Raw genomic sequence first — 144,179 nt, forward strand, 5'->3', positions numbered from 1 at the left:
ACTTCAATTTAGGAGATGAGAAGGAAAGCAATTGCCCCAGAGAAACTCGGAGCCGAAAGGTTTTACTCTTTTCTTGCCTTCTTCTGGGTCCCTGGTATCATTTCTACCCCAGGGAGCAGACCTAAGTCACTGATGTGCTACTGGAAAAACACAAGCCGATCCATCACCCCCTGCTTAGAACTTCCCAGGGCTCTCCATGGCCCGCAGGAAAAGGACGTATTTCTTAAAAGTCCAGGATGCGGCTATCTCCAGCCCAAGTTAAGGCCATGGGTTCCTGATTTATCTCCTGACCCTCATTCTTGGCCCTTATAGAGTTCATCATCCACTCCAGGGCTACGGTGGACTCTCCAGACCACACGCCACATCTTATCAATCCCTTGCTCAGAATCACGCGATGACATCACACTGTGAAAGAATGGAACCCACACTCCGTCTACACTGGCCACCTCTGTCTCCGCGATCCGGGCCCAGCCTAACTCCATGACTTCATCATGCGCCATTTTTCTTCTTGGGTATGGAATTCCTGCCTCCCCATCCTTTCTGACCTTCAACCAGCCAAGCTCATGATCATGCCGCTGGGAACGCTTCCCTAGATCCTGTTAGGGTTGGCTCTTCCTCCAGCATTGACTTTTCTTTCTTTCCTTTTTAACTTTCTTTTAGTTGTAGGTGGGCGCAATACCTTTGTTTTTTAGGCGGTGCTGAGGATTGAACCCAGTGCCTTCCACTCTCGAGGCGAGTGCTCTGCCGCTGAGCTACAACCTCAGCCCCTATCGTTGACTTTTCTTAACTCCAAAATCATTTCCCCAGAATGTTCCCCCGAACATGCTACCAAAAGCAATTCAGCGGCTTCCGACACGGATCACATGTCACGTTACACAATTTCATTTGTCTTCACAGCATTTATCATGACCTGCATGCTGACACTGGATCTTCAATGTCCTTCAAAGGCCCATGTGTTAAAGGCTTGGTTACAGGGTGCCACTACAGGAAGACGGTGGAACCTAGTGGGAGGTCCTTAATTCACTAAGGGTACACCTCCAAAGGGGATTATGGGACTCTGGTCCCTTCCTACCCCCCTCTCTCTCTGGCCATGAGGTGAGCAGTTTTGCTCTGATGTGCTTCTTTACCCACAGCCATGAGACTGACCCATCAAAGACTGAAACCTCCAAAACAGTGAGTCAAAAAGAAACCTTTTTCTTCTTTATAAGTTGGTTAACTCAGGTATTTTGTTACAGTTACAGACAGCTGACTAACACGTTGCTCTTTGGTTGATGGGTTGCTCACTTCTGTAGCTTCGGTACCTACAGCAGTGCTTGGCAAATCAGTGTAGATTAATTTGTTGGATGATCTCCTGTGGTGACAGTGCTCAGCGTGATGTGGCGTTTACCTGCCTGCAGGGCACAGTGAGTAGCTCTTACTTTTTCTTCCCACCATCTATCCATCCCTTTTCCGGTGACAACATCCTCAGTTTTCTCTAAAGAATCATCCCTCCACCCCACTCCCAGTGCACATGGATTAAGACAAGATAGATCTTCCTCCCCATGTGTCTGAAGTTAGAAAGACAGCCCAGCTATGAGGTCCATGAATGGTTTTCTGCCCACCATGACAGCATCCAGGTGGGCATGAGCCAATGGACCAATGAGAATCAGGAGTTCTGGGTGCTTCAGAGGAGGGCCAGGCTGATGGCAGAGCCAGTGCAGAGCGGGTCAGGGCTGAGGCAGAGAGAGGCCCGTCCTAGATGCTCCTGTTTAGGGTCCTGGATCCGGTCCTGCCTGAACGTGGACTTTGAAGCTACACACAGATTCATCACTTTTCTCGGTTTTATGTGCTTTGAATTGGCTTTCTGTCAACTGTGACTGGACGCTTCCTGACCAGTAGACTCTAATCTGACTTTACCTCCTCCATATCAGTTAGAATTGTGCTCAGTGGTTAAACTTGAAAACAAGTGAAATCAGTCAAAGAGTGTATTTTTGTCTTGGAATAAGAATTTTGGAGGTAAGGAGTCCTGGGCTGCGATGGTGGGCCCGTGATTCGACTAGAGACGCGGGCTTCTCCGATTTTATTTGAAGCTGCCCCAAATATGCACTCGCTACCTTATGGGAATAAAGCAGCTGCTCAGCCTCCAGCATCGCATCCTGGTTCCAGGCAGGAAGAGACTGAAAAGCAAATGCCACCACACATGTGCTGACAAAGCCTGACCACCAACACCCCCTTGAAGGACATTTAACAGAAAACCTACAAAACTCATTTTTTGCAGGGAGGGTACCAGGAATTGAACCCAGGGGCTCTTAACCACTGAGCCACATCCCTAGGCCTTTTTATTTTTTTATTTAGAGACAGGGTCTCACTGAGTTGCTTAGGGCCTCACTAAGTTGCCAAGGCTGGCTTTGAACTCTCGATCCTCCTGCCTCAGCCTCCCAAGCCACTGGGATGTCAGGCGTGCGTCACTGCACTCAGCTCCACAAAACTTTTTTATTGTGGTGAAATGCATAAAACATAAAATTTGCCATTTTCCCCCATTTTTAAGTGTATGAGTCGGTAGCGTGAAGGATGTTCACAGTGTTTTGTGATGTTGGCCATTTTCCCTAAAATGTTTTCATAAACGTCATGGAAATTCTATATCAGAGAAGCAATGGCTTCCCATTATCCTCTCTTCTCAGCCCCTAATAACCTGCAATCTACCCTCCATCTTTACATATTTGCCAGTTCTAGGAACCTCATGTGGGTGGAATCTTTGGTGTCTGGCGATTTCCACTTAGCATACAAATGTCTTAGAGTTCCATCCATGTGGTAGCATATATCTGAGCTTCAGAACTTTTCATGGTTGCATAATATTCCATTGTATGTAGATACCGCATTATGTTTCTCCATTCATCTGTCAATCATCACTTGGATTGTTCCCACCTTTTAATTATGGTCCACACAACATATAATTTTAATTATATTTTATTGATCAGAATTTCGTCACAGGTCTACCCTTCTTTTTAAAGAAGACTAAAAAAAATGCAACTTTCTTTCAACTCTACAAAAATGTCCCCCATTTCCACTGGAGTTTTATTAGTAAGAAGAAATAAAGAAAGACCCAGGCTAAGCAATGACGGGTGACTGCAACCATCCCCTCCTTTGCTAGCAGAGTCCTTTCTACGTGGAGAACACATTAACCTTTTCCCAAAGGCTACCACTCAAAGTCTCACCCATTTAAAAATGCAGGATTTCTAGGTGATGTGCTGTGCCCTTCAGCTGGCCTAGGTGTATCTTCTCGTGGCCTAAACTAAAAAAGAAAAAAAAGAAAGAAAAAACAACTTGCTTGCTCCCAGCAAGCCCATTATTCAAGAGTGCGGAAGGAACCAGACAGCCAGTGAGGACTTTCAAATTCAGGGACCAAAGTACACAGAGCAGTCCAAGGCATATAGAAACAACCACCTGAGCAAGAATAGCAACATTGCTCACCTGGGAGTGGAAGAAGGGTCCGGGCTGGCACACCTGTTCTTTTATCAGACAGCAACTCCCTTATCCATTAATTTCCATCATCCTTCTATTAGCCTCTGGAAGGTTCTTTGTTATCCCTCTCTCTCCCCCTGGGCTCATCTGGGGTGGAATCGGAGAAGACGAACATCCTTTTGGACTCAAGAGATCTTTCAGGAGTTTCACTGACCACCCCAAGTTGCTACAGATCAAGATGGAAAATTATTTGGTCACATATTTTCTTCCCAGCGCTAATAAGCGTGGCATATTTTCGGTGGAGAGGATCTGTGACGGAACATCTGTTTGGACATAATGTGTCAAGCAAGGAAAGAAGCCAGCTACAGTAACCCCCTACACTCCAGCCATGGCGAACTCGTCTCTTTCCCCCAAACTCATCATGGACCAGGGCTTTGAACATGCTGGTTCAACTGCGTGCAAAAAGTTCCCCCAGCCCTTCACTAGACTGTTCATCCTTAAGAGTTCCATTGGCCGGGCGCAGGGGCAGCGCACCCCTGTCATCCCAGCAACTCGGAGGCTGAGGCAGGAGGATCGCGAGTTCAAAGCCAGCCTCAGCAAATGAGTGAGGTGCTAAGCAGCTCAGTGAGACCCTGTCTCTAAATAAAATGCAAAATAGGGCTGGGGATGGGGATGGGGATGGGGCTCAATGGTCGAGCGCCCCTGAGTTCACACACACACAAAAAAAATTCCAATAAAGTGGAACTTCAGTGAAGCACTCTTGATGACCTTTGGTGGCATTAATTGTCCTTGACCTACAGTCCGCCTACACAACACTTCTCAGCCCTCCTTGTTGTCTTAGGTGGGATTCTCCAGAGGCAGAATCTGAGGCAGGGATTCAGATGCATCCTGACTTATTGAGGAAGTGATCTTCAGGGGAAGTGGGTGGAGTATGGGATCCAGGATGAATAAGAACAAGTGATTTTTTTTTTATTGCTAGAAATGAACATTTTTAAGCACCACCCTTCTTAGAAACTCCAGGGGTAGAACCCAGTATCCTGGCATTTGCCATGACTTTTCAATGATTCTAATGTACACTGTGGCTTAAGGACCACGGGGAAAGAAGACCAAGTCAATTAAGGATGTGATAAAGTTGAGTCTTAGACCGATCCACTGTCTCTAACAGTTATCAGACATCCCAGGGCAATAGGTGTTCTGGGTATAGCAGGATAATAGCAGAAATTTCTTAGCACTGCAACAGGAGGATAGCAGCAAAAAATGTTTCTAACTCTGTAACATTTTAGTGCACAGAGAAGCCTCTGACAGCTCACAAGCCTTGAACGTTTTCCAATGCTCCTGTAGTTTAACTTCCTGATTATGAGACCCTGTAAAATCAACCTGCCGAGCTAGTTCTGAGTCACTGTTCCTCCATTAGAGTGCAGTGTCCCACCTGGCCCCAGCTTGACTGGATGATGTCTCTGTGTTTTTCCTCCATCTCCAGTCACCCCTACTCACGAATCCTTTATTGATGCTGCATGGGTCATAGCAATCCACAACGGACTCTGGAGCATAAATTGCATCTTGGAGCCGTCTCTGCCCTGGACCCAATTCTGACTGGCTGCAGGCTGCCCTGGGGCACTGGAGACTGCAGTTTTTCCTTAGCCAAGACAGATCCCATGAGCTGAGGTTAGTTCTCTCAAGAAGGGGCAGTTGTGGGTTGGGTGGGGTCAGGAATAGAGGAAGGTAAATGCACCAACCTAGGAAAAGAAATCTGAGTAGGGCATCAAGAGCATCTTTTACAATTGTTCTTATTGGCCCAGTGATCTCTGTCCTCCCCATTACACTGAAAGTGCCAGGTGATCAAGGTCACTGTGTTTCTTGCTTATTATCAACTCCCCAGTGCCTGTCGCAGGTGGGAAACTTAATCATTTATATATGCAATTAATTGACTCAGCAAATGCTAATTGAATATCTATTAAATCCTGGGCAGTAGTCTTGGGTTTGGTAATTTAGACATGAACAAACCAAAAGCCCCTGTCCTTCTCAGGGAGATGAAAATAAATGCAAAAACATATATGCATGTGTCTCCATGTATGCACACATATCCACGATACGCAGTCAGGAAATGATAAATATCATGAGGGAAAACAGAGTGGGAGGATGGGGGAAGGATATTTCAGACAGTGTGGGGTGATATTTTAGAGCAATGAAAGGAAGATTCTCTAAGAAGGTGACATTTAAGTTGAATGAAGTGAGGGATCAATATGTGAGAATATCTTCTAATGGCAAAAAATTTCTATGTCGATTCAAAATTATTCCAAAATTTTAAAAAAATTTAATTAAAAGGATATCTCGGGGAAGAGCATTCCAGGCACAGGAAAGAAATGGATGAGTCACAGGAAACAGCTGGAATTTTTGTATTGATAAAGCAGAAGGTGGCTGAGAGACATGGACGGTTGACCTGCGGCTTACTGTGGACATTTATTTGTTTTTTAATTAACTTTAAACATTTATCAAAGTATACATGCACAAGATTAGAAATCAAATAGGATAGAAAAGACTTTAAATGAAAAACAGATATCCTGGCCCCACCTGGTCCTTTTCCCCAAGAGCCATCAAGAGTAATGATTTTTGTCTAAGTTTAAGTTACGCCAATCTCTCCTCTTCTCCAAATATAGTCAGAGGATATTTTTGGTTCTGTTGGTCACTTTTGTGATTTTCAATAAAATTCCCAAGTTCGAGATACCCTCTCATCAGCCAGAGACATATATCTTTGTTTGTCTCTTTGTCATATAAGGATTTTACCGTCCTTCCCCAACTCACCCACCGGGGCTGGTCCCAGGGGCCATGTTGTGCTGGTCACCCGTCATCTTGAGCACCACCACTGACTGGAAATGCTACACACACAGGCTGCCAATCAGATTGTCTCTTCTGGAAACTTGGACAGGAAACGAAAACTTCTTCTCATTTTTAGTCGGGTTAGGTTCCTTGAATAGAAATGACACGGAGACTCAACATCTCGCTCCCATCTTGAAGATCAAAGAGTAGAGAAGGCAAAACAATTTCTTCCAACTAAAAAATATGAAAAGAGGAGAAGATGAAAAATGGAACAACTGTCAAAACTCCTGATGGCTTTGTCTTTCCTAATTCTAGTTCTTTGTCGAGGCCTCATGGTGCCTGGCCTCACGGATCCTTAAAATGTTTGCCACATCCTTCTACCAAGCCCCCCATTTTCTCAAGCTAGTGCCAGCGAATTTCTGCAGTTTACAGACAAAAAAAATGTGCTCACTAGTACAAATCCCTCACTACATAATTGGCCTCTGGGGGAATGAGGACTATATCTTTGTTCCAAAGTATGGAGCAGATTGTCTTGCACTTAGTAGGGACACAAGAAGCAATGATTGAATTGAATGACTTGTTGGTGCTCCTTAAATAACAGAGCCACTCTCTCTTTCTTTATGCTTTTATTAGTGCATTATAGTTACCCACAACAGTTGGGTTCATTTTGACGTAATCATATATGCAAGGAATTTGATCTACTGCATTTCAGGCCTGGACTCCACCTCCTGCCCCTCCATTCCCTCTCCTCCCCCTTCCCTCTATTCCCATTTATTTATTTATCTTTAAATAAAGATAATTTATATATATTAAATATATATAAATATGTATAATTTAAATAAAGATAATTTATCTGTAATAAAGATAAATGCATTTATTTATCTTTAAATGATGATTTATAGATATACATAAAGGTGGAATTAACCACTTTCACGGGGAACTCACTTTTCCAGAGGTGAGTAACTGATATAAAAGGATGAGCAGGAAAAAAACCACACAAATACGCTGTGCCAGCTACTCACTAGCTAAGAGTCAGATGGGAGAAAAAAGTCTTAAGAGAATCCCACATGAGTGTCAAGCTGTCTGAATGCTCTGCCAGACTCTTGCCAGATAAGTAGAATCAGAAAGGGTCATCAGCCAACACAGAGGACTGTCGCTCCTTGGCTTTGAGGGAGGGCTCTGGGAATCTCTGGGGGCCCTGATTGATCTGGCGAACGAGCCCTCTAGTGGCGAGAAATGGAAATTGCACCTAGACTTGGAAACAGATTTCTACGCACCGTGTACACACCTACACGTTCTATTGAATGAAAGGATGAGGTCACCCCCTAGTAAGTGGGGAGGAATTATCAGGAACTAACTGGCGGTCTCCCTGCCTCCGCACTCCCACTCCAGTCAGGTGTTCTGACTTGCTCCATATGCAGGTTCAGGACTTCCCACACTCTCTGATCAGCTTCTGCTCTGGACAAGAGTTACAGAGGATGCTCTTGCCTAACCAAGGCAAAAGCTCAGTGTACATCGCCATTCTTGCAACTCTCTTGGGTCCCCTTTCTCCACGTTGTGACTGTGATTGTTACCTTCATCTACCTGGGTTCCTGACCCCTTCTTCCCACCAGCCTACCTGGATACTTGATTCTTTCGCAGAACAACTTCTTGACCACCACACCTGGATGTCTGGGCTCTAGTACAATCTGAGGGGTGGAGATGGACCTGCTCTTCTTTTACTGCAGATCTGGTGAATGGAGCGATTGGCACACTCTCCCCAAGGCCCCTTGACTTTCTGTCAACCTGGTCTTACTTTGATAGAATACCTTTCTCGCCCCTTACTGGAGTCATGCAAGAATAAAATGTCTTGGGGTGACTGTTGGGTCAGTATGAATTAGTTCATATTGCTTAAGTTTCTGAGAGTGGGAAAGGAAAATTCACTAATTTAATAACTTCCACCAGAAAAGAACAATTTCACCTCCCTGTTATACATGGCCTTTTCCTTAAAAAAAAAAAAAAAAAACTAATAATAACCAAGGCAGGATATTTTATGGAGAAGAGAATTTTCATTAGAGGAAAAAGAAACAGCACTAAGTTACTGGTAGGAGGCTTGGTACAACTTACTCCATTATCTGCTGGGGTATGGCTACATGTGATCCTGGCTACAAGTTATGTGTTGCAATTCTTTTGTTTATGCAGCAAATTTTCAGTATAAAGCATGATACATTCACATGAAATCAAGCACATATGTGTAAAAAGCTACACATGCCAACCTATGATAATACGCATGCTCACTGCTGCATGTTTATATCAGATATGAGCACATGGGCCATGACAGTGCTGCATATACACAGCCTTTGCAACAAATCTCCAGGCATTCAGAACTCACAGCAAAGTTGAACACAGCACAGGTAAACATTCAAATACAAATCATACCATAATGGCGTATTCAAATCAATGCATGCACATACATGTATATCTAACACCATGAATGAAGTCTTCAAATGACCTTAACACCAAATAAAAACAGCAACGTCATGGAGAAGTTGGGAGTGGCTTTTGAGAGCCTTCTGATACATGCTGCTACTCAATCAATGGAATAGTAGTTCTCAGACAGCCAGAGATGGCTCCGTGGCAGTATCTTGTCAGTGATTATCTCCTATTACATTTTTGTCCAGTAAAATAACACTTAACTGTGACAGCTAGTTGTGGACACATCTCAGGGACAGCAGAAGCAACTCAAGCAGCCTCGATTGCAAACACTCAACCTTTGACTGTATCAGTCATATAATAGCACAAGAAAAAAAAACATAAGAGCTACTCTGTAGAATGTCTTCAGTCAACTAACTCTGTGGGTGCTCATGTGTGTGCTGGAAGACATGGTACTGGCTGGCTCAGGGCTGATCCTTTGCAACATGGTCTATTTCCAAAGGAGAGAGCTTTCAGGTATGCAAAGGCATTTGTACTTTGGACTAACAAGGAAAGCAGCTCAGACTTCACCTGTTTTGTGGTCTGCCTTCGACATGGATGTTAACAAATGAACATCACAGGGAGCTCTGGAAAGAATCTGACATTTTCAATGGCTCAGACACCTTGGATTCATGAGCCCCTCAAATGTAAAGGTGTTAACATATGTAAGAGGTTTATGCAGAAACCCAAATCTCATATCCCATCACTCAAGGTCCCTGATATGTGAACAACAGAATATGCGCATTTAGTTCCTTTGGTCCTTTTAGGAGTACATGTTCATATTTATATGAAGAGTTCCCTGGTCTGATCTGAGCACGTTATCTCCCATGTAAACCAGAGCTCCAGAGAAAGGAGGGTAGACATATTGGTTTGTTTTCTGGGGAACCAAATTGAGACAGACTATACACAGATGCGCCTGTGCCAACACTTTTGCCGGCCCAAGTGAGCCACAGAACCGTCACCCAGACCCGTCGGTCCCTTTAAGAAGGCTAGGTCTCTCCGATCTTCTCTGTCCCCAGTGGGTTTCCAGCAGCTCCCGCAGCAAAAAGCAAACTTGCCTGGCTCCCGGGGCCCGGGGCGGGGGAGGGGAGTTGATTGGCCACGGCTGCGTCGGGTGGGCGCGGAGAGAGCGCCAGAGTGCGCTGCGGGCTGCTTCCCCTTCCCCTCTCCTTAACCCTTGGCGGAGCGGAGGACGAGGATCGTGCCGCAGCGCCAAGAAGCCAGGGCGCTGACTGCCCTGGACTCCCGAAACTTTGCGCGGAGCGTGGGCAGGACTAGACGGAGCCGAGCCTGCTGCCTGGCCGGGGAAAGGTGCCCGGGGAGCGACCCTGGTGCATCCCGGGTCCCTGGCCCAGGCGCAATCCAGGCAGGGGTGCAGCTGCAGAAGGGAGCTGTCCGTTCAGCACCACGGACCATCCAACCCGGGCGGGAGGAGCCGGAGGCCGGGCAACAGGCGGGGAGCTGTCCCTTCAGCACCACGGACCTTTGCCCTCCCAGGAAACCAGGCGGCCCCCGCCCAGGACTCTGCCTTTTTCCCCAGTTTGGGCGGGGGTGTGGGGAGCAGGCGGAGAGCTTTCCTGGGAGGCTGGGGAAGCAGTGAACACTCTTCTCAGCGATCGCCTCCCAGCAGTGCTATTTTTTGCCATCCGCCCTCACCCCCAGCACACGCGCTCGCACACACACGCACGCACACACACGCGCGCGCGCGCACACACACACACACAGACACAGGCACACACGCGCACACAGACCTCTCCGGATTTCTTTTCCTTGAGTCTCCAGGGGGCTGTGAGGAGCCAGGCGCATCTCAAAGCGAGCTGGAGGCTCCAGGCTCTGAAGCCATGCCCTGCACGAACCCTTGTCCTTACCAAGCTGCTGAGGAATGAAAGGAAGCCAGGGACCCTCCGAAGGCAGCAGTGATGTGGACCAACCCCCTGGAGCCAGCACCCTCCCGAGGGCCATAGACGACCCAGGGAACTGGAGAGAGCTCAAGACAGGAAACCCCAGCTTTCCTAAAGTCCCCGTGGATGCTGACAAAAGGAGATCTGAATTGTGGGGAGAGCCTGTCCTAGGTTACACAGCTGCAGAGTGATTTTTTCTCCTCCGGCACTGAATCTCCCCCCCCCCCACCTCCAACCCCCAGACGTCCAGAGTACCATGAAGAATTATGAGGATGTGTGACAGAGGTATCCAGATGTTGATCACCACCGTGGGAGCCTTCGCAGCTTTTAGTTTAATGACCATTGCAGTGGGCACGGACTACTGGTTATATTCCAGAGGCGTGTGCAGGACTAAATCTACAAGTGATAATGAAACCAGCAGGAAGAATGAAGAAGTAATGACCCATTCGGGGCTGTGGAGGACCTGCTGCTTAGAAGGTATTTACAAATTCCTCTCGATGGCTCTGAATTATCCAGCTTCTGATATCTGGTGGGTGTTCAGGGAGCTGTGGAGGCAGTGGTGGGGAAAGAGGAATAGTTGGGATTATTGCTGAGAATGTGCAGGTCTCCAGACTGTTCCCAGCAAGACCGATGCTGTGTGGGATGGAAGTGTTGGATCTTGTTGATTGTTTTTGGTGTAAGCTTCATGTGACGAGATTTGGGTGACACTCGAGGCAGCTTCTGCAGTTGAGATATCTCGAAATCCAGAATCCTCGGGCATGTTGTGAACTGCTTGGGTCTCTGGTTAGAGAAGAGGGTCTTCACAGTTGCTTTGATTGCATTTCAGTGGTGGGGTGAGGAAAAGAGGAAGCCAAGATAGAAGGGAGAGAGAGAGAGAGAGAGAGAGAGAGAGAGAGAGAGAGAGAGAGAGACCGACCCTGGTCTGACCTGGTGCATCCTGAGCTATTTCTTAACATAGTCTTTTCAGTTTCTTCTGAGTTTGGTCTAACTAGATATTGTCATAAACTTCCAATGCCAACCAGTATCAGGGTAACATGTGGAAACCCCCACCTCCTGCTACACACGTTTAAAGAAAACTTCCTTATTTATACCTGTGTCATTATTTTGGATCAAAATAAAACGGAAGTGTTAGGAATTGAATCCACCTGCCTTCATTCCTAAATCATCCCCAAACCCCACAAATAATATTTCATGGCATTTACATAAGGTTGATTCCCCAAGAACTGCAGCTCATCACTTCTAATTCTAAAGATTAAAGGATTTGTTCTACATTATAATGAAGAGGACAGAGCCATTTTAGAATGGGTAGCCTATCTCACTCTTGAACTTGTTTCACTACATGAGGGTTGACTCTCGGTAGCTCTGGGCAGTGCCTGGGTATCATGGGGAGAGAAAATAGAGATAAAGAAGAAAATCAAAGCCCTGTGGAACCTGGATGCCTGAGGGAAGTCACTGGATTAGAGGGACAGTAGACAGTTTTTTTTTCCAGGCTTCTGAGGAATCTGTCAAGCTTATCACAGTGATAAGCAAGAAAATATGGATTTCCTATGTCCTCCCCTCCCTTCCTGTCATAGCTCTCTATACCTGCATTCCCAGTGGCTGATATTGTCAGAGCTTCTGGAGAACTTGCATTTATGTAAATGTCTTAGGAAGTCATGCTATGACATCACTCACTAGTGTAATATTGCACCATCCCTGGCCTTCTTCCCATGCCCTGACTCTGAACAACTGCTCTCCTGACTGTAGCGCTACTACAATTGATTGTGTTTCCAACGCATATTTGCAACTGGTGGGAAGCCCAGGTAGGAAGGGGCTACTTAAATTGCAACTATGATCATGTGAAGTCGAAAGACCCGAGCAAGGCTGCAAATGACCTGTGTAACCTTGGCCAAGACCTTTGCCCTCTCCAACTCTCAATGTATCAATAGGAGCAATGATTAGTTTGCAATTGGTGGTCTTGCCTAAGCATTCTCCAACAGGTTTACTGTATCCAGGGCACTGACTGAAAATTGTGAGATGAATCTTTCTTAAACATTGACAAAATGTTAATATTTGTGATTCTTTGTGATCATGCACAAGCTGGATGGTGAAGTCATTTTCCTTAGGAAATTCCATGAATTCCTTTTCCTATGTTGGCAAGAAGGAATCAAATTATATTTTGGTGATACTGGGATATGGTGAACGTTTGGATGCCTACATAGTTCCAGAGATGGCATTTAAAAAATCTGAAGCACCTCTCAAGCCCCAAATGGCACATAGGTATATCATGTTTTAGTCATTTATAGTCCTTCTGCTTCTTGCAACTAAACCTGGAAGTACCCAATGAAACACCAATTTTGGCTTTCCCCATTATACTCTATGAAAAAAAAATCTGTCAGAGCAGAAGTGTGGCCTAAAATTTCTGAACCCTTGCTCAGAATTTCTCAAGTGATGGTTTCCTCTTTTTTCCCAACATCATGTCCTACACCCACAATTTGCACAAGGAATTGGAAATCCACCCAGGCTTTCTGTGGGCTTGGTGGGAGAAGTGAGAAATTGACTCAAGAAAGAACTGGATGAATTGAAGATGTGTTCTTAGGCAAGTGAATTCTTCTGAGAAAATTCATTTGCAGTCTTCCTACAATTTGGCCCAGCTAAATCATTTTTATACTTTTGAAATATTAAATACAACAAGATGCACAAACATTAATGGATCACAACAAATTTTTTAGCTAATGTATACAGCCCTATCACTAACATGTAGATGGGCCTGGCTAACATTTGAAATGGGATTCTTTCTTAATATACCCAATATATCAAGTGTTCGAGAAATTTGCGGGACCCTTTGGTGTCTGTATGGTAAGATACAGGCTGTAGGCAACATCTATTTCCATCCTCTGAGATTGAAGATGCATAGCCATCTCCTATTTGGTATCTCTTTTCTGTCCCCGAGCCTCAACATCTTCATCTTCTGGTCCTTTATGTATCCAAGGAGACCAGGGGTGGGAGTGGATCTTGTAGCTCAATTTTCTTACAGAGCCAATCAGAAGAGTTCCTCCTTCCATACATTTTTAAAAGCCAAGAGACAATGTGGCTAATTTGTCCAAAAGAAGAAAATGCTCAGGAGGGACATGGCAGTTGTCTGCAAGTATCTGAAAGGCTGTCATTTGGAAGAGAGATTTGAAATGTTCTATGTAGCCTCAATGTGGGTAGAAGTAGGGACTAGAGTTAAAAATAAATAACTATCCAATGGGGAATGGGAGTCTCCAGGAAGCCTTGGAGTCCCCAACATCAATGATATTCACATAGGAGAAAATACCTTCAGTTGTTCCTTGACTTGACTAGACATTGGAATCTCATGATGAGTTTTTCTAAAATAGATCATCAGAACCCACAATTAAATCTCTTGCTTCTATATGTCTATGATGGATCGCTAGAATCTGAATTTTCTAAGTCCTCCAGGTAATCATGAGGTTCAAGCCAACACATATTGAGTATTTACAAGGGGCTTGGACATGACTATGTTTGATAATGAGGATCACATCACTCAAGGAAGAGAAGGATATTTCCAGTTTTTATTCCCATAACCCACCAGAATGTCATTTATCTTTAGCCCTTACTACATGCTAACACTGCTCTATGAATTTCAAAAAAAAATCTTAAACTTTTGATGAAATGCTTTCCTGTTCAGAAGAGCTCAGTGATGTAGGTACAATTATCATTAATCTCATTTTATAGATGAGGAAACTGAGGAAAAAAAATTACATAACTTGCCCAAGGTCACAAACCTCCACTCAGCAGTCAATACTTAAAATCTACACTAGGCTGCTCCTCAGAGCATTTGCTAGAGAACATTAATTCGTGTTCTGATGGATAGTTTGCTACTGGTACAAGCATCAGCTCAGGAGAATGCCCAGCCACATGGGTTTTTCCATTCTAGAAGTCCCTGATCTCAGAACACTCAGCCTGTGTGGCATCAGCAGGAGAGCAAGAGCCACCAGATACCACCAACTCAGAGGTGACAAAGGACACACTTTGAATGAAAAAAAAAAAAAATCAACCTATGTACAGACACCCACACTGAGAAACCAAAACGAATGACTGACTCATTATCTGGAAGAGCATGCGAGGTATTCACAAAGTAGTGCCCGCCCTAACCTGCAGCAGGTTTCCAATGGCAGCCCGTGAACTGGAGTGAGAACATGTGCAGTATGGAACTCTCTCATTAAGAAAAACCTCTTCAAGTCCTAGCTACAACCAAAGCAATGTATTTCATGGGTAGAAAGACCACTGGCCTAGGAGCTTAGAAGCTCTGGGTGATATATTCATTTAATGTTACTAACAGTTAGCTCCATCGTGTGACTGGTTGTCCTCCATTGGAACCCAGTTGACCCAATTCTAAGAAGAAGAACTTATGGTGAGATGAGGGAGTAAGAAATACAAATAAATGTCCGTGTGGCCTAGGCAAGCAGTGTGAAGTGTGAAACAAGTATTTCAAAGTCCTCTGGATTCTATGGGGCAGGGTTTTAGAATACATTTGGGAAGATATATGGTACCTGAAACTTGGTCTCAGTGTGGGGGCAGTAGGGAGTGGTGGGGACTGTGGCAAATTGAAGGGCACAAGCACCATCTAAAAAAGCAACTATGACTTGACTTCAGTTGATTTTCACCTCGGGGAGATGTGCACCCAATGGGGCCCAGAATTCCCTGTAAAGAAAAGCCAGGGTGCAAAAATCTCTTCGATTTTAAAACGCGGGCAACTGGTTTGCCTTCTTAAAAAATCTGGCATTAATTGTTTCCATTGTAGCTGAACCTGGCCTACGGGATGCCAGTTTTGAGTCCCCCAAATTGCCTCAGTGCCCTTTCTAATCCAAATTTTGGATATTTTCATATCTGATCCCTAAATTGTCCTTTATAAGCCAATAATCACTTTTTCAATTCATTTTTTTTTAAATGAACTACTAAGAAAAGAAAGCCCACTTAGGATTTTAGGACAGGGGACTTAAAATTTATGGAAAAGAGGTTCAATAAACTGCTGTTTCTGCTCCAGATGGGCCTAGATGACACCAAACATCTGGCTGAAAAACTGGAAAAAAAAAATTAGCCAGTCATTAGAAGTTCCCCCATATTTCCTCGTCTCCAGATGGTTGACTTTTTCAGCCAGATGGGGTTCCAGCTTTATTTATGTGTTCGGAAGGCTTCAGGGAAGCTGCAAAGATGTGGTTGAGCATGAGGGGAGACAGAGACATCCCAGTTATGGAGGAATTCCTGTGTGCCGAGCCCTGGGCTCCGATGGGGTGACTCACATTTGGCATCTTCTACCCCCAGGAGACTCGGAACGCCATAAGGACCCCTGGGTTTGGAGACACGGCTGCTTAGACACAGTTCCTAAGTAGCCCCTTCTGCTCCCCCAGTCCTGGACTGAATGCCACACACCCCCCCTTAGCCATGGGTGTAGAACGTTCTAGAGCTCTTCTCCCTGTACCCTTCTGTATTCTTCCTCCTCATCCACAAGCCCCCTCCCCCAAACACATAGGAAGGAGGCTGGGGTCCTAGAATAGGCGTGGGTGACCTGGCCGTGTGTGGGTTTAGTCAGGACTGGGCAGGAAGTAGAGGTCAGAACATAAGCATGATGAACAGGCAAGTTTCCACCGACTTCCCACCTCAGCTACAGCCCCCCTGGCCCCTTCTGGAACCTCCCAGAGATTCCTAAGATCCATCAAGTGAAGGGTGAAGAGCTGACCCCACAGGCACCCTCTCGGCCCTGGGAAACCATCTGTTCTTCTGGGCTGGCCTTGTGCTTTACTGATGGCTGAATATTTGAAATCTCATTCTGAGTTGTGTCATCGCTGGTAGAAAGACCCTCCTTATGTTTTTTCTACCTCTCCTGTGTGACTCCACAATCCCACCCATTTTAAGAAGTAGATGCTTTGAAAATACTGTTGTTGGTTTCACCGCTCAAAATTGTATCTTCTGGATTAGGCTAAAGGCCCGTGGCTGGCCTGTGTCCCAAAGCTGGGTGATCAGTGTGGTTTATTTGTATGGGGTAACTAGTGGGTGTCAAAAAAATGATTAAAACAAGGAATCAGGCAAAACGAGGGTGCATTCTTTTAACGTTCTCCCAGACTGTGTGCAACAAGTTCACCTGAGAAGTCATCTCATTCTCTGGGGACATATATGTTTAACTTTGCTGCTGCTTCTTCTTCTTCTTCTTTTTTTTTTTTTTAATAAATTTGGACCTAGCTGCTGCATATCCCCTAGTAGAAACCTGAGAAAATGCATACATGTAATTTTTGGTCAGTAGAGGGACACATGATCTCTGTTCATTAAAAGAGATAACCCCAAAGATTGTGGATTTAGTACTTGCTTTCCGGAACACGAATCCGTTTTATATCTAACTTAGCAATCTTACTTGAGAACTTTTTCCCTGAAAAATAAAATAACCCAGTTTTTCCCTTCCTTATAGTTGAGTTGGAAAAAAAAAAATCTGACATAAACTCACTACGTATTTTAGAAGAATTGTCTTTTTTTTTAAGCAATTTGAAAATTATGCTATGACATGGGGAAGTCCCCCCAATGAAAACAATGTTTCTGAGGTTGAAGAGAAACCTGGAAAACCCCAAGGCTGATTTCCTCCTCCCACATCCTTGTGACCCTGGCAGAACGCACCGCTCCAATAGAGGAGCCGACGTGCCTTCACAATTTATTCAAGACCAGAGTGGATGCTGGATAATAGCAGGGGTTTGGGGCCCTGGTGGAGTTGTGGTCTCATCTGGATCCTCCCACTTCCTGACTGGGGGACCTTGGAAGTCCCTCCCCCTCTGAGCATTATTTTCCTTACCTGCCGAAGGGGAGAGAACAAAAATAGCAAGTGCTCGGAACGGTTTTACATTTAGTTCTTGTGGCTCCTTCAAGCTTCTGAGTAACACATTGGCCATGAGCTCACGATTCATTCATTTTAGACAATATCTATTTGCAAAGAAAAATGGTGGTTAGCCTCATATACCAATTTCTCCCCTTTCTCCAAATACTTTGAGTTCCTCTGCCTGTGGCTCCAAGAGAATCATGCATATCAAACAGGGGACCTGGGAAAAAGAGAGACTAGTATCTCATCACCAGATTGGATGTGCTCAGGTACCAGTCTCAGGAAGGGAGTTGGGTGGGGAACAGGGTGGGTAAGTGATGGGGCAGCCTTTTTGGAATGGTGATGCCCTGTGCATGGACTGGTTCCAGTGATGGAGAGCTGAGTTTGAGCCATTGTGCGCCTGTCCCCAGGCAAACTGCCCCTAGCCAGGTCTGCAAGTTGCTTGTGAAGACATTGCCCTACCCAAAGCTGTCTGGCCTTGGGGTCCAGCCGAGGCTGAAAGTCACCCACACTCCACTCATCAGACTCACACCTTGGCCCAGAACTCTGTCTACCCAAAGGGAAGAGGATCTTTTAAAAAAAAATGGTACAGGTCAACTTGGGTACCAACAGCATGGGTCTGTGAGTGGCTGATAGCAGGAGCCAACGCTGAATAGGAAATCCTGCCCCAGAGTTAGATGTGCCACATCAGGGAAGGAAGTGGCAGTGGGAGGGCACCCTAAGACTCTCCACTAGTCAATGCATGTTCCCTGCTGAGAGTCAACATGTAGGTCCCCGCCACACAGAGAGCCCAGCCGTGGGTGCTGGCTGGAAAAACTGTAACAACCAATCAGAAAGATTTGCAAGGTCACCCAGCAAAATGAAGTGACAGGTTGATTTTTATTTTCTCTCTCTCTCTCTTCCTGCTCTGGTCATGGGTCTCTAAGGGAAATGGGATTTGCTATCGTTTGGAAGCATAGAAATCTCCTCCCTTCCCGAGGAGAGCCAGTAAAGCAGAGATAAAGGAGGAGCATTCTGGATTGGAGTGGCATTTCAGGGGTCTGCTGAGGCTTGCTCCCCAATGCCGCAGGTGAACAGCAATGTCTAGAAACTTCTCAGCCGAAGAGATATCCCTCCAAGGAAGGGGCTCATCTGTGGCTACTTCCTGTGAGCTTGGGTGGGACAGCTACCTCCAGAGCAAATCTTCCCTCCTTCCTGGAATTGGTAAGCCAGAGAGGCAGTGTTATGGATCATGAGGGTCTGCTTTTCAGGGAGCTATAGGAGGGACAGGCCATGAGAACCAACCCCAGAGAGATCCAAGGACCAGGCCCTGAGCCTGCCTTTCTTTCTTTTTTCTTTCTTTCACAGATTCTGACACACACTGATGTCAGGCACTGTTCTCAGGAAGCACTCTACAAACACTGCTTCATCTCCACGACTTCCTCCGGAGATAGATCTTATTATTATCCCCATTTTGCAAAGAGAAGTGTGCAATCAATCAGAGGCAGGATTCAAACCTCACTCTCTGCGGTCTTTTATTACCTAATGCCGGCCTAAACAGACTGCGCTGATCTCATAATGGGCCTTGTCTACTTCTGGTTTTTCTGCTCCACTAGCAAGAGGACGGAGGCTCAGAGGGTAGCTTGTCCAAGATCATGCTTCTGGGTGACAGGGACGTGAGCCTCAGCCTCACTCGCCCTAACCATCACACTACACTGCCTTGATTTAAAAGCCCAGGCCTAACGGGCTGGGTTTCCTTCTACCTGTCTGCTCTGATGTCAAGGAGAGTGTGGTATCAATCACTAGCTCTGAGCCATTCAATGACTAGGAAAAAAAAAAAAATTACTCCAACAGTTGCCACAAGCAAGGTCAAGGTCAAAGAGAAAAAATAGTGAAGCCAATAAGAGTTTTAGCCTCTGTAGCACTCAGCTGTGAAGAAGCACTGTCTCTGGAGGTTCAATGCAAATTTTTATTTTAAAAGGTGACGTGTCAATCATTTGGAAGTGAGAAGCACAGGCGTCTGAGGGGGGCGGGGCGGTGCACGTAAGCAGACCACTGGAGGGCCTCACATCTTCCCTACCGGGCCAAGTGTGTGCAAACTTGGGCATGCCATTAGGTTTGTGGCTGTCCCCCTCCCTGAGGATTAATCTTGGCACAGTATTTATTTGACCTCTTTGAGCTTTCGACTCTGGGTCAAGCAGAAGTCAAGGATTCCATCCCCAGTCCACCTCCTGGTTTTGGGTTTGGACAACTCTATTCCACAGGCAAAATCCATCTGCAGCCAAATCCCCAGTGCATCCCTCAGAGGCCAAAATCATCTCTGAAGAGCACCAGTCAGTGCACCCATGTACCACCAGGCCTGATTCTTGCTGACCTTGGGCTTGAGTGGACCAGAAATGGGCAGATGGATGAAATTTGGGGCGGACAGGTCCTAACACCAACAAATATTTTGTTACCATCCCCAAACTCTATTCGCCACCTTTCTCTGAATCACCAGCCTAACGCCAGAGCCTGGGGTATATAGTAGATGCTCAATAAATATACATTACTTTGTTGCTGGAGGGAGGATAACTCAATTACCTTGCGCTTCTCCTGGTGTAAGCACACTAATCCCTAACGATTGCTGTTCTGCTCCTGAGTGCTTACAAACCACCCTTTTAATAACATATCCTATTATGCCAGTCATGATTTTTTTTTTATAATTCAGCAGCCTGTAGTTTATGGAAATCTGGCTTTCCAGTCTTGAAAAAAAAATCTCCATGCTATTTGTCATCTGTTATTTTCCATTTTGTCCTTGAAGATTGTCCAGAATAGTTCAACCATCGCATCTTAAAATTCCTCCAATACCTTGGGTGCAAACTTGTTGTGTGGACATATTGTGTATACACCCAGCAGACTGCTTCTATTCCTTGTGCCTAAGAGTCTCTATATATATTTAGTTACCTGGACGTTTAGGAAATGGAATTTCCACTACTCTATATTCTGTAGCATATGCTGTTTGGTATCATGCATTGCTGCTCTGGAATCCGATAATACCTACCTGTTAAATGAGAGAGATTCAAAAACTCACGGGTAACGACTGGGGGGCATCTTCTCTCATCTAATCCATTACAAAATTCTACTGTCGCCCCTGGAAATTGGTTTTGGCAGAGGGCAGTTAATAGAGATGCATATTTACAACAAATCATTTTGACCCTTTGCAAATCCCGGGGCCGCAGAACCAATTAGCTGTTTCTCAGCTGAAGATGCCTTAAAAATCTGCATCACCCCGTGAGTTCGGATTCTTCAAAATATTGCTTTTCACCAAAGATGAATCTGGCGTGGGATCAAAATGTTCTAGGTGTTTAGAGAAAAATAAAAAAGATCAAATCAAGAGGCAATGATGTTAATCAGAGTCAAAGGGTCTACCGTGCAGCATAATAATTGCCCCTTGTGCCTTTGCACTCTGCGATGGGGGGAGGATTCAGCTCCTGAGCAGTGGGGAGATGGCAGGGTTAGGGATGGAAGGAATTATAAGGTCTGGATCAAGGAAATCAGGGCGAGGCCAGCTCTGGAGGACTATTTGCCAGCGAGAGTCCCTGGGGCTTAGCTGCAGGGACCTCTCATCGCCTTAAGAAGTAAGGAATCATTTCCCAGCACAAGGGACTCCTTCCAAATTACCCTGACACGGGGCGCTGGGGTGAAGTGGACACCGAAGTTTGAGCTTCCTTGAGAAGGGGACACTTCATTTACAATGTGAAAGGGGCGAGAACCAAGTCCAGTGGTTGCTGGGGGAAGGGCATTGAGGCAAAAGGAATAGCAACTGCAAAGACCTGAGGTCTCAAGGCAGCTGTGTGGCTGAGGAGGAGGGAAGTGGGTCAGTCGAGGTCCTGGGGGAGCCAGGCCACCCCCAGGCCTTGAAAAGAGCTATAGGGACTTTGACTTTGACTCTGAGCAAACTGGAAGCCTCTGGGGAATTTTGGACTCCTGTTCTTGAGTTTGCCAGGTCTGAGTCTTCTCCAAGGTGTCACCTGCTGTGGTTCGTCCTGTGAGTGTCCCTTCTTCCCTCAGGCAAGAACTTCAGCTGTCTCTTTAAAACCTTTGCCCAGCTCTGTCCTCAGCCTCCTGGTGACAGGGCGCCGTGAAACAGCATCTCAGCCTTGTCCTCCTTCTTCCCCTAAAGAGGAATCCGTGGTCCCTTATGATTCTCAGTGTTTTAATTCTCCCTGGGGCAGGGAGGGGGGCGGTTTAAATAAAAAGTGACATCCATGTAGAAACTTCTGGCACTGATGGAACCTTGCAAAGATCTTGCAGTCATCCTTCCTGCCGGGCAGCCCCTCTCCAGCTCACAGATCTTCTCCCACCCCTGCGGCTCAAGCTAGCACGTCTTCCCTGCAGGCCCCCCATCCAGCCTGGAGAGCCCATCAGTCATGCTAAACGAAGGGTTTGCAATTGGTGGGTACTCTGGCCGGGGTTCCCTGCCCTCTGTGTACCTCTCCAGCAGCCACTGTCTGCTGGACACAATGCCAGGTCCTGAGGACTTGGACGAGGACCAGGGAGACAGAGTAGGTAAGCTAACAACCATGAAGGGGAGGTGCAGGCAAAGATGGCGCACCCAGGTGAAGCTCCTGCAGCATCGAGTAGGAGGCCCTGGCTTAGTCAATGTTGGGGTTGTCATGGAAACGCTCCCTTAGGGCTTCTGCCTCCCAAAAGTGCCTGGTCCTCCGGAGGTGCTCGAAGCACTTTTGCAGAACACACAGAGGCTTGTGGAGAACACACCACCGAGGACTGTCCTCTCCTGGTCCTGGGAGTTGGAATCCAAGGGAATTCAGACCTCCTGGCCTCTTCCCCTTAGGCAAAGGGGACAGAGATCCTTGAGGACCCTTTGAGTGATCACACATTTATTATTGAAAAAAATTATTATTGAAAAAAATTGACCCTGGCTATTCAATTATAATGGTTTTCTTTTTTGCATGGTATTTTTCCTGGTGTATTTTCTTAATCAAAATACTTTCAAAATGTATAAGTGAGAGGCTGGGGCACAGATAGAGAGCTTGCCTAGCACGTGTGAGGCACTGGGTTCGATCCTCACCACATAAAAATAAATAAAATAAAGGTATTGTGTCCATCTATAACTAAAAATCAGAAATATAAAAGTCATGCAAAAGCACATTTTTATTTTTATTTTTATTTAAAAACATTTTAAAGCCCACGTCCTTTTATTTATTTATTTTTGGTACTGGGAATTGAACCCAGAGGTGCTTAACCACTGAGCCATATTCCCAGCCCCTTTTTTAAATTTTTTATTTAAAAACAGGGTCTCACTGAATTGCTTAGAGCCTCGCTAAGTTGCTGAGGCTGCCTTTGAACTCACAATCCTCCTGCCTCAGTTTCCCAAGCCACTGGGATTACAGACATACACCACCAACACACATTTTTTTTAATATAACACAAAATCTAACTGAGTTTATCTTTGTACCCTTACTATAATCTCATCCACTCCTCCTTCCCCCAAAATGATTGCCATTTCCATTCCAATGATTGCCATTGCCATTGGTGAATAGCTAATAAATATCATTTCCTTATTTTTCCACCCTACCAAATCAAAGGGATGAGAGAGGGTATGATTTTCCTCTTTGAGTTCAAATTCTTCAGAATCTACTCAAAAGCTTTCTAAAATCTATCTTATTATGTATAAAGGCACTTAATCATTCACACTATTTTAAAAATTAAATCAGAGAGAAGGGATTTTAATGAGAGTCACCCACCTCCTCTTCCCCAGTGCAAGTTATTTTTTTAACCATTTCTGATTTGGTTCTGCCGGTGTTCACCCACATCCCTAAATAATATGTTTGTCTATTTCTTGATTTATCATCTATTGACTTCCTGCCATGATACGGGAGGACTGAGCTAACTTACTCCACCCTCTGTATCGATTAACTTTCTAATTTTTAAAAGTAACATAAATCTTCATTTCTTTTCCCACTCACCTTGGATAGAATGTCTTAGCCTCCTGCTTTCTGGGAGGAGGATGGGCACATCCTCCATCGGCCTCTACCTGTGTCTGTTGGTTATATCTGTTCCTCATTGTCAAGATTCATCCGGGTGCGTCCTGTTCTGCGGCTGCACCAATACCTTCCCTGCTTGGGCTGTGGACAGACTCTGAAGTTGGACAGCCAATGGCCATGATGATGACTATGTAGATCACATCCGACTCCAAGCGAAGGGGTTTTCTGTCAATTCCCCTTTCTGGCTTCGATGTCACCATCTCTGAGTCACTGGAAGGAAAATATCCAAATGGTGTTCACCAGTTGCTCAAAATTATGTCGTGTGTGTTTACATCACAGTTGGGCAGTTTAGTACAATTTTCTTTTTTTTTCCTGGAGTTTCTGAAGGACCCAAGGGGGTTTTTAACATGTTCTTTTAGAGCAGAATTAGGTTTTTCAAAAAACACAAGCCCTGTGTGTGTGTGGGGGGGAGATCTTTCTGGAAGAATTACTCCTCTTTCCCCACCTCTTTTTCCTACTTCTTCAGTAGAGTCTGAGGTTGAGAATTCAAACTCTCCCACCATGAGCTCAAGCAAGCTCGAAAATCAAGTCAACCATATAGGACTGTCTGACTTCCGGTGCGTCACTTAAGCTGAGTTGGTTTCCTCATCTAGATTATCATTGCACCCACTCATAAGGTTGCTATGGGTACTTAATATTTGGATGGCACTTAGAAGAGTGCTTGTCACACATAAGTACCAAGGTGGTGGTGGTGTGCTTATCCCATTTTCCCGGAATAAACAGATTACACAGAATCTCCTCATCTGCACTGTTCTGTCAACAGCAGGAAATCATCTGGGCCATGGCTGCTGTATCCCCTAGAATTTTCTCCAGCCTCAGAGAAGACTGAGGCAAAGCCAAAGATACAGTTGATGGAGACCCCTCCCAGGGAACCAGGCTCACAGTCTTTAGGGACCAAGTCTTGGGCCTGATTCTTTTCAAAGTCGTTGATAGGGTCATCAAAATGTTAGGAAATCTATGTCCCTAACATTCTCCTAGCTTCTCAGTGTTCCTATTCTTGTAGCTTCTCAGTGACAGCAGCAGGATTCAAACTCGGGTCTTGCAAATCTGAAAGCCAAAGTCCTTAATTCCGATGCTACAGCCCAGCCTTCTCAAGGGTGGACTTCTACCAGAGCCAGGGGGCAGGGACGCAGGCTTCCCAAGATCCTTCCAGAAAGTCCACAGCATCAAAACTATTTCAGAGTAATCGTAACCTCCTGTTTGCCTTTTTCATTGTGTTGACATTTGCACTAATGATGCAAAAGCAGACATGGGTACACCTGCTGGAGCCCGATCACAAACCATGACAGTGACTCAGTCGGCATTGTGTGAATTACCACCACTCCTAGGCAGAGAAAACATTAGTGTCACTTTAAGATATTCCTGGCGGAACAGCAAGAAAAACAGAAAAGAAAAAGTGTTCATTTTATTAAATCTCAAGGCTTGAGCAGTCGATTTTAATAGTGTGGGTAACACAGTGGGAAGCATCTTCGAGGCACCTCAGATGCAAAGCCAAGTGCACTGGTGGTCTCTGGCAAAGACCCTCGGGGGACTGAGTCGTGAGCTGCACTCGCTGCTTTTCCCCCCACCACTACCCCATGAAACGTCATATTTATTTGAAAGAATGACTGACAGGCAAATTATGGTTATTCAGACTTGGGTATTTGGCAGATTTTTTTTTTTCAAAAAATGAGCTAAGTAAGCCTGTCACTTCAAAGAAAGCAACTAACAGTATTTGTTGCCAAGGATAAAATTCAAGGTTTCAAGTGAAAATTCCAATTTGGGAAAACTTGTATCTGGCCCCATGAACCAATGTGATGTTCTTTTTTTTTTTTTAATATTGTGTACTGAAATGTGGCAAATTTAGAAGACCTGCATAAGTTAGTGAATCAATATTTCCCAGATAACCAATGCATATGCCCAGGAAAAGATCCATTCAAGGTGCAAGATAAGAACAATGGCTTTTAATAGGCCAGAACATGAAAAGCTAATTAATATGGTTTCAGATTCTACATTGCAACCAGCTTTTAAGAATCTACACTTGTTGAGATTTGGTGTAATAAAAAAGAACAACATCCACAAATATTTTCGCAGGGTATTCAAATATTCCTCTCTTTGCCATCCACATATTGGTGTGAGATTAGATTTTCTTCATTTACTTCGGCCCAAACAACCTTTGGCCAAGGATCAAATGCAGAGCCAATGAGAATCTGACTTCTATGAAGCCAGACATTGAAGAGGGTTGCAAAGAATCTAAAAACAAATGCCACTCTTCTCATTCAATATTTTTTTTTCTGGAAAGTATATTATTTTTTTTCATGAAAATGTGTTATTGATGGTAATGTGCAACTGGGGTTGCTCATCACTTGGAAATGAATTGAAAATTTAAAAGTTTTTTTTTTTTTTGCTTCTTTCTAATTCAAGAAATACCAAATAGATACAAGTCACAAAAACAAAAAGCTCAATCATTAAGCATGAAGCCAGACGGAGAGCAAAAATTTGAGGTCTGTATTTTAATTCTGATGACAAATTTCAGATGGTCCAGGAGAGACACTGAAAGAGTCATTTTCTAACCTTGTCACATTGGCTTCTGGGCTTGCCTTTCCTTCTCCGGTGGGAGATGAAACACGGTCCCTTGGTGAGAACTGCCTTCTCTGTTTCTGAGTTCTTTTTTAGTTGCAGCTAAGCAAAGCCATTGTTCCTCCATTGCAAGAGGCAATGGGGGACTTCAGCAGCCCCCGGAAGAGGTGTCTTTGATTAAAATGCAGCCCTGCTGGTGTAAAGTCTGATGGGGCCCGGAGGATGCGTAGCATCTTGTGTCTTTGTTCACAGTGACAAAGCCAAGCCACAACTCCACGGAGTCGGGATCTAAGTGCAGGAAAACCATGCTGTAGCTCCTCAGGCGTTTGGTGGCTTAAATTTATGTACTGTCCACTTTCTACCCTATAAGCACAGAGACTTCGGTGAGGATGCAGAGTTTATAGGATGGAAGGGACTATTGGGAAGTCTCTGAACACACACTCCCCTTGGCCCATCTGCTGCTAGGTTCTAGAAAACAAAGAGAAATCAGAAGAAAAAATAAGGCTGGGGTCTGCAGCCCGGTACATCTCTTCTGTTTCTTTGTTGCTCGCCCAGCCCCACATCTGTTCCTCTTTTCTCCTTCTGGGAATGGAGTTCTCATTTTCTTTGGGGGATCTCTACGTCACCCTGTTCACAATCCATGTGGTTCATATGGAACGGACCCAAGCCCAGCTCTCAGGATGAGTATGTGACCTAGGAATGACCTTGAAGATTATCATAAGGCACCTGGAGTTTATACCAGGCCAGTGATTCTCAACAGGGACATTTGGCCATGTTTGTAGACATTTTTTGGTTGTCACCATTTGGAGGGGAGCGGTACTGGATCCCGTGGGTGAGGCTTGGGAGGCTGCCAAACACCTGGCAAAGCACAGGGCACCCCCCACACCCACACCAGCAAAGGACTATCAAGTCCCAAATGTTGAGAGCATCAAGGCCGAGAACCTGCTGGGAGGGGAAGGGGGAGCCATGGGAGGGCTGTAAGCAGAGGGGCCATGTGACCTGAGTCGGAGCTTTTACAGTGAAGTGGCCTCATAGTAACAGACTGTGGCTACTGCAATCGCCCTGGTAAGAGAGGACTTGAGAAACGTGAAGCTCATGTGATCTGGAAATAGACATTTGGAAACTGGCCGAAGTAAAGAGCAGAGGCTTAGTGGGGAATGAGAACCTCGGGTAAGCTGTGACACATAGCGCGTAGGTCCAGACACAGAGCCCTTGGGAGCTTCCGCATGTCACAGTAAAGTCATAATCTCCACATCTAACATTGCACGTGCCACACCTGCTACGCTACATAATTTACATGATCACATAAGCAACTCTTACTGTCCCCATCTGGCAGAGAAGAAAACGTACACACAGAGAGTTTAAGCAACAGACCCAAGGCCACACAGGTAGCTATCACCTGAGACAGAATTTGAACTCAAAGGCTATGAGGCCATGGCTTCCCTCTATAACCACCAGGCTACCTACCCAGATGGAGAAGAAAGAATCTTCCAGAAGAAAAAAATCACAAGTCTCAGAAGAGCTGACGGATGCATGAGAGTTAGGGAGACCTAAGCAAGGTTTCATCTGGAGGCTCCTTCTGGCTGGACTGTAGAGAGCAGAGTGGGGAAGGGAAGAAGAATAGTTGAAGATGGATTATGAGGACTTAGTGCAACAATGCAGTAACAATGGATTCCCATATTAAGGAAGGGGCAGAAGTGATAGAGGCTTCGGCCAGCACTTTGGCAGATACTCAGAAGCAAGAATCGGACAGAATTTCCTGACGATTCTATGTAAAGGGTGAGGGAGAAGGAGGTCAAAGACTCTTCCAGCCTTCTGATCCCCTTCAGTGACAGCAAGCTCAGTCATGGAGAGGTGGCGAGTTAGCTTTTGAACACGTCGAGTTTGCAGTCACCTATGTGACATTCAAGCAGGGCTGTTGAGGGGGCCACTGGATCGTCTGCTGTGGTGCTCCTGGGGACATCTTGTCTAATTATTTCTACGCTTTCTGATCACAAAACACTCAAACATGCACATCCCAACCCCCGCTAATTGTAATCGAGACAACCCGATGAAAAGGCCATTAGGGGAGATTCCGGGTGACAGATGAACTGATGTTAAAAGTCCGCGTGCGACATCAGGAGGTCACCGCGGTCTAATTGGGCACGGATAAGGTTTACTGGGTCACGGGAAGCAAGTTGTGCGTAACCATTCTGTCAGCCCCTTGCCTGCTATTTCTGACTTATCTTCTGGTTTTGAGTGAGCATTAAGGAACCCTTTCATAAATGGTGACCTTTCGAAATTTGAAATGATGGTTTCTGGCTAATTTCCATAGCAGCCCTGGGGCTGCTGTTTGAAGGTCATGGGCTGGAAGCTCTTGACTTGTCTGCACCCTGTGCTCTCAACCATAATTTGGAAAAGGGCAGTGTTATTTTCATCCTTAAAATGCCTATCATTCAGATGAAGGAGCATCTTCATGGTTGTGTGGTCAAACATGGTTTGAGGATGAAAAATGTAATAAGCTTATTTAAAAAAATAAAATAAAATAAAAAAGACCAGACCCAATCTCTTGTGCAGAATTCAGGAGCCTTTTGCCTGAAGTCGTAATAATACAATAATACTGTCCATGTTACCTGGAAGTCTCTGAGTGGCACCAAATTCTGTTTTAAGACTGGAGATACAGAGAAAGGAGAGAACCTGATTGGTTCACATAACTGGAGAGTGTAGACAGGGTTAGATGTATGGGGTTGAATCTATTGTTTCCTTTGCTTTCTGCACCGACTCTATTTTGAAGCCATGAACGGGCGACTCAGGAATCCACCACGATGCTCTTTTCCAGGCCAGAATCCAGCATGAGTAGGCGTTTCCTGCCCAGCAAGCAATTCATTGGCTGGGGTTAGGTCACGTGCCCACGACTGAACCAATCACTGCAGGAAAGGGGTCTCAAAGAGCTGATTGGCTGAAGCTCAGTCAGGGGTTCCAATCTAGGAGTAGGAGAGCCAGAGCGCCCCCGAGCCCCCAGAGACAGGTGTGCTAATAAACAGCAGCTGTGATTGGTGGGCTGCTACCTGTCCAGAACTGTTCTAAGCAATGTGCAATATTTTTTTTTTCTCATTTGTTCCTTATAATGACCATTTGGGGTAGGTATTATTTTATCACCTTTTTAATCATGAGGGAAAAAAATAGTGATAATAAGTAAATTGTCCCAGGAGCCACCACTGATAAAAGACACAACCACAGAGAGGTGAAGTCTCCTTCCCAGAGACCCCCAGGAGATTCCAATAGTGGAATCCCGATACATTCAGGCAGCCTGAGAGCCCAGCCACAGCCTTCTGTTACCACCCTGGGAGAGGATGGAGTTTCCAGATGGCCACTCTAACTTAACACTCTGCAGTCACAGAGGCTTTCAAATATGACTTCGTTTTTTCCCCCTCCCAACAAACTTTATGAATGAGACTGGATGCAAGAGCAGCATTCCCATCCCCCATGAGGAACCTGGGGTTCAGATTCATTGATCAGCTCTAGATCAAACATGGAGGCAGCTGGGCCACAGAGATGAGTGGAATCTCATGCCCACCCCTTCTGACCCCGCAGCATCGGAACCTAAGAGCTTGGTAAATGTTCAGGGCTTATCCCAGGCTTTTCCAGAGGACTTACCTACATGTGCCACCCCCTTGCTACTTTCTGTACTCCTTATAGGCAGAGGTCAAAAATCCCAAGAACTTGGACACAAAATTACCCTCGCAGACTATAAACTGTAAACCTATTTATGCATCAATGTGTCCATGTGAAATTTATCTTTTGTCAAATTCACATTCATGCATAATAGATATGCACACATACACACATAAAACAGATTGATTTCTGAATATTCTAATGTGATTTTTAATCTATATTTTTATTTCTGAGATTCTGTCATACTGGTTTTTGAATTAATGTAGCTTTGCAAGACTCTGAATACTACATGGGCTTCCTTATCGATATCTTAACTCATGATCTGATTTTCCCAGCAGATGTTCTGACTGTTCTATCAGCTTGCCAGAACAAAACTGGGATAGCGATAAAGATTTAAATAATAGATTTATTTGGGCACAATCAAAACATTGATTTCATATTTTAAATGTCTCTTTTATTTGTTAATATTCTATTCTATGTCTTTTAGAGAAATTTTAGCATTTTTCACATTCAAGCTGGGGATAGTATTTCTGGGTAGTTTCTATATTTTGGGAAAGTCATGTTACTTTCCAGGATATTTTCCAAGTTATTAATATTACTGCTATAGAAGAAAGCTACTATTGATCTGTGATTATCTATTTGTAAGATGCTTGAACTTTTCTTTTACTGGTGCCTATTGTAATTAATTTCATTTAGGTTTCTGGTTATACAATCCTTTTTTTTTTTTTTTTTTGGTACCAGGGATTGAACCCAGGGGCACTTTACCACTGAGCCACATCCCCAGTCCCTTTTTATATTTTATTTGGAGACAGGGTCTCACTGAGTTGCTTAGGGCCTCGATAAATTGCTGAGGCTGGCTTTGAACTCACAATCCTCCTGCCTCAGCCTTCTGGGCCACTGGGATTACAGGCGTGAGCTACCACACCCAGCCTCAGTTGTACAATCTTATCGTCTATAAATAATAGATAAAGCTTCACGTCTCCCCACATTTCTTTTCCTTGGGATGAGGTTTAAATCGCAGTGTTAGGTAACATAGTGGCCATGGACCACCTTGCCTTACTCCCCACTGTAATAGCTTCCTGTGAATGGTACTATCAAAATGTCACTACATGGCATAAATGTCTGAGTAGACATCTCATAATTCACACAAGCCCAGTGATCTGCATTGTAGTAACTCCTCTGAAGTGAAAATTTCCTGCAGGATTTTACCAAGAAGCAGGGTATTTTCCATTGGTTGAGACAGGTCTTCTATATTACTGGTATTTATCAAGGTTTCCACTAATGTCTAGCTAACTAAGAATTTCAATCAGGCAAGGAGGTTTATATATTTGGATATCTATTGAAATTATAAAACTTGTTTGTTTTGTTTTTAGTAGCAGGGATTGAACCTAGGGGCACTCAACCACTGAGCCACGTCCCCAGCCCTTTTCATATTTTATTTAGAGAAAGGGTCTCGCTAAGTTGCTTAGGGCCTCACCTAAGTTGCTGAGGCTGGCTTCAAACTCTCAATCCTCCTGCCTCAGCCTCCTGAGCTACTGGGATTACAGGCGTGCACGCACCTGGCTGAAATTATAATTTTTTAACCCTTTTGTTTTATTAATAGGACAAGCTGTATTAATGCCTTTCATCTTAGCAAACTAAGCTTCCATTCTTTGTAATAAATCCTTGGGAGTCATATTTTATTTTTTGTTATAATGTTGAAATAGATTTGCTAAAATATAATATGGGATGTAGTCACCTGATCAAATGATTTTTCTATACTCTGAAATAGACTAAAATGGCAGGTAAATGTTCGTATAAAAATTTATGACCTGGGGCTTGCCTTTTTTCTTTTCTTTTCTTTTTTTGGTGCTGGGGATTGAACCCAGGGCCTTGTGCATTCGAGGTCAGCACTCAGCCAACTGAGCTGCATCCCCAGCCCCTTCCTGGGGCCCTTTGAAAGTGGTATATTAGTACCTTCTTTCTCATTTGTCAATATCAGGAGTCATTTCTGTTTCCTAGAAAGCCTTCATTTCATAGAAATGTAGAAATGTTGGAGTAGAGCGTTCAACAGTGTGATTGTTTACCACTTATTTTCTTCCAAGTCTGCCTTTTTTTCTTCTCTGTTTGCTCATTTGGTCTCCAACTGCATTTTTAATTGGTATCCTCGCCTCTTCCAAGATTGTGCCACGAAGTTGTCTTTCAGTCTTCAAACTTCAGGCTTCGAGTTTCCATCTTTTTCTGGGCTTTCTCGTGTATTTTTGAAGAGGTTGAGAAGAACCGTTGAAGGGAAGCTCGCCAAATGCCATTTTGAGTAATAAATTCTTGCTCCTGGGTGTTTTTTTTTAAAACCCATATTTAAAATTTCATCTTGTTGAGGTTCACAGGTTTTAGTGTGAGGAGATCCTTTGGGGGATCCTAACCCACATCTCGCAGAGTCACTGGCTGTCTTGGGGAAGGGACATCTGCCGATGGGGTTGACTAGATTATCACCTCTGTTCTCAGAAAGTCATTGGTGATGTCATTGGACAGGGGAAAGTTCCCGGATGCAGTCCTGGGGTCAGGGAGGCGCTGAGCATCCTCAGCGCCGAAAGTCGCACCTGTGAACTCCGGTGAGGTTCCCTGAGCGCCCCGAAGAGCCACGCCCCCCCGGTGCAGGTGGAGTCCGGGTTGTTCACTCCTATTTCCCACACGCTCCAAGACTGACTCCGGGATCCCCTGGTGCTGGTCTGGCTTAGACCCATGAAGCCAAAAAGATGTGACCCCTGCTCTCAATGGACTTAAGTAGGAGAAAATCCTTTCTTGGTTGTGTGATGTCCTGTAGCGCAAGGTGACCGCACCATTATTTTCTTATATGTGTGAACGTTGATAGTTCTAAGTTCCTTCTTTAAAGATTATAAAAGCATGTATTCTGGATATGCGTTCTTTATTGAATATGCATATTAAAGAATCTTCTCTAATTAAAAAAAAAAGATTATAAAAGCAATGTATTTACCAGCAAAACTCTCCAAAAATAGGAAAAGGAGTAACAGTACACCCTGCTGTATTCCTCCCCTGCCTCACCCTCACTGACTCCAATCTAGCCATTGTTAACAGTTGTATTTCCTCTACACCCCTCTTGACCCTCAAAACACACACACACACACACACACACACACACACAGGAGAGGGCCATTCTTTGCCTTTAGAAATTGAATCACGTGTTAGACATTACTCTGTCACTTAAACTCCCCCTGATACCTTCCGGCTATCCTTCCAGGTCAACAGATACTAACTCAGTCTTTTTCATGGTGGCATAATATTCCACTGGTCAGAATCCCCCCATTTATTCAACCATAAAGTGGACTTTTCACTCTATTTCCAGTTATTGCTGTTGCTATCCTTCTTATTCCCATATCCTTGTGTACTAGTGCTTTTGTTTTTCTGCCTGGGCTTCCAAAAATGAGACTTCTGGATCAATTAGGGCATAGTCTAGTAGATATTGTCAGATTATGATTTTAAAAGATCGCAGCAAGGAGGGATTTGTTATCAGACCAATGTCTTTATTGGTAAAATAAAGAACCCCACACTTAGAAAGGAGATCCCCCAGAAGGGGATGGAAGCACAAATGTGAGCCCTGAGTTTCGGTCTGACCTTGGCCTTGGGCAATGGCAAAACCAAGTCTGGCCTCCTGTTTTGTGGTGGACCTTGTTCTGGGAACAATAAAGGCAGCGTTGCCATTTATTGAGTGTTTTCTGGGTGACATGGCAATGCCTCAAGCCCTCAGCTTCCACCTCACTCTCATTTCTGTGTATTTTTAGTTTATTTTTATTATCTAATTTTTATTGTTTTGGTACTGAGGATTGAACCCAGGAGTGGTTAACCACTGAGTCCCATCCCCAGACCTTCTATATTTTATTTAGAGACAGGCTCTCGCTAAGTTGCTCAGGCCCTCGCTAAGTTCCTGAGGCTGGCTTTGAACTCGAGATCCTCCGGCCTCAGCCTCCCGAGCTGCTGGGATGACAGTGCACCACCCTGCCCCGCCAGCCTCGTGTTCTAACCACCATGGGGGTTTCTTCCAATGATGCCGTTGCCGAGTCCCATCTGCCATGAACCCAGACACTCGCCTTGAGCAGGGTCAAGGCTGATCCTTGCTTCCTGTCGTGAAGGAGGACACTCCTGGGTAACGTCCTTGCAGTGAGTCTGACCTGCAGGATGTGGGCCCTTCACGGGGACCTCTCTTTGCTCTCTCTTGACAGGAGACAGTCCTAGCTGGAGTGCAGACTCTGGGGTCAGTTGGGAACCCACCTGTGTCCTTCAGCAGTTGTCCTGAGACTCTAAGCCTCCTGCTCTCTTGGCCCATGGCTGCCCGACTCAGTCTCCTGTCTTCTCCCAGAGCACCGTCCCCTGGGGGCACAGGCCATGTCCCTGCCCCTTGGCTTACAGGTGCTGAGGCAGCACAACACTGGCGGGTGTGGCTTCGTGATCATTAAATTCAACAGTGCTTTAAAGTAACGTTGAGGGCTCTCAGGAGAGAGGGACAGTGAATTCCTGGTTATCGAGGGCTCACCGTGGGACAGGTGCTGTCTTGGAACCTAATAAGCATTCACTCTGCGGAGCAGCAATGATTATTTCTATATGGTAGTTTTCTATGTAGTATTATTTTATAGTCATTTCTATGAGCCGTAGACATCCCCACTGAATGAAGAAGAAAAATGAAATTTAGCAGAATCAGGGTGACTTTGCAAGAATCGCCTTGGTGGTGGCGATGGTGGCTGTGATAGCATCTTGAGCCTTTTCAATGAGCAGTCATTCATCTCAGGCTCTGTCTGCACTGTCTCTGTTAGTGCTCGAAGCCACGAGTCATCCAACCAGCAAATCCTACTATTATTATCCCCGTTCACAGATGGAAAAACTGAGGCCCCAGTTCAGTGACTTGCCAAAGGCACTTGGTGATGGTTGGTGCTCCGGTCTTTCTGATTCCTTAGAAGGGCCTCTTCCGCTTGCTTTGGAAGGGAAATCTTCTGTGGCAGTGATTCAAATCTAAACATCCAGCTTCCCGGGCCACTCTGAGATGCAGTGTCATGCCACCACCCAGGAGGCCTGGGGACAGGAAGCCAGATCCCATGTCCCTCCTTCTTCTGGACCCCGTGGGCAACATGATTCTGCATCCTGTCTCGTGGCTCCACAGACGGTCTGTGCTTGGCACGGCCTGCTGTCCCCATGGAACATCTGTGCCCACTACTTCTGTGAGTGATTCTATTTTCCACACATCCCCAGCTCGTTAGAAAGCAAGGCTCCTATTTGTTGGTGGATGTTTGCAATCTGAAGCCGAAACAGACAAGAAAAATGATTGAGCTGATTCACGCTGGAGGGGAGTCTCTCTCTCTCTCACACACACACACACACACACACACGCACAATTAGTGAGGACCGATCTCTGGCATCTGATCCAAGGCCTGAGGTGACTTTGTCCACCCAGGGGCCATTTGGCTCTTGGTGACGCCTGCCCAGTGGGGAGATGGTCATGCAGCGATGGTGGTCTTCCCCAACCAGGGCTGCAGCCCAGCGTCCTCTGGACCAGGCAACCAGGCGAAGTGTCAATGTCCTAAGACACCCTCCCTCAACCAATGTAATGTGAAAGCTGAACTAAGCAGCGCCCCGCAGCCCGGCCAACCCGGGGCCCTGCACAACGGTCCCTCTGCCCCTTTACAAATGCACAGAACTTCCTCAACATTCCTCTCAGATTTTCCACTTTTGGTCTTTGGCCAAATGCAATCTTTAAAAATACACATTTGGCAAGAATCTGGAAAAAAAAATCCCTTCAGATTGTTATGTGATGGTGGGGAAAGACACGCTTTTTTTTTTTAAACTCTAAAAAAAGCACCTTAGCATTTTGTAGGCTTTTATAATTCTCAAACAGCTGAAATGCTAAAACTTTCAAGTTGGCAGGATTGAAACTGAGAGCTGGTTCCCTTTGACAGGAGTGGGTTCCTCGTCTTGCAGACGGGTTTGATGGACCCGCGTCCTGAGCCTTCAACACAGCGGGTGGCCACCCACCGGCAGGGAGCCCTTCACCCCTGGGTCTCCATCTCCCTTCTAGCTGCAGGTACAGACCACTCTGGGAGCCACTGTGGGGCTAATCCACAAAGGCTACCCCCCACTGCCCTCCTAGCTCCTGGTGGTGTAGCCTAGTGGTTAGGGATTCGGGCTGTGAAACCAGACCCACCCAGGGTTGGCAGACTGCCTGGTTCCATTGCTATGAATGACATGACCTCACTCCAGCTCCTCTGTGCCTCAGTTTACTTATCTGTAAAATGGGAATCATCCTGATCTGATGGGATTGCCACGGGGCCCAAGCAAGTTAATTTTTATAAAGGGCCTTAGACCCATACTAAGAACCCAGAGGTCATTCTATAATATTGGCTATCGATTATTAACAAGACAGATGTGGGTCAGGAGCGAGGGACCGGGGGCACTCCCGCCTGGAAGGATAGAAAGGCTCGGGATATAGCTGGCAGGGGTGAGATTAGCCCAAAGTCCATCAATAATGAAGACCTACTATGTGTCAGAGACTCTCCTGGGATTCAGAATTAACAGTTAGTATATTGGTGAGCTATGTTCATTCAGTTTCCAGAAAGGACTGAAGGAGATTCCTAGCCATACAACATACATTGGGGTGATTTTAAATTATACCCCAAAAAATGGGAATATAGAAAAAAAACAAGAATGACTCTAAACATGTGTATGGTGATGATTTAGGGTAGTTCATGAAGTTGCCTGCAAACCAAGCTTCCCTGAAGCCCCTTGAAACCAGCATGCGCCATCAGTCAGGCCGGGTCCAGGGCTCGTCCCTGGACAAATCATTTCATATCTCAGAGTTCTGAGTTTCTTCACCAGTGGTGAGAATAATGATTGTACTCCTGGGTCATTTTGAGGGTAAGACAAAATAACAATCGTAGGTAGATAAGATTGTTTATCACCGCTCAACCACGCAGCAAGTAATCAATAAGTAGTAGTTCAATAAAATTGACCGTTTAGAGATTACACAACATTCCTTGGTACCAAGATCAGAGAGGAATGCCCCCCTTCCTAAGAGAGAGAGAGAGAGATGTCACATAACAAGGCACAGTGACCTCGGTGGTGGCCGATGGCAAAATCCCCAGTGCTCAGGACCTTGGCAGAAGCACAAGTGCAGTCCCAGCTCTGCCGCTGACCAGCTGGGTGACCTTCAGGATGCTGCTTCACTCTGCTGAGACCTGTCTTCATCTGTAAGAGCAGAATGGCAGGACCTTCCCCCGGGGATGGTTCTAGAAATGAAAGGCGGTTATGATGGATGAAGGACTTCAACAGGTGGGGGCCGATGACCCCCGGTGGCTGCCACGTTGGTGGTTGTCTTGTAACTGATCAGGGGTGATGTGGAGTGTCAGTCAGAGTACCCTGGAGGCCTCCGGCCCTGGCCTACCTCTCAGCCACCCCAGCCGTGGAGCCATGCACTTCAAGACTACACTGCAGAGTTCAAGTGCAGCTGGGCTTATCTTGCCGACTGAGCACCGATCGTGCACAGCCCTCCCTCGGTACCCAGGGGGACGGCTCTCAGGACCCTTCACAGACACCAAGCCCACAGATCCTCAAGTCCTTCCTATAAGATGATGTCATACTTCTATGTAACCTAAAGAAATCCTCCCATAGGTGTTAGATCATCTCAATTACTCCTAAAACAATGTCAACTCTAGGTAAACAGTTGTTCAATGGCCTAGTTAGGGAATAATGACCAGGAAAACCGTCTATATGCGCCCAGTACGGATGTGATTCTTTTTTCCTGAATATTTCCAATCTGTAGTTAGTTGAATCAGAAACCCACCTGTAGGCTTAAATCATCAAGAGAAAAGTGCAGAGAGAATCCTTTAGGGGAAGAAGATGAGGGACAATGGAAGGACCTGGGCCTGCATGAAAGGCCATTTTAGGATCTTCTTCAGAACAAAGACAGATGCACCGCATGGAGTTATTTGTGAGTTATTGCAGTTAGGAGCAGGCTGTCCTGGGTTCAGGGTCTGCTTCCACTACTTTCTGGCTGTGTGACCTGCAACAAGTTGCTTAATCTCTCTGTGCCTCTGTTTTCTCATCTGTTTTTTTTAAAAATGACAATATTAGTGTACCTGAACTTCATGCTGTTGGAGAAGGATTGCGGGAACTGGTACCTGTGAGATGCATTCAAAGCATTGTTCAAGGAGTCCATGAAGGTGAGGAAGGGCAAACCGTATGGAGGAAAGGGTTCAAGGGGACGTCATTCTGAAGGGCGGCAGAGTGGAGTGAATGCATTTTAGGATGAGCCAGTGGGGACAGAGAGACTGAGGCAGAGGAAGGCTGGCGATTGAGGAGGTAAAGACACGGGGGCGACAGACAAGCTGGGCTCCTGGGCACAGGTGGAGCGGATACCCGGCCGCGGAGGAGGAGGAACACACGCGTTGGGGCTGAGCAAGGTGGCAGCTAACTTTAGCGCTGGAAGGGAAGGCTCTGAATATGCATGTCCCGTCCCACTGTGCCAACCGCACGGGGGAGACGCTGGCGCAGGGATTCCTGCAGGCTGCGCTGTCCCCAGGGTCACCGATCCCCTGGACTCTCTTCAGGGGCCCAAGAGGGACCCTCCTCGCTTTTGATAAATGAAACTAGCTCATGAGCGGCTTTGGATCTGCAGGGGCCTGGATTCCCTTTGGACCCCAAGAAGCTCTGCTCTCCCATCCCAGGCTGAGACCCTCGGAAACCCAAAAGGGTCCTGGTGGGGTTCCTGTCCCCTGTCCCTGGAGCTCAGGTCCCTTCCACTCCTGCGGCCACACCCTCCCCCAGTCCCAGCCCCCAGCCCCCCGATTCCCCTCTGCTCCTGTCCTCCGGCTCCCTCTGTATCTCGCTCCCACAAATCTATATTCAGTTTCTGTCTCCCAAAAAGAAAAAGGCGAGTAGGAGGACAAATTGTTTAAAAGCAACGCAGCTATTTTAACAAAATGCTTTTTTCCCTTTGAGTCAGTCCTAAGAAATTTGAGTAAAATCTAAGCCGGAATGAACTTAAAAAAAAAAATTAAATGAATTGGGAAAAAGTGTACCCCCCCTCCACCCCAGGTAGAACGGGGAACAGGGGAGGGAAGGGCCGGGCCCATCCAGAAAGGAAACCCACCAAGCGCTTGCTGAGAACGGACAGCTGCCAGACGAAATGGGGACCCTGCCTCTGCTGGGACAAGGCTGAGAGTCTGCCGTGCCCAGCCCCGAGGCCAGCCGCTGAGGCTCCTGGGAACATGTGGAGGATGGCTTGTGGCCATTCAGATCTCAGCCACTCTGACCTGGGTCCCTCCCTAAGTCAGGAAGTCCTTGCCCCTGGGATTTAAAGGTCCTGGAGCTGTATTTACCCATGAAAAGGCTTCTCTGTTGGAAGAGCCGGAATCCTAGCTCTGACCTCAGCAGTAACAGTAACCAGAGCGTGGCTCACTCCACATTTCCCCCACTCTTGTTCTAGAAAGTTCATCAGAGCGCAAATGAGTGGGAACAGAACCTGCGCTCATGAATAAGGATAGAAAGGATATCACGTGATTCTTGAGCCACTGAGATTAGGTGCCTCTCTCTCCTAGATCCATGTTGATTTCAGCTTGAGAAAGTCGAGGACCAGAGATGCTAAGTGGTCTGCCCAGCGACATTCAGCAGAGGCTTTTCACTCCCCTGCAGGGAACCCCAGGAAAGAGCCAGAAGGGGAGATTGTCTCTCACAATGGGCCCCCTGCATCTGACTGGGAGATCCATGCTGGGGAAACCTTAAAAACCCATCCCCTGCTTCTCCTTCCAATCTCCTCCCTCCAGCCTCGTCCTCAGCCGCAGGAAAATATTTCCATAGGAAACGACTCTTGTCTTATCTCCCTTCTGAGAAAAGGTGCTGCTTTGGAGAAAATGGATTCTTCCCACAGACCTGGTGTGGTGCACCTGCTTGTAGGTGGAGGAGCAGGAAGGAAAAAAAATCTACGGAGCCGTAAAATTGCTTCCTTGGCTTCTCTGCAAACTCATCTTAGGACACTGGACGAAGATTCTAGAAAGTCCCCACACACACACACTCCAGGCAGCTGGGCCAGCCTCTGCTTGGCTTGGGAATGAGAAATCCCCTGAGTCAGCCCGTGTCAAGGGACAGGACACCATCCCTGCTGGCAGCCAAGCTGCCCGGCCACAGCCTGGGGGTTCCCGCCACTGTTCATTAGCGCTGGCCACAGGCTGCGGGGAAGTCTGTCTGCTCCAACGGGCAGAAGGTCCGGGTTCCGGGGCACTGGAGGAGATAATTGCCTTTATAACCAGGGGACTCTTGGCAAGGGGGTCAGGTGGCTTGCCCACTTCAGAAAGTGGGGGCGGATGATGAGATAAAGCCACGCTGGCCTCCACTGCTGGCCAACACACAGAAGAAGGGTGGTGCGGGAGCCGCTGTGCCGCTGTAGAGGGAACGACAAGGGACCGGAGGGGACTCGGGCCTGAAATCTCGCCAGGGAGGACAGCCCTGTGACAGTTCATCTGGCAAAATTAGGAAAGGGATCCTTGCCCTGAATATTTCATACGACTGTCTTGAGAATTCAGTGGGATGCGAGGTGGGAAAGGGCTTTGAGGATCATGCCCCACTTCATGCTGCATTCATTCATCCCTTCATTCATTCATTCATTCACATTCCTTCATTCATCCCTTCATTCATTCTACTGGTGGATGGCGGTGCCCCACCCTGGGGATCGCTGGTGCCAGGCAGCCAGGGTACCTGCCCTGACATCCATGTGTGCACAGCAGTCTGTGCTGAAGAGCGCCCTCCAGCGGCTAAGTCCTGACCTCCACCTGCCTTTTGAGGGTGAAGAGGTTACCCGGGATGGAATTCAGGGGCACTCGACCATTGAGCCACCTCCCCAGCCCCATTTTGTATGTTATTTAGAGACAAGGTCTCACTGAATTACTTTGCACCTTGCTTTTTGCTGAGGCTGGCTTTGGACTCACGATCCTCCTGCCTCAGCCTCCAGAGCCGCTGGGATGACAGGCATGTGCCACTGCACCAAACTGGAGCCCAGATGTGCTCCCTGGAGACCCCTACATGTCACAACTGCCACCGAGATGCTGGCTTTGGAAGGCACCTCCTCCCTGCCGAGTTCCCTAGGGTGCCCACTGGGACTGGGAACCTCCAGAGATCTCGGCTGGCTGTTCCCCGGGCTGGTGTTGGCTAGCTCTCAGCCTTCAGAGATGGTGCAATTTCTGCCCGGGCTGCTGTGATTCTTTGAAGTGTGAGTAATAAAAACAACTGGCATCTATTGAGTGCTTTATATGCTAGGTGCTATGCCGAGAAATCATACCCCAGCACAGACTGCGATGGGTGTGTCTCTCCTTCCCCACATGCACGTGGGGAAGAGTGGTCTAGGCTTTCCTTTCATGCACGATTCACATACTAACTCATTAGTCCTTAGAACAACTCTAAGGGGTATTAGGATTCTCTCCATTTCATAGATGAGTAAACTGAGGTGCAGAGAGCTTAACTAACTCTTCAAGGTCACTGTTAGCAAGCGCAAGAGCCAGGATTTGAACCGGGGTCATTGCTTTAACTAACAAGCTCTGCGTCCTCTAAGGAGGACGGCGATTCTGCAATTTGATGCATCACATCCAAATAAGACATAGCTTTAGATCCAGGTGTGAGTCTTCCCGCAGGATGGCGAGGTGGGGTGCCCCCGCATCCACCCGTCCACCAGGGCTGACCCCTCTCCACGACCTGGCTCCGGCTCCTGTCCCCTTCCTGGCACTTCCATTTAGGGGTGTGAAGTCCATCTTCTCGCCTTCCATCTTGGTTTCGCCTGCGGGGTCTCAACGTGGCTTCTTGGTTTCTTCTCCAGGTCTGTCTTCCCAGCCTGCATCTCAACAGACTCCCTTGCAGAAAACAAAATGAAACCTCTTCCTCAACAGACTCCCAGCTGTGCCAAGAAACTAATCAATTACAGTTGAGATAAGAGCTGGGGAACAGCAGAGGAGGCAGAGGCGGGTGTGGTGAGGCGCCTTATCTCGGAAGACACGCCTCAGCCCTTCCTTGCAAAAGAAGGGCCTGGCTTGCTGGGGACCTGCGCTTCTCCCGTGGAGATTTCCACCTCTGCTGCTTCCCCACAATGCCTCTCCCCTCCTGCTCTCTCCTCCTTCCGTGAAGATATTCAAGAATTAGTCCTCCTCCTTCTTTCTGGGTGTGCATGACAGCTATCGCTGTGTCTGAATAATTAAATTAACTTCCTATTATACAACCAAGACTCTCAAAAGACCGTCAGAGGGAGGAGAGAAGGGCTTCTGGTGCCTCCTTGAGTCACAGTTCTGAGGAAGTGATCCCTGGGTTGGAGAGAGCGTCCTCATCATTCAGAGTATGCCAGGCAGATTGGGTCGGCGAATGGTGCTGGAACTGTCCCGCACACGGGGACGGGAGCTAGAGAACAGTGGGGCTGAGGGGCCTCAGTCCTGGCTGCACAGGACCTGGGGACTGCCTAAAAATGTTGCTATCTGCCCCCCTTCTCCAGATCCACTTAAATCAGATTCCTGCGCAACAACTGGTTTTGAAGCCACTCAGGGGATTCTAACCGGGGTGAGAACTGGGGTGCTACAGGAAGCAGGGCCTCCAAAAACAAAATTAAAACCTCTCTAAGCTTAGAATTGCAAATCAGAGAGGACACATCCATCCACCCATCCACCCATCCATCCACCCATCCACCCATGCATCCACTCATCCATCCACCCACCCACTCATCCATCCACCCACCCACCCATCCACCCATCCATCCACCCATCCATCCACCCATCCACCCATCCATCCACCCATCCACCCACCCATCCACCCATCCACCCATCCATCCATCCATCCATCCATCCATCTACCCACCCACACATCTACCCATCCACCCATCCATCCATCCATCCATCCACCCACCCACCCACCCATCCACCCATCCACCCACCCACTCACTCACTCAGCAAGTATTTATTGAGAACCTATTATTCACCAGGAACATCGGAGTCTCCCCCAGACTCAATACCCAGGGCAAACACAGAAACCTCCTTGGCTAGAATTTAGACATGGAACCCAACATGCTAGAACTTGGGAGATTGAGACCTCCTAAGAGTCATCTAAGGAAGGAAGAAGCACCCAGTAATGGGTTTTTGGTAGATTTCTATAAGGTTCTAGAATCTTTCCACTGTAAGTTGCCTTTCTTTTTCACTACAGAAGCAATGGATTCTCTTTGTTGTTGTTGTTCTAATTAATTCTACATGACAGTAGAATGCATTTTACACATCATACATAAATGGAATGTGAAGCATTCATCTGGTTGTACATGATGTAAAGTTGCACTGGTTGTATAATTTTATGCACATAAGGTCATAAAGTCTGATTCATTCTACTATCATTTCTACCCTCATATGCCACCTCCTCTCCCTTCATGCTCCTCTGTCTAATCTAATATACCTCTACTCTATGCCCCCCTTATTGTGAACTAGCATCCACATATCAGAGAAAATATTCAGCCATTGGTTTTTGGGGATTGGCTTATTTCACTCAGCATGATAGTCTCCAGTTCCATCCATTTACCATTTACCAAATGCCACAATTTCATTCTTCTTTAAGGCTAAGGAATATTCCATTATGTATATACCACATTTTCTTTACCCATTCATCCACTGAAGGGCACCTAGCTTGGTTCCATAGTTTAACTATTGTGAATTGAGCTGCTATAAATATTGATGTGGCTGTGTCACTGTCGTATGCTAATTTTAAGTCCTTTGGGTATAGACCAAGGAGTGGGATATCTGGGTCAAATGGTGGTTCTATTCCAAGTTTTCTGAGGAATCTCCATACTGCTTTTCAGATTGGTTGCACCAATTTGCAGTCCCACCAGCAAAATATGAGTGTGCCTTTTCCCCCACATCCTTGCCAGCAAGTAATGCATTCTTCATTATAGAAAAAAAAACTTAGAAAATAAAAAAGTTTGAAAATACAATTAATTACCCTTATAATCTGAGTACAAAAATAATCCCCACCAAGTGTGTGTGTGTGTGTTTGTGTGTGTATGTTCTAAGTTTTCCGTTATTTTTAACCCAAATTGAATTATACCATAGGTTTTTTTTATGATAAACTTTTTCATTTTTAAAAACATAATGATCATCCTTCCTACGTCAACATGTATTTTACTGTACCATTTAATGACAGCATTTCATTGTATGAAGTACCATAATTTATCTAGTTAATCCCCAGTTCTTGGGCACTTAGCTTGCTTCCCATTAAGAACAATAGGTATTCACACATGCATATCACTGCAAATAAATGCAGGCACACATTCATAATAATTTCCTTACGATGGAATTTCTAGAACTGAAATTACAGAGTCAAAATTTAGCCTAACTTTAAATAAATCTTTTACTTTGGAATAATTTTCAATTCATAGAAAAACTGTAAAGGCAGGACAGGAAGTTTCTGTCCACACCATTTCCTGTTGTTAAGGCTTCATATTAAAATGATTCATATTACTAATGAACCAACATCGGCACATTATTATTGACTAAATCCCATGCTTTATTCTGACGCCCTTAGTTTTTACCTAACATCCATCTTCTATGATCATCTCCCGCTTAGGCTGCTCTAGGCTGTGACAGTTTCTCACTCTTGCTGATTTTCAGTGACCTTGACCCTTTGGAGAAATACTGCCCAGTCACTCTTTTGCGTCTTTGGAGTTGTCCTCTGATAACAGGAGGGGGTTATGGTTTTAGGGGAGGAAGACCATGAAGGTAGAACATCCTTCTCATCTCCTCGTCGTAAGAGGACATCTTTTCAACGTGACTTGTCACGGATGGTGTTGACCTTGAGCGCCAGCTGAGATTGATTGACAGGTTCTTCTGTAGAGTTGCTCTCTCTTTTCTTCTTTCCCTCCTGGGCACATTGGAAGGTAGACATAAGCACAGCCCACGCTCATGTAGTAGGGAGTTAGTGTCCATCTCCTCGGGAGGTCCAGGTCCTCACGGGCTACTGCGAACTCTTCTACCCAGGAGACTCATCTACTCTCCCCCATTTATTTATTCACTCATTCATTTATATCGGCAGGGCTGAATAGACATATATTTTATACATTGGCTTATAATTCACTACTGCATCACCCATGTTGCTCAAACTGTTCCTTTGGGAACTCTTCTAATTTGTTCCATGTCACTTTATGCTACTCTGACATCCCTCTAGCAGTTGTTTTTTTCTGGGGTACCAGGGATTGAACTCAGGGGCACTCCATCACTGAGCCCCACCCCCAGCCCTATTTTGTATTTTATTTAGAGACAGAGTCTCACTGAGTTACTTAGCACCTCGCCTTTGCTGAGGCTGGCTTTGAACTCGCGATCCTCCTGCCTCAGCCTCCCGAGCCACTGGGATGACAGGCGTGCGCCACTGCGCCTGGCTTCTATCAGTTTTAATTTTGATCACTTCCTTCTTTTCTGGCACCACAAGATCTCCCGGCTCATACCTTCTATTCCCTGCCCAGATCCTGGAAGCAGTTGTTTCTCCAAAGATCCCTGGTGCCTTTGGCTGGAGGATGGTGTTAGAAACCAAGATCTGGGTGTCAGATGTGCTCATTGCTACTGGGACACTGGGCCACTCTTGTTTCTAGGTGCTCTCAACGGTCAGAGCTTGGAAATGTTTGTGTGTGTTCTACTTTATCAATGGGGACATGCTCAGAAGTATTTTATGTCAATCCATCTATATACGAAGCTAAACAGGACTTCATAACGGTGTCTCCCATTTGAATACAGTTCACCTGAATCCTGGTTCACCTCCCTTTCCCCCTCCTTGAAGATTAGCAATATTTTAAAAGCTTTTTGTTCATCTTGCTTTTTGTAAATTTTATGGGGATGTGGGGGAGAAGAGGTGTGCCCTGAATCTATTTGCTGCTCATCAGGTTTTAATCAGCTGACTGCACCAAGATAGTCCAGTGCACCCTAGGATAATCATTCTCATGAGACTTAGAGCTTATTTTATTTATTTTTTCTTGAAGAGATCAAAACCTGAAAGTACAGCGTGCACAACTCACCCACTTTGAGAACCAGAGACCATTAATATCAAAGAAAAAGTCCAGATGGAAAGCAACGGCTGTTTCTATGTTTATTTCTCACTTTGTAGAGTCTTCTTTGGAGCTATGACTAAGGCCTTTTGATCTGAACTGCTTCCAAATTGCCTTTACATTCTAGATAAAGAGTCGGTCTTTGGTCCCCACCTTGGGAGCCGTATACCTCAAGAGGAGAACAGTGGGCTGTGAGCTCAGGTAGGTAGGGCTCACAATGTCAGGTGCCTGCAGAGCACTGGAGGGTGACCTGGGGAAGGTCTATCACCAACACGAAATCCACGTGTCCTGTTATAGGAAGGAGACTGTGTTGCCAGGTGTTCTGATTCTGGGGACAGAAACCCAAACTAGATTTTTGTGTGAACTCCTGCACTTTGTAAGCTGTTGACTGTGATTGCCAAATCTTCCCCAAATGCTGTAAGAGCTAACCAAACTATGACCTCTGGCAGAACCACCAGAGTAGGATCTTGGTACCTTTACTCTCTTATTGATAGAAAAAGAATAGCAAGTCAATGACATGGGACTCTGTGAACTTTTTTTTTGTGCGGGGGGTGGGGGGGTTACTGGGGATTGAACTCAGAGGCACTCAACCACTGAGCCACATCCCCAGCCCTATTTTGTATTTATTTAGAGACAGGGTCTCACTGAGTTGCTTAGCGCCTTGCTAATTTGCTGAGGCTGGCTTTGAACTATCGATCCTCCTGCCTCAGTCTCCCAAGCCACTGGGATGACAAGCCAGAGCCACCTTGCTGGCTCTGTGAACTTTTTTTTTTTTTAAATATTCAAAAGAGGTCCCAACTACTAGAAAATCTGCGTGGCATTGGGTCATTTTGTATCCCAAAACATCGACCTTTCTCCATTTCCTGGGTTGGGATCTCGATTCTCTGGAGGTTGAGGAATTAATACTGGCATTGAGCAAGCCAGCAGACGCAGTCCAACCCACGCCAGTCCACTTCTCCGTGAAGTTGGAAGAAGAATGGAGTGGTGTCCCACCGCCAAAAATGGTCCCCAGGAGCACTCAGGCAGGGAAAGATTTCCATCTGCTAGCCACGGTACACCCCTCATCCCCTGAGGACTTGGCTGCTTCTTTTGATTTCCTGACTCCTGATTCTTTTTCTCAGGGATCTGGGGATTGGTTTGAAGGCAGGGGATGGGACTGGGGGAATTATTCTCCAACTGGGAGCGTCAGGCCTCCAAATGGAATCCATGCTTCATTCATTCATCTGGGCAGGAAGCCTGGACTCTCTGACCCAAGAGACCTATTAGTTGGCAACAAGCGTTGAGATATGGATGATCATTTTCATAGCGCTTTACCCCTGTTTCTTCTTCTGGTCTCTGTCCCACCCCCCTATCTGCTGTCAGAGATCTCTGTGGCTGGGAGACAGATCTGGGTTGGGGAGTCATCACCGGGGTGAAGTTGGGAGAAGATCGTTCTGAGCATCTACAGAGATGACACAGGTAGGGGGTCACGGTCAAGGTCGTGGACACTGGACATGGCAAATCTCTCCCGCTAGCCTGATGCCCAGAACCCCCAGGGCCTCGGGCGGCGAGTGAGCCGCAGTTACTCAGCTTTCCTTCCTCCTGACTCCTCCCGACTGATCTTCCGGCTCCCCTTCCAGTCTGTTTTTCACATCGTTGTAGCCTCCGTAATCTTTGGAAAACATCCGTAAGGTCGCGCTATCCTTCTGCTTAATATTCTCCAGTGGCTTCCCATGGGTCTGTGAAAAAAATAAGCCTCCTTATCGCAGCCAAAAACCTTGTTACTCAAAGTGTGGTCCTCGATCCCCACAGTTTGTAAGGGACGCAGCTACTGAATCCAACCTACGGACTCAATCTGCATCGTCACAAGGTCCCCTGGGGATTTGGATGCGCATAAATTTTAAGAAGCTAGGCTTCTGGGGGGCTCCCCACCAGTGTGTCCTCCTTGCTGGACGCACATCTCAACTCCTGGGGAATTTTTAAGACACACCTGGACCTGGGCTCCATCCACCATGGGGTGGGGGCGGGGATAGGTTCTCAGCAGCCATTTGTTTTGTTTTTGTTGTTTGGGGATTGAACCCAGAGGCACTTTGCCACTAAGCCATCTCCCCAATTCTTTTGATGTATTCAGGTTTTTCTTTCTTTCTTTCTTTTTTTTGGAGACAGAGTCTTCCTAAGTTGCTCAGGGCCTCGCTAAATTGCAGATCCTCCTGCCTCAGCCTCCTGAGCCGCTGGGATTACAGACATGCACCATCACACCCAGCCAGCACCTGTATTTTTAAGAACTGCTCACGTGGTTAGTTGTAAGTCGCAACAGGGGTTAAAACAACTGCTATCCCTCATGGGCTCCTTGCTCACCTCTCCAGTGACCTATCCACCACTGTCCCCTCCTGGTGGACTCCGACTGCATCAGGCCTTTCCTCATTCTCTAGGAAATTCTTGTGTCCTTAACCCTTGCATTCCCACAACCTAGAATGGCCTTCTTGTGGGTGTGTATTATCCATTTAAGTGCCACCCTTTAGGGAGCCCCGCCTTAAGATCCCCCCAACCAGCTCTGTGTCCTGTGGCCCTGTTTTATCCTCTCTGATGTGTGATGTCTGCAAAAAAACTTGCTTCCGCGTCTGTTTGCTTCTGCAATGGCTGTTTTCCTTCATTAGAATTTCAATTCCAGGAAGACTGGCATCGTGTAGGTTTTATTTACCAGCAAGATTGGATTAATGGCCTACCACGTCTGTGCTCTGGGCAAGAATGTGTGCAAGCCGAGGAGAGGAGAAAGGCTTTGAAAAATGAGACTTGATTTTTTCCCCCCCCAAAATGATCAAAACAGACATCATGGGAAAAGATTTGAATGTGTTGACTTTCTTACCCATATTTTAAGGAGAGTGTGTTTCTTCAAATTACACCTGGGAGAGGGTATTACCAACTTCTTAGCACTTGGAGCTTTTTAAATGTTTTCGCTTCATTTGAAAGTATAAGAAGCACATGAAGAGATGCAGACATCCTAAGCTTACAACTCAATGAAACGTCAAAGTGTTACCTGTGTCACCAGCACCAGATAGAGCCCCTGAGAGGCCCCCCGAAAGCCCCTCACATGCTCCTGTGGTCTCTGCCCGTCCTGGGAATCACACTAACCTGACTTTTTTTGGTATTAGGAATTGAACCCGAGGGTGTTTAATCACTGAGCCACATCCAGCCTTTTTTAAAAATTTAATTTAATTATTATTATTATTATTTTTATTTTAGAGACAGGGTCTCACTGAGTTGCTCAGGGCCTCACTAAGTTGCAGAGGCTGGCTTTGAACTTGCGATCCTCCTGCCTCAGCCCCCAGAGCTGCAGGGGTGCCACCCTGACTTCCAACAGCCCAGAGTGAGGTTTGGGAAGTTTTATTCCAACACAGCTGCCTCTACGGACCAGTGGCCAGGACAGCACCTCACCACACAAGGCACTTTAAACACTGGATTAATGATGTGAACTCATCGCTTCCCTCCTGTGATCTCCATTAACATCTTTTCTGGAGAATCCAAAGGCGTGTGACTCTCAGAGGCCCAACTGTCAAGTTTTAGTGGCAAAAAAGTGACAGGCGGCTATTGCAAACGCTGGGCTCTGGGTGATCCCGAGGCGTTCACGCGGGTGTCCCAGGATGGGAGACCCTGGTCCTAGGGCAGCCTGCACATGTGGGGTCCCAGGATGGGGATCCCCCAGCCCCTCTGCTCACCTGCCGTGGACCTAACCCCGAGTCAAAGGCTCAGAGCGCATGGCCACCTCCTCTCAACCCATGGCGGTGCCTGGTGCCTTGGCCAGGTGACTTTGGTGGAAGCGGCCTGCTGAGCCCTCCTGGGTGCTTGTCCCCAGCGTCCTGCAGCTTGGGGATGCTCTCGCCCCTGGGATTTCCTTTGGAGCCAGCGCCTTTGGGTTTCTGTGGTCTGGCTGCAGCCTGTGGCTCCGTCCTTCCTGTGGCCTCTTGTATCCTGACTTCTGGCGGATGCAGTGGTGCCCAACAAGGGGACAAAGGGAATGGCGGTGTCAGAAGCAGAAAGCTCCCCCACTAGTCCCCTGTGTGCAGGAAGGGCCCCCCAAGTCAAGGCCCCCCATGGCGTGGACGCCTTCTAACCACTGGACTCCCAATGCTGTCTTGTGTCCCATCATTTGTCCCTCCCTCTGCCCCTCCCTTGGCTTCCACAGCCAGGTAACACAGTTTTCTCAAAGTTCACCTGTCGCCAACCCAGAGGAGCCTTCCTGGCCGCCGCCCTTCCTGCTCTGAACTCCTGCCCTCCCGGGGTTCGCGTGCATGTCCCCGCACACCCACGGTACAGTTTGCCTTAGATGGGGCCCTTTGCACTGTCACGGCACAGTAATCACGACCTCTCATACGGCTGCCAAGCCCCCTACCCAGCCTCCCCCGGAACACTCATGCAGTCCCCACCCCTCCCTATGAGGTCCCTCCTGGCCCCAGCCCCCACTCACAGATGGGACAATGAGGCTCCAGGCTGTGGACTCACCCACGGTCCCTCGACTAGGAAGAGCAGAGCCAAGGCTGGCCTCTCGGTCTTCATGACCCGGGTGGCAGGGGCTGGGGCACTGTGACCTCTTCCTGGGATGGAGCCGCAGCACAGGTGACAGGTCCCTGGCCCAGCCCTTCCCTGGGAACTGCCTGAGCACAGGACAGCTGTACCAGCCGAGGTCACCCTCCCAGCGGCACCCACGTCCAAGGCCTGGGCTCTGCCTTCGTCAGGACATCTCTACCTGCCATCGCAGGGCCGTGGTCCCCGTGGGACTGGCTGAATCTGCTGTCATGACTGCACCACAGTCTGCTTCCCTCGCTGCCCCACCTACGGGGCTTTTTCCTGGGGCCCCTCCCTGTAAGCCTCTGGCCTGCGGATCTGTCTCAGGTTGTGGATCGGACAGCCCTGGGTGCCCGCTAAACACCTGGCGGCACTCTCCGCAGGGCCGCAGTCTGCTCAGCACAGATGCCAGCAATGGAATGACACAAGCCCTGCCTCTCTCTGTGCACCTCTGAGTGCTCTCTCGGGCTCCCCATCTTGCTGTGTGATCTCCTCCTCTCCCGTGTTCTCTGGGCATGATGCCATCTGCCGCGATACAATGCAACCAACAGAGCCTCAGCAGAGTTAGTGCTCTGTGAACCTTCAGTCTTCAAAACTGTGAACTAAGTAAGCCTCTTTTCTTCCTAAAGTACCACGTCTTTGGTATTTTGTTATAGCATCAGCTATTGGACTAAGAGAGAGACTGGGGAGGGGCCCGGCTCCCTCTTTCACAACAGCCCCCCCTTAAGACTTCACCAGGGTCGCAAGAGAGTGACATCAATTCCTTCCAAGGGCAGGCCCCCCAATGACCTCCCACCAGCCCCACCTCTTAAAGCCTTACCATCTCCCACCACTGCCACACTGAGGATCCGGTTTCCAACACAAATCGCATCCACACCTTAGCATTCCGACACTCCGTGCTGAACTCGTGACATGCATTACCAGGGCTTATTGTCCTGGCCTGGGACAGGGCTTTTGACTTTATGACACTCAGAAAACCTTGCTTGAATGAAGAGACAGGCCCAGGACCCAGGAGGAAGGTCAATGAGGGGAAGGACCGCATTTGGTAGGGACGGGAGGAAGGAGCTCGGGGTTCATGGCCTCAGTAGGACTGCTCCAGCCCACCCAGCCAGCCAGGGGCAGCGCAGGCCTCCCCACGACCCTCTCCTGCCCTAAAGAACCTGGATGGCGTGTGCGACTTCCCTGGGCATGGCCTCTCAGAGTCCAGTGCTGCCCTTCGTCTCTGTAAGGGCCCTGTCTCCTCTGCCGCTGTATCCCCCGACTTCCTGTCCAGGCCTGAGGCCACTGTAAGCACGTCATTGATGAATATGATCAAGGGTAAAAGCAAAGAGTTCTTCAGCTTTGCTGATGTGGCTACTAAGGCACAGACACGCCAAGCAACCTACCTGAGGTCACACAGCTAAGAAAGCAGGGACTCAAGCTCTGCGCACAAGCACTTGATCCCTGGTCTGTGAATCTCCAGAATGCCCAAAGTTGAGTCATGTGAATAAAAAAAAAAACAAGGACTGAGAGTCTACAGGGTAGAGAAAGAAGGCAGAGAGCAAATGATATTTACTGTCTAACACATGCTAGGCGTTTTCCCACACTCTATATCTTTTACTCCCAACAGCTGGGCTGTGAGATAAAGGAAGCTCAGAGAGGTTAAATAACTTACCCAAGGTCTTCACAGCTAATGTCAGAGCCAGGACTCAAACTCGGGCCTCCTAACACTGGTTAGAAAAATGTCACTCTTTACAGAAAGTTTCCATCCACGAAATGTTTTCGGCGTGAGAAATCACCAGGTAACCTCCCAGCTTGGGTGCTGACCTCCCGACGGCTGCCGGGTGACTCATTCGTCTTGGTTTTGTACACAATCCCCAGCACAGCGCCTGTCAGTGAACAGCTGAATTACGATTCACGGAGGTCCACGCAGGGGTGCCTGGGAACAAGCTGTGTAAGCCACGACTTCTCCACAAAGCTTTCGAATCATCGTCTTAAAGCGTAAATCAGATCCTATCCTGCCATGGGATGGCAGGGAGGGGCCTCTCTGAGGTGGTGACATTTGAGCTGTGACCTGAGTGGAAAGGGGAGGCCGCTTGGGGAGAATGTGGTGAAGATGGATGTGCGAGGGTCCTGGGGCAGTGAAGAGCTTGGTGCATTTGCTGTGGCTGGAGCACAGTAACCAATGGGGGTCCAGTGGTAGGAAGTGAGGGCTGGAAGGTGCACAGGGGCCGGAACACGGAGGACCTCGTGGCCCCTGGCGGGGATGTGTTGCAAAATATCTCTAAGGAAAAGAAATGAGGGAGCCTAGAAGTGGGGGATCACAGAGGAGGTCACTGGAGCCATCCGGGTGACTTGTGACTAGGACCGCATGAGGCAGAGAGGCTGCCAGAGACAGGAACTTTCTGCAGATTGAGTTGATGGAAGCCTCTGGCAAGTCTCCAAATGAAAGGGACCACATCAAGAAGACGAGCTTTTGGAGCCAGGGAAGACTTGCCAATGACAACGGCCCTGACTTTGATGGTGTTTGCCGGCCGCCTGGCGCTTGTCTAACCCCGTCACGTTACCCCCTTTAGTTTGCATGAAACCCTAAGACACAGGTATCCTTGTTACCCCCATTTTATAGATGGGGGAAACTAGGCACAGAGAAATTGTGTGATTTGCCCAAGGTCGTACAGCGAGTAGGTGGTGGTACTGGGATGGGGACCTGGGCAGCTGGCTCCAGAGTGTGCGCACTGGACTCTCATCCCAGATTCTCCCCCGCACAGAGGCACGTTCCCCAAGCAGGAGCTTAGGGTTCCCACACCCTGCCCAGAGCCCCTGTCCATACGCACAGTCATACGTGCCCAGGGGACCGGTCCTCCGAGGACGCTGGGGGTCAGATGGGGGCGTTCTCCCAGGACACCTAAAAAATGTCCCTGCAGGGAGCAAATCCTAGGAACCCCCAGGGTCCTGGGTCCTGGCTAGAAGGGACCCAGGGCCTTGGGACATTCTCGGGAGCTTTCCTTTGTGGGGTCGGGAAGCAGGACACCAGCGGCCGGGCACCTGGCTTGCCCCTTTCAGCCTCAGGGCGGCAAAAGTTAGGAGCCAAAGCTGCCCAGATGGACGCCGTGTCTCTATCTCCCCAAGGATAAAGTGGGGACCGTGAGTGTCCCCTGGGACTGTGATGGGTCACCCACGGAAAGCGCCACAACTGGGGACCACCTAAGCGCGTTTCAAGTACGCGATGGTGAAATGAGCCGGCGGCCAGTGAGGACCGGGCAGAGGGGGTGCCCTGGGAGCCGGGACTGTGGCCCGGCGCGTCCTCCCTGGACGTGATGGCTTCGGGGGTAACTTGGAACCAGCGTGAAGTCAGTCTTCATCCCTGCGTTCTTGGTGGGAAACCAAGGAAGGCGAGGGGCGTGGCCGGAAGGTGATGGGCGTGGCCGGATTGAGGGGCGTGGCCTAGCTGGAGGGGCAGGCCTGGCCGGGGCGGGGCCGGCTTGTGCGGTGAGTCCCGCCCCCTGAAGGGGAGGCTGCAGGTCGGGCGGATCCCTAGGTGCACGCAGCCCACCAGGCGTGGCCCCTCTGGTGTTCTGCAAACCTGGCCAGTCCTCCTGTCCATAACTGAGCCAAACATCTTCTCCCTCCCTGTAGATGCCTTTGGTTCCTTTTCCTGATTTGATGAGTTGCAAAACAAAGAGAAGTGGAGCGCCAAAGGTACTAAAGCCAAAGCCAGACCCACTTGGGTTCTAAAGCCCAGCTGTGCTTCTTGGCACAAGTTACTTACCTCTCTGTGTCTGTTTTCTCATGTCTTAAAAAAAAAAATTGGGTGATGATAACTACCTTTATGGAGTTATTGTGAGAATTAAATAAACGTATACTTCTCCCATCTAGCAAGCACTGAATAAATAGCAATCCCAGGGTGTAGAACTATTTATCTTTTCTTCAAATAACAATGGCTAAGACATATTCATAAAAACATTCATTTTTTTTTCCTCTAGGAATTATACATATATATGAGCTCCTTTATTTCTCACAGCAACCGCCTGAGATAAAGCTTATCATATCCAATTTACGGGAGAAGACAATGAGACTCAGAAAAGTAAAGCAACTTGCCCCAGATCACACAGCTTGAAGTGGTACTGCTGGGATTGAACTCAGGCAAACGTGGCTTCAGAGGGAGGCTCAGGATCTGTACTCTAGGCTGTTCCTTTAAAGCCAGGCTCAGAGACGCACACCTGTAACCCCAGTGACTCAGGAGGCTGAGGCAGGAGGATCACAAGTTTGAGGCCAGCCTCAGCAACTTAGTGAGACTCCATCTCTAAATAACTAAATGTCACAGGGTTGGGGGATAATTCAGTGTCAGAGTGCTTGCCTAGCATGTGCAAAGCCCTGGGTTTGATCCCCAGCACCAAAGGTTAAAAAAAAAAATCTTTGGCACATTTATGTTTTAAAACAAATTCTATTTTCTACACCTTTCAGAATCAAGAAAAGATGAAACTGAACCTATTTGTAATTGACATGTTTTTAATTCCTTAGAACAGCTGCCCTCGAGCTGGCCAGTGTGGGTCACTCGTCTGGGGGTTCTTGGGCCATACTGGCCCCTCCCTTCCTGGGCCACCCCAGTGAACCCCACCTCGGGGCTGTCATTCTGGCTGTCCCCACTGCCCCTGGACACTTTCGCCCAGAGGCCACTCCTCCATGTCCCCTTCATACCCCTGACCCTTGGTCTTCCCTCCTAGTGCTAAGTACTATCCCCCGGGCTGTAGACAGCAGCCCACAGCCTTGGCCCTGGATCTGCAGACCCAACCACAGGTTGGAAATATTTGAGGAAAAAAATTCCATCTGTCCCGACCATGTGCAGACTGGATTTTTCTTCTTGTTATTTCTTTTTATTTATTTATTTATTTTTGGTACTGGGGATTGAGTCCAGGGGCACTTAACCACTGAGCCACATCCCCAGCCCTTTTTTTTAATATATTTTATTAGAGTCAGGCTCTCACTGAGTTGCTTAGGGGCTCGCTAAGTAGCTGAGACTGGATTTGAACTCTCGATCCTCCTGCCTCAGCCTCCCGAGCCTCTGTGATTGCAGGTGTGCCACCATCGAGCCCTGCTCCTTGTTATTCCCTCGCAGGACAATGTAACAACCATTGGCGTGGTGCCCACGTGTATTGGGTACTACAAGTTGCCTAGAGGTGGTTTGAGGCGTAAGGGGCCAGGCTGGGGGTGTAGGGCAGGGGCAGAGCGCTTGCTCGGCATGAACAAAGCCCCGGGTTCGAGTCCCCAGTATTACACAAAGAACAGGCGGCAAATCTCATAAAGTATAAAAGAGGGTGTCTGGAGGTGGTGTGCAGATACTATGCCTCTTTACATAAGGGAGTGGTGTATCCGCAGAGTACGGCCGCCAAGGGGTGTCCTGGGACCCACTCTTTGTGAATGCTGAGGGACAGGGGCACTCAGTGGGGTCCAGGGCAGATGGGGAGTCCTTTGTTCAAACACGGTAAGAATCTCAAGTCAGAAGAGGGCATTAAAAGAGGACCTGGCTGGGCTTGATGGTGCACACCTGTAATCCCAGGGGCTCAGGGGGCTGAGGCAGGAGGATCGCAAGTTCAAGGCCAGCCTCAGCAACTCAGTGAGGCCCTAAGCAACTCAGTGAGGCCCTGTCTGTAAATAAAATATAAAAAAGAGCTGGGGACAGGGCTCCGTGGTGAAGCACCCCGGGGTTCAATTCCTGGTACCTCCCCTCCCAAAAAAGTAGCATCTGACACTTTTCAACATGGGCCCCTGTGTGACTGCTGTGGTGCCCACAGAGAGGTCCCCACTGCCCTGTATGCCCTCAACCCCAGGGCAGCCTGGTGGCCCCGGGTGGCTGGAATTCCCTGGGTTCCAAGGGCTGGGATTGACCCTGACCTTTTCCCTCAGGGCACCACCATGTGGAAGGGTCCCAAGCCCTGTCCTCAGGGACACACGGACCTAGACAGCAGCTTCTCCGGGTCCCCCGCCCAGCAGAGCCAAGCCCAGCTCTTCTCTCTGGGGTTGATTAGCCATCAAAATGCTCTGGTGTGTGGGCTGCCGCTCCCCCACGGTATAGATACATATGTCCCTGCGAGCCCACGGACGCCACAGCACATATGTGGCCGCTGCTCTCGGAAACCTGGCAAATTCTCCAAGGACTCGCCTCCTCCCCCTTTCCCCTCCCCCCCCTCCCCCTCCTCCTCTCCCCCCTCCCCCCCTCCTCCTCGATGCCTCTGTCACCTCTACCCCCACCCAGGTAGGCCATGGGGCAGGGGAGCACACAGTGAGCAAGACCCCAGTCCCCAAGCTTGCCAGGCTGCGGGACCCTGTTGGGCCACTGCACAAGGAAGCCCTGGGTTCCTGCAGGATGTTTCAGTTTCCACCTGGATTCTTAGGGAAGCTCCTGAAAAAAAGGAGTGGACCTATCCACCTGGCCCCCCAAGAAATGGAGCTCCGGCCTGCGGGCACGAGCTGCCCCGCCCCCATGTCAGCACCCCCAGCCCCTCGGCGCCTCTCAGAATTATTCTTTCCTTCTTTTCTTTTCTTTTTTATTCAACAAGTGTTCACTGAGCGCTTACCCAGGCCACCCTGCCTGCTGCCGACGTGCTGTGTGTCTTTCGCCAGGATTTATCCATCTCTGTGTCTCACCCAGACAGTGGGGGAAATGTCCCCCCCCCATCCCCCCACCCCAGCCCCCGACCCAGGGAAGGGACGTTTGGGCTTCTCGGTTGTCCTTCTGCGGCATTCAGAATAACCCGCCACTCTCTTCCTCCCGTTCTGGTCACCACCCTGACCACCAGCACCGTCATCTTCTTAACTGACAGGGTTTCCTGAGCACATACTCTGTGCCAGACTTCCAGTAGCACCATGCCCAAGCCCACAGTTCCTGTGTCCACCCTCCTGCTGCCTGATTGTGGGGTCTCCTGGAAGGTGGGTGGAGGAGGAGGAGGAGGAGGAGAGCGTCTTGGGGAACTGGCCAGGTTTCAGAGTGAGGCCGCCACATGGCTGTGGGGAGTCTGTGGGAACACAGGGACATCTATATCTATACGGCGAGGGCTGCGGCAGCCCCCACGTCCGCTCCACAGACGTCTCACTTAATCCCACAGCAAACGCGGGGTTTGCACGACCATCTCTGTAGGGAGAAGGAACTCAGGCTCAGGCGTGGGAGGAACTTCCCAGGTCACACGGCCCGGGAGCCAGGCTGCAGGAGTAGCTTCGGAGTCTCCCCCCCTTGGAGGACCTCAGGACCCCCTGGGCCTTCCCCACCCACTGGACACTGCGCTTAGGCCCAGCTTCGCTTCTCAGCTCCCCCTCCCTGCTGGCCCGGGCCTGGCCAACCCCTGGACGGGTTGCCCTTGAGCCCCACCCAAGTGCCTGGCCTTCTGGAAGCCTCCACCGCCTCCCCTGAAGTGGGTTTCCCCGAGTGAGTCCGGGCTCTCCCTCCCCAGGGAGACAGAGCTCCTAGGGGAGGCGCTGCCTCTGTGCGTCCCCATGGGGTGGACGCCCTGCTGCCCACTGGAGCCACCTCTGATGGATCCGTCCTCACGGCCGCTCCACTGGGAGCTCCCAACCCCCTGAGCCCCGCCCCCGCCCGACCCTGGCTGTGCCGTCAGCCCTTGGTTCCTGGGAGTGAGTGGCATGGCTCTGCCCAGGGTCCTGATACGGTGGCCCCCTGTGGGGTAGCGACCAACAGAGCTGGTCCGAATCCCAAAGGAACAGCATATTTCAAACAGAACTTGGTTCAGATTCCAGCGCGGCTCCTTGAGCGTCCAACCTGAGATAACTTCACGTCCATGACCTCCTAATGTCCTCATGGGCAAAATATATTTTATAAAATGCACAGGAAATCATGTCATAGGAAAAAACCATCGAATATGGTGAAGGAGACTGTGATATCTGACACCCACCTCCTAGGGAACTCCCAAGGACAAAGGGGTCCCACAGGGGGAGCCATGGGTCGCATATGCTTTGTTGTGACATCGTGAGGGTTGGCGGGTTTGGAAGCCCAGAGGTGTGGCCCCACCCCAATGTCCTTAGTGGTGGCATCTGTGTTCGCAGATAGCATCTGTGTATCTACTTGCTGTTGCTGTAATAGAATACCTGAGGCTGGTTCCTTTATCAAGTAATGAGGTGAGTTGGGCTCACAGATTGGGAGGCTGAAAGTCTGGGATTGGATGGCCACATCTCTTTAGCCACCTTGACTGCTCCGTGACATAGAGAAATGGGAAGAGAAACCACCGTGAGCATAAGAGGCCAAGTACACGGGGTGACCTCGCTGTGTAACTGACTCTCTCCGTGAGAGCATCCTCAATCCCTTCCAGGGGCAGCGCCCCGTGACCTAATCACCCTCCACTGTACTCAGAGGAACCTGCCCCCAGGGGCTCCTGGTAATTGTAAATGGGGTGTGCTGAGGTGTGCAGAACAGAAGGACCCGAACCCACAGCATCTTCCTCTCCCAGGAGCTTGTTAGAAATGCAGAGTCAAGTCGTGGGCTCCAGCCCAGAGCTGCCGAGTCAGACTCCCTGGAGATGCGGCCCAGGCAGGGCCTGCAGGGGACTCTGCACACCCTGAAATGTGAACGGCACTGCCCTGAAGGAGGGCTCGTGAGACGGGGAATTCCAGCCCCCGGGCCTTTGCACCAGCCGGTCTCCCTGCCCAGCTGCTGTCACTCTTGCTCCTTGTGTGGCCGCTGTGCTCAGCAGGGGTGTTGGCTCTGATGCCTCTGGTCTAAGAGGCTCCCCTAGCCAGCCGCTGTCACTGGCCACCTGAGCACCTGTCTCACGCAGCAGTGGGCTCCCCTCTCTTCTCTCTGGTATTCACAAAGGCCTAACGTCTCTGCACCCACAGAACCTGGCGCGGTGCTTAGCACAGAGTAAGTACCCCGTCTTCCTTTTTTGGATGAATCGGTGGCGCACGCCTGTCATCCCAGCAGCTCAGGAGGCTGAGGCAGGAGGATCGCGAGTTCAAAGCCAGCCTCAGCCAAAGCGAGGCCCTCAGCCACTCAGGGAGACCCTGTCTCTAAATAAAATACCAAATAGGGCTGGGGCTGGGGCTCGGGGGTCGAGTGTCCCTGAGTTCAATCCCCGGTGCCCAGAAAATCCATGTCCCTACCCCAGATTGAAGGGACATGGGGGTAACTGGGCAGGCCACCCACCAGCCCCACCAGTAGGCGGCTCCTCCACCAGGCGCCCACCCTAGCTGAGGTGTGGCCTCGCGACACAGCATCTGAGAACATGTCACCACGCGGCGGCGAAAAAGCTGTTTCCTTTTGGATTCTGGGCCTCTAGCGGGAATGGAATCACCTCACTTTGTTTTGATTGTGTTTATTTTCACAGTGGCCTTCTATTTATGGCCAAAGGTACCAGCTTTCCATTTACAGTCGAGTTACGAAGTTTCCGTGGAAAATATATTTAAGTTAGAGAAGAAACACAGTTGCCTTAAAGAAGAAAATGGAAGACGGATACTAACATATGTGACATGGACCTGTGACAAAAGAAATCAAGACCAGAAACTCGGGGTGGATAGATCCCCGCGGGGCAGAGCCACAGCCTCGGAGGCAGGGGAGCCTCGGGGATGGGGGTGTTGGGATTTTTTAGGAAGGGATGGGGGTTCATTTGCCCTGGGTGACTTAACCATTTGGGGACAACACTTCATGATCAAGTTCATTCATTGCTCTGCGATAAAACTTAGTAATGGCCCCAAGAGGGGAGATAGAGAGAGGCCAGGGAGAGGGTCTCCACTGGCTCGGGTCAGGATGCACTGCTCGATGGACTCCGAGGAGTGGGGACCTCAGGGATGGTGCTGGTCGGCTGTTCATCGCTGTGACCAAAAGGCCTGAGGACAACTTCCAGGGGGAATGGTTCTTTGGGCTTGGAGTTTCAGAGCTGAGGTCCATGGAGGACCAGCTGCCTTGCTCCAGAGCCTCGTGGCGGAGGGACGTGACCAAGGGCCAGGAAACTTCTTGGCAGCAGGAGGCAGAGAGAGGGGAAGGGCCGCAGGGACAGGAATCCCACCAGGTCGTGCCTCCAAGGCCCCCTGGCCTCCAGCCTCGACCCTCCTGCCAAGTCCTGATGAGGTCCCAGTTCTCACCGTCGGGTCACTCCGCCTGTGACCCTCAGGGACACCTCATACCATAACAGGGATCATACCAATGCCCACGTACCAGCGGAAATCCCGGCTGAGAGTTAACGAGAACCTTCTGGGCCCCACGCTTGGCCCATTTGACGGTCTGTAACCCTCAGGCCACCGTGGAGAGGGACTTACTGAGGTCCCTTCCACAGATAAGGAGCTGAAGCCCTGGTGCCTGGGGGATGAATGGGGAGCCAAACGGGCTGGAGGAGGGGAGCTGGGGGTCGCCCCCAACTCAGACCTGGCCCCGCCTCCCCGTCCCCCCATGAGGACTCCCCTCACTACCTGGATCAAACTCTGACAGCACCGTCAACACTTCATCCTGCGACCCCAGGCACCCAGTGGGACGGCCTGGGGAAGCGCTCTGGTGTTTTGGGCACCCCAGAGGGAACCCTGGCTTCCCTGGGGTCCGCCATGGGAACTGCTTCCTGGCTGCTGTGATTCTTCTTTATTATTATTATTATTATTATTATTATTATTATTATTATTATTTTGGTACCAGCGATTGAACCCAGGGACACTTTACCACTGAGCCCCAGCCCCAGCCCTTTTTAAAATATTTTATTAGAGACAGCAGGGTCTCACTGAGTTGCTTAGGGCCTCGATAAATGTCCCAGGCCGGCTCTGAACTCGCGATCCTCCTGCCTCAGCCTCCAGAGCCACTGGGGTGACAGGCCTGCAATTTCCTTGAGCTTGGGACCTGCTTCCACCTCAGCAACCAATACACTCTGGACTGACTCTTTTTTTCCCTAGAGTCCCCATTTTTTTTTAATTGAACACTCAAACCCGGTGCCAAACCATTCTTAGCTAAACATATTTTTATATGTTACCTATGATTTTTTTAAAAAGATTTTCAAATTGGAAATATGCAAGAACATGGAGTCCAAACAGTAAAGTTCTGTTACGATCCATTTTAAAAAATAGAGTGTAAGCAGCGAGAGTCGCCCTCCCCCAGCCTTCTGCCAATTAAAGTCGATCCCTTCCTCTACCCACAGAGGTAACATTTTGAAAATTGCTCTCAATTTTTCTCCTATGTGTATTAAGACTTTTCTACGTCCAGATCTATATCCATGATTATTATGTCTATACCTAAATCAGTATCTACTTGTTAAACTGTCAGTTCACACACACGCACAGACACACACACACACACACAAATGACCTATATATGGTTGCTCAGGTGGTGCACTGCCCAATTCCTGAGGCGATCATTCACATGAATTGCCTTATGATCCACTCATAGGTAGTTTTTGCCTGACCAAAAAAAATGAAATAAAACCTTCCGATATTGAACTACAACTTTTAAGAAATATATATATCCCTTGTGGACATTTTTCCTGGCCATAGGGCTTCCTGTTTCTCTGTGATAGCTACCTGTCAGTCCATAGTAGGATAAATCTCAATCTCAATGGCTCTTACCCTTCCTCTAAGGAGGCTCATCTAAGATGTCTCCAGGCTTTGTCACTCTTACACTGACCTTTCAATATTCATAGCAGCCTTGTGAGGATGGCATCATTATACCCACTTTAAGCTAAAGAAATGGATGTCCAGAGAGGTAGAATAACTAGCTCAAGGATGCACAGCTCTATAGGGTAGTTCCGCAATGCACCTTAGCTCAGCCTGCTCTCATGTTTATGTAAAGCATTTGGTACGGAGGTTGGATCTCAGTCACTCAATAAATCAAGAGCACCATCTTTATGGGTTCACACTGGTAAGCACCACCTTTCCCTGGAAGAGCAAGAATTTTATTTAGCACCTACTATGTGTCCAGAACCTTAATAGACGTTTTTAAATTGAATTCTCAAAATGACAAAAAGAAAGCCAATGAGAAGCACCAGCATCTCTGTTTACAGAAAGCTGAAGTTCAGGACAGATAAACGGCTCAGGGTCACCTGGGACGTAGCAGAGCTGGGATCTGAACCCCCATCTCCCATGCATACAGATTTCAGCCCCAAATCCAGGTGTGTATGAATATAGCTTTATTTTTCTGCAGGTGAGCTGTATTTCCTAATTCCCGTTGTGTTCCTGGGCCTCACACAGCTTTCCCCGTCTCATTTCCGAGCACAACTATTTACTCTGGTCACACAGGCCCAGAACTCGGATATCCTGGGTGCCTCTGTGTACCCCGCACCTCACACTCAACACACCAGGTCTTGTTGGCTCTGCCTTCAAACCACAGCAGCCCCTCGGTCCCCACAGAGAACGGGTTTCAGCACCCGCTGTAGCCCAAATCCAAGGGTGCACAAGTCCCTTATATAAAATGTCACCTTCGCAAGCTCCCCACATACCTGGAATCATCTCTTGATTGCTTACAAGGCCTCATGCAATGTCAATGTTATGTAAATAGTTATTACCCTATTGTTTAGGGAACAATAACGAAAAAGAAGATCCAGCCTGTTTATGTCCATCACAGATGCCATTTTTCCCCTAATATTTTCAATCCGCCGTTGATTGAATCCACAGATGCAGAAGCAGCAGACCCCGAGGCCCGGCTGAGCAATCTCGCCTGAACACGAGGGCTCCTCCCGCCTCCAGAGATGCCCACTTCGTCCCAGCTGCCATCACCCATCGCCCCCACCCGATGGCTTTGGCCCCCAGCTTCCCCCAGACGACTGTCCACCCCGAGGCCTGGGGACCCCTGACATACACATCATGTCGCTGTCCTGCCCGAGCTCCTGACCCAGGCCCCAGCAGCCTTGGAACAGAGCTCAGTCCCCTGCCCTTCGGGGTGCACAGGTCCCCCTCCCACATCCAGAGTCCAGGGGGAAGCCAGATGGACAGGGTCAGGTCCCAGAGGACCTCAGAGGCCGGGTTATGGCCCCCCGACTGGGGGACGCACCTACGAGAGAGAGAGAGAGAGAGAGAGAGAGAGAGAGAGAGAGAGAGAGGCTCTGTGCAGGGTTCACAAGACACTCCAGACCCTGAGACGTGCTCTAGGGGCGAAGTTAAGGGAGAAACGACAGTAAATACAAAGGAGATCTTGAACACACTCGCAGTCTCAGCTCCAGCCAGGAAGCCACCTGATGGGTTTAACGGAGGCTTGGACCTCAGTGGTCCCTGGGGGGGCCAGGAGAGAGGGGTCCAGGGGGAGACAGGCAGATGTGAAGGCGTCCAAGCCACAAAGCACGTCCTCACCAGCCTGCATAGAGTGGCAGACACATCTGGCACCTCTTGGCCATTATAGCCTCTGCTTTCCCCAAACCCAGTGACAATCACCTCTGACAATGCAGGACACCGCCTCCACCTGCACACGCCTGCGCGCGCACACACACACGTGCACAAACACACGCTCCTCTTTTTGGGCACACCCTGCTCAGACACAGCCCTGCCACACCCCCACTGATGCTCGGGGCTGGGGGCAGGGAGAACGGGCCATCTGGAGGAGGGGACCCCATCTTTCTCCTGGCCCAGGACCCGCGTCCAGCCGGGAGTTCTGGAAGGACGCTCAGATCCAGGCAGGTCAGAGGGGGCCGGCCAGCCGTCACCTCCCTCTGCCAAACCCCAGCGCGGTGTTTGCTCCACACGCCAGGACTATTCCTGGATGTCAGGTGCGGTTAATGGTTGCTGTGGCAACCACCCATGCTTAATGAATAGAAGAGAGTCAAAGACGCCAGATAAATGTCAGGGCCCCGGATGGATTTGCTGGCGAGCAAAGCTGGTGGCGCTGGGCAGAGCTGACCAGCGGAGGTTGAAATGAGCATCGCAGGGCAGCCGGGCTCCCTTCCCAGCCTCAGGTGGACACTGTCAGAATGGGACCAAATGTCAAGCACGTGTGGCTCTTTATAGCCACTGTCAAATGCGGGCTGTGTATGTGTGGGTTTTTTTTTTTTTTTTTTTTTTTTTTTTTTTTGCGGGTCTGATTCTGGAAATTATTTATGGAAATTGAAAGGAGCAGAAATCCAAGCACAGGTCCCTGAGGAACGAAGAGACACCACTGGAAATGAATAAATAAATAAATATGAACTAGGCAGGCTGGCGCCCGCCTCTAATCCCAAAGACTTGGGAGGCTGAGGCAGGAGGATCCCAAGTTCAAGGCCAGCCTCAGCAACTTAGTGAGACTCTGTCTCAAAATAAGACATAAAAATTGCTCCAGATGTAACCTTCCTGTTGGAAGACTTCCTATGAGTTTCCTGAATCCACTGGGTGCTGCTGTCCCCGAATATCTGCGACGGGGTAATTTATAAAGAAGAGAGATCTATTTCTCACCATTCAATGTTGCATTAGGGATTCGGTTTCTATTACAGGGAGTTTGGGGTTCACGTTCAAACATAGCGCAGGTTTGACGGGGCCTCCACCCCGAAACCCTCTGAAACCTCCAAATCCACCTTGTGCATCCCCCAGCCGAGGTCTCAGTCACCGGCAGAGCCTCGGTCCTTTGCAGGAGTGTTGGTCCTCTGTGAGTGACTAGCTAGAGACCTGGAGCCCCTCTGGAGGTCGGGGGTGGCTCTCAGACGCTGGTGCACATCAGGACCCCGGCAGAGCCCGTGACACCACAGGTTCTCGGAACCTCCCACTCAGCCTGTGTGCAGAGGGCCCAGGACAGTCTCACACACGGGAGTCCATCTTCCTTGGGCACCTCTGGAGGAGAGATGTCACTGCCTGCAAGCAGCCGAGACAGAGAGGCACCAGCCACGGCCCTTGCAGTCCCCCAGCCCCTCTCCCCAGAGCCTCCGCCGAGCAGTGGCAGCCTATGTAGTCTGCGGGGGGGGGGGGAGGTCTCCACTGGGGGGAGGATCAAGGCTTTGGGACTCTAAGCAACCGACTGTCATTGACATCCAACATTAAAATAATGCAGCCAACTCTTCACTAAGGAAGATCACTTTGGATTTTTTCTATTACATTTTAATGCTCTTTTGTAAATGATTTCCAGGTCTCACTTTCTCTTTCTCCGTGCCCCTGCTTGGCTGGCACCCCAAACCCATGATGCCTTGTGGGTTCATCCTATGTCAGTTTTCATGGGGTTTGGGGGTGCCCTACGGGGAACCCGCCTGCAAAGGTCAACTAGAATCCACCCTGTGGTCTGGACCAGGATGGGTTGTCTCTTGGTTTGTGCCACAGGACGGATCAGACCCTGGGCGCTGGGTCAGGTTGGCATTTCAGTTGGATCCTCAATTAACCAAATAATTAAGGACCATGGAAAATATTTCACCCCAACCCTCCACGGCTCACCCCCAGTCCCAAAGGCCCTCCATGTCAGGCTCTTCAGAAATCAATCAGGACTATTAACTGTGTGCACAGAGGGACAAGGGACACCAACAGCCCATCTCACGTCTCCAAGTCCCCCCTTCTTGGAATCTAAGGCAGGACACTCTGGAGCCTGGGCCTCTCTCTCTCTCTCTCTCTCTCTGGCTGTGTGGAATCCAGCTTGACCTCAGCCCCATCCACAATGTCAGCGGCACCTTCAAAGGGTTCAAGGTCACACTCAGGGATTCCTCTAGGATGCACTTCTACTCTGGCTCCTCTGCAAGCCCTAGGCATCCAAAGACATCTTTGAAAACTCTAAGTCAGATTGCCCTTCTCATTCGCTGGAAGCTTCTAAAAGCATGACCCATACTTTCTCCCAGCTTCCGGCCAGGCTGCAAGGTGCACCATGATCTGTGCCTGCCGCTGGGTGAACGTGGCCTTATTCTGCTCTTTCTCTCTCTCTCTCTCTCTCTCTCTCTCTCTCTCTCTCTCTCTCTCTCTCTCTCTCTCTCTCTCTCTCTCTCTCTTCCATTCAGCTCCGGTCGCCAGACACCTGCCTTGTCAGCCTCTGACCCTGTGGTTTCCAGATGGTCCCACGAATGGGTCCCTCTTGTCACTCAGCTTACCCTTCCCTGTCCAGCCAATCTCTCGGTGGTCCTCCCTGACCCATCCCACCCATCCCAGCCGCTCTCTGTCCCTCCAGGGCTTAGGATTTCCATGGGGCTTATCACTCTCTGAAGTTATCCCTGTCTCTTGGCTGGTTCCTCCGATTCCTCCATGACCTTGTTTACTCGGGGTCTCTCCCCATCAGACTCCCAACCTAGATGGCTCTGTGTCCTGGTGGACGCCTGCCGCCCAGAAGGGTGCTTCGCGGGACAGAGGCGCCGAGGATGGTCACCAACAGCTCTTCCCTAACATCAGAAGAAGCTGCTGATTTCTCATTAACTCACTCTCTCTGTCTCTCCTGCTTCTCTTATTAGAAGCGGTGACTCTTAATTGCTCTACCCCAAGCGCTTCCACCGGCTCAGAGAGACCCAGCTTAGTGCAGGGTCCTCATTATCCATGAATTCATTATCCGATCCCTGCAAAGGCAGAGGCAAACCCACTCTGTCTTCCTCCGGACACGGGCAGGAAAGCCCGACCGCTTATAAAACATCCCAGCCCCCACCGCAGCCCCTGCCCCATCCACTCTCCTGGTCTCTGTCTGGTGGCCCCTCAACCCCACCCGTCGCCAGCTCTTGGGACTTGGCCAACACAGAGCAAATAGAAGGCGCCCTGTGATGACCGATGATGATGGCGTGGGCCAAGGAGAGTCTGCCTGTGGGACACAAGCCAACAATGGAAGAGAGAGTATTGATAAAGAGGATGACAAGACAGACCATCCAGTGATTTGAATATCAAAGGGTGAGCAGCCGCCGCCCTCAGGAAAACTGATGCTGTGCTCAAACTTTTGTGGGTGTGCAAAATGACCCACTTTATGATCCTGCTGCGAAAATCAGGCTTCATGATCCCATCAGGGAAGTGAAAGGGTCGCATATGGGCCCATCCTGCGACTGTCTGAAAAAAATGACACCCTCCCCCCACCCCACCCCCTCCCCCATCCCACCCCCTGCCAAAAAGTCAACATGACTCACTTTTTTTTGTTTGGAGGATTGAACTCAGGGACACTTCGCTACTGAGCCCCATCCCCACCCTTTTTTTAGTTTTCATTTAGAGACAGGGTCTCACTGAGTTGCCGAGGGCCTCGCTGGGTTGCTGGGGCTGGCTTTGAACTCGAGATCCTCCTGCCTCAGCCTCCTGAGCCCCTGGGATCACAGGCACGCGCCACGAGAGACCTGGCTGACTTCCTGTTTTTGTTCGCCGTAAGCGGAGTTAGAAAAGATGAGGCCAAACAAACATATTTTCCTAAATCAGAATCTCGCATTCAAGATGATGTGGGAAGCACCTCTTTTTACTTCACCTCTTTTTACATTTCCTGTGAAATGGCAGCCCCTGGTTTTAAGCAGACTTGTGAGGGTTGTGGTTCTCCACCTCAGTCGCACAGTTAAAATCACCCAGGGGGGCTTTGAGAACTCCACGTGCCCCAAATCTCTAGACCTAGAACCCGAGCCTCGGTAGATGTTGGGTCTCTCTCCCTCCTCGAGGCGAGAACCCTGTGAGCCCTGATCGATAATCACTGTTTCGGGCTCTCGGCATCCTCAGAGAGCAAAGCCTGCTCTACCAGCAGGAACCCAAACATTCTTCCCGTCCAGGGGTGGCTTTTGTTTCCTTAACCCACGTACTTGGGAAGCGTAAACAAACTTGATATTTGCTCTTCTTTCTAATATCCCAAGGCAAATCCATTACAATCAGAATCCAACAAGAGACGCTCATGGCGGGACCCAGAGCCCTGCTTTCTAACCCACCTCCGTCTTGAGCTCTGAGCTGGGCTCTTGGGGCCTGGTATTTGGAGGCTGAGGTGGGTACCCAGCTCTAGGCACTGGGTGAGCTGAGGTGGGGGGCTGTTCCCCTCATCAGGGCACCGGGTGACTGTCCCTCTGATGGGTCACATAGCCACCAAAGCCTACCTCAGCACCACCACTGTGGGCTGTGCGTGGTCCTGCAGAGCTGGACGTGGATGGTCCCCTCTGGAAGTCCATCCAGAGGCCTTGATGACATCTTCTCCGTCCAGTGGACAAGGCACATCACGGGGAAACCTGTCCCTACCCCCATTCAGGATCCCCCTTCAGGACTGCAAACTTAGAAAAGCTCAGCCTGAGGTGACAGTCCCACTTCCCCAGGCCTCTCTGCCCCAGGGTCAGTATTTCTTGACTTGAGGCCCAAAGCGCTAGACGGTAGAGCTGTTCTCCAAGGACCCAGGAGAACCCTCTCTGGTCCTCGGCCAGGCTTGGCATAGCAGATGGTCTAGGTCTAGTCCCTCTAGAGGGTGACACTCCTCAGTTTCCTGAATCAGACCCTCTCGGCACGTACACACCCATGGACCCACATGCACTGGTCTGCACATGCGTTCGTGAGTCTCTGTGAGGGAGGGAGAGAGACCATACTCTCTGGATTCCCCCTGATTTCCTCTCACTTCAGGCCCAAAATAGAGATGATGATACTAACCCGAGGAGCCGTCCCCTGTCAATCACATCTGCGAGCCCAGCATCTTGTTAGGACTATCAAGAGGACTTCTGCTAAGAGGTGTGGTGCTGGAATTAGACTTTGCTTTGATGGCTTAATCTCCCATCTCTGAATGTGTTTGTTGAATTAACATACACTTACAGAGGACTCGCCATATACTAAGCATCGCTTTAAGTACTTGACAAATACGGACTCCTCCACTCCTCATAAAAACCCAAAGAGGTAGATCCTATTAGGTACTCATAGCTAAGTAACTTGAAGCTGATGTGTGGCAGAGTCAGGATTCAAACCCACTCATCCTAACCCAGAATGCCCTCTCACCCCACTCTCTGACAGTAGTGCCCCCTTTGTGGGGCTGTGAGGAACGCCCCAAGAGTCCTTCACCTTCACCGGGTGCCTGGAAGAGTATGTCTAAACGAGCAATGGATTATGTAATGGGATTTCTTCTGAAACTCCCAACAATCAGGAGATTTTCAATACTTTCAAAATGAGGGTATCCAGGCTCAGGGGAATAAACAAGTTGCCTAAGGTATCTCAGTCAGTTTGAGTTGCTGTAACAAAACACCAGAGACTGAGTGGTTTATAAACAACAACAAAAAATTCTCTAGAGTTCCAGAGGCAAAAAATCTGAAGGGTGCCCCCACAGCCGGGCTCTGGGGAGGACGCTATTCCAGATTTCCTACTGATGTCTTCTCCTTGTATCTGCCTTTGTGGGGGAGGGCAGAGAGCTCTCTGGGGTCCGTTTTATAAGGGCACTAATCCCATTGATGAGGACTCCACTCTCATGACCTACTCACCTCTTTCTACCAGTGAGGATTTCAGCATGAGAGTTTTGGGGAGACACAAACATTCAGCCTGCTGCACAAGATCATCGACCAGTAGGTTAGTAAGTGACAGAACAAGGATTCAAAGTTGAGCCTGGGAAAGCTCGTCCCTCCCCCTCCGTAGGCTGAATACGCATCCCTGGCAGAAGAGGCGGCCTGTTTCCCTCAGATTGCAAGAATCTGACTTGTGTCTAAAATCTCCCAGCCAAGCAGCCTTATCCTCTCTTTGTGATTGTTGATGACCATTTTGAGAGACCAGGTTTCAGAATGGGGACATTGGGCCCAAGTCACTTGAAGTGTCACTTTTCTTGGTGATGGTCAACAAGAGCTTTCAGACTTGAAAACACAAATATCTCATTTTTCAGACCCTTTCCCCACCCTTGCGTGTCTGGAAGCTACCCTGGACCGTGGGGGTCCCTCAGACGGTCCGAAACCTCGTTGCTTTCACCTAAGAACTGGGGCTGATCTTGGACCGTGTGCAGCCCACCTCCAGGATATCCCAAAGGGCAGTGCTGAAGGGACAGGCCAGAGGGCAGGGAAACTGCCATTGTAGCCCCCTCCTCCTACTGGCCTATGGGAGTGGATTATGTAATGGGATTTCTTCTGAAACTCCCAACAATCAGGAGATTTTCAACACTTTCAAAATGAGGGTATCCAGGCTCAGGGGAATAAATATCTTGCCTAAGGTATCTTAGTCAGTTTGAGTTGCTGTAACAAAATACCAGAGACTGAGTGGCTTATAAACAACAACAAAAAAATATTCTAAATATTCTCTAGCCCCATAAATCCAGACTCTGTGATTACGTGCTTCTTGTTTTCTTTATAACATCTCTGGGCCTTAGCACCTTAATGTCCCACCCCTGGGCCTTAGCACCTGAATGTTCCCTCGAGCTGAAAATCTCTTTCCCGGGTCCTTCACACACCTGCCTTCACCTTTTCTTTCTGCTCTGAGATCAAATTTGGTGTCCTTCAAAGCACAGTCATCTTGCTCATTCATGTATGGTTCCAGAGTCTCTCTCTGCAATGAGAATGTGAGCTCTGAGGGCCAGAATCTTCTGTCCTGCCCCCCCCACCCCCGTGAATCCCTAGGACGGAAACCCAATCTTCACAATTGAGTTCTTCTCTCTCACCTCCCGTATCCCAGGATCCCAGCACCCCTCCCCTCTCACCTGTACCCACTGGGTCTCTCCCGAAGGCCACCAGCCACTCATCTTCCACTCCCCACCCCCAGCTACGAGCTCATTTTCTCTTATCACCACATGAGCTATTCCTTCTGCTTTGAGAAACACGCCTCCCTTTCTCTGATCAACTTCTAATTAACCTTCAAGTCTCGGCTTAGACATGATTTCATTCATCATTCCGTTCACAAAAAAAAAAAAAAGTTCTGCTGATTTATCAGGTGAGAGCATTTGGGGTTGGGGGGAGGTGTGCTTCCCTTTGAACCCTGTCTGTACTGCTTGAATTTTTTTCCTGCGCGTATTGTTCTTCCAATTTAACAAGGATTATCTGAAGATGGGAAAAGGAACGGCTTCTTGTTTTCTTTGTAACATCTCTCTGCATTGAAAAATGTCCTGATACATGTTATTCTTAAAGCCAGTACCACAATGTCTTAATTCTTGCAGCTTAGTGGGTAGGACTTCATATCCCATGAGAAATCACTTTACTAAGCCCTTTTCATTCATTCTGATATATTTTTTTTCCTACCAAATTGCTTTCAGCTTCCCAAATAGACGAATTCTTATGACCTGGAAAAAAAAATGGTCCTCTTCTTCCATTTTTTAAAAATTATTGCTTCTAACACAATTCTTATGCTAACTAGAACTTGTACGACTATCTAGTAAATAATAGAGGCGATGATGTGGATTATCTAATTCTTGATTTTAATAATATCTCCAAGGTTGGCTTTAAGGAGTGTTCGCTCAAGGGTGCATCTTTATTCATGTGACGGGTGTTTTCTTCCACTGTGGGATCTGGAGATGAACTGCTGATATCGTCTTTTCTATCTAGGATGGAGCCAGAGTCCTAGGGATTCACGGGTGGCCAGGACAGAAGATTCTGGTCCTCAGAGCTCACATTCTCATTGCAGAGAGAGACTCTAGACCCATAAATCCAGGCTCTGTGATTATCCCTCAACAGCTCAGGAAATTTCTTCTGGTTCTGTCTCCCATTCTCAAACTCTTCCCAAGGTTCTGCAATCCATTGGTTCTCATGCCCAGTTCTCACGCCTGCCCAGGGATGGTTCTCCATCACCTCTCCCCTGTAGCCCCCGGGTTCTGTCTCCAGACCACACTCCTTCGGTCCTCTTCCTGGTTTGCTTCTCTCTGCCCCAGGGCCTTAGCGGTGTTGATCTCTGTGTTCTGACTTGCTCCTTACCTTTTAAAGGTTTTCAACCTCTCTCTTGATTTCTTTCTGTGCGATTGGTGGGAAATCCAGCCCCCTTCTATTTCCTTGGATTGACTGATATGGGGAAATACTCCTAAGAAAATGTGAGAAGAACAGCATGATCTCAATCTTGTTAAGTCATTTTTGTGTGAAAGCACAAGAAAGACGAGGGGGGGGGGAGCCTGAAAGGAAATATATATATATATATATATATATATATATATATATATATATATATAAATGCAAAGCAGTGGTTATTTCTGGGAGCTAGCAATATGCTACCACAGGAATGGCCAAGTTCACTTTATAATGAGTGTGTGGCTCGGGGTGCCAGCAGCTCCGTTTTCAGTGTGCAATCTTCCTTGAGGAAATTCCTGTTTCCCTTTCCTTTTATATTGCTTTCTAAAATCTCACCATGTCGCCGATGTGTCTCTGCTGGTCCTAAAATACCTACCCAAACCGGCGATAGTAATAGCTGTAATTTATTGAGTGCTTACTAGGTGCCGGGGACTGTAAAAAGTCCTTTACATCATTGCCTGATTAAAAGATTTATGTGCAAAGTACCGAGAACAGCGACTGCCACCGTAACTACTATTACTGCCGCCATTAATTCTGGTGACAACTCCCAGAAGTGACTATTATTATCTCCCTTTGGTAGAAGATGAAGCTGAGGTTTTGGAGAGGTAATCTGGGGCAGGCAACCACAAGGAGTAAGTGGCTGCTGAGTCAGGATTCTCTCTAAAGGGTGACTCCGAAGACTGGGTTCTCACCACATTTTGACTCTGGGGTTATAAGCTGAAATATCTACAGGGACAGGGAAGCATCCTAAGTTGGGGACTTTGGCCAATTGGAGAGTTCATGCCCAGGCTTAAGAGGGCTGCTGATGTCCAGCTACAAAGGGTGTTGTCCCATGCAAATGTGGGACGGACGGAGCACCTCATTTTTTTTAAAGAGAAACTGCCAATCAGGCTTTGGAATGAGATACCTTGAATTTTTAAATTGTATTGACACGTGTAATTCTTTGAAAAAAATGCATCAAAACATGCAATAAAATTTTGCAGGTAAGAAAAGCACAGAACTATTTATTTAGCAAACAAAAAAAAATCACCAAACCAGTCTGCAACTAGATTTTTCTAAAAACTCACCACTATTTGCTTTGGAGGGACCAGGCTGGATTATTGCCTCCATCTCAGAAAGGGACCAACCCCTCTTCACTTTTCACTTGTGACTTCACAACACAGAAATCATCAGACCAGGGTTCAGCAAGATGTTTCCAAAAGGGCCAGAGGGTAACTATTTTCAGCTTGGCTGTCTCTGCCACACCTCACTCCGCCACAGGAGCATGAAAGCCGCCATCAAAACTATGTCAGTAAGTGGGTACAGCGGTGTCAATAAAATTTATCGACACCCGAATTTGAATTTCACGTTTTTCATATGTCATGAAATAATATTCTTCTTTTGATTTTTTTTTTCCAATCATCTAAGTACACTAACACCATTCTTTGCTCATGGGCTGAACAGAAACAGGTGGGAGGCCACTTCGAACCATGGAAAGCACACTGGTGCCTGTGACTTCAAAAGCCACTGGTTCTGAGTCCCAGTTTCAAGCCACCTGGAGTCATCTCGAGTAAGGCCATTTCACAAGCAGATGCAGGCAAGGGCGTAGCTCCTAATTCCCACAGCGATTCCGACTGGGCTGTTGGAGGAGGGTCCACATTCCATTTTTCACCAGGACCTTCTCTTCCCCAGGAAATCTTTTGTGGAACAGGTGAAACTGCTAACCTGCCCATTGTTCCTTGGAATACATTATAGAAAAAGTATAAGTTGATGGGAAGATGACTGGTGCCGTTCAATGCCACATCAATAGCGGGGAACAGACCACAGAATGACCACTAAGCCACCTATCCGGGGACTTGCTTGCAACTCCAAAGCCACTGAAGGGAGAGCAAGTCACAATAGTGCTTAGGAACCTTGACCTTGGAGTCAGCCAGACCTGCCTGCCCTTGAGTGACGCAGTTACTAACCACAGCCTTGTTAAGCCTCTCGGTTTCCTCACCTATCAAATGCGTAGACTGGTCCTGGGGCACATGGTAAAAGGAGAACCTATAAGTTACTTATGAGGATTTATTATCCAGGCAAAATACATAAAGGAAACTCTGAAATCTGAACAAGAAAAAAACGAAAGGCCTTTTTTTTTTCAATATCAGGGAAGACGATACAGGTTTGTCTTTTCTTCCAAGAAACTTCCTGGAGACTTCTCTCCTGAATCCTTTCCTTAGTTCAAAGTCTATTCTTTGCCCGGCGAGCTGGGGATCAGAACCAAAGAGATGTTCTACATAGCTCATTGCAATTGTCGTGAAATGTCCCTGGGGAGCCTACTTATGATAGAGGTTAAATAGATAGTACTGTTATCATTATAAGATAATAATAGACATAATCATAGTAGACATGAGAGTAATGGTTATTCATAGAGTAATGATGAAATCACAGGCTTTGGAGCCTGGATTCGAATACCAATTCTGCCACTCACTGACTGGGACACCTCCATTCCCCTCTGTGGCTCTCCTGCCTCGTCATAAATGTCACTATTAATCGACCTTACCTCCTGGGGTGCAGGGGGCGAGAGTCAGTGAGATAAGACTGTAAGTTTTCACCAACGTGCCTGGCTCCTTGGAAGGACTTTATAACTGGCAGCTGTTATCATGATGTGCCTAAAGCTTTGCAGAAAAAATTGTCTCCTGTTCGTGAGTGTGGCTTTTTTTTTTTTTTAATATGCAATGACTGCTCTGAAGCACAAGCTCAGCTCTATCTGATTCTCCCACCAACAACAACAACCCTCTTTCTCACCTCCCTACTGTCTTTGCAGACAGGGAAGAGGACAGGAATGCATAATTCCATGCTGTGTGGCGGCCAGATGAGACATCCTGAATATTGTTTGTCATTTATAAGAACTGACAGAGCCATTAACTGCCCCAGAGAATGGCTAATTGGCTAGTTAATAAACACCCGCCATGATTCTCAAACACACACACACACACAATGAGTTAAGTCCAATCTATGCTGAAGAAAGGAGAGGAAGTCAAAGGCTGACGGTTTCTTTGAGATGTCTCCTCGCCAATTCTGTGGTTCCTGAAGGGGTGGGCCACCCAGCAAGGGACAGGGAACTGTGACCCTGTAGAGCAGGGACAGGGAACAGGAGAGTCATTGTCTGAGAAAGCAGAATGTTCCACCATGTCTGGATTCAGATCTTGATTGGGAACCTGGCTGGACCATTTATTTACCTGAGTGACTTCAAGCAAAATTCTTTTATTTTATTCATTTACTTTTTTGTTAAAGACTAATAGGACTAACTTTTTAAAGTCATGTGTGTGTGTGTGTATATATATATAATTTTAGTTGTTGATGGACCTTTATTTTATTCACTGATTTATATGCAGTGCTGAGAATCGCACCCAGCACCTCGCGCATGGTAGGCAAGCGCTCTACCACCACGCCACAACCCCAGCCCTCAAGCAAAATTCTTCAAGCCTGATTTCCTCATCTATAAAATGGGAAGATAAATTACTAAACATAATCCCCACCTCTTTTTCCTTTCACTTGTGGGAGAGGTCAGACCCGACAGTGTCCTGAGACCTGCTTTCGCATTCCTACTTCTTTTTGCTCTTCCAAGGTGGATGCCAACGTCGTGCAACATGGAAGAAATCGAATATTTGAGTCTTTTCCTTTTTTATTTAATGAATGGCTTGCCTCTAGTGGAGTGCTCGCTTTAGGTCACTGTGACAAAATCCCTGAGATAAATCACCTTTTAAAACAGGAAGAGTTTATTTGGGCTCACTGTTTCAGAGGTGTCTGTCCATGGTTGGTTGGTTGGTTGGTTGGTTGGCTCCATTATTTTTTTTGGCCTGTGGCAAAGCAGAACAACATGGGGGGGCAGGTGATACCCCAAAGCTGCCCACCTCAGGGTTTCCAGGGAGCAGACAGAGGAAAGGGCCCGGGATCCCAATAATCCCTTCAAGGGCATTCTCCCAATGACCTCACTTCCTGCCAGCATGCTCCACCTCCTAAAGGTTCCACCACCTCCCACTATGTCACTGGCTGGGGACCCATAGACCTTTGGGGGACATTCAAGATCCAAGTCAGAGCAGCTCGTCTCTTTTTTTGTGCCCTGTATAAAGATGCGATTGAGCCTCCCTGGGCCCAGCTTCCCGACAACCAGGGGAAAGAATGGTCCCGTGAGGTCAAGGACTCAGGCTGAACCCATTGGGTTCTCAGGACCACGCTTGTTTCCGCAGGGGCTTTCCGAGGAGTGTGCAAGAAAATCGACCACTTCCCTGAAGATGCAGACTACGAACAGGATACAGCGGAGTACCTCCTACGTAAGTCTCTCCTCTTCCTGGCTTTCTCTTGGGGGAACCGGGGGTGGGATGGCAGGGTCCCCTGCCCTCCACCAGCTGCTTCTGAGTTTGAGGTCCCTCCATGTCCACATCTATGTGCAAAGGAGCAGTTCCAGGCGCCACTAGACAGAGCTATAGACAGGGTTCTGAGACCTGAGTCTCTTAAGTCTGAGACCTAAGTCTCTTCCATTTTTAATGAACTAGAAACAGGGGTGGGAGAGTGGGTTGGCTAAAATGGAAAGGTCCTTTTTAGTCTACTTAGGATAAAAATCTAAGAAATTTTCTTCAACTTGAATTCAAGTTTTCCCCTTCCCCAGAGGGTTGATTGGAGGTGCTAATGGGCGAGGTGCTAATGGGTGAGGTGCTAATGGGCGAGGTCCCCAGGGGTAAGTCCGAGGAGGATAAACACAAACCAAAGTTCACTTTCCTTTGACTTCCCTTCAGTTTCAATCCTACTGGGACAGGGCCAATGTCGCCATAGGATTTTTCCAAGGTCAGTACCATGGATCTGACATAGACTGTCACAACTAAAGCACATAGGAGCCAGTGGAGTGTGGTGACTTCAAGCAAGGGCTCTGGAATCTGACAGATCTGGGCTGTGACCCTGGTTTGACTCCCTCCCAGCGAGGTTCAACCTGGGGCAAGTTGTCTCACCTCTTAACCGTCCTTCATCTTTTCCGAAATGGAGATTGTCATGTCCTCTGTCTGACAGGGTCATAAAAATTAACTAAGCTAATAATGCACAGTACGCTTAGCCCCGGGCCCAGCATGTAACCGTGAGGCCGTGTGTGTGTGTGTGTGTGTGTGTGTGTGTGTGTGTTAGCTCTGGTTTGTTGCAGGGGATTATATTGGCACAGTTCAGCCGCAGAACCGAGGTATGGCTTGTCATTTATAAGAATTGACAGAGCCATTAACTGCCCTAGAGATTGGTTAATTGGATAGTTAACAAACACCCACAACGATCATCAAACACACACAATGAGTTTAGTCAAGTTTATGCTCAAGAGAAGAATAGAAGTCAAACTGGTTCCGGCCCAGAGGGAACTTGGTTTGGGGTTTACATGTCATTTCTTCAAGAACCTGTTTTCAGATCACTCAAAAGGAAAATTTCACCGGCGTTGACTAATTTGCTCTTCAGAAGTGTTAGACTTCGGGTGATTTTTTTAAAAAACGGTGATTATAAATTAAAACTCCAAGAAATTTTCCTATTCAGCTTCTGTGTGTTAGCTCCTACCTCAAGTGTTTGGGGGCTGGGGATGTAGCCCAGAAGTGGAGCACGCGCTTAGCAGGCAGGAGGCCCAGGGTTCTAGCCCCGGCACCAGAGAGCAAGGAAGGAAGGAGAATTTTTAAATTAAAATCATTTTCGTCTTTAGTCATGACGTGATTCTAGATGCATATGGCCGTGAGTCTACGTATGAACCTTTAATAACGTAACAGGAAAAAGTTATTGTGGAAGGGCTAATGTGAAAAGAATCGTCGTGCCTAGGCCCACTTTGCAGACGGAACACACTGTTCATCTTTCTTCAAACCCCTCATATCAGCAGCTCAAAGAGATTTGGTGTGCAAAGTCAAAACCACATTTGGAGCTGCAAGCTTATCCAAAGCTTAGGGTATGACATTAGGAGAAAAATCTCAGGCATTTTCTTCAACTCAAATACATGCTTTCAAAAAATCTCCAGAGGGTAGAACTTGGACCTCCTCAAAAGAGAATAGCTTGGACGTCATGACCAGAGGGATTTCACCAGCGCGCCCACAGCTGATCCTTATTTTTCTTTCCGACTTGGACGAAACATTTTGATGTTTGCTCTGTTGGAGGCTCAACAGAACCGTGACTGCTATTGCACAACTCGGAAAATTGATTTTTAAGTTCTTTGGAGAGGTCAATTACTTTTCCATCAAAATGCTTTTCTCCCCTCTGGGAAGGTGGAGTCCTCTGTTCCTTTATCTCCCCTCAGCCTACCTCACGGTTCACGTAAGCTTCACCAATCTCCACACCATCTGGCTAAGTTGGAGGAGGACCCTTAAAAGAGCCCACAGGTCAGGAATATTGGAATCCCCGACTCAGCCACGGAAGGCCAGAGTCTTGTTCCTGCAGGGATCTCCTTGCCCATCCAAGAGTATAGGCTGCTAATTCTGTTGGGACCCACAGTCCTGATGGGATCGGACCTCTGCACATGATGTTTTTGTTCTATTCCCTTTTTTATGTGCCCTTTGGGGTAGGCTGCAGCTTAAACCCGTATGTCTCAGTCTGCTCTACACTGGTATAACAAAATGCCTGAGGCTAGGTAATCTATAAAGAATAAAGGTTTATTTGGCTCACAGTTCTGCTCAGCCTCTGGTGAGGGCCTCCTGTCTGCATGACATGGAGGAGACTATCACATCTCCTAAGGTCACCAGGGCCGTCATGGGGGACCCACCCTCATGACTTCCTCTAATCCTAATTACTCCTTAAGGTCCCACCTTCAAATAGCATTAACATGCAGATTTGGGGATTCTGTTTCCGGTACATAAATTTTGGGGGAGAGCACCCTAGAGGGAGGTTTCAAAGACGTCTGGAGACTCCCCATAACATAGCGTGGACTCGGCAAAGTCCTACTCAGACTCGGATGGTGGAAGGACCCTGGATCAAGCTTACCTCCCCACCCTGAGGCGCTCCCTTAGCTCCAGCCAGTGCGGTGATCAGCTTTCTATCACTGTGACCAAAACACCTGACTTAAGGGATGGGAGATTTATTCCGGTTCATGGTTTCAGGACACTCAGTCCATGGTCAGCTGGTTCCAAGGCAGAAGTAGTGTTGGAAGGTCCTGGTGGGGGAGGGCTGCTCAGCTCACGGCACCCCGGGGAGGGGTGGGGGAGAGAGAGAAGGGGCCGGGAGAGGACAAACCCCTCCAAAGCAGGCTCTCAGTGACCTACTTCCTGCAACTCCCCCCTCCCCCCACCTCCCATTCAGCTGAAAATGGATTAATCCATCCACCCACTGATGGGGTCAGAGCCCTCAGGGTCCAGTCAGTGCCCAGAAGTCCAGAGCACCTCTGCCCTGGCTGCACTGGGGACCAAGCTTTCAACATGTGAACTTTCAGGGAACATTCCAGATCCAAACCAGGTCAGAGACCTTGAGAAGGAGAAACAGGGAAAAAGACAATATATATATATTTTTTTCTGAAGCCACCATGTGACCCCCCTGGGCTAAACCGTACAGGGTGGACTCCAACCTACTCAGAGAAAATGTCAGCAGATTAAAAAAAAAAAATCCTGCCTTACAGACACCTGTAGCCAGAGATGACAGAATCTGTTCATGTCTTGTTCATTAAAAGTTACTTAATGGTTACTTTGCCACTTTGAAAACTGCCACGTTTACATGTCACATATTCACACGTTGCAAATATACACTGTCACAACCAACGTGAGTCAATCGCTTGAAATGTTCAGATCTTTTCCTTTGGGCACATTTCAAAGGTTAATCATTTTTTGGAAAAAAAAAATTGTAAAGGATTCTCTCTCTCTCTCACCAAGTAAACTCATCCCTTTGAATATTCAAGTGATTCCTGGCAATACGCAAAGCAAATGTTCACTTTCAACGTCAGTTCGCAAGTTCCAAATGGGCGCTTGAAGCCACTGGAGGGGGTGGATCCCACCCCCTTAATAATTTGGGGGGTTCCAGGCCAAGAGTCCAAGTGGAAACCCGCAGGCCAGATATGTGAATTTTTAGAAATTATCATTGAGCTGCTCTCCCACATTTGGGCTCATAAGAGATCAGTTATAGCCACACTCAGGTCCGCAGAGCCCACGCCCTGAGATGACACCGCTTACCTGGGGGCTAACGAACACCAAGGTGAGCCTGCCTCCTGTAGGGTTAGGGTGAAGGGAAATCGGCCCTCTGCCCCCTGAAGGTCCATGGAAATAAGCTGATTGCATCAGTCAATTTCTTGTTGCTGTGACCACAATACCTGATAAGAATAACTTAGCAAAGGAAGAGTTCATTTTGGATCATGGTTTCAGAGGTGCATGGTTTCAGAGGTGCATGGTCCGCTCACTCCATTGCTCTGAGCCCAAGGTGAGGCAGAACATCATGGCGGAGGGGCATCCAGAGGAGCACTGCTCATGGCAGCCAGGAACAGAGAGCACAAGGTCCCAGGGAACAGGATACCCCCAACGGCAGGCTCCCAGTGACCTGCTCCCTCCAGCCACCACACCCCACTTGCCTACGGTTACCACCCAGTGACTGTCTAAATCACCAACCATCGATGGATCCATCCACAGACTCAGTGACAGCTCTCCTAACCCAATCATTTCATCTCTGAACGTTCCCGAAAGGACATAGGAGCTTTGGGGCGGGGACTCCTTATGTCCAAACCACAACACTGACATAATATGTCATAGACATAAGAAATGGGAGAAATAATCTGCAAATTTATTAACAAGCAAAAAAACATCACAACGTGTTGCAAACCCACAGGAATGTGCTTAGACCCTGTGCAACGTGATGGAGAAGCTTCTTTCTATACCCCTTTGGCTGGGGGTGGGGGGCCCCGTAAATGAGGTAAATGATTTTTCAGGGGACTCCATGAGCCTGGAGAGCACACGGTGACCTGGGGCGGGGTCTGGCTGGAAGGACAGGCTGGGTTGTAAATGATTCCCTCTGGGACTAAAATAGAGGCAAGGGTGTGTGACCAAAGTCCGTCCAGGGGTGTTGACAGACTCAAAGTCTTTTTTCCTGTGAAATGAGTTTAGCGAGTGAAAACCCAGGAAGGAACCCAAGGTAACGGCTTCTTCTTTAGTGGGTCTGGACCTCAGGCAGATAAGGGAAATGTGCAGAAAACCTCTCCCTGTGCTTGAGGGAAGGACGAGGGTGTGCGTGGGGCTGGGATGGGGAGGAGACAAGGTCAGAGGGACCTTTAATTCTGAAGTTGCTCTTTGAAAGCCTCTTCATTTCCTTTAGATCAAATTAATCAGCATGCAGGGAAAAAAAACCCAAAAATCGTTGTATTTCCACGTTACCATTCTCTGAGCCCCAACCCGAGCCAGTGTGTGAGCAAAGATCTTCAGAACAGCCAGCGCAGGCGAGAAGCCCACAAAGGGACTGATCCCTTCATGTCCCCAGGGTGACAGGGTGGCAGGATCCTCTCCTCCGTGCCCGTCTTCCTCTAGCAGGTTTCTAGGAAGTTTGAAACTGCTCCCAAAATGTCACCATCACAGCTAAGGATCAAGAGGGGCAGAGTTATCTGGGGCCCTGGACAGCCCAGACCCTTGCGTTGGGTCACGTGGGGCAGCCAGATTGAATCAAATGCTAGAAGCATTCTGTCTTCTCTCTACCCCTGTGAGCTCAGCTCCTGACCCCAGGGTTCCTCCACTGTCCCCTTCAGATAATTCCAGAAATCTGAAGGTAAAAAACAAACAAGCAAGCAAGCATTTCTTTAATTTATTTAAACACAATCATGACACTGTGGAGAGAGCTCTTGTCCCTGGGGTCTTGAGCATCTCTTGGGTGGTGAATGGAAGTACCCGGAGCTAGACCACTTCCACTGTGGTCTAGCCTAGGACACTTCACTGTGGTCTAGCCTCGAACACTGAGTAACGCAAACAGCTGTGAGTCCTCCATGGCCCAAAAGAGCTGCGTCCCTCCCTGCCCCACCCTCGGGCTGCTCCTTTGTCAACACAGATGCCACCATTGCTCAGGGCTGACAGAACTTTTCCTCTCCCGTCCACAACTGCTCCATCAGCAAATTCTGTCAGCTTCACCTTCAAAACATAAAATAAAGTGCCCGTGCCTCTGTGGTTGTTAAACATTCTCCCTGCAGCCAGCACAGCACCTGGAATCTAGTAGGTGCTCAAAAAATACGTGTTGAGTGAATAAATTCATTTGCTCATTCAGTGACTGAATGGGTTTTCAATGGATATGAGCAGGCTCTGCAGGTGTGTGCTGGGGAAGATTCTGCATGTGATGAGCATCGAACGTTCTGATAGGAGTCCCCGCATCCAAGGCTGGGTGCATTATCTGCAGATCCCAATACAAAATAAAGATCTTGGGCTCCTCGTTCAAAATGCAGGGGGTGAAAAAATCATTTACTGTCTTCTGCCATCTCTCTTCTGACCTGTCATAGCATTTTCTATTGGTTGTTTAATGTCACACTCCCCTGGGCCTGGGGACACTGTTAGAGTGAGTGCTAACCCTCCCAGGGGCCTGGGGCTTACACCTGCCCCTGATTCTCCCTGTGTTTATATGCACAGGCCCATAGCAGGGTCAAAGGATGATAGTGGTCACCGAGCAGAGGCAGGAGAGGACAGAAAACCCGGCCCAGGGAGTTGGGGAGGTGGACAGTAGAGAAGTTGTGAACCAAAGCTCACAGCTCACAGCGCAGAGCCCTCTGTGCCCTTGGACTTGGCTTCCACCACACGGATTCAGAGACAAAGGTTGTTAAGACTCTCAGGACGGTGACTGCAGAGTGCCAACCCCTTCCCAGCTCGGGTCCCCGAGCAGACGGCACTAACCTGGGCCCACATCACATGTGGCCTTGCTCTGCAACTTCTGCCCCGTCTTCCCCTCAGGGGCCCCCATGCCCGTGGCAGGGGGACCCGGGGCGGCCGGTGTGCAGGACGCGGCCTCTCTCTTCCTCTCCGCAGGGGCTGTGAGGGCCTCCAGCGTCTTCCCCATCCTCAGCGTCACCCTGCTGTTCTTCGGGGGGCTCTGCGTGGCGGCCAGCGAGTTCCACCGCAGCCGGCACAATGTCATCCTGAGTGCTGGCATCTTCTTTGTGTCTGCAGGTGAGTGACTTGCCCCAGCCCTGAGATGGCCACAGACCCCCAACCTGAAGCCAGGTGGACAGAGCCATGCTACCCAGGGTCCCCTCCAGGAAAGAGCCAAAAATAAAATAAAATAAAAAATGTGCAATTCGTTGTGCTAAAGCAGAGCACGCGAAGAATTTCATTAAAACCAAAGATGCCGAACCTGCAGCTGGAAGTGGGGAACCGGAGCAGCTTGGGTGTACCTGCCAGGGCCGCACCTCTCTGTCCCCCTGGGCATGCTCCGTGCCAACTTTGGACCTTTGAAACATGCTTATTGTAAACCCCACCCCTCTCAAGACACATCAGTGCCCCTTGATGGCATGCGACAGAGAATCAAAGGACCAGGCAGGGCTTGGGGAGGAGGGGACCTACCTTCTCACCAGTGACCACCTTCCAAGGTTTGCACAGCACTCTAGTCCCCAGGTATCCACAGGCGACACTTTCCAAGACCCTCTGGTGGATGCCGGAGCTGCAGATAGTACCAAATCCTCTGTGGACCACTTTTTCCTACCAATACACAACTTATGATAAGGTTTAATTTGTTAATGAGACATTAACAAATATATTTTAAAAATATATTCTATTTCTAATATAGAACAATAAAAATAGAAGAGTCATAACAATCTATGCTGATAAAAGTTCTTTAAAACCTATAAATCGGGTTGCTTTTTTTTCTGGAATTTTCTATGTGATATTTCCAGACCGCACATGAATGAAACCCTGGAAAGGGAACCCATGACTTAGGGGAGCTGCAATGGCGGGATGTTTATTGAGGGGGGGGACAAGGAAGGCTAAGAGAGGGTGATAAACAAGACAGGGGTCCTCCTAGGTTTGAATCCTACGTGGCCTTGGGAAATGTCACCAAGACCCTGTAACTTGGTTTCCTCAGCTGGGAGATGGCGAAATGATAATCGTATCAACTTCCTGGGGTGGTTGGAAGGAGACTGAGTCAAAAGGACCACAATGTTACTTCTCAATAAATTCCTAACATATTCCACAGTCGGGGACCCTGTAAATCCCTGCTCAGGTCCCTTCCCCACTGTGTACCCTTCTACAAAGTGAGGATGTGAGAACGTCTGGCCGAGTCTCTGGGAAGCCACAACAATGACAGGCCAGGGAGAAAGCCACCACAGGGTGGCTGTGGCCTCTCTCTGGGCTCTGGGTGGACAGATGTTCCCAACTGGCAAACCCAGGGATTTGTTTTGCTTCGAGGCACGTTTCTGTAACTGGTCGGCCCCCTCCTGGCTCCGACCCAGCCAGAGCCTCAGAACCAGTGTTGTGCTGATGTGACAGTTTCCCAAGAACAAGAGAAGATCATTATTTTATCCCCCAAGGGGATTGTTAGGGAAGCGTGTGTGTCGCCAGCAACTCTGTCCGCACAGGGCTATCATGAGACATGGCAGGTAGATTAGGTTCAGAGGAACTGCAGAGCCCAGAGGGGGATCCCAGAGCTTGGGGTCTAAACCAAGACCCCTCCACCAACCTCCCCCAGGAACCCCAAGAGTCTCAGGGCTTTTTTCCACTTATAAAATGGCGGAAAATGGAGGATTCAACACTCTCTAGGGCTCTTTTTGCTCAACTACAAAAATCAACAACTGTTTATTGAGCACCTACTGTGTTCCAGGCACTGGGCATAAATAATAACATGATCTCTGGAGCTACTGTGCCTGCTGAAAAGCTTGCCTCAGCTTCTTCTCTGTTGTGTGACCTTGGGCAAGTCACTCAACCTCTCTTTGCCTCAGTTTCCCCATCTAAAAAATGGAGATACTCATGGCCCTACTTCTTGAGGCTGGGAAGATGAACTGAGTCCCTATACATGAATGTGCCTGGATCATTCCCAACCCAGTGTGTGCCTGACACGGCAGCTGATCCTATGTGCACTGTGTCCTTGATTTTCACGTAAATAACTCCATTCACTCCCGCATTCCATGCTTGCTTTAGGTCAGGCTCTAGACTAGGATTTGGGGGCCATAGCAATGAGCAAACCTGGAAGTTTACAGTCAGACAGGTGGGACCAAGTCACTGCCCACTCACACCTTGTTCCTCCTGCGCCTCGTCACTGAAATCTAAATCTACTACCACGGCTGAGCTGGGGCTTCAAGTTCCACTTGGAGCTGGGTGCAGAGGCGCATGCCTGTAATCCCAGTGACTCAGGAGGCTGAGACAGGAGGACTACAAGTTTGAGGCCGCCCTTAGGGAGACCCTGTCTCAAAATTAAAAAATAAATAAAAATAACTGGAGATGTGGCTCAGTGATAGAATCCCCCTGGGTTCAATACCCAGTACCAAAAAAGTACTTAAGTTCTGCAGTTTCCTTATCTGCAAAAGAGGAATAATTAAAAAAAAAAAATCAGGCCTGGCACAGAGTTAGTACCTTATACATAAATGACTGACAGTTCATTTGGCTTCCTGCCTCTTTAACCCAGGTTGACATCTGAGCCTCTCTTTGAACTTCTTTTTCTTTCTTTTTTATTCCCGACCCCCAGCAAGACCCCTTTGGGGGGGCTTCCTAAACTTTACCACCAAAATTTCCCTGCTAGCGGTGGAGAGAGAGCAAACATGGCCCTGGAGAATCAGGGGGCATCTCTAGAAGCCGCCTTCAGGGAGCGGAAATGCCTTTGAAGTCAGCATCTCATTTTACTTAAAAATTCATGTGAATTCTGCTTTCTCCTCCTTATTATATCCGTGTTCATTTTAATATAAAAGAATGTGCCTTCCTTACTAATCTTCCAGCCAAATTGACACTCCAGGAAGAGGGGACTGTTTTTTATCCTGTCGGGTCCCTTGCGGCCTGACACCGAGCAGGATGTGCCAACCCTCAGAGTGACAAATAGCAAGGTGATTAGCATTTGCCGAGTCCCTGATGAATGCCTGGACCCGGTCATGCCAAGAGGACCCACAGCAGGAGCAGACCCCAGCCCTGTCCCTGAGGGCAGGTCCTAGATGGAGCATAAGCAGAAGTCCCACCCCAAATATTAATAATAACCGTCACCCAGGTGCTCCTGCCAATCACATGGTAGCACTTGAGCAGATGCTGTGACCCTGACATGCCAAGCTTTAGCCCTTAGTTGCTTGATTTGGGGGAGATCTAGGGGAGACCCAGAAAGAATACGGAGTGTTCAAAGAGTGTCAGGAGGACTCAGGAATCTTCTGGAAATGATCACTTACCAACTGGTACTGGGAATGGTCATGAAGGACAGATTCCATTTCGCACTAATTGCCGGGTAGTATGTCAACCTCCTCGGGGTCACTGTTGGCACCAACTCTGAGTGAGACCCCATGAGTAGAGGGTCCAAAAGAGACATTTCCCATCTGGGGTAATAATGTGGGAAGGTACCCGAGATGAACACAGCCCTTAGAGATTCCTGTACCTTTTTGTCATTCTCTAGGGAATTTATTTCTCTCCGATAGGCTGAACGGAGCTTCCCAATGCTATTCTGTTGGCACTTGGTGGGGGGAACTAAGTCTGCAGACCTCGCCTTTGGGGGAAAACAGCTTTGTGTCCCCCAATTTTTGACACTCAAACATCAGCCAACCCAAGACTGGTTATCCTATTCCACACAGACAGAAAGATGGTCAACGACTGTCCTTGCCCCCTGAGCTTATTAGTTCCCCCAAATTGCAGCCCCAGATCCGTAGACATCTAGTGGTGGATGTCTCCCCCAACACGTTCAACTTGGTGTATCCAAATCTCTGTTCTCTAAACATGGTCTGTTGGCTGCCTCTTATTTTAGTTTGAGATGCCACCAGCCTCCCAGTCACCCAAGCTGACTAGCCGGTTATTCTTGGTCCCTCTCTGGTGCTCCACGGTCCCCCGCCTTCTTTCTCAGCTGCAGGATCTGGCTCCCATGGGGCCTCATCTTCAAAGCAAAATTCTCAGCCTTTCTCTCTCCCCCTTTGCCTCTGAATCATTTCCTAAGTACCCCCAGTAAAGTTTCTACTGTATTTGGCTCCGATGGCATTTATCCAATCGCCCAACGGTGAGAAATTCAAGGGCAGGGGACAGTCGCTGGTTCGCTTTATCACTCTCATGACTTAAAGCCAAAGATTCAGTGTTGCCTTGTTTCTAAGGGGACACCGAGGCCCCCCTGAGTGCTACCACCCTTGCTAGAGAAGTAGGAGGGCATCTTGACCTGAAGGGGCACAGCCCAGGACGGGAGCTGCAGAAATTCCCCACTTCCCAAGACACAGACCTTGCAAGAGGAGCTCAGCCCGAGGATTTCTTAGCCATCATCCATGTCTCTTCTCCTCCCCACCTTAATTCTGCATTTTCTATCCATATTTCAAGACCCAAAGTGACCTTGACCTTGGAGGTTTTCTCCAACACATGTGTGTGTGTCTTTTTTTTTCTTTTCTTTTCCATTTTTTCTCAGGCTTAAGCAACATCATTGGCATCATCGTTTATATATCAGCCAACGCCGGAGACCCCGGGCAGCGTGACTCCAAGAAAAGCTACTCGTACGGCTGGTCCTTTTACTTCGGCGCCTTCTCCTTCATCATCGCCGAGATCGTGGGCGTGGTGGCCGTGCACATCTACATCGAGAAACACCAGCAGCTGCGCGCCAAATCGCACTCGGAGCTCCTCAAGAAGTCCACCTTCGCCCGCCTCCCGCCCTACAGGTACAGGTTCCGGAGGAGGTCCAGCTCCCGCTCCACCGAGCCGCGGTCCCGAGACCTGTCCCCCATCAGCAAAGGCTTCCACACCATCCCCTCCACCGACATCTCCATGTTCACCCTGTCCCGGGACCCCTCCAAGATCACCATGGGGACCCTCCTCAACTCGGACCGGGACCACGCTTTTCTACAGTTCCACAATTCCACGCCCAAAGAGTTCAAAGAGTCGCTGCACAACAACCCGGCCAACAGGCGCACCACGCCCGTGTGAGCGGACGCGGCTGGCCCTGACCGCTGGCCGCGCCCAGCACCGCCTGCGGGGGGCGCAGTGTCCACAGACGTCTCCAAGGTTGCATGGCATGGTCCTCGTGATGGTTCTTACTTCTCACAAAGAAATGAAGACCAAATGGACTCCGCCCTGTCCCACGGGGGTCCCCCCACCCCATCCCCACAGGACCCCCACCTTTCCATTCCCAACCTCCCCAACCGGATCCCTTCCTGTCGTCCCTCCCTCCCCTCTGTGTATCTGTGCCCACATGTCCTTCTGTCCTTCCTTCCTCCACTGTTCTTCCCTCCTTGGGAGAGGACTTTATCAAAAGTCACAGGGTGGTGGCCAGAGGTGGGGGGGGGGGGGGATCTGCAAATCCCCCATCAGGTGCCGGCGTAGCTGTCCCCATTTGTCCACCCAACACAGATCCTCAGGAAACCCACCACCGCCCAGGTGGCCCTGAGGGAGGCATTCACCTTTACGTGTTAGAAAACAAATAATAATAATAACATGACCGGAAATCAAAGATGTCAGAGTCCCGAAGCAGCTAATGTAATAAGCACTCATGTTATTAAAGGTTTTGCCTTGTCGTAATCAACGAGCTGGGGTGGTTTTTTGTTTTTGTTTTTTTCCTTTTTATTTTGATTTTTTTTCCCCTGGGTGCTTCCCACATGAGCTCACTCACCTGCCACCCCCCCCCCCACCCCCGGGTTCATCTCCCTCTTGGAAGCTGAATTTCATTCAGTCACACTCCAGCCTCTGTAGGAAGGATCCTCTCTGCCTCCCATGAGGCCAGCAAGGTGTTCCCCGTAGATGTTGGAGTCAGTGTGTCCTCCGGGGTAGTGGGAACGGTGGCATTTGAGGTCTAACTGTGGCACCCAGTAGCTCTAGGACCTCGGGCAAGTCACCTGAGCTCAAGTCTCAGACTTCATCTGTAAAAATGGGATGTGATAATCTTTCTCTCCTCCACAAAGTTTTGAGGCTTAAATAAAATGCTACAGATAAAACGATGAGCACGTTATAGATAACCAATGAGTGTTTTTAAATGTTTAGATGGATTTTAATTCAGGCTAAGCATTGTATTGTTAGTCAGTTCCTACTGCTGTAACACAATAGTGTAGACTCAGTGCTTAAACAATAAACATTGCTTTTTTCACACTTGTGGAAGCTGGAAGTTCAAGGTCAAGGATCCAGCAGATCTTGTTCCAGGTAGGGGCTTTCTGCTGGCTTGTGGACATCTGCCTTCCTGCTGTGGCCTCACGAAGTGAGAAGAGAATGTTCTCTCTTCTTCTTAAAAAGCCACAAATGCCATCATGGGGGCGCCCACCCTCAGTGACCTCATCTGACCCTCATGAACTCCCAAAGCACATCCCCTTCCAATATCATCATACTGGAGGTTGAGGCTTCAGCCTAGGAATTTGAGGGTACAGGGAGACAGAGACCTGCTTCAGGCCACAGCCAAGCATGGCTACCGGACAATAAAAACCAAATGGAAATTATTCTACATGACGGGAAGGAAGGAGACCACTTCTTGCAGGTTCTGAAGTCTCTGGGGAGAGAGAGGGGAAGGAGAGCTGAATATTTTGAATTTTTGATATTAGACAGTATGAGAATATGTCCCCTCCGCCAGCAATGACTTCCTAGAGCACTTTAGGCACACACCCAGCACGCTGCCGTTCAAAGATCTTTCCCGTGTAGGACTCCAACTGCAGCAGGAGGCAGGGTCCACCGACCTAGGAGATGACAGTTCCCTGGTATAGCCGTCTAGTGCCCCACATGTGTCAAATCAATTGATCCCCCAGTATCCCCATGGGGACAGTGTTAGTAATATTCTCATTGACCAATTAAGAAACTGGAGGAAGAAAGACATGGAGCATGTCCAGATTTGACCACATGTCCAGATTTTTATTATTATTATGGGCTGAGAAACTCATATGCACCCTCACACCGTGATTTTTAGTATAAAGTGGCTTTTATTATGAAATGCACACTGGAAAAAAAAAATTTCCCTTGACACCGAAGAGTCATGACATGCAAATGACATCGACATCAAATTATCTCATTTAATCCTCAAAACAACCACATGCGGTCGGAAATACTGTCTCCATTTTGACAGGTGAAGAAATGGAGGCTCAACGAGGGCCTCTTAGGTGCTAATTAGCATGGCTAGCATTTAAACCTCAGCCTCTGCTTCCTACGGGGAACGAACCCTCGCTGTAGCCACATCTTCTAGACCTCGGTCATCAGAGTCCAAATTTGACGAGATTTTTTTCAGATCTCCATTCCCCATGGACAATGACTTAACCTCATTTTATTTTTAAGTGGACTCCCTCTTCCCCTTCACAAATATATTTATTGAAGGGTAATCTTAGAGTTTCACTGCTCAAAAAGGGAGATTTGGAATTATTTGCCATAAGCAAATGCACAGACCAACCATGTGATCTCCCAGATGTTGCTTGTCCTAAGGGGGTGGCCAGGGCAGAAGCACAGTGCTAGGGTCTGACACCAAAAGGAGATGCTTCAGCAGGAGAACTGGAGAGGGGACCTCTTCCTCAGTGTGTCACGCAATGTCCTGTGATTCCTGAGCATCTCCTCCCTCTCTCGGGGAAAAGTGGCTTCTGCCAGCCCCGGAGATGGGGACCCCCGAGTTCTAGCGAATAGGAAATGCACCATAAGTGTGAAGCCGCAGATTCCAGCCACCCTGGACCTCGGAGTTTGTCAAAAACGGTGCATACGGGAAGCTGATTTGGGGTAGGAAGGTTCCAGAGTCTTCACTAGCGGGCAGCCAGCCCTGGGGGCAGGGGAAAGCCCTTTCTGCAGAGCCACACAGCTGGAAGAGGGAATCGGGTCCCTGAGTCCTGGAAGACTCCCCTGCACCCTCTCCGTCTGTCCCCTGCAAACCTTTGACCTGGGGAGCTTCGGGGTACCTGTGCCTGAAGGCTACCCAGCAGGACCCAGTTGGCTGGCATCAAGTAAAGACGAACATCACCCTCCCAGACCGCAGCCAGGATCGTGACCCAGCCTTGTCCTCCAAACCCCTGTGAGGAGCGTCCACACACGAGGCCATCTTCCTATGTGTCAAACATGGGGCTATGAATGTCGCTTAGTTCATCTCACTTTATTGAAACCACCCGGATAGGTGTTGAAACTTGCAAGTAGACAGGAGAGTCGGAGTGCAAACCGTGCGGACCCGTGGCTGCCTGGCTTCCGAGTCAGGCCACAGCTGTCCCCTGAGCTCTCCTGGTCAGGCCTCAGGCAGGTCCTGCTCCATCGTCCGTTCTCCATCTTCTCTGCCCAGGGCTGCACCCCCTCCCAGATCACTCGCTCCTGGATGAGCAGCATCCTTCCGGCAAGCTCAAAACTAGAATCTTCTTGCATGTTTTCTTAATGTGAGGCCCCCAGAACCCGTCTGCTGGCACGTCATACCTTGGTAGAGGACAGAGGCAGCTTGGGCCGACCCCTGTCTAAACCTCTGTGGCTGCAGCTACCCACATTTGAACCCCAGCTCTGTGTTGATCACCCCCGAGATCTCTGGTGAGATACTCTCCCTGAGCCTCAGCTTCCCAGTCTGTAAAATGGGCACCAAAGTAACACTCCATAGATTTGTCGTGAGGATTAAAAGAGTTTGTGTACATACAGCACATGGAAAAGAACTTAGAACATCGTAAGCACCATATAAATGTTAGCACTTACTATTTAAGACACGCCTCGGGATTTTTTTCTTTTCTACTTGCGTCTCTTTGCATTTAAACAACCTTATCTTCCATATCTTGTCCACACACATTTCTGCTCTAACCAGGCCAGTGTTCACTGCTCCATTGGACACCCTGGCTCTATCGCACTGTTCCCAATTCTCTGCCTTTACCAATAATCATTATCCCTGACTGAAATGGGTTCCCTCACCTAATCCTCTCCATTCTTCAAGGCCAAGATCAAAGTTCATGCTTTCCATGAATTCTTATTTCTTCTTCTCCTCCTCCTCCTCTTCCTCCTCCTCCTCCTCCTCCTTCTTCTCCAGGGATTGAACCCAGGGGGTGCTTAACCACTGAGCCACATCTCCATCCCTTTTTATATTTTATTTAGACACAGGGTCTCCCTCAGTTGCTCAGGGGCTCGCTAAGGTGCCGAGGCTGGCTTTGAACCTGCCATCCTCCTGCTCAGCCTCTGGACCCGCTGGGATGACAGGCCTGCGCCACCGCACTCGGCACTTTCCATGAATTCTTTAGGGAATTTCCAGACCACACAATCTCTCACTCCTCCGAATTCATTCACCCACTCATCCATCCCTCCTCCCGGCACTTTTTATCAGGCACCTACTTTAGGTCCGCAGCAGCCAGCATCTCAACAGATAGGAGCACTGTCCTAATGGAAGGCTCAGCCTAGCAGGAGACAAGCCTCAAACAAGTGACCACATAGATCAACATCAAACTGTGATCTGTGCCATGACAAGAGAAACACAGGGCAAGAAGTAGGAGGGCACATAAACAGGGGTCTCTACTTCTGCCGAGTCATAAAGGAAGAGAAAGAATATCAAGGTCAGACTTAAAGAAAAGCTGGAGTTCTCCACGTGAAGAGAAGGAAGTGTGGAGGCAGGAATGGCAATGTGTGCAAAGGCCCTGAGGCCTGAGAGATGGACGAGGGGAGGGGGCCAGTAAGCCTGGAACACAGACGGGGGAGAAAAGCAGCATCAGGTGAGATCAGGAAAGAAAAGAAAGCTGGGTCCAGAGGATGCAGCATTACAGGTCAGTTGAGGATTCTGGATTTTGGCCCTAAGTGCATTCATCAAGAGCCATTTAAGAGTTTTAATCAGGGATACATTAGACCAAATCCAACACGTATCTTCAGAAGTCTAATAAGTCAGGAATCCAGGGACACACTAGTCCCTAAATCTTACCTCTGGAACTAGCTCCTCCAGGGCTTGTATCATCGCCTGCTCCATCCACAGCGTCTAGAAGGTGAACCTCACAGTACTGCAGACAGGACTCGGTCCCCCGGGCCACAGCCAATGAGCTCACAGGACGGCACCAGCCTGAGGCCAGCTCCTCCACCCATGGCCAGGGGTCCAGGATTGTGACCAAACCCAAAAGGTAAGCCAGGCCAATCAGAGGATCTCTACTGGCACTTTTAACTAAGAGGCCAGGGGCAATTGCTAGTTGGCTACCGAGAGCAAGACAGAAAGGTCACGGGGCAGACGTGGGACCAGGGCAGTCACAGTGGGCCAAATGCAAGCTGAAGTTGCAGAACACAGTCTGGCAGAGAAGGACCCATGGTACTTAAATGAAATCCAGATTTTTGCCGTGACCTTCAAGGTCTTGAGTCTCCAACTTCATGCCAAGCTACTCACCCCTTATACTCCAGTCATGCCAGACTCCCTTTTTTTGGTTCCTTAATCGAGCCAAACATCTCTCTGCGTCAGGGCCTTTGCACCTGTTGCTCCCATTTCTTGAAATTTCTTCTCTCTCTTTATACAGAGCCTTGTCATCATTCAGCTCTGTCACCTCCTCAGAGGGAACGGCTTCAGCAACTCTCTAAAGTAGGTGGCCTATTATCTTTACTGCATACTTATTCCCTTGATAGCTCAAAGTTTTGTAATGTCTTATTTTTGTGGATTTTTTTTTTACTTATTTTTATAGGTTTCTCCTTAAGAACATAAGTTCAGTGACAGCGGGGTCCTTGACTGTCTCGGTCTCTTTGTATTCTCCAGGCCTAACACCTGGGGGGTGCTCAGACATCTGAAGAAGACAGAAAGGAGAGAGGGAGGGAGGGAAAGAAGGAAATGCAGTCTGTGCTATTGTTACCGCTGTTGACCGGTGACGAGTTCTTGCTTCCCCAATGTTGAAGAATAACACCAAAGAAGCACACCGAGGCAAGGTCAGAGTAGAAATTAGAAGTTTATTAAAGGACAGCAGAAAAGACTTCTCCCGGAGGAAGAAGGGGACCCAAGAGGTGGAATCCGTGGAAGGGATGTTGTCTCCCCTTTTTATAGTTCTTTCAGTGATGGAATGTAGGTGGGAAGGCCCGAGGGGTGGGACACAGGTGGGCCAAAGAAGTAATCTGGTCAGGAAGGACTTCTGAGTCAGCACCTTTTTGCTGGGGGCTGTTCATTAACATTTCTTTGAGGTGGACTTTGGCCTAGGGCCTTTTCGGGACTTCATTAACATTCCATGAGTTGTCCTGCGTTTCCCGGAATCATTGCCAGCATGGCCTCCATTTTAGATTTCACTCGGCATTAGACCCGATTTATCTAACTACACTGACTACCTAACTTTAAATCTGGCTTCACTATTTCGAGGAAGGCCGAAGCATCTCAAAGGAAGAGACAGTGACTTCCTGGGTTTCGAATAGCTTCCTCGCCCCAGTTCCTTGAGGCCCAGCTGAATCCCATTCTCTTGATTCCTAGGACATTCTTCCAAACATCTCCCCTTTCCTGAACCAGCCTAAGTGGATCTCTGTTGGGGATTACTGAGCCAACACTGACTCAGAACTAATGCTTCTAGAAGCTTCCAGAACTGGGGGACACCTGACCATAGGGGTACAACTAAGCATCCCTCTTAGAAAGAGCAGGACAACCAGGCCAGAATCGCAGTGAGTCCAAATGTCAAGAAAGAGCTTAAGCCGAGCCCAGTGGCACACACCTGTGGTCCCAGCGACTCCAGGGACAAAGGCCGGACAATCCTAAGTTCAAGACCAGCCTGGGCAACTTAGCAAGAGCCTGTCTCAAAATCAAATCAAAAGGGGCTGGGGATGCACATGCTCAGAGGTGGAGCACTGGACTAGCATAGGGGAGACTCTGGGTTTGATCCCCAGTACTGGGAAAATATTTTTAAAAAGGGAGGAGGAGGAAAAAAAGAAAAAGAAAACCCTCAAAGTGAGTTTAATTCACAAAGATCCAAGACAGAGGAAACCAGGAATGAGTATCTGAGGGTTTAGTAAACCTTTGGTGTAAAATCAAAGCCACCATAAAGCCAATAGCTAGGCCAAGTCACCAAGCCAGAAGCAAGCAACTCCTGGAGGTTAAATTGATGAAAGGTTGATGGCTTTTTTTGTGAATGGAAAGCAAATCAATCAAACAGAAACCAGTCGTTGAGGTAGCAATTTGGACTTAGTGGACGCTTCTCTGAATATTTAGGTAAAAAAAAAAAAAATTGTTGACTTAGTTCCAACTTAACTAGCTTCTATTTGCCATTTAAACTTCGACTATCTGTCATAACAAACAGACTCCAAAAGATCAAGCTTAACACAATAAACTGCTATTTCCTGTCCACACAAGGACTACTGCGGTCCCGGTTGAGCGGCTTCTCTGGATGGGTTGGCTCCAGGCAGTGACTCAAGGAACCAAGCTGCTCTGTCTTGTAGTTCTGCCACCTTGTGGCTGCAGGCAGGTACTGCAGTCATCCACCTGGGGGATTCAAGGGAGAGAAGAGGTGGTGAGAAGGTCAAGGTCATGTGCCAGAACATCATCACCTTGGCCCAGAAGTGTTAGAGTCTGTAAACAAGTCTGGATGGCGCCTGGCAAAATGCCAGAGAGAGTGGTTTGTGAAGTAATGCCAGCGAGCCATTAAGTGTGGAGATTCCTTATTGGTTGACTGATGTATCTAGTTTATGCTAATTAGATAAGCTGTATGGAATGTATAAATACTGCTCCTGTCCTGCAATAAACGGCTCCCACTCCTGCTGTATCAACGTACACAAGTTGTTCGTCACCCCCCGGTTATTTTGCTGCAGCCAGACTGCGTCACAGAAGTAATGCACTTCAGTGCCACTGATGAGGACAAAATGGCATGGTCCTGTCCAGCTCCCATACGGAAAATGTCACCCATGGCAAAAGAGTTGTAGCTCTACCTTTCATAGCATGTGCACATTTCATGTCTTTGGCAAGAGACTAGTTAGTCCTCTCTGCCACACACGTAAGTAGGAAAAAAACTCAAGGTGAAGAGCCCTTGAGGTTCATAAATTCAGCATTTTAAGATAAATTCCAAGGCCTCCCGATTTTCTGTTTCCACATTTCCATCCTTAGACCCCATCAAAAATCAGGTAGAATATCCCATTGTATACAAATACACTACCACATCCCATCCAGGTACAATATCCATAATATCCATAATATCCAGAGACGACATCCAGCAAAGAGCCACCTCTTTCCTATGTGTCTTTAAGAGTAAAGAAACCGACTCAGAAGCATTCTATTCAATTTTTTTTTCTTATTCTCACTGGACAAAATGGGATCCTGGGTCCCTAAGCCATTAAGGGTGATGGACTTAATATGGGGGAGAATAACCAATGGTTGGTTCTCAGCCTCTGCTGCACCCTGTTAGGTTAGCATCACCTACAGGGAATTTTTATTTTAATTCCAAATGTCCAATCTCTACCCCAGAGATTCTTACATAATTGAGCCAGAGTGAAGCTGGACTTCAGAAATCACCAACCGAGAGTTTGGACCCAATTACATTCACATTCGTGTTGAGTTTGGGCCCACGGGTGTTTATAAAAAAAAAAATCAAAAACTTCTTAAAACAATCAAGCAAATCATGCAAAAAAAAAAATGTTCCTGGGTGAATCTGAGTAGAGGAGAGAGAGGAGCTCTCTGTTCTGTTCTTGCAATATTTTTGTATAGATTGAAACTATATCAGAATAAAACGTGACCATAAAGGGGAAAAATGGGAACTTGGGCCTCCCAGCCAGGATTTTTCAGCTTTTCTTAAAAAAAAAAAAATCTGGAAAGACTGGCTCTGTGTTCCTGCAGAAAATTAAAGCAAACCTGATCGGTCAGCCTTCTGAGCCCCCCAGGCAGGGCCCTGGGCACCTGCATTGTGGGCTAGAAACCAGGTGAGCCTGGGACCAGGCTCGGGAGTCCTCTACATTCTTGTCCCCCCCCACCCTTCTGTTCCAACCTCTCCCGGCCCTAAGTATAGCTTGGATTATTTTCTGCCAAACGCAGCACCTTGCACTTGCCCACACTGAAGCTCGTCCCTGGCAACTCCTCTGCCCACTCACACAGCCTGGCGAGCGCTTCCTGCGGCTTTATCACCAGCGGCTTGGTATTTCACTACCTGGCAGCACTGTCACCAGCCAATGTGGAGTGATGGCCACCCCGGCCACCTCCGGATCAGTCAGGCAAATGGCCAACGGGACTGGCCCCACCGCCGACACCCCGCGGCTCCCAATTAATTAATTAACTCATAACAGCTCCCTCCCCAAGCAGCTGTCTGCAAGCGAAAAGATAAGAAAAAGAGGGAAAAAAAAACAACTGTGGCTAATAAGCAAGTGACAAGGGATCTAGTCTGGTTTGGGGCTTTTTTTTGGGGGGGGGGGGGGGGTACTGGGGATTGAACCCAGAGGTGCTCAACCCCGGAGCCACATCCCCAGTCCCTTTGTAAAAGTTTTTTATTTTGAGACAGGATCTTGCTAAGTTGCTTACAGCCCTGCTAAATTGCTTGAGGCTGGCCTCTTAACTTTTTGATCCTCCTTCCTCAGCCTCCCCAGCTGCTGGGATGACAGGCGTGCACCACCGCGTGCCCAGCATAGATTCAGGGCTTCTTAACAGCAGCATTATTGACGCTTGGACAATTCCCCGTTGCTGGGAGCACTGTCCCATGCAAGGGAGGACATTCAGTAGCCCCCTGGCTTCTACTCACCAGATGTTGGTGGGACAACTCCCCTCCACTGCCAAATTGTGACAACCAAGAATGTCTCGGGACACTGTCGAATGTTTCCTGCAGGGAGGAGGCTACTGTTGCTCTTAATGCAGAATCCCTGGAATGGGGAAGTTGAAGAACTAAGCCTTAGGAAAGGTGGTAACCTGAGTCCATTTAGGGCTCTACAGAGGAAGGACTAACAGAGTTTGAATCGGAACGCCACCATTTACTGTGCATCCACTTGACAAGTTACTTAACCTCTCTGGGCCTTATAGTTTCCTCACACAAAATGAGGTAATCAGGATAGGATGGGTCACATGGTGGATAGCAGTAGCTTAAAACACATGCTGTGTGTCCGCGTGGTCAGCTGGGGGTGCTGGGGATGGAGCTCAGGGGTAGAGAGCTTGCACAGCATGCACCAAGGCCTGGGTTCTTCCCGAGAACTGCAAAATAAAGAGGGCGGGGAGGAGAGGCTGGGAGACACTTCAGTGTGGCCCTCTGGGGCTCTGCTCGCATTGCCCACTACAGGAGATCAAAGCAGACAGAGACTCTACCTTGTGAAGTTGCGGGTCACATGATGGGGGGGGGACGAAAAGATAAATTGGCTTTAAAATGTTTCTGCCGGCGCGGTACATACATCATCACAGCTCCTAAGTCCTGGATGAAAATAAGTCACAAGTCCACACCAAACGGGAAGGCTGCAGGAAAGTGACGATTCACCAGACGCTTGGGAAAAGAAGAGGGAATATTGACCAATGAACAGCAGGACTGGCCACGTGTGGTGGCGCACACCTGTCATCCCAGCAGCTCAGGAGGCTGAGGCAGGAGGATCGCGAGTTCAAAGCCAGCCTCAGCAACTCAGGGAGGCCCTAAGCAACTTAGCAAGACCCTGTCTCAAAATAAAAACAAACAAACAAAAAATGGCTGGGGATGTGGCTCAGTGGTTAAGCACCCCCTGGGTTCAATCTCTGGTACCAAAACCAAAACCAACAAACAAATAACAGCACAACTGTCCCACACAGATAATAATACTGATTTCATACACTTGTTGGGCTGGGCAAGTGAATTATTATACACAAAGTTTCCAGAACAGCATTGGGCGTGTTTTAACTGCTCGGTAAATATTAGCTTATTCTTCTCTATTCATTTTGCAAATGTGTGTTGAGCACGTGGTGGTCCGCTTAACGTGCCAACCTGGCCACCCTGTGGCACCCCGTTCATCAGTCCAACGCCCATCTAGGAGCTGCCCGGAAGGGATCTGGCAGATGTGCTCAGCATCCAGAGTTGGCTTTTAGGTAAAAGGCTTATTGATTCAAAGTTTAATTGATTGTGCTCAATAACCTGGGCGGGCCTGACGGCATCGGTTAAAAGGCTTTAAAAGCAGAACCGAGGCTCCTCTAATTCCACCCGTGGAGAGTCGCAGCAGCATCTGCCAGGGACTGAAGCAGAAGCTCTGAGCTACATGCTCTGGCCTCCCTCGTCACAGGAAGCTCTGGAACCTCCTGCCACAGCCCCATCCTTCCTGTCTTTAAAACATACCCTGTTTAAGTCCCTACCCCATGACTGTAGGGGGGTGGCTTTTTGATTTCCCCCCTCCTATACCAGCAAGAAGAGGTGATTTTTATCACTGGAGATGACACCAACTCAAATCTGCATAACCGACCTTCCAACAGTGAGCACAATCAACCCTTACCTTCCCCTCTAGATTTACCTTCCCACAATTCACCACCCCCAGCACTCCAAACCCTTTTCCGTTGCTGGGCCACGTTGCCCCAAATTTACTGCTCTTTGTTAAAATAGTATATAAACTCTGAGGCTTAACCACTTCTTTTTGGAGTTTTATTTCCATTTCTATGAGGCTCCTATGTAAGTGTATGAAATTAAAATATTGGCATCAAACAGTATTTATTATGCCTCTTCTCTTTTCTGTTGATCTGTCTTTTAACCAGTTTAATTTGCAGGGCCCCGGATACTGAACCCAAGAGAGTAGAAGGAAAATGACTGCGTCTTTTACGCAGCAATATAGGAAAGATGATAGAATCCACTTCACGGGGCACAGGGAGGATTAAGCAGGACAAAGCTTGAGTGTCACTTAACACAAGACCAGCTCATGGTCAGTGCTTCATAAGTGAGAACTTCTCAGACCGTTATGAAAATACGAATCCTACTCCTCCTGGACCCCAGTATCCTTGCCCTTAAGGTTCTAGAACAATTTAGAGAAGGCAGACGACTGAATCAGTAGCTAATTTTATCAACCCTAAAAAAGCAGGCAATCGCCGCCGTAAACCTCTCTCAGGAAGGGGCACTTCCATGAGGATTCCAAATACCCGAGTCCCGCAATCTTTCCTGCCAACCCACCATCCCATCAGGCAATGAGACACTTGGGTTAACCGGGGAACCACGGGAGCCGGCTTCTATCTCCCCTTCCCTGGTCCATTCTCTGGAACCCCAAGGTCAATATCCTCACCCCAGATGTGACAGAGACATTAAATCTTGAGCCTTCAAAGTGTCTCAACTTGATCCACATTGTCCCCATCAAGAGGGACGAGGAGCCTAAATATCATTATTGTCCAGGAAGATGGAGGAAAGAGCGGAGGTTGAGAATCCTAAAGCAATTAGTTACGACAACAAGAGGCAAGACATTATGCAAATGGAGGCCGTGCCACCTTGAGAAGACAATGTCGGCTCTGAGCACAGAGGGGTTTAGCGCAGCCCCCGTCCCTTCCAATCCTGCTTGAACATTAAGCTTCCTTATTCATAATCTCAGGCCTGGGTAACGTCAGGTCTCTGAAACGTTAACACTTTCAATTTCCTCCCTAACGACGTTGGTATTAACTGTGCTGGGTTTTAAATATTTCACCCCACTGGGTAGGAGTGAGAACAGTAATAAGTCTGAGGTTTCTCCAAATAGCTTACACCTGGCTGGGGCTTACACCTACCTCCTGTGTTGGAGGCTTCCCCTGAGAAGCCTTTTCAGATTGACATCATGGTGGGTGGTCTTCAGCAGGGAGTCAATCAATCGGTGGCGGGAAAGCTGGTGGCTTCTGATTTCAGTTACTCTAGGAGAAAGCAAGAGACACCCAAACAGTGGATCTCCCTTCCTCCAAAGCCCCATTGGTGGGAACTGGACTCTTCATTCTTTCTACCCCTTTTTTTCCCCCAGAAAAGAGGGTTTAATTTGCAGGGCCCGGCTACTGAACTCAAGAGGGTAGGGTCAGAATATTATCTGCTAAGAGAAGCAGGCACCTTTGGAAGCAAACTTCTGCATAAACCCATGGGCAGAGTGGTCTCTTCCTTTTTTTTTTTTTTTTTTTTTTTGGTTTCAGCTAAGAACTGATGAAAGACCCGTGAAGGTCACCAAGACCCTCTGTCTCATCCTTTCAGGCCTCTTGCAGTCACCTAGGCTCATTCTAGTCCTGACCCAGCATGCCCACAAGTGTTCAGGTCCGCCACCTTAACTTTTTTGAACATGTGCTCTCTGACCTTGAGGTGAGCATGCCCAGAAGTGGATCCGCCATCTTTCCTTCTGGAACTATGGACCTCAACTGAGCATGCTCAGGAATGTGCTTACCCCCACCACACCCAAAGTGCTTGGGGAGAACTTTCTTTTGCAAATTACCCCAGTGCTCTCCTTACCTGCTGAGGTACTAAGTCTTTCTCCACTCTTTTGTGACCTGGTTGTACTTTTTTTTGGCTTTGTATTCACCAAGAGGCAAAACCACCCTATTCAGCTACAGGAGTGACTCTCTCTCCACCAGCAGAGGACACCCCCGCCCTGGTGACCCCCCACCACTCTCAACACTCCCCCTGGGTGTCTCACAGTGTTTCTGTTCAGTGTCTCCTGGTGAAGCCCAGGCCAGGGGAGATCTTCAGTATAGGACAGTCCCAAGGGGGGACCCCACTCCTCCAAGGTGGACCCCACTCCCCTCTCCCACGCAGAGCCATCACCGTCCAAGGCAACATACTGGGCACCCAGGAAGCTCTGCCCTCTCCTCCATCCCTGGATTCACCCGAGTCAGCGCCTCACTTAACCTCTTCGTAGCTCCCACGGGAGTCCCCCCTCATCCACGGCTCTCCTCTCCAGGGTTCCAGCTACCCGCAGTCAGCCTCTGCCCAAAAGCATGAGATGGAAAATTCCAGAGGTAAATAATGCATAAGTTTTAAATTGCATGCCACTTTGAGGAGTGTGATGAGATCTCACGCTGTCCCCCTCCACCCCACCCTGGACATGTAATGTCCCTTTGTCCAGAGTATCCAAATGGTGTCCATTGCCTACCTGTTAGTCACTCAGTGACCAAGTCGGCCATCTGGTCAACTAAGGAAGTACAGCAGTGTTTGTGTGTAAGTAACCTGTGTGTCCCCCATGCTGTGCAAAGAGGGAGTCGGAGAGGAGGGGCCACAGAGCAGATGCATCCTTCCAGGGCACAGCCCAGTGACCTCCCCTAGCCACACCCCAGCTGCCTGGAGTTCCCACCCATCCATTCAAGCTAGGATGGACTGCTTAGGTCACAGCTCTCACGATCCAGTCTTTTACCTGCAAATATTCCTGAATTAATACCTTTGGGGACCCCATCACACTATTTTTACTACCCTCTCCCCAGAGAATAGAGCCTGCTTCCCACCAGGGGACCCAGCGCCTCACCAGACGAAGGCCTTGTGTGGTACTAGAGACGGAATCTCAGGGTGCTCTACCACGGGGTTACGCCCCAGCCCTTTTTATTGTTTATTTTGAGACAGGGTTTCACTGAGTTGCCCAGGCTAGATTCAAACCTGTGATCCTCCCTGTCTCAGCCTCTGTAGTCACCAGGGTTACAGGTGTGTGCTACTGCACCTGGCCACAGAGATCTTTGGTGGCTCTGGGGAGATTCATCTTCTCGAGAGTGATCATATCACCTTCTATCACCTCTCCTGCTTGGTCACAGAAAATAACTTTAATTCCAGTGCAGCACCTGCTACAGGAGCCAAAGCTAGTTACCTTCAGAGGGACCCTAGGTGAGCTCGGCTTCCAGCTGCCGGCAGGGACTTGGCTCCCTGGATTCCCCCTCTTCTGTCCCCTAGCAATAGGAGAAGAGCTAAATGTTTCATTCTCCAGGGGAAATAAACAAACAAATGTAATAACAAGAGGGAAGCAATGTCCAGGAAAGTATTCCTCCCCTTTGCCCACTAACACTCCACCTATTTGGGGTGAGGAGGCACCAGGATTGAACTCAGGGGCCCTCAACCCCTGAGCCCCATCTCCAGCCCTATTTGGTATTTTATTTAGAGACCGGCTCTCACTGAATTGCTTAGCACCTCGCTGTTGCTGAGGCTGGCTTTGAACTCGCGATCCTCCTGCCTCAGCCTCCCGAGCCGCTGGGATTACGGATGTGCACCTATTTTAATATTATACTTTTTTATCATTATACTATTACTATCCATTATTATGTGTTTATTGCATTTCTATTAGTTACATAATTCTTACATAATTCTATTATCAGGTTCTGTGCTACTGTTCCTTTCCCTATAAAATCTGCTTCTTCCCCTGCTGAGCTCCCACCCCCAGCCCCTAATAATGAAACCCACTCCCCCAGCAGCTCTCCTGTGTTGTAGAAGCTGCTGTCTCAGCGGCCACCCGAGTATGGCTTTTCCTATGCTCTTTCAGCTGGTGAGACTTCCTTCTGGTTTCTCCAGACAGTGAGAAGGAAGAGCCCTGGACCGTGAACGAGGACTGCAGGTAACATGGGGGTGGTGCTCCCTGCACCCTAGCTGTGGCTCGCCGCTCCTAGGGGAACCGACACCTGACACAAGGTAGGTTTTCCTTTGAAAACCAACCCCATCTAGGCTAAGTGAGAAATGTGTCTGTCCCCTCTGGCTTGACCTTGACCTTGCCCCTAAAGACCCAGCTAGCCCAGACCCCGATTGACAAGTTTTAATATCCACAGCCCCACGTTTCTTGAAGATGGCTCTACCCACCCTCCAGATCCATTACTCTCAACTCTGAGTAAATATTAGAACACTTTGGGTACTTTAAAAATAAACAAAAAACAAACAAACAAAAAAACCTATGCCCTTTCTGCAAACACTAAACCTACACCAGTTTGTGTCCCCACAGACTGATGTGTACCTAAGAAAAACAAGTATGCTTCAAGGAATGGTGCTTACATAGTGACAGAGCGGGGGGCCCTGGGAAAACAGCACCTTTTAAAGCTAAGGGAGAAACACCCCTCAGGAGGGAATGAGACCATCAAACTAGTTTTCAGTCTTATAAGGTCAACAGACAAACTGAAAACTTTGGCGTTCGTTGAAGTGGACCCGTCTCCAGAGTGTGGAATTATGATAATGCCCCTGGAGATGGGAGGCAGCGAGGCTGGCTCAGTTTTTGAGGCCAGGTGGTCAATAGAAAGTGTCAGGCCAGCTCAAAGGACAAAAGATGGACCGCTTTACTGCATCTGTAGGGGAAGGATCTGTCTCTTGATGTCACAGGCAGAGGTGGCTTCTAGCTGGCTCCTGGGCTCTTCATCGTGCATCTTCATTCCGTCACCTGTCTCATTACCATCTTAGGTCTCCGGACAGGGTCACTGACATCAAACCCACTGAGACAGGACCATGGTCAGCCCTGTTCTGGAAATCATTTTAGGGACTCTCCTGATGATAAGTAGCAGCTGCAGGTGGTGAGGGGGAAATGCTTGCATAGAAGATTCTCTGAAATAACCCAGGTCACCTTCACCTTGTTCACATAGTGGAATGCACACCCCTAGGGGGAGACCTAAGATGGTAGTGAGACAGGTGACACATGAAGACGCCCGATAAAGAGCCCAGGAGGCAGCTAGAAGCCACCTCTGCCTGTGACATCAAGAGACAGATCCTTCCCCTACAGATGCCGTAAAGCGGTCCATCTTTTGTCCTTTGTTTGAGCTGATGCACCCCATCCCCCTAGAAAGCCTTGCCTGTGCTTAAATTCTTCCTGAGTCTGCTTTTATTTCCACCCTCTCTGAACTCAAGGACCCAGGCTCGGGTGACCATTGGAGTCCGATGAAGACAACCAAATTTCCATCATCGATGGGATGGATCAGAACATGGCGGTCTATTCATTCAGTGGAACACCAGGCGCCTGCCCTCATAACCTGCATGGACGGCTCCTCTTCATGACACTGGGAAGAGGCAAAATGAACCTGTTGGGAGTCCCCCAGCTCCAAAGACTAACTTCCCCATCCCCCAAGAGGAGCCATCCAATGGTGAGCCCTGCTGGCTCACATGATCCTTACCCACCAATCAGACTAGCCCTGCTGGCTCACATGATCCTTACCCACCAATCAGAAAGCACCCCAGCCAACTGTCAAACCGTTCAACCATTAAACTGTCATAACTGTCAAACTGCCCCCAGCTCTATAAATATGCAGAGCTGTTCCTCAATAAACGGGCATTTTCTCTGATGGCGAGCCTTGATCGTTCTTTCAGAACCTAGGGTGACAGAAGTCAGAAGAGTAGCACCCTGTTCTGGTGCCTATCCACGTCTGCCCCTGGGTGATGACACACAGGGTACATTTACATGACGATTCGTGGAGCTGTTCCTACCCAGGAGCGGTGCTCTCCACTGTAAAACTCCATAAAAATCCTTGTGAAAAAAGCCCAAGTTATATCAAATACAAACCATTTGTCCCAGAGACTCTGATTCACTTGGCCTTAGGTAGGCCCAGACAGGGGAATCTATTTTTTTTTTACAGTACTGAGGATCGAACCACTTTTCCACTGAGCCACTCCCCAGCCCTTTCTTATTTTTTTATTTTGAGACAGGGTCTTGCTAAGTTGCCTTGTCTGGCCTCAAACTTACTGTCTTCCTGTCTCGGCCTCCAAAGTCGCTGGTTTTACAGGCTTAGGATGGGGCCTTGGCTTTCCTTTAGGACCATCAAGAAAGATTTGAAAATCCCAGTGCCTGCCCGGGCTGTTTCCCAGACCCGCTGTAGCAGAGTTTCTGGAGTAGGGCCCAGGCATCAGCCTTCTGTAGAACTTTCTAGATGGCTCCGTCGTCATACAGTCAATGGTAAGAACCACTGTTCTCACTTCGACTGCCAAAGACGGCCGCACCCAGATGGCTATCAAGTGAATGGCCAGTGACATGACCTTGGTGAATTGGCCCATTGACATAGAATCTGACCCAGCCCTGTCAGTCTTCTCTTTTCTTCCCCCTCCCTCTGTGCTGGATGGAACCTGTACCAGGCAAGTGCTCTACCACCGAGCGACATCCCAGCCCCCAGTTCTTCTTGTAACAGGTCTTCCTGTGTTGCCCAGGCTGGCCCCAGACCCCCTTGGCTCATACAATCTCCCTGCCTCAGCCTCCGGAATAGCTGGGGCCACAGGCACAAGCCACCATATCCAGAGGGGACAAAAATGAGACAGGACTGGCAGTCTCCTCCCCTCACCAACTCTGGGCAAGATGTACCAATGTCCTGCGGTTACCATACACAGACTTTCTCTCCAGGGCCACCTTTAGTCAGCAGCAGCATGATTCCCTAGGAGCAGCTTCGGTCCCCTGTCCATTTGGTTCTAGAAGCACGTTTCCTGGAACCCCACTTCCCTGTCCGGCTCCAGGTTAGAGTTGCCAACAGCTGGTGCTCTGTGCGATAGGTGACACAGACGTCACCCATCAGCATGGAGAAGGTTCCAGGTGGCGAGACGGATGCAGAGGTGCGAACCGGCTCCAGCCCGACCAGCGGCGACCCCCATGCACCACCAGATGTGGATTCCCAGAGGCAGCAGCAACAGAGCCAGCCACCTTCCAAGGGCAGCCCCCTTTACCCGTCTCCCTCCTGCAGCTGAACATGACTGACATCTGGGCTTTCCCTGCAACCTCCACCTGCTCACCCTTGTCAGGGCCTCTGGACCCCTGTGAGCCCCTTTTCCCTGATCCCCTGACCCCCTAACACTCTTGGGACTATTTCTGATTTCATCCTGATTGATATATAAGAGAAGGGCGGGGGGTGGGTCTTCCAGAATATTAGAAATGTCCTGTACGTCCATCTACCCAGTGGGTTCCCCGGGGTCTACGTATATTTAAAAATTCATACTTGAGAGGTGTTCCCTGGGCCCATCACAGACTACACCTCACTACCTTTCTAAAAGTGCGACGTTCACAACTTCATCCGACAAATCAATGAAAGCACAAGGCCTTTCATAGGTGGGGTGCAAGGCCCTTTCTGTCACCTGCATGAGCCACAGATTCCTGTCCCCTTTTATATGCTGTCGCTGCCGCTGCCGCTGGGGCTGTTGAATATGCAACAGTCCTTCCAAGGACTCCTCTGCCTGCTGGCTTTGACAATAAGGGATCATGATTACAAATGGCTTTCGACTGGGGAAGGATCTCTGGTCTTCATTAAGGTTTATTTGTGACTGTTCCAATGGTGGTTTCTCAGAGAAGAAAAAAGAATGCCGATGGTAATTAGGCCTTCCTAATTGCAGTAGTCACTGATTGCCTGTATTAAAAACATTTGAGGAAGTGTAGCAATTAGAGCTTTGGGAAATATTTTAAAAACAAAAGCAAAAAAAAAAAAATAGAGGCCTCTCGGTGCAAGGACACGGAGAGGCAGCAAAGGAGCCCCTGCCCAAGTCGGAGTGGACCCTGAGCCATCACCCACGTCTGGGCAGAGCACCCCACTTTGGATGGCGGCCATGACGGTCTGAGGAGGCTGAGGTATTTTCCTCCCTCGTCATTCTGCAGATGTGGTTGTGAATGTGCCCGCGAAGCAGCAATTTGGGAGAGATGTTTTGCAAACAGTGCGTAAGAATGATACGAATGCCAAGCATATGATACTTAGACCTGTTAAAATCTATATGACCACCTACCACCTTATTCTCATTTTAAAGATGAAGACACTGAGGTCTTCCTTTGAAGAAAGTTGGAAAGTTTCTCAAGGACACACAGCAGATGTGAGACCCCAAATCTGCTTGATTTCAAAACACATGCTCAGAACCAATCCATTATTCTATGGCCTCTGCAGTCCCAGGACCCTGGATGCCACCAGCACCCCAGCAAGGCAAGATCCTATGCAAACTCCCACCACCCCGTCCCACCAGCCCTTCGGCCTGTGTCCCTCAGGAGCGTATTTCCAATCACCAAAGCTGTAACGACTCTCTTGCCTATCTTGTCCCTCCCCAGCCCCGCATAGGAGCCCCTCACAATCCCTGAGAATGAGGTCTGAGCATCTCTCCACCCCCCTCTCCAAATAAGACCTTGGATCTGAGGTCTTTCATTTATCCCTGTAATTCTACTTTGAAGGATTCTGACCATAGTCATCATTCAGCTCCAAAATTCTGCAACTGCCAATCAATTTTTTTAACTTTTTCCTCTGGCCCTTTGACCCCCAGGACCCTTAAACTGGAATGTAAGTTCCACAAAGGAAGAGACTTGGGCCTGTTTTTTCCTCCTGCTGTAACACTAAAATAGTAACTGGAACATAGTAGGTGCTCACAAAAATATTTACCAAATCACCAAGAGCTTTCTTTTGTCCCAATACAAGTATGTCCTCACCATTTCTAGGCATCTCTTGGCACATATTGGGTTTCTCAACTGCCAGAAAGGCATCTGCCGTATTTCTTTCCATAAGTCAGTGTTATAGCTTGGGTCTGGAATGTCTCTCAAAGACCTGGTCCCCAGTGCAGCAGTGTTCAGAGGTGGGCTCTGGGGAAGTGACTGAATCATGAGGGTCTGGCTGCATCAGTGGATGAACCATCCATGGGTTGTAATTGAATGGACTATTGGGAGGTGATGGGATCTACAGGAAGGAGTCTAGTTGGAGGAAGTAGGATACGGGGGTCAGGCCCTGGAAGGGTATAGCTTGTTCCCAGTCCTTCCTCCTCCTCTCTTTCTCTCTCCTTCCTGGCTGTTGGGGTAAGCAGCCTTCCTCTCTCCCGCCCTTCCGCCATGGTGTATCAGCCTCTCCACCAACCTAAACGTAATAGAGCCACCTGACCATAGACCAAGGCCTCTGAAACCATGAGCCAACAATCAATCTTTCCTCCTTTAAGTTGATGTTCTCAGGTATTCTGTCACAGCACCAAAAAGCTGACAAACACAGCTTTTCTAGAATCAGACACAACACCTTCCTAGCCCAGGTGGGTTCATTGGGCCCCTCTTGGAACCCATTTGTATTTCTAAAACAAGACTTAAAAGATGATGACCTTCGTGTCACTGGGCAGTGCCAGCCCAGGTAAAGATGATCCCAGATTTACCTGCGTAGTACCTGGAAGAGAGGGTGTGTCAACCCTACGGGTCTTATGTCCAGGATGAAGCAAGAAGGAAAACTTTATTTCCATCTCTTAATTGGAACTGGCATCCCAAGAGAAATACTGGTCCATTTAGTGAGGCATGCTAATTGCTTACTCACCTCCTACTGACAGTGATGACAGGCTTGGTTAAGGGTTTTTATTAAGGCCCATTAAAGGGAAGGCTGTGTGGCAAGTTTCTGGGTTTCATGAAAGGGGGAGACCTTGCACATAGATGCTGAGGGGGTGGGGGAAGGGGGTACCAAGCGCCGGAAGGTGCAGGTGAAAGAGGAGCCAGATTCCGGAGGGCGGAGGACAGATGGGAAGAGAGTAAGTAACGCAGATCACATGCCTCAGACATGTTTTTGGATCTGAAATGTTTTGTTGTTTAATTTAAAACAAATTGAATCTTTTCTGATATATGCACCAGGTGTCATCCTAAGTACTCTGAGTGCACTCCTGCATTTATCCACCTTGCAATCCCACCAGGTGGGAATTATTATCACTCCCGATTATGAATGAGCAAAGCGAGGCCAAGTGCATTAAAGGAACGCTCGGAGTCACCCAGCTAGTGAGCGGCTGAGCCAAGTTCAAACTCAAGCCCATCTGTTCTGAAGGTCCACGTTTCTGAGCACTGTGATACAGAGGTCCCTGGGCTTGCAGCATCTGGAAGCTTCCCTACCACCCACCAGTCTCTTGATTCATTCTGAAACTAACTTGGTAAGTGTCTGCAATGACCTGAGCACCCTGTCCTGTTTCCTATATAAGCAACGTGTCAAAAAGTTCTCTCGGAGATTGACTCAGTTGATTAATTAAGCACAAGCTCTTATATCTTTATGACTCATCGTCTCGTGAAACAAATCTGTAAGTGTATGGAAAAAACAAGAAAGTGCCATCAGATGGCCAGAGATTTGAAGTCGAAGCTGAAAGTGGAGAAGTAGACAGTATAGGAACTATAGATAAACCAAAGTGGAGGAAACCGTCACTTCAAACATGGAGAATCATCCAAGAAAGCAGGAATACAGGAGGAGGGACCCAAGCTCAGGGTGAGCCCGGGAGCCCAGGAAGCAGTCATTCCTTGGTATCAGCAGAGGACTGGTTCCAGGACCCAGGTATGAAGGTTCATAAAACAGCATAGTATTTGTTTGTTTATTTATTTATTTGTTTGTTTGTTTATTTATTTATTTTTATTTTTTTAAATAAATGACAGCGGAATGCATTACAATTCTTATTACACATATACAGCACAACTTTTCATATCTCTGGTTGTATAGAAAGTATGTTGACACCAATTTGTGTAACATCAGAGTATTTGAATGTAGCCAATACATATCCTCCCATGAACTTTAAATCATCTCTAGATCACTCATGATACGTAATACAATGCAAATGGTATATAATACTGTAGAAAAAGATCTGTACGTGTTCAGACACAGCCATCATAGTCCTAACTGCATTTTCTATTAGCAGTTGGTTGAATCCCCAGATTTAGGTGGCTGGCTGCACTTGTCAAGGTAATTAACTGGGGAGAATAAACAACCAAGCCAGCCCTTGTGTTAAGCAATGTGACGCTTACCAGGTAAAGGCACTGACAGGAGGAAATTAAGAAGTCCCATGTCCAAATGCATTATGTTGACAATGATTAGCATCAAGAATAAAGCGAACATCTTAAAAAACCACAGAAAGGAGAAGAAAAATGTCCCATATACCTACTATTCCTTATCGTCTTCCTGTTTTTGTTTTTAATGGAAGAAAGTGTAGGTTTTGAATATGTATGAATGGGGGATAAAGAAAGAGGTTAAGCATATAGGAGAGCATCATTTATATAGCAAGATCTCTGTTGAGGTGGATTAGGTTGAAGGCTCTTCCTCTAAAGCAGAAGGGAAAAAAAAACCCTAAGAACAGGAGAAGATGTAGCTCTATTGTGAGGTTGATAGGCCTAGAATTGAGAAAGATCATTCCCTGATAGCCTCTGTTCTTTCTATTTGGAATGATTGCTATATTCTGGCTTTGTTCTTAACATACAATACTTCATTTGAATCTCAAACAACAACATTCAGATTAGAAAAAGAAAACATAGTACCTGTATCAAAGGAATAGTATCCTAAATATATAAAGAACTCCTACAAATCAATAATAAAAAATCAGCAACTCAATGGTTTCAATGGGCAAAAACCATGAACAAATAATTTGCAAAGGAATGAACAATAGGCACAAGAAGTGGTTCTCATTATTGTTTATCATCAGGGTGAAGCCAACAGGAGCTGTCATTTCATACCTATTAGAATAGCTGAAATCATACAGACTGACAGTCTGGTGTCAAGAAGGATATGGAGCAACTATGGCTGTTCTGAACCATTTAGAAGTTTCATATGAAGGTAAATGTATGTCTACAACATGGCCAGCAATTCCATGCCTAGGTATTTGCCCAGGACAAACATTTACAATAACATTTACATGCAAATGTTCATTACAACCTTATTCTTTATAGCCCCAAACTGGAAATGATGCAAATATCCCTCAAGAGGAAGATGGATAAGCAAAGTGTAGTATTGTCCTCACAGTGGAATGTTCCTCTTTAATACAAAGAAATAAACCATGGAAACACACCAGAGCGTGACTGCGTCTCAAAAACATTCTGTTGTGCAAAAGAAGTTAGTCACAAGACAGAGCACACTATATGACTGCATTCTGTGGCAGTAGAACTGAATTAGCTAGAAAGGGGCACAGATTGACTTTCTGGGGTGATGGAAATGCTTTTTATCTTACTTTGGGAGGATTATTACACAAATGTATGCAACAGTCAAAACTCATCAAACTGAATCTAATAAATGAACAGACATCAATTCATAGATAGAGAGGCTTTAATATTGTTAAGCTGACAATATTCCTCAAACTGATCTACAGGTTCAGTTCAATCCCTATCAAAATCTTGGTGGCCTTTTGGTTAGAAATTCAGATAGAATTTCAAGGAGCCAAGAAGAGCCAAAGCAAACTTGAAAATAATGAAACTCAGAGGACTCACACCTCTCCCTTTAACACTTAGAACTGAGTTACAGTGTGGCGTTGGCATGAGGCTAAACACATAGATTCATGGAATAGAATTGAAAAGTCCAATGTAAGTCTCACATTTATAGTAAATTAATTTTCAACCAGGGTGCCAATTCAGAAAAATAGTCTTTCAACAAATGGTACTGGGACAACTAGATATTCATATATTGTATATATGAACATGCAAAAGAATGAAGTTGGACCCCTGCTCCACACCATGTAAAAAAAAATAATACAAAATTAATAATTCCTAAATGCCAAAGTTAAAACCTTAAAACATCTAGAAGAAAATACGGTAATACATTATCCTGACCTTGGGTTAGGCGGTGGTTTCTTAATCATGACATCAAAATCCCAAGTAAAAAGAAAGTAGATAAATTCAACAACATCAAACTAACTTTTTTTGTGGGTGTTTTAAGTGACATCATCAAGAAAATAAAATGACAACCCGCAGAATGGGGGAAAAAATTTCAAAAATCACATATCGGATAAATTACGGTGTCCAGATTACATAAGGAACAAATACAGGTCAATAATAAAACAAACAAACAAACAAAAAAACCCATTTTAAAATGAGCAAAAGGTTTGAGTAGAATTTCTCTAAAGAAGATCTAGAAATGACTTCCAAGCTTATAAAAAGATGTTCAACTTCCTTAGTCATTGGGGAAATGCAAATCAAAATCACAATGAAATATCACTTGACACCCACCAGGATAGCTAAAATATAAAAGACAGAAAATTTTATATAAGGGACTTGAGCATCCGTGGCTTCTGAAATCCAGGAGGGTCCTGTGGACCAGCGAATCCTCCGCGGGCACCCAGTCCTTCAAAAGCAATGTGGGAATTGGAACCCTCCTGCATTGTGATTGATTAGGATCTAGAAGAAAATACGGATTTGATTAGGATCGTACCACGGCAGAGCCTCTTTGGAAAACAGTTTGACAGTTTCTCCAAAAGTTACCATACCACCTAGCAATTGAACGGTAACCTGGATACCCGTCACTGATGAATGGAAAAATTCAATCCATATCCTTGCCATGGAGCGTATGCAATGAAAAGAAAATAAAGTATTAGCACACGCTACAACGTGAAATGCCATTCTAAGGGAAAGATACCAGACACAAAGAAACATATTGTAGGATTCTGTCATCTGAAATGTCCAGAATAGACCGATCCTATTTTCAGACAGTTGATAAAGTCAACTAGAGGCTTCCAGGCCCTGGAGAGGGGAGGGACGTAGGGGTGGGGTTGGGGGGTAGGATATGGGAATGGGGCTTCTTTTGGAGTGATAACAATGTTCTAGAATTAGATCAGGGTGACAGTTCTACAACTTTGCATGTATACTAAAATCACTTAACCATTTAATTGTACACTTTAAAAGGGTGAATTTTATATCACAGGCCCTGACACCTCGATAAAGCTTTTATTTTAAAAATTCACCCTCTGCAAGGTAGCGGGAGTGGGGAGGGGCCACTGGGGACACAGGCTTGAAGCCAAGTAATGAGGTTTGGAATTGGTGGCAGTGGGTGTGTGATAGGATTGCTGAGCAGCGAGCGAGGGCACCCCTGCCTGAGATACAATACCACAAAATTGTCATGGCACCCATCTGCACGGTCTCGTTTCCCGTGAGCACCTTACAGTCAATGGGATGCAAGCTCAGAGGCCCCAGGTGTGAGAGGAAGGTCCCCAGGGTGGAGGCAGGGGGACAGCTTTCAGTAGAGAGAGAGCGAGGGGATACCTGCTGTTCCCTCCTGCCCACATCCCAAACACTCCGGCTTTCACACCCCCAAAAAGAAAAAAAAACAAAAAAAAACCGCTGAGGACTTGGCCTGCTGTTTCTCAAGTAGAATTTTTGGAACTAAAATATCTACTAAACTGCTGCCTTAAGCATCAGTCAGGGGGAAAGAAGAAAGAAAGAAAGGAAGGAAGGCATTTTCCTGGTAATTAAATCTGAATTATTCACAACCTGTTAGACACTTTTTTCCCTCCTGTGATGGAGAAGCACACGTTTCCACTTCTTCCCTGAGTCCTTTGCGGTCAAAGTCGAATTGGAGGCTGAGAGCCTTGGACCTGAGCCAGGGGTCCAAGCCATGCCTTCACCTGGGTCCTCAACAGACCCATCCCCAACTCACCCCCCTCCAGGCCACTCCAAGGGGCTGCTCTTACCAAATGCTTTATTCCTGCCCCCCCTCCATGAATTCCCCCCAAGGCTTGTATATCATGAGGGTTCTCTGAATTGTCACAACTGGCCTAGTTTCAACCAACTGCGGCAAATCGGCGAATTTATTGACCAAAGTAACTAAACCTTGGAAAGACTAGGAAGCAGCTGCCTTCAGGGACAACAAAACCAAGAACCCGGGTACTCCTGCTTGGCACACGGTGACGCCCTCCCTCCCACTCCCCACCACACACCACTTCCTCTCTCCTTTTCTTAGATCTGTTTTCTCCATGAAGCCGGAGACGTGGCCACCCGTGATGGGCAAGCTCACATCTGTCTTACAGCTCTAACTCCCAAAGTCTCCAGGGCAGTTCTGATCTTGGCTCAGGTCACATGCCCTTTGTCCCCGTGAAAGTCATATTGTTGAAATGGAAGCGGGAGGGGTTCCGCGCTCAACGAGGGAAGTGATGTTCCCTGTCAGAAAGGAGTTGAGGTCAAACAAAGCTTCAGACGTCCAGGGCAGCCAGATTCCCACAGCCTAGTGGGAGGAGCTTAAGGTTTGGAGCCAGGACATTTGGGTTTGAATGCAGCTAGGTCATTGAAAAGGTCATTCAAAACTATGTGCTAAATAAAACTCTTTTTAAAATCAAATATCTGGCTTCAGGTATTTTGTGATAGCTACAGAAAACAGACAAACACAATGGGGAAGGTTTCTGATTCATCTTTGTAATCCTCTCCTTCTGTGATCTTGGGATCAGATTCCCTGTCTATAAAATAGGTCTCACCATAAAGGGTACAAAGGAAAATTTCATCTCTTGATAGGAAGAGCTACAAAATATGTGGTCGATCTCGAACCCTAAGTGGAAGTAGCCAGAAGGGCATGCTTCTGGTTATGGGTGGGGGACTTGGGTAGGAAGGAGCAATGGGGTATTCCATGGAACTAGGAAGAGGTGGCCAGTGACATCTGGAGTTGTTGACCTGTAAGTTCCATACAGGAAAAACGAGTAGGAATTGACCCGATGAAAGAAGGAAGGGGAATGTTCTAGGCAGAGGTAATAGCATGCAAAGAAAGCAAAAATGAGAAAACTCGTGCACTCAGGGAGAGAACTTAAAGTAGTTCAATGCAATCAGGGCATGAAATGCAGATGGTGCCGTAGGATAGTAGCAACTGGGGTTGAGCCATGAGCAGGGACGCCACTACCACAGCCACCACCCCAGCCGTGAGCTCTCTGCAGTCATGCTCCCCAGTTAGGTCTTCACAGCAAAAAGCAACAGGGAGTTTCAGACAGTTTTAAGCAAGAAAGGAACGTGATCCAATTTGCAGCGCCTGCAAATGAAGCACATTTGTACCTCCTTTAGAGTACCTCACATGAAAACTGCAGACAATAGCGAGTGTTGGCAAGAACACGGAGCAACTGGAACTCATATGCTGCTAGTACGGTTGCAAAGTGGTCGGATCCACCTTGGCAAACAACTTGGCAGTTTCTTACAGAGTTAAACATACTGACCACGTGACCCAGCAATCCCACTCCTGTAGGTTCACCCAAGGAGAACGAAAACTTATGTTCACACAAAAACCTATACACAAATGTTTCTAGCAGATCTGTTCCAAATCACCCCACACCGGAAACAACCCAAATGTCCTTCGGCGGGGGGAATGGCTAAGAAGCAAACTGGAGATCATTCACATCGTGGAGTGCAAATCAGCAATGAAGAAATAGAGAGAGAGAGAGAAATAAACCACTGATACACACAGGAACTTGAATGAATTTCAAGTGAAATATTGCTAAATGCAGAAGCCAGACTCAGAAAGTTCTTATACAGTATGATCTCATTCGTGAGCAATCTGGAATAGATGACTCTAGGGGGAGAGAAGAGACACCAGGGGTTGCCAGAGGTTAGGGCTGACTGTAAACTGGCGTCGTGAAGGGATTTGGGGTGATGGTGGAATTGCTCTGTGTCCTGATTTTGGTGATGGTTTCATGGCTTAGATGCCCTTGTCAAGACTCATCCGTCTGTTCAACCGGAAGAGTGAGTACGGACGCATGGCATTCTCAAAAAACAAAGTTTTAGTAATTGCATACTGGACAGGTCACTCCGATGGCACCAAATGGACCAGAGAGGGCCGTGACTAGACTCCGAGAAGCCACTTGAGAACCTGCAGTGAGCATCTAAGTCAGTGGTGGTGTCCTGAAATAGGCGGTGGCAGCGATGGAGAGAAACAGGCTCATCTAAGAATATTTAAGAGGAGGACTCCATCGGATTTGGGGACCTGACCAGGAGACTGTGGATTAGAAGGACAGGAAGCCAAGGAGATGACGGATTTAGAGGCCTGGAGGGAGAGTCATGGAAACGATGGGCTATGGGTCCAGCTAGAAAGGAGGTCACTTCGGAGGGACTCAAGGACCTCAAGGACCGGCAGGGCTAAAAAGTCACACAGAAGGCATATTGGGAGGGATTTGGTAGAACAGTTGGCAGGACAGAGAGGTCACCAAAATAGGCCACTGGAGTTTGAACTTTCAGAGCTAGAACAAGGTGCAAGAAAGAAGGTGAGCCTGGTTAACTTTCCGTTTGTGGTACCATCTGTTACAGTGAGATTTTGTCTTGTATTTTGAGACGGGGTCTGGCTACGTTGACCAGAGTGGCCTCAGCTCCCAAGGAGCTGGGATTATTGTCCTAGCTTGTGCCCAGCTTGATAGTGAGCTATTTGAGGGTGTGTTCTCTGGTTTGGATGTGGTGGGTCACCTAAGGGTTCAGGTGTTGGAGGCTTGGTCCTCAGTGTGGTGATGTTGGGAGGTGGACCTTCAAAAGGTGGGACCTAGTGGGAGACCATTAGATCACTGGGGGCATCACCCTTGGAGGGGACTAGTAGTTCTTGTGGGACTCCATTTAGTTCCCTTCAGAGGAGGTTGTTGTTAAAGAGTAAGACAGCCTTCCTGTCTTGCCCTGTTCTCTCTCCTCTCTTTCACTCTCTTTTTTTTTCTCTCTGTCTCCTCTCTTTTCAATGTCAGCTACCATGAAGTGACATAGCCAAAAAGGCCCTCACCAGAGGCTACCCCATGGTGCACTTTCAGCCTTCAAAACTATGTGCTAAATAAAACTCTTTTTAAAATAAAATATCTGGCTTCAGGTATTTTGTGATAGCAACCGAAAACAGACTAACACAATGGGGAAGGTTTCTGATTCATCTTTGTAATCCTCTCTTTCTAGGTGTTCAGCACCTAGCTCAGAGGTTTATAGCCTTGGATACAGCCCCTGAGGAGCTTAGAAAAATCCTCCAGCCAGGCATGGTAGCATGCCCCTGTAGTACCAGTTACTTGGGAGGCTGAATCAGGAGGATTTCTTGAGCTCAAGGCCAATCTGGGCAAAAATGCTTACGACCCCATCTCAAACAATACAAAACAAAACAAAAAACACCCCCAGGCTTGCTTGGCTACACCCCAGTCAATTATACCCAAACCTCAGTGGATGGGACCCAGACTATACTTTTTAAACTCCCCTAGTGCAGCCATGTTTGATAATCACTGATCTAACTCATTGCTTACTGAAGAGGTTCTCAGCCCTGGCTGCTTAGAATCACCTGGGGAGTTTTAAAATCTGTTTTTAAAATTTACAGATGTCGAGGAGTCACCCCAAGGATTTGGCCTTACTTGTCCTGCAGCGGGGTACCTGTATCTATATGTTTAAAAAGCTCTTTGGGTGGTTTTAATGGGCAGCCAGGGTGGAGGATCCGCAGCCTGTCCCGTGGAAAGCATTTCGACAATGCCTGGCGTGACTTCCCTCTGTATTTACAGCCCTCTTCCTCTTCTGGGCCATGGGCCTGTCAACCTAATGACCTCCTCTGTGTCCTCCAGGTGCCTCAAACTCAAGCTGTCTAAGAGGAAACCCAGCCACCCTTGCAGGCCAGGGTGGAACCTGAGCCCTTCACAGTCATGGAGGTTCAGGGAGTGGGATGCCAGTTCTGGAAATAAAGCTATCCTGTGCCCATAAGCAGAGAATAAAGGGAAAAGAGGGTTTGGCGGGGTTTTTGTTTGTTTGTTTGTTTGTTTCTTAGTGTGTTTGGAGGAGTGAGGGGGATGGTAAGCTCATAACTCAAGGTTCAAGGATCTGAAGAGTAGGAAACCCAGCTGGGGGTCATAGGGTGTTGGATTGATGGACAAAAAAAAAAAAAAGCAGAGAAATGGTTTTTAAGGGAAGGGATTTGAGCCTCATTAAATCACAGACACTTTGTACGTGCTCCAAATAAATGGTAGTGGAAAGAAATGAATGAACCGGAGGAGGCTCCGGAGCCATCCATGTGCAGAGGTTAATTAGCCTACATGAAAAAGTAAGCGGCATCTGCTTACCTAGGGGCGCTCTGGGGATTGTCCAGCCATACCGGGCCATCTCATCGGTCCTCAGAGCTGGTGTATCTGCGGTTCCTTTGCCGGGATCACTCTCTCCCCAGATATTCAGTATGGCTCACCAAAGTCGATCCCACGCTCCTGACTCCCTGCAGCTCTTCCTGTTCCAATGTTAGTATGTCCCCCCAAGCTCCTGTGTTAACCCAGGAATGTTCAGAGGTGACATGTTTAGATGATTAGAGCTACAACACATTGCTCAGTGGAATAATCCATTTGATGGTTTAGTGACTCGAAATGATTTATTAGGTGGTAACTGTAGGAAGGTGGGGTGTGGCTGGAGGGAGTAGGTCACTGAGAATTATATCCTGGGGGATTATATCTTGTCCCCCTGACTCCTCCCCCCGCTCTCTCTCTCCTTCCCATCTGCCATGAATTGAGCAGCTTTCCTCCACACCACACCCTTCTGCTGCGATGCTCTGCCTCACTGAGGCCCAGAGCCATGGAGTCGGCCAACATGGACGGCACCTCCGAAAACAGAGAACAAAATAAACTTTTCCTCCTTTACATTGTTCTTGTCAGGTATTTTTGTCCCAGTGACAAACATATGACTAACGCAGAACATTCGATGAGAAATGGGACGATGGCGGTGACAAACTTCACCATATGGTTCAGAAGACTTTGGAACTGGTTGGCAGGAGAAGTTTGGAAAGATTTGGAGACGCGAGGCTGGAGAAGCCTTGGAAAATGGGGTATGCCGAGCATCATGGGTGATTCTGGTGGGAGCTTAGAAGACCAGGATGATGACAATAGGACAGCAGACAGTAAAGACTGTGCTCATGAGGTTTCCAGAGGGAATGAGGTTTCTGTTGGGAATTGGACTAGAGGCCATTCATGTCACCATCTGGCAAAGAATTTTTCTTTTTTTTTTTTTTTTGGTCCATATCCTGAGACTTTCTATGGGGCTGAATATAAACAGCACAGCGTTTAGGCACAGGAGGTGGGTTTCGATGTCAGCTTTTAGCCAGGTATAGCGTGATAATTAGGAGCAGAAAGCAGAGCAGGAGGATTTGGAAAACTTGCAGTTGGGCCAGAAAAGTGCATATAAAATTGAAGCCAAGAAAGGTGTGGTTGTTGAAGAGATTGCTTCCACTCATGCCAATGGGAAGCTAAGTATTTTGCACAGAGACAATAGGAAAGATGTCTTAAGGGAATCTCAGGAATCGGCAAAAAATAAAAATAAAAAAATGTACCCATTGCATGCAGAGTGGTGTAGAAGTGAAAAGTAATTTAAGAGAACTTTGGGGTGCTCTGCTCAAATAGAGGTGCTCAGAAAGCTAATTGCCATGGATTTATTTCACGGTGCTCAGTAACTCAGGCACTCAGAGGCCATGATCTAAGTGGACCCAGCTACTGCTGGAGCAGGTGGCCGACATTGGCATCATCCACATAGTGTAGAAATTCAGAATGTTGGAGTCAAAGGGTCATGGAGGCTTCCGCCAAGATTTCAAAGGGAGGCTGGGAGGCCAGGCAAAGTGCAGCCCCCTGAGAGGGTGATGCATAAAGCCGTGAAAAGGAAGCCAACGTCGTAGTGGAGGCCCCCAGATGAAGAGATATCAGTAACATCTGCCAAGGATAGTTGCTACAAAGAGCCAGCCCAAGAGACCCTGAGAACTACAACCAGCAAGGCCGTCGGGGCAGGGATGTCCACCTTGGAGCTCACAACTGGCCAGTATGTGCTCCCCCAATCCCGATGCTGGATGTGGAGTTACAGGACCGAACGTTTGCCCGGCTGGGTTTCAGTCTGATTTTGGTCCCGTCTCTTCTTTCCATGCCCCTATTTCTCCATTTTGGAATGGAAATGTTTATTTTATGTCACTGGATATTGGATATGCGTAACGTGCTTTTGATGTTCACAGGGTCTCGGAGCAGGGTTCGCCTGGAGTCTCAGAGTCTTTCCACTTAGACTGAGCCATGCAGGAACTGGGAAGAGGCTCTTGGATGTGGACTGAATGCATTTTGCCTTGTGAGATGGGCATGACTATTACGACATCACATTCCTTCTCTATGAATTCTTATAAGTGATCTAGAAATGATTTAAAGTATAAGGGAGAATTGTGTAACCCAGGCACAAATGCTATCCCATTTTCTATAAGAGACTTGAACATTCATGGATTCTGGTATCTGAGGAGTCCTTGGATCAATTCCCCACAGATACAGAGGGATGACTGTATTTTTTTTATTTTTATAAATTTTGTCTATTAAGTGTTTCTCCACTAGCCATAACCTCCATGCCAACAGGGATTTTTGTCTGTTTTGTTCCCTGGCATATCCTAGAGACTAGAACAGTGCCTGAAAGACAGCAGGCCCCCAATCAATGAATAAATGCATGGAGTAGTGCAAAATTCAGACTGAGTCCAGATATTATAACCCAATAGGGTAGGATCCAGAAATGGACATGTCCACCAGGTGGTTCTAAAGGAGATGGTCAAAGGCCACACGATAGTAGACACATTTCTTAGCAAAGGTTTTTTTTTTTTTTTTTTTTTTTTTGCCTGGATACAACTCTCTTGACATCCGGGTAGCAAGCAGGAAGCTGAGGACCAAGGGGCTCAGGATCCTGGCCAACTTCACTGGATTCTCTCCTGCACAGAAAACACATCTCACATCAGGTGATTTGGCAGAGGCAGTAAGTGTGCATGGGAGGCAGGTGTGTGGGTGGCCAGTTCCTTGGAGGACTCCTCTCTGTGACAGTCTAACTACACTCTGGGCAAAGTCCCATGTGGAAGAGCGGCTAAGCCTCCCGTGGGAACAAGCCTTTGCCAAGTCAGAATCGGAGCTTGACAGGGAATTGAGGTGGCACCTCACCGCAACACTCCGCTTGGCCAAAGTCCTGCTTGACAGCCACGTTCGGTGGTGACAGCAACAACGGGCTCTGGGAGGTGGGGTGGGGGGAGCGCACAGGCTCAGCAGGCCTATCCCTATGTATGTTTATGATCACACCGATATCAGGAATGTATCATGCAGTGGACAAATAATAATAGAAGGCGTAAAATGCTCTTCATTTTAAATGGCACCTAGCCAAGGGATTCTTATAGAAGAACTCCTTGATGAATTTTGCTGAGCCTTGCACTGCAAAAAAAATAAATAAAATAATATATATGTATAAATACATTTGTACATGTGTATATATGAATGGAATTTTCCATTTCATATTTTATGGATCACAATTCGCTGTGAATAACTGAAACCGCAGAAAGTGAAACCATGATATATTTATATACTTCAAAACACAGGGTAATAGTAAAAGGAAAATTATTAGGAAATGATGTCTTTTGAGTATTAACTTTTAAAACAGAACGTAGCTCATCATACGTTTATATCATTTAACTTTTTACAATGGCTGTTTAATAGCCAACGTGCAAAAATTTAACAATCATTTCTGAAAAACCAGCCCCAGCACAACACTGGGCAGATTCCAGTCTTGGGAAAGAACTCATTCACACATTGGGAGAATCCAAGTTTTCCTTATTTGCCGGATGATGTTAGCCTTCCATTGCTGTAACAAAGTACCTGAGGAAATCAACTTAAAGAAGGAAAGATTTGGGCTGGGGATGTGGCTCAAGCGGTAGCGCGCTCGCCTGGCATGCGTGCGGCCCGGGTTCGATCCTCAGCACCACATACAAACAAAGATGTTGTGTCCACCGATAACTAAAAATAAATAAATATTAAAAAAAAAAGAAGGAAAGATTTACTCTGGCTCACAGTTTCAGGGATTTCTGTCCATGGCCATTCTGAGGCTCTGGTGTATAGAACACCGTGGCAGAGAGCATGTGGTGGAGCAAAGCTGCTCACCTTGTGGTGGCCAGGATGGAGAGAGAGAGAGAGAGAGAGAGAGAGAGAAGGAGCTGGGGACAAGATTCACCCTTCAAGGACATGCCCCCAATGAACTATCTCCTCCAACTAAGCTCTACCTGTTAAGGTTTCCACTCCCTCCCAACAGCACCACCATCTGGGGACAAGCCTTCACCCCAGGAGCCTTTGGGAGACATTCCAGAGTCAAATTATATCAAGGACCAAGGCAGGCTCACCTCAGTGCACAGATACGGGGATTGGCACATGGTGAGGTATTCAAACTCCATCTTCCTAGACGGTCACAGTGTCGCAAGCCTATGATCCCAGAGGCTCAGGAGGCTGAGGCAGGAGGATCACAAGTCCAAAGCCAGCCTCAGCAACAGTGAGGCCTTAAGCAACTCAGTGAGACCCTGTCTCTAAATAAAATACAAAACAGGGCTGGGGGTGGGGCTCGGTGGTCAAGTGCCCCTAAATTCAATCCCCAGTAAACCCCCCAAAAAAATCCATATTCCTTTCATTCTATTTCTCACCCACATTTCATTGTTCCTAAGCTTAGATCATGGTCACAGAATCAGGGGTCCCAAGATGGTGTTCAAACATCAGTGGATGAGTAAGAAGGTTTTATTCCGCAAGAGACATGTTTTCTTTAAGTGAAATAGGAAGGAACACTGGATAAATTTGCTGCATACCCAAGAGCTTTTCAGGGGCTAAAAACCACCATCTTATTCTAAAGTTCAGATTTTTCTCAGGAGCATCCAGTAAGTAGTACAGACTTTGGAAAGAGAACCTCAGACACAAAACTGAGTGAAATCATCTTGACAGACAGGTTTTAATGGTGCAAGTCAAGACCAGAAGGAGGAGAGCGAGGGAGGAAGGTGGAGGACCTTTGTGTCTGCAAACAGCTCTGCCCTGGCCAAGGAGAAAGGAACCCACAGATCCAGCCAATTCCACTTGAAAGAAGAACAGGAAACAACGTTGTTCTTGGGGATGCAGCATCCCGGGACAGGGAGGGACCGGCTGATTTAAACAGGTTCTCTTCCAGCCCCCTGTTACCACAATCCTAGCCAGAGGCCTGACTCTGGGGATCCAACGATTCAGGTCCTTCATTCACCCCAAAATCCAAACATAAAAGGGAGTGGTAAAGAGTATGGAAGGAACTTTCATATTGTAGCTACACCAGGAAATCCAGGGGACCCAGGTCCTTAGACCTGTCTTTGAGGGGTGGACAGACCCCTGTCCTGGGGTTTTACAGAATGAGAAATGGGTGCAAGGGTTGGAGGGGGGTTGCATAGCTGGAGGCTTTTCCCAGCTGCCAAAGCAGGTGATGTTGCTGGGGTCCCCTCTGTCCATCATTATCTCAGGATTGGCCAGGCAGGACCTTGTAGCTTTCACGTTAATGGATGTCCTTGTCACACCCCCGCTGCCTTCAGAACAGGATATCTTCCAATGCTGTATCCCAGCTGTGAGAAAGTCTGGCGGTTCATTTTCAAAATCTGGTATTCAGCCTTAATTGGATCCTACTGTAGCCCTCCCCTTTTGCTCGCCCTCATTCTAAAATTAGCCAATCGTGTAGATGGTAGCCCCGAACTCCTCCAATCAGAGTGAAGGGCAACTGGAGCTATAAGCAGGTGGCGGCCCAACCAGGTGCACCTGCTAACCAGGTTCTAGGAACCGCCCTTCTGTCTGCCCCAGACAGCTCTCCTAAGCATGGTGGACAGACTTGCAGTGAATCCTAGTCTTCTGCTGTCCCTTGCTGCCTGTCTGTGAGTTCTGTCTTGCCAGAGTCAGGGACATTGATGGCCAGTGCCCTGTGAACCTGCTTCACATGTCAGAACCATGCAACTGATCGGATCTGGAATTCCGGACTCACAGACCCTGTCTGAGATAATAAATGTGTATTGCTATTTTTAATAATAATAATAATAATAATTAATAATAATACTGAGGAACCACAGGGTTGGAGAACATTCTGTCCTTCCTGAACTCCTGAGATCACAGCCACTTTCAGCCAGAGAATGATGGGTGGGTGAGGGAGGTGGGTCTCCAGTGTGGACAACTGTTGGACCAAGGAAGGACCTTTGGGTACATCCCTCCACTGTATTCTGCAGGAGGAGACATTTACATCAGGGGATCGTCCTAAGCATGGAGAAGGAAAGCAACAGACATTTATGTTTGGAAGTTTGAAAAAAACAAAAACAAGGAAATATTCTTGTATGTTCAATAAGACTTTATTTATGAACATTATGACATTTCATATACTTTTCCTCTGCTATAAAACATTACTCCTCTTTTATTTTTTTTTTAAACAAGGAAATTTTATGGACAAAAATTTGCTTTTATAAATGCCAGGTGTCCTGGTCCTGAGAGAGGGTGCAGACTGTATGTCAGGCTCCCACAGGGAAGAAACCTTTTCCCCCTAACGCAGCCTCCTCATTTCCCAGGGTCATTTCTGTCTGTTGGCTCTTATTTCTGCCCTCTGCGGGCAGCACATTAGGGAAACCTGAGCCCTGGGAGTGTAAGAACGGGGGATGTTGTTCTTTTCTTTGGGTGAAATGGAAGGAAGGCTCGATAAGATCATTGCAGGTGTAAGAGGAGTTTTTTTAGAGATTAAGATGACCCTTTTTCATTCTAAAATTCAGATTTTTCTCAGGAGCATGTCATAAATGGGCCCATCTTTTCAGACTTTGACATTTGGAGAACAAACACGTTGGAATCAAAGTCAAGCCCTGGAGACACTCCTTTTGCCTGAGAGATGATGGAGGGGGCGAGGTGGGTACGTGTGTTGTGAAGGGCCAAGGAGATCCCATTTGTGCCTAAACACATCTGGGCTTTGGAGAAGGCCAGGGATCATGAGGTCCTCTGGCCTCGTCCATCTTCTCAATCTGTGCTATGTAACTGCCCACCACAGGCGGTCTTGGGAACGGCAGTTAAATTTCAACGGCTGTTTCTCAGTCTCACTAGCTGCATTTCAAGTACTCCACAGTACTGAAGCCCAGTCCTCCTTTAGAAGCCCCTTCTTAGATATATTTTCTGTTTATTTATTTTTTCTAATTGCTAATCCCCGTGAAATTTTTATAACACAGATGAGCTGCGTATCTCCTCATGCACTGTGTCTGTGTACCTGTGCTTCATACGTAAATACTTTCGGGGTTTTGCACACGCACACCCAAAGCCAGGAACCCATTTTTGACCCCTGAAGCAATACGATGCCACCAAGATCACGTGTGTTATATGAACCAGAGCCCAGATCAGGGTGAGGGCAGTGAGGTGCCCGTGCTCGAGGTTTAAGGAGGCGCTCCTCACCCAGGGTCCTGCAGATGGAGGTTGGTACCTGAAGTTCAGAGCCTCCTTAATTTTTGCCCCCTCCGTACCTCCTGTGCCTCACCCTTGTCTGGGTCCTGATCTGAACGTTGCCATCCTCACAGAAAGTTGTATTTGATTAGAATTTTGAAAGGATGCAGCCAAGAGGGACATGAAAGTCCATTTGGAAAAGCTGTCCTTTAGTCCAGGCTCAAGTCCAGGCCAGAGGTCCATTGTTCTTAAACCTGGCTGCTAATTAACGAAGGATCATTAAAATTCCTGATGCCTGGGCCCTGCCGCAGGACAATGGGGTCTGATCTCTAGGAGGGAGGCCTGGGGAGGGGACCTTTCTCAAGCTTCTGGGTGATTCTAATGTGCAGCCTGGGCTGAGAATCCCTTCTCTGCACATCAAAGGCCCCAAATCCCAGCCAGTGAACACACCTGAGGGACATCTCCACTGATATCCCCAACACCTGACCGTGCTAAGTTGAGGTGTTGCAGAGCTGGGGCCCCCAAGAAACTGAGGCAGCAGGAGGAGCCCCTCTTCAAACCCCTGTGATCAAGTCAGAAGGATTCAGACATGTTGCTCATAATCACAGGAAAGAGTTTATTGGAGGAATAGAGAAAAGGAAAGGGGGCACTCTCAAGGTAGAGAGGGGTCCTCTCAGAGAAGAAAGGACAACATCCCTCTCCGGCACTCTGGTTTTATTATTGGGGATCCCAGAGAAGTTTCCAGAGAGTCCCACCCAGGTCCATCTCTTGACTTTTGAGGGACAGCAGGGTGACATCAGACTTTCAAGTCCCCACTGCCATGACAATTCTAGGTCACTTTGGCCCATGCTGACCAGTTCTAACTAGGTTCTCTTTTTTTTAATATTTATTTTTTAGCTGTAGTTGGACACAATACGTTTATTTTATTTATTTTTATGTGGTGCTGAGGATCGAACCCAGGGCCTCACACATGCTAAGCGAGCGCTCTACCGCTGAGCCACAATCCCAGCCCTCTAACTGGATTCTCAGCCGTACATTCTTATAGATTTTATGATTAGGAGGCTCTATCTTTATCTCCCAGAGTTTCAGGATCTGGTCACCAAAGTCTCCTCCTTCAGGGTGACTTGGGTTCCTCTTATCAACATGATGTGGGGCCTGCATTTCTCCTGCAGTGAACAGGTAGTTGGCTGAGGAGTGTCGTAGCCTGTCCACGGGGGCCAGGCAGGGCCGCGGGTACATGGCATCTTGGAAAACCAACCATTGATGGTCAGCACCGTGGGCCCGTTTTATAGAATTATTCTCTTAACGTCGTGTTCCCACCCTCCTCATCTGTCTATCGGCTCTGTAACAAAGGGGGCTTCGGCTGCTGTGTGGGAAGCAGGGCTTAAATTGGTAAAGGAAGATTTGTGGTGTGAACACGTGGAGTCGTGCTGTGTCCAGGGAATTTACGTCATGAGTATCACAGGGTTAAATCTTGTTTGTTATATTAAACTTTCTCTGCAAGACTTAACCGGACTCTATAACGGAGCACCGTGAAATGGCCATGAACCCCGGGAGGTTCTCAGATCCAGTGAGGACTGTGGCCGTGGGGATTCATTGATTAACATACTTCCCTGACCTTCCATCGGCACCAAGGAGACCATCTTAAATGTCTTTAACCACATGACCCTTGTTGAATGCAGTGGTCACTTCTCATGAGTCCCAGATGAATAAAAGGCCCACACTGTAATGACTAAAGGTGTTGGCAGGATTTCACCTCCTCTCCTGGGTGACTCTCATAATGAGATTGGGCAAAGGATGGGCAGCTGATCATCAAAGACAAGGAAATGGGTAGATAGCGCTTCCCCATCAACCGTTGCTAACAGCCTCCAGGGGAAGGGGAGGTCGACTTTCCAACTCAAGCGACCACCCTCTAGACGGCTCCCTGGCTCTCTTCCTGCCTGTGAGTCCTGTGGGCTGAGAAGAGAGGAAACCTAAAATCTATAAAGAGGCAAAACACCCCCACTCTCTTGGGCTCAGCTCTACTGGGTCCCCTCCTCTCCAGGGGAGTCTGTCCCTGCTGTCTGTCTGTCTGTCTCTCCCCCCCCCACCCTCCGCTTCCCTAACAGGATTAGGGAGACAGGGTCACCTTTTCTTTTCTTCCTGGTCTTAGGCTTTCTTCTCTGTCCTGGAGCACACACCCACCACAGGAAGGAGACGGAGCCAGGTCTAGGAGGTGACTCTCTCCCAAATTAACAAGTGAATCACTGTCCCCTACAGGGCACCCCTGGACTGTAGGCTTTGAAGAGTCTCTGTAAAATCCCCCTGTTCTCCCAGAGTCACGGCCTCTGGGACTGGAGTCCCCTGGGCTTCTCCTCTGCTAGCAAAGCAATAAACCCTCTATTTCCTTTTTTTTTTTTTTTTAAAAAAAAACTGTGTCCTCGTTATTAAAGTGCCAGAGACTGGCATCAGGGACAAGAGGGGGGCACCTCAACTCAGGATGTGAGGAACATGTTCACCTGCCCAAACCCAAGAAAAAGAAAACCTGAGGCTCTAAGGACCATCTTGTAAGGTCAGGTGTCGGGTGAGCAGGTCCCCAGGGTGGTTACAATAGCACTTGATCCCTAGAGGGCAGGGTCCCTCCCTGATCCTCGTTGGCTGAGTACTGTGGGCTTCTGCCGTCACCTAGGACTCACCGTCTCCTATTGGGTGACTTCCAGAAGTATTCCTGTCGTTGTTCCACCTCCCCTTGTTCTCTGGTGGCAGGAGAGTCCCCTGGGACCCAGTGCACTGGGGCAGGTAGGCGGTGGGTCAGGTCAGCCCCTTCTGTCCCCCCTGTGTGTCAGGAGGCTGTGAATTCTCCACACTGTGGCTTTCCCTGCTTGGGGCTTGCCCTCCTGAGCTCTGCCCCCTGTGGCATTCCTTAGATCCCAACGTCACACTGACCGCTCAATACTGTGTCCTGAAAATGGACCCCCAGACTTCCTGTTCCTCGTAAGGATGAGTAAGGCTCGTGACAGATGTTGCCGGAATGAATTGGAAGGTGTGCGGATGAGAGGCCCGGAGACCTGTTTAGGAAAGCAAAGAATATGTACATCCCAGAGAGAATTCGGTCATCTCCAGGTAACGGACACTTGGGGGATCTCAAGCTCTTCTTTTAAAGGAAACTTGGGGAGGGACAGGCTTGGGAAGGTATGTGGGGATGACATTAGTCTGGCGATCACAAGACCCTTGGTGGTGGCCTGGTCATTCTCAGGATTCTCAGGCTGACGTGGTCTCCATGATCTGATTAGTAGATAATGTTGGAAAATCCCTAAGTTACAGGTTTCTTAAAATATCCCACCTCTCTCTCTGCTTATTCTACGTATTATGTGGGCCAATTAACAGTGCACAGGGTAATTTCCATAAGTGGGTAAATTTCCAGTAACTCTAGGATTTGCAGATTTCCCAGAAATTTTGGAGTGACAGGCCTGAGAGCAGAAATTAGTCGGGGAGAGACTGGGGAAGAACTGTAAGTGGAACAAAAGACGAAAATTGTATTTTCTTATCCTTCCTTTTATCTCCTTTTTAACCTTTATTCTTTTTATTTCTTTCATCCTACCTCAATACTAGGGAGGGAAGGTTTTAATTCTAAGTACCATGAACCATCACCTTCACACCAGTCTCCATCTCTAACATTGACACATGCACGCGCGCGCGCGCGCACACACACACACACACACACACACACACACACACTCATGTAACCAAAGTCCTAGACCCACCAGAGGCCCGACTCTGAGAGACCTAATGATCAGCTACTTGACCCTGAAACCAAACAGATGGTGAAAAGCAGGAAATGGATTTATTCAGGGCCAAGGAGGCTGAGGCAGGAGGGTCGCAAGTTCAAAGCCAGCCTTAGCAAAAGCGAGGCCCTAAGCAACTCAGTGAGACCCTGTCTCTAAATAAAATACAAAATAGAGCTGAGATTGTGGCTCAGCGTTCAAGGGCCCCTGAATTTAATCCCTGGTATCCCCTCTCCCCCAAAAAAGAAAGGACGTTAGAGATGGAGGAATAGATTGGAGATAAAAGTTGGGAGGGGGTTCCAGCCTCCCCAGTCTCCCCTTTGTCTTCCCAGTAGAGATGCATTGAATCAGTTTCCTTCCTGCTTTGCACCATCAGTTTTTCCACTTGGTTTTGGGGGTGCATGGCTAGACCTGATCCATTGGGACCCCCCAGAGTTGCCCTCTGGCCTAGGACTTCAGTTGCACACTAAAGTCAGGGTAATATGGACCCTGGATGCTGTGGGTGTTGTTTTGGCAGGAAGAAAAAAAGAGGTAGAATCTCTAGCATCGTTCGTTTGGTGTTTTTCTTTTCTCTTTGGATTCATACTTATGGATCCCAATCTTGCTTTATTTCTCTCGGATACCAGGCCACTGGTCGGGTAGGAAAGTGTCCAAGTCTCTTCCTAAGAAAAGAACCACAGGAGATCCAGAGAGAGACAAGAGAGAAGAAGACCTGGAGTAAGTTGTATAGGTTTTGCCAACCGGGGACAGGCAGTGCTGTCACCAGGAGGCACCATGTCCCACGTGGGGTGGCAGGAGGCAAGACCAAAAGGCTCTCCGTTCCAGCAAGGCTCAGATCGGTAGGAAAACAGGTCTTACTCAAAGCCGGCTAGCTTTGAAGGAAGGTGGTAGAAACGTCACTGTTTCAAAAATTCTCTCTCTGAAAAGCTCTGGGGAGGGGAACGCTTTTAGGAAGGCAGAGGGTAGGACAGAAGGACAGAAGACAGGAGTTCCTGGGGTCTCAGCCCCTGGAGTCCTTTATCAGATCAGAAGGAGCTAGGACTTCCTGGGGCCAGGGTCTGTATCCCCCTTTGAGATCAGCACATTGTCTTCTGAGGAGAAGAAAGGGTTCCAGGAGGACTTCTACAGAACGTTGAGTAACAAAAGAAAGGTTGTTCGCCCAGCAGGGGTGGTGGTGGTCCATGCCTGTCATCCTAGGGGCTCGGGAGGCTGAGGCAGGAGGATTGCCAGTTCAAAGCCAGCCTCAGCAAAAGTGAGGCCCTAAGCAGCTCTGTGAGACCCTGTCTCTAAATAAAATGCAAAACAGGGCTGGGGATGGGGCTCAGTGGTTGAGTGTCCCTGAGTTCAATTCCTGGTATCCCCCGCTCCCCAAAAGAAGAAAAGATGTTAGAGATGGAAGAATAGATTCGAGATACAAGTTGGGAGGGAGTTCCAGCCTCCCCAGTCTCTACTCTCAGTATGAGGAAGCCATTCCCTATTTTTGATGGGGGACAAATTCAGTCTGTTTCAGTATGTCCTAGGCTCCAACAAACACCAACTAACCAAGCCAGGGGAACACAACGGAGTCTGTGGCCAAAGCTCTCTTGAAGTGATGAGTAATTCCTCTCACTTTTTTTCTCTATATCTAGAGGAAGGGGGTGGAAGCACTGAAACCAGAGTTTCCCCACTTCTGCCTGCAGGTGAGGTCTGCACAAGCCGCAGGCCTCTGCAGCCGAGGAGTGTTGAGCTCTTAATGGCAGGCCCTGCCCGCCTGCGTTTCAGCCAACCACAGCGGCTTGCCTCAATTTCTTCTTCTTCCTGGTTCTTATCTCATGAATTTGAAGAATGAAATCCACAGATCAGGATGTGAGTGTGAGCATGGGGTGTCTTCAAACGCACAAAGAAACAAAACTCTCACAGGGTGCGCGGGGGCCCAAGAGGGGCTGCCATCTGTGCCAGTCTAGGGGTTTATAGAGCACTTGGGTCAATGCTGTCCGTCCAAAATTATGCTAATCAGGGGTTTGGAAAAACGTATCAATGTTCTTGGTCCAAAACTATGCTGATTAGGGTTTGGCAAAGTACTGACGCTATTGGTCAGCACTGAATCCCATTCAGGTTTGCCTTCCTACAGTTTTCTCCCTGCTTCTTGGACAGTGGGAGGTTGAGGCCAGTGAGTGGCACATGCTGGGGGCAGGGGGTGTCTGGAGTTACCCCACTGCACAGAGCTGGTGCCTGCACTGAGCCAGGCCAAGCTGTGCTGGGGTGACAGCTCAGTGCACCTTCTTTCGCCCACAGCACTGGCCCTCCCTGCCTCAGGCCCCATTCTGAGGAACCCACCCACGGGGTCCCTCTGCTGCTCCACTGCCACATTTTGGCAGGGACCAGAGGGATAGCTGCGCTGGTCATGTCCGCAAGACACTCGAGAACCTGGGTAAAAGTTTCTCTCTCCTCGGCTTTCTCGGAATGTCCTCCCCAGATGTAAAAACCAACCGATATCAGCAAGTGGCCTTGCATCTGTTGGCTCTCAGAAAATGATACCCCAAAGTATGGGGCTTTGGCATCCTGAGTAGTCTGCCCCAAAGAAGAGCCAAAGTCTCCCTGCCCTCCCGTCTCTCACCCTTCTCTCTTTCCCCTTGCCCAGGAGAGGTTTTCTCTGAAGTTTCTTTATCTGCCTGAAGATAGATCCTTCAAAAGGGAACTTTACTGTCATGTCCAACCTCCCTGGGAGTCTCATCCTCCAGGGAAGATTAGGAGGATTACCAGTAGGAGAAGAGATGACCACACCCAATTGCGCATATCCTCTTGTTACAGGGCTGGGCACTTTGGGAAATTGAGCCCTCCTTCAAACCCCAATTCTTGCAATCAAGTCAGAAAGACTTCAGACATGTCCCTCAGAGTAGCAGGAATGAGTCTGTGAGAAGGGATGGGGAGAAAGTGTGTCCTCTCCGAGAAGAGAGGGACAGCGCGCCTCTCCTGCACTCCATTTTTGGGGGGGATCTTTAAGTTTCCAAAGAGTCCCACCCAGGTCCACCTCTTGACTTTTAATTGACAGCGAGATGACATCAGACTTTCAAGTCCCCAGGGCCATGACAATTCTAGGTCACCTTGGCCCCTGCTGACCAGTTTTAATTGGATTCTTAACACCATAGATTCTTACAGATTTTATGGTTAGGAGGAACTCTCCTGATCTCTTTGTTCTGGGATCTGGTCTGCATTAAGTGTCGCAAAGGTCCCCTTTCTTCCCTGCCACTTTAGGGTCCCTGGTATCCCTCTTATCAAAATTATTTCGGGTAGTTTGCTGAAGGATCTAACATACCCCGTCCACTTAAGCTAAGTACGGCTGCCGGTAGATTGCTTCTTGGAAAAGAACTCATGAGGGGGTCCCCGCACCCAGCACTCCCACCTCTCTGTCCCCTGTCACCCTAAGGCAACTTCTGCTGCCCAACAGACTCCATCTGCACAACATGACGATTTTTATTCACCACGCATGGCCTCCTCTCCTCTCCCCCGGCCTTGACCGTCCCTTCCAGGAACTCCACGCCCCTATTCCTTCCTGTGGTTCAGGATGCTCCAGGACTTGGACCACAGGGCCCTTCCGTGAGGCTTGCATCTTTTGGGACTCCTGTGATTGTGTGCATAATTAAAATGGTTTTTCTTTTCTCCTATTCATATGTCTCTTGCAGGTTCATTTCGTAGACCCAATTATTGCATGTTCCTAGGGTAAGGCAGAGGCCTTAGGTTGGAGGGGGTTGCTAAGACTGGGGTGTTTAACCCACTCTCCTTAGCTCCTCCAAAAATATGTTGGTCCTTTACTTAAACCAGGGACACCCAGTCACTCCAGCTCAAGACTTTAAAGCCTCCCAGTTACCCCTTCTATTAGATGCTGTAGACCCTCTTGGTTCTTACCTCCCACTCTCCTCTCCCTGACTCCCTCGTTCCCCACCTCCGTGGCCGCCATACTTCTTCTAGCCGCCATCATCTTCTGCCCTCACAATAGTCTATTTATATTATTTCAAGATTACTTTCCATTGCACAAAACATGAATATATTATCATTTTAAAAAAATTCAAACAATACAGATCATCAAAATTCAAGGAGGGATGATGGTAATTTGTTGGGAGTGTTCCAGATATATATATATATATATATTTTAGGTCTATTCTTATAGGAAAAAAAAATTTTTCAATTTTTTTTTTCCCCCCTTAATATCCATGGTGTCAGAAATGGTTCTGTTTCTTTCTTTGATCATTTCCTCTCTCTTGGAAATTTCACTGCAGTCAGAGCCACCTTATTTGGTCTGCTGTACAGAATGCACGACGTGACCAGCACTGGGGGACAAGGAGTCCTGTTTCTCTGTTTCCTGGTCTCTCTGCGGCCTCCAGTGATCCCCTCTAGAGGCCCCTGGGTGGGTGTTTCCAGAAGAAATTAGCATTTGAATCAGTAGACTCCCTAAGAAAAATCCACCCTCACCCACGTAGGCAGCAAGCTTCCATCCTTCTTGGGCCTGATCAGAACAAGAAAAAGCAGAGGAAGGGCAAACGCAACCTCCCTTTTTTGGGGCTGAGGCATCCGAGGCTTTGAAATTTTCAAAGAGGAAAAAAAAAATTGAGAACCTGAGAAGAGTCAAGAAAATATTGGTGTTGAGTGTGAGAAACATGCTCACCTGTAGCCAGACCCAAAGAGCAGAGTAAGAGACACGAGGTAGGGCAAAAAGTGAGGCCTGACTTCCATGATGATCATGCAAGATCAGGTGTCTAGGGGAGCAGGCACCAAGATGGTGGTCCCCTATTGGGTCATTTAAAGAAATACACCTGTTAGCCCAAAAGGACTGGACCCGCTGCCAACTTCACGGATCATCTCAGCTTTGAATTTAGGAGTGAAGTTTCATGCAGGAATGGGGTGACGCCTCTGATGGATCCACTTTCCTGGTGGGCGACTCCCTGTTAGTCTCTAATTACTTCTTAATAAAAGCCAAGGAAAAAACTAATTAAAAATCGCCTTTTTTCACCCATGGTACTTGCCAAAATGAGTGACAAGGTACTGTCTCGCCGCTGGAGAAGCGATTGGAAGGCACCTATTAAAATTCAAGATGCAAACATCATTTGGCTCAGAAATCCCACCTGTAGAAATCTATTTTCCCGAAATGAAAGCCCCAATACACCTAGAATCACCTTACGGAGTCACACTGCAGGATTTTCATCATTGCTAAATAAGGAGAAATACTCCAATGCCCTCCAGTAAAAGAATGGTTGAATAAGCCAATGAGTTAAATCTAATTGATCTGAAGGGATATCCACATAATGGTAAGGGCAAGTCAAGCAAGAGAACTAAGCATATTGTACCGCTTTTGTAATCGAAGCCAGACCAGAAAACAAACCCATCAACCATGCATAACCTAAGTATCAGGATATGCCCCTGATTAGTAACCTTAGATACTTCCAGGATAAAAGAGGTCAGAAATCATTAGCTTTTACCTAATTTCTTAATTCTTGAAAATAAACATCTAAGCCAGGGGCGGTGCAGCACGCCTGTCCTCCCAGCAGCTCGGGAGGCTGAGGCAGGAGAATCACGGGTTCAAAGCCAGCCTCAGTCAAAGCAGGTGCTAAGCAGCCCAGTGAGACCCTGTCTCTAAATAAAATACAAAAAAGGGCTGGGGATGGGGCTCAGTGGTTAAGTGCCCCTGAGTTCAATCCCTGGTACCAAAATAATAATAATAATAATAACAATAATAAGATAAAATTAGACACCTATTAACATAATTCTTGCAAATCTAATAAAATCAAAGGCTGCTGCTCCCACTTGTTCTGAAGGGCACACTCCTCAACATGACATATGAAATCCCCCTGGCCTGGCCCCTGCCACTTCTATGGCTTCGTGTCTCCCCCAATGGTTTCTTAAATAGGGCATCTTGCATCGGCCTCTGGACCCTCGCACACTAATCCTGAAAGCAGCGTTCGTTCCTTTTTCCACCTGGTAAAACTCAGTTTTCAAGACCCACCTCCAAATGGTCCCCTCCACTGTCTCTTCGAATCTCGATGGCATTGGCACTGTGTCATACTTTGTGTGTTCATGTGCACACATCTGGGGTGCCACCTACTTTGTGCTTGGCCGGCATGCATGAAGGTTTGGATGCTGGCCGAAAGAATTAAAATTAATCCACTTGGTGTTTTTCGTCAGTTTGACCCAGTGATAGCATCACTGAGGCTGTGTTTTGATGGCTCGTGTTTTTGATGAGCCGTGGCATGTGTGACATTTTATAAATAGGCCCCTGGGGCTTCATTGGACATTTTTTTTCAAAAGTTGAAACACGAGCAACCACAGTTTTCCAATAACTAGAACCCATTTTTTTTTAATTTGGATTGAATTCATGAGTAGGGAATAAAATATGGATTTGCTTTTTTGGAAAGTTCCACCAATAGTCTCACCTACTTTGCTGTCTCCTAATGGATGCAGTCCTGGTCCTGAGCCTGTCTGCACTTGGATCCATTCCCAGCCCTTTCCCAGCTCTGCTCTGTGTTGCAAAGAGAAGCTGACTCCTGGTTGCTAGTTCTCCAGGCTTCTTCTGGTCCAACTGGTTCCCAGCTGAGCTTTCCTGATGGCAATTGCTGGAGGGAGATTGGAAGACAGATGGAAGGGAGAAGCCAAGGTACTTCTTCCTGTCCTTGCTTCAGTCACCAGCCTCCCCTCCATCTCCTCCACCCCTCCAATCCTCCATGGGACACTCCATCCCTCATTCCTCTTTTTTATTCTGATTACACTGGGATCCAGTTTTATTGCTTCCTCTTTGTCTCTGTAACCCAAGAGAGCAATAGTAGCTCTCTGTCATTGCTAAATCTCTGGAATTTCCTGTGTTCGTTTGCTTTTGCTATGAAACAAACTACCCCAACGTATAATGGTTTAGAGCAACCGTTTGTTTGTGGCTCACAGTCTGTAAGGTAGCAATTTAGGGCTGGGATCATCTGGACAAGTCTTCGACTCTGCTCTTAGCTAGGCCTGCCCAGGCACCTGCAGTCAGCTGCCAAGTCTGCAGCAGGGGTCCCGCTTTGGCAGGTCCATGTCATCTCTCATAATTCAACCCTCTGGCCCAGGCATATTCAGTTGGTTCTAAGAAAAAAAAATCTCTCGAAGCCCAAGCTTGGAACTTGTACCATATCACTTCCTCCCAAAGGAAGTCGTAAGAGTTGCCCAGATTCAAGAGTAAAGAAATTAGCTCCATTGGTTGGCAGGAGACGAATCATCTGGGGCTATGTTTGCAGTCCACCACACCTGCCCGTCCTCTCCTCCATCACCGACATAACCAAGTCCCCGCATCAACTTCCTGTGTGGTGAATAGGAGAAGTGGTCACTGTTTTCTGGATGGACCCTGTGTGTATGTTTGAATGTGTGTGGGGGAGAGAGGTGTGGGGAAACAGGAAAATTCTATTTCTTGTGGGGACCTTTCACTTCCAACGTTTCTGTGATACATACCACGGTCCACACTTTTTTTTTTTTTCAAAATTAGTTGATTTGACCCTACATGCACTCAGAACTGAAGAAGATCTTAGAAGATGGAAAGGTCTCCCATGATCTGGGATAGGCAGAATTAATATAGTCAAAATGACCATCCTACCAAAACTGTTACACAGGCTTCATGCAGTTCCTATCAAAATCCCAATGACCTTCTTCATAGAACTAGAAAAAAGCAATCATGAAATTCGTTGGGAAAAAACTAAGAGACCCAGAATAGCCAAAGCAATCCTCGGCGAGAAGAGTGGAGCAGGAGGCATCACCATACCAGTCCTTAACCAATACCTCAGAGCAATAGGAATAAAAACAGCATGGTGTTGGTACCAAAATAGACAATGTAGACCAATGGTACAAAATAGAAGACACAAAGACGATACATACACTCAGCAAAGATGAACTGAGTATGTCCCTTGTGGCAAACAAAAGGTATTATGGGCCATGGGGAAGGGGGCAGTTCATGGAACTGAATAAGGCATGGTGCCTGTCTTAAATGAGTGAATACTAGTAAGGCCTGAAAGGCCAGGTACACACAAGTACTGAATAGTTTATGCCAAGATGAGGAGGAGGGAGAGGATGACCATGTGTTTCACAACCTATAAAGAAAGATGTGTTTGTCCGCTCTTCGTTACTATGACAAAATGCCTGAACCAACCTACTTAAAGGAGGAAAAACTTATTTTGGCTCACAGTTCCAGAGGTTTCAGCTCATAAATCAGTCCATTGTTTGGGGCCTGAAATAAGGCAGAACATCATGGCAGAAGCGTATAATGGAGGAATACTAGATGCCTCCCAGCATCTGAGAGCAGAAGGGGACAGGGACAGGATATAGTCCCTACAGGAATGCCCCCAAGAACCTCGTCCCTTCAACGAGGTTCCACCTCCTACAGTTTCATCACCCCCTCCCCATAGTCCATTCACCTATGAATCCCTCAATGGATTAATCCACTGATGAGGTCAGAGCCCAGATGATCCCATCACAGCCCAGAAACCCCACCTCTGAATATTGCTGCATTGGACACCAAACCTTCAACACAGGAGCCTTGGGGGGACATTCCAGATCCAAACCATGACAAGAAGTAAATATACTCTGATGACAGATTTTGTTCTGTCTGCAACCTAGAAAAACCGGTGCCAGGAGAGTCAAGCCTTCTCTCTGTTGTTGGCCACTCCATCTCCACCGCCTGACAAAAGACCAACATGTGCTAAGTGGTCAATAAATATTCATTGAATGCATGAATAAAAAATGCACACACACACACATCTAACAGGAGGCAGATGTGGAACAAGTTAATTGTGAGAACAGGAGAAAACTTCCTAAAAACAGGCGAGCGAGCTCAGAGATCTAGACTGAGAAAGCATGGTCATATTTTTGACAGGAGGAGAAGAGGGCTGGATGGAAATCCAGGGGACTGGCTTGCACAGAGGGGCAGCGGGTTGCAGCGTGGTGACCGCCCTGAGACGATGGGGCTGCTTCCTCTTAGGTTCACCCAGGTATAACTGTCACCTGCATGTACACACTTCAGGGTTAATAGGGTCGTTTCTTGAAGCCCGTCTCACTGAGTACTCAGAAAACAGCTGGAGGTCTGAATGGCCCCCTGTGGGCCCACTGTGTGGACCTTGGGACTACTGCGGGAAGTGACCTCCCCCACCCACCCCGGAAACCCAGGGGCAGCTCTGCATGAATGGGTACAACTCGAGCTTGGGCAAATTTGTCCTTGTGGTTTGGGTGTTTTTGAATATGTGCCTAGAGGCTGTGGCAGTACATCCCTTTTTAGAATCTAGACAAGCACACAGCGGGGTGGGGGGCAGTCAGAGGCGGTAGCATATCACAGCATAGAAGCTGGGCACCAAGTGTGAACATCAAAGAAGAGATCAACTGTTGGGAGCTTACATACCCTCTCCTAAGGGGAAGGGGAATGGGATTACAGGCAACTTTTGAGGAATAGCAAATCATTTTTCGGAGAGTGAATTATATTATGGGCTTGGAGAAACATACAGGGGGCCCCCCGGGGCAGACTGCATTGAGCATCAGAACAGAAATGGCTCTCTTTGGAATATTGAATGGGACCAAAATGGAAGACAATTGGTGTGTGGCAGGCGTCCATCCAGGTGAGCCGACAGACTTCAGCCTTTCTTCCTGGGACACGGGTTTAGTTGACAAAGCACAGAGGTGATCGTCTTCTTCCCTGATAGCTGGACTTTGAGCAGAGAAGGAGATCTCAGCGTGAAACCTCTTCCATTATCTGCTGTTTTCCTTATGGCTTTGTTTTGTTTTGTTTGTTTTCGTTTCGTAGTGCTGGTGATCAAACCCACAGCCTCCCGTGTCATACTACACCACCCCACCACATCCTCAGCCTTTTTTTTTTTTTAATTTTTTAAATTTTATTTTAGGACAGGGTCTCTCCAGGTTTCAGAGGCTGAATGGCCTCAAGCTTTTGATCCTCTTGCCTCGGCCTCCCAAGTAACTGGGATTACAGGTGTGCTCCATCACACCCAGTCCTCTATTTGCTCTTTAAATTCCTTTAATTAAAAACAACTGGCATATCAGGACACTATATTTGGGGTGACAGTCCCTAGATTCACCCCCCCCCATACTGCCAAACCTTACTGATTCTTTTTTTTTCAATTTTTTTATTGAACTGAATACACCTAAAATTGGCCATCTTAAAAAAAGAGGAAAGGAAAAAAAACAGTAATAAAATTTACCTTATTAGTAATTTTAGAGTGTTGCGTCCATTCATCGTGTGCGCACATCACCACCGCCCATCTCTAAGACTCTGCATCTGGTAAAACTGAAACTCGACACCCAGGAAACCACAACTTCTCATGGCAACCTTCCCCCAGCCACCGGCTCCTACTGAACCTCTGAATTTGAATGCTTTCAGTACCTCGCATTGGTAGAATCATGTGTCTTTCCATGTAGGCTCATTTCAGTAGTGAAATAACATCCTCAAAGCTCATCGGTGTAGTAGCACGTGTCAGAGTCGACTTCCTCTTCTCAAGTTCAGTGATATTCCATGACGTGGAGGTACGTTGGCTGGTGCATTCACCCACCCATCAGGAACACTTGGGTTTCCTCCTCATTTTAGCTATCGGGAATATGCTAAGTTGAACACGGGTGAACCTGTCTTAACAAGGCTCGGTTGCCATTGGTAGGTATATGCTGTACCCAGAAGTCAGGCCCCAGGGATCCTTGTTAGCGTTGAATAAGGGATGGCGGGTTTTCCAAAGATCGGAGGAGATTCACACTTTGGGGTGGAGGTGTGGGGTTCTGTCCTTCTGAATCAGAAATGGGAGTGAGTGTGAGAAAAAGAGAGCTGATACAGAGGTCAGAGACCCGGCCCCCAGGTCCTTGTCCTGAACATGGGTGGGGTTCCTTTGGCATGTGGGGAGCGCTCCCAGGGAGCCTGGTCTCTGTTTTCAGATAAGGTGATCTCTAGAGCAGATCACCCAACCTCCCCGCCCCCCCAGAAGGGCTGGCTCCCCGCTCTTTTTGTGCATTTCCACAGCGCGGAGCTGGTGTTCCTCGCTGCAAAAGGCATCACGAAATCACAAAGCGGTGACCATGAAGATCCGCTGTGAATGAGAACATGACCTTCAAGAGGGAAGGCCTCGTTTATGAATTTTTAATGTAAATAGAAACAGAAAAGAACCTGCTGGTTATGGGGGAAAAATAAATAAGTAAGTGGCTTAAAGGACAAACTTAAGAAAAAACTCCCAGAATCTCTTTATTTTCTTTTAGAACAGAGAGATAAAAGTTTGGAGGAAAAGAGGGGAGACATCAAAGATAGATATATGGCAACTGTTTGGGTGAGCTTCTTTCTTCGCTGTGACCATAAGACCTGACGGGAGCAATTTTAGAAGAGGAAAAGTTTATTTGGGGCTCACGGTTTGAGAGGTCTCGGTCCACAGATGGCCGACTCCGTTGCTCTGTGTCCGAGGTGAGGCCGAACATCTTCTTAAGAAGGGAGAGACAAGAAAAGAAATGTAGGACAATCAGAAAACAGAGACAGAGCTCTGCTCAGTAAGGACAAAATATAAGCCCCAAAAGGGATGGCCTCAGCAACCCACACCTTACCTGCCTACAGTTACCACCCAGCTAATCCCTATCTGTGGATCAATGCACTGATTGGGTTAAGGCTCTCCTAAGCCAATCCTTCACCTTTGAACTCTCTTGCATTGTCTCACGTGAGCTTTGGGGGGACACCTCGTATCTGAGCCATAACAACCACCAAAACCAAAGGATGGAACTCAAAAGCCAAAATTGTAGCCTTCAGCAGTTGGGCACAGAGTTTAGGAGAACAGACTTCAACACTAGAGATACCCAGGCTCAACTCTGAGCTGTGGCCCTTTGAACTGTGTGAACTCGGACAACTTGACCTTTCTTTTTCGGGTTCTTGGATTTTTCTGGAATGGGTTGGGTTGACTCGTGAGGATAGTTAGGAAACCATGTGAAGTAATGTTTGTAAAATAAGACTCGTGAGGTTTGAACACAAATGCTCAATAAATGTCACCTGTGATCGGCTAAATGGTGTCCCCTAAAAATCCCTATGTGGAAACCCTCACGCTCGGTACCTTAGCACATGACTGTATTTAGAAACAGTTCCTTTACGGCATTGGTTAGGTTAGGCCACGAGAGTGGGTTTTATATCCAATCTGACCGGGTGTTCTTCTCAGAAGAGGAAGTTAGGACCCAGACAGACACCAGCAACGCTCAAGCCCCAAGGTAGGTCTGGGAGGGTACACCCAAAGGGCAGCATCTGCAAGCTAAGGACAGTGGCCTGCAGAGAAGTCAGACCTGCCAACACTTTGTTCTTGGACTTCTAACCTCCAGAACTGTGAGGAAATACCTTTCTGCTATTGAAACCGTCTGGTCTGTGGCATTTTGTCAGGGCAACCCAATGTCACTGTTTCAATCAGCTTTTGTGTCACTGAGACCAAAATACTTGTCAAGAACCATTTAGAGGAGGAAAAGTTCATTTGGGGTTCACTGTTTCAGAGGGCTCAGAGCATAGACAGCCAACTGCTTGCTCGGGCCCCAAGGGGAGGGAGCGCATCATGGCAGAAGGGCCGGGGGAGGACAGCCACTCAGGTCATGGTGGAGTCAGAAAGCAGAGAGAGAATAAAAGGGCCACAGGAAGGATGCACCCTTCCAGGGCGAGTCCCCAGTGACCCTCCTTCTTGAGCCGTGCCCCACCTGCCTATAGTCCATTCAAATTAGGACCCGCTGATTAGGTGACAGTCCTCATTATCTAATCATCGTGTCTCTGAATATCTCTGCATTAACAGGGGCTTTTCGGGGACACCTCATATCCAGACCTAGCAGCCGCCTACCACTGTTATTAGTTAAAAGTTCAAATGCAGAGCTGGACACTAAGGTGCCCTTGGATTTCCATTCGGATAAAGGCGCCTCGGACAGTTGTGCAGAAGCAGCCAAGGTCCCCGCTCGTTCCCGCCCTGCCACAGTGACTGACTCGCTGCACAGTGTCTCTGGTCTCCACAGTGGGGCGCAGAGCTCCAGAGAGACCATCTGACAGGTGCCATGAGTCAACTTCAGGGAAGTCCCTGGGATCCCAAGACCTGCTGCCTCCCCAGCCCTCAGCTCCTCTGGGCTAAGCCAAGAGGATGTCACCCCGAAATGACGAGGTTCTTCCTTGATTTCCATATCATCCAGACTGCTTTCCCTCCAGAGGTCAGAATCTCAGCCCAGATGTGGTTTTAAAATAGTCCTTTCCAAAGCCCCCAATTTAAAACCTAATTACATGTTCTTGCCAATTAGAGAAGGAGTCGCCTTCCCCAGTAATGGCAGAGTCCATAATAATTCATAGTCTGAAAAAAAAAAAAAAGTTCTCTGCATGCTCTTTCTCCCCACTGTCTGCTACCCCCACCAGCAGATAGCGTAGGAACTTCCGCCATGATTTATCATCTTGGGAAAGTTATCTCACCTCTGGCCCCGATGAATTATCTGTAAGACGGTGTGGACAGCGCCTGCCGTTCGGGGGATCGAAGGAGCTCGTTCGTTCATTCATTCAACCGATATCTATTGAGGAAGTCTCCTAAGCACTTATTCTTTCCTTCAACAAATATTTACTCAACATCTACCATCTACCAACCTTCCGGGGACACGGCAGTGACTAATATCCACGGCTCTCATTTCTCAGAGGTAAATATCTCACTGGATCAGGGGGTCTTACAGGACACGAAAAGTACCCTACACAGACCAACAAACAAAAAGACCCGAAGCTTAATCTCTCAGTTAAGACAGAGGATGGATTTTCATAAGTGAGCTCTGAGAGGAAGGCAGAGTCCAGATCAAACAGGGCCTCCCCGGCCTCTGTCAGATTGAGGGGGGGGGTAATTCAGGGCATGATACAACGGCTCTTAAGATTGACTGCACACTGAAGCCACCCAGAAACTTTCAACAAATACCGAGGGTGGGGTAGGGCCCCAGTAACTGTCAGAGAACTGGTCTGAGGTGTGACCCTGGACATTTGGGGTTTTTTGCTTAGTTAGTTGGTTGGGTTTTGGGGGGGGGGTTTTTTGCTTGGTTGGGTTTTTGGGGGGAGTTGGAGGGAGTATTTTGGGGGGGGGTGGGAATACCAGGGGTTGAACTCAGGGACATTTGACCACTGAGCCCCATCCCCAGCCCTATTTTGTACTGTATTTAGAGACAGGGTCTCACTGAGTTGCTTAGAGCCTCTCTCTTGCTGAGGCTGCCTTTGAACTCGTGATCCTCCCGTCTCAGCCTCCAGAGCCGCTAGAATTACAGGCCTGCGCCACCGTGCCTGGTGCATTTGGGGTTTTTAAAGCTCTCTAATGATTCCAAATGGGCAGCCAACTTGGAAGGATTAAAGGTTGAACAGATGGGAGCTACGGAGGTCACTGAAGGAGAGCGTTAAGCAGGAGAGGGACAAGATCTGTCTTTAAGAGAGATCACTCTGGCTGCCACACAGGTACAAGACACAACAGTGCCCAGGATCAATCAATACCCAGTGTTTTCTTCTCTCCCTGCATCTGACAGCCCTGAGACATCTAGAATTGCTGAGCATTGCAGAGGGAAAACTCAACCAGAGATTGAGAGGTAGGCGTCTCACTGAAGGTCTGCCCCCAGCTAGTGACTGTTTTTCCTTCTCTATTCCTGGAACTGTCCCTCATCCCCTCCGGGACGCGGAGCCTCATGTCCTGTGATTTTCAGATCCAAGCTTTGTACCTTCCTCAGCAACTCCAAGGAACACCCTCCCAACGCCCCCCTCCCCAGGAGAGCAACTCCAAAGACTGTTCAGAAGCAACTTGGAGAGTTTATTTTGATGAAATACAATAATTATCATGCTTAGCAGCTGTTGCTATTTAAAATAAGAAAAACCTGGGCTTGAAT

General features: G+C 48.0%; 1 protein-coding gene across 1 annotated transcript; it reads left to right on the plus strand.

The window, feature by feature from the left end:
* The first annotated feature begins 9,840 nt into the window (after positions 1-9,840).
* Positions 9,841-88,582, plus strand: Cacng3 (calcium voltage-gated channel auxiliary subunit gamma 3). Its single transcript, XM_046454628.2, has 4 exons — positions 9,841-11,087; positions 76,223-76,306; positions 82,946-83,086; positions 87,480-88,582. The coding sequence occupies exons 1-4, from the start codon at positions 10,877-10,879 to the stop codon at positions 87,989-87,991; spliced, it is 948 nt and encodes a 315-aa protein (XP_046310584.1). The 5' UTR covers positions 9,841-10,876; the 3' UTR covers positions 87,992-88,582.
* The last annotated feature ends 55,597 nt before the right edge of the window (positions 88,583-144,179 follow it).

This window comes from Marmota monax, unplaced genomic scaffold, assembly GCF_021218885.2.
Source record: "Marmota monax isolate L192 unplaced genomic scaffold, Marmota_monax_Labrador192_F-V1.1 WCK01_AAM20220418_F8-fsc00086, whole genome shotgun sequence".
In the NCBI taxonomy this organism is placed as follows: Eukaryota; Metazoa; Chordata; class Mammalia; order Rodentia; family Sciuridae; genus Marmota; species Marmota monax.

Coding starts and splice junctions, on each gene's coding strand:
- Cacng3 (XM_046454628.2), top strand. CDS start 10,877: ATGAGGATGTGTGACAGAGGTATCCAGATGTTGATCACCACCGTGGGA. Junction 11,088..76,222: donor GAGGACCTGCTGCTTAGAAG/GTATTTACAAAT, acceptor TTGTTTCCGCAG/GGGCTTTCCGAGGAGTGTGC. Junction 83,087..87,479: donor CATCTTCTTTGTGTCTGCAG/GTGAGTGACTTG, acceptor ATTTTTTCTCAG/GCTTAAGCAACATCATTGGC.